Source organism: Acomys russatus, chromosome 27, assembly GCF_903995435.1.
Source record: "Acomys russatus chromosome 27, mAcoRus1.1, whole genome shotgun sequence".
Classification (NCBI taxonomy): Eukaryota; Metazoa; Chordata; class Mammalia; order Rodentia; family Muridae; genus Acomys; species Acomys russatus.
In genome coordinates, this window is record NC_067163.1 from 17,944,829 (window position 1) to 18,086,065 (window position 141,237).

A 141,237-nucleotide genomic window follows, 5' to 3' on the forward strand; every position below is an offset into this window, starting at 1 on the left:
GCTCGCACTGGTTAGCTAGGCAGAGTAGTCTGGTGAGCCCCCGTCTCTGCCCATCTCTGGCCCCTTTCCGGAGGAATGCAGCCTCCACCAGGCCTGCCTAAGGCTCCTGCTGGGAGTGTCCGTTCCACTTCTCATTTCCTCCGTTTGCAATCACTATTTATTTATCTTTGGGAAGTTCAAGGAAACAGAGCCTGCAGCAGGGACTCTAGTGAGGAAAAGCTAAGAAAGAAGCTAGTGTTTGTTGCCGGGGAGAGATACTGCTTTTTCCCTGCAAAGGAGAGTAGAGGTTTGGTTCACAGGCCACAGTGGCAGAAAAGGCACTGAACACGCCAGCAGGGCCAAGGTGGGGTCACTCTGCTGCCATAGAAGGGTCATGAGCCTGGACTGGGTCTGCCCCAGTCCTGAAGATGGCCTGCTACCTAGCGGCAAGGGTTCTATTAAATGACCAAATCGTCATGTTTTATAGGGAAACTGAGAAGGCGGTGCCCTGGGTCCTCCAACCCCAGCCTTCTCTTCAGTTGGTATCACAGTACATCTATTGCCCACAGGAATTGGTTGTTGGGATTGCTGTTTCTGTTGCGTTTTTGAGGTAGTGTCCACAGGCTGGGTTATTCTCCTGCCCAGTTGTCAAGGTCAGATCCTACCTAAGATTGGCCCTTCCTCCTCCTTCTCACATTCTTATACAACAGGACAAGCAGGACCCAATAGATTCCACACCCCTAGGTGTTATGTGCTGTGTCCAAAGTCAAACAGCTAATAAAAGGCATCACTGGGCCTGGAAGCCTAGCCTAGGTGCTCTGGCGCACGATACAGTGCTCTACCCTATTATAGATGCCAGAGCCTTCTATTTCTTCCATTTTCATTTCCTGCTTTCCCAATACACGTGTGTGTGAGCGCGGTGTATACACACACACACAAAGCGTGCTAACAGGAGACTAACTCTGGTAGTTTCTGCCTTAACCTTTGACCCCTCCTTGGCCTAATGACGTGTACCTCCTGCTGGGCAAGGTCACTGCTCACAGGGTAAGGTCTATGGCCTCCTTGTCTCAGTCTTGTGTCCTCCTGCTGTGTCTTCAATCGAAGTTTGAGGGTGGGAACAAGTCTGAGCGTCAACTTTAGATCGGCCCATCGTATCAGGGGCCAGGAGAAACCTTAGACCCTAAGCAAACCTCTGCCTCTAACATGGAGCACCAGACATCTCAGGCCAAGCCCGAACTTCAACAAAAGTCCTAGAACAAGGGCATGTAGGCTGGATGAGAAAGAGTTTTGTGGAAAGTGATGGTTGGCTTAGAGGTCTGAGCTGGATTGTGGAGAGAAAGGCTCCTGGCAAGTAGAAGGAGTCGAGACGAAAGATAGTCTTGGTTCCAGGTAGGTGACAGGGATATGTAGATGGGTGGCTATTCAAGCTGTCTTCCAGGCTTGCACTTGAAGGAGGGAAGCCGCCTAGCTGGGTATCGGGCGGCGCTAGGGCCTCGCAGAGTGACGAGGCGGTGAGGGAGGCGGGCGGGGGCTGGCGGCGGGAGTGGCGCGGCGCCGAGCTGCCCCCATCCATGGCACGGAGCTGCCTCAGGGCCAGCAGCAAGAACCCGGCGCTATCCGCTAGGTCTAAGCTGCGCGCCGAGCGAGCCGGCGACGCGCAGGGGACAGGCTCCGGTCGGCTCGGAGCGCAGTGTTGAGACTCGGGCCGCGCCGCCGGGGGCCACCCGCGCTGCGCTGTCAGTGGCGCCCGCGTCTCGCCCGGCCCGGGTGCTCCCAAGCCATGCCCCCGGGGCGCCGCAGCAGGGACCCCGAGGCTTGCCTCCGCCCATGGCCCCCCGCCCCGCCCTCGGGTGCCTCAGGCTCCCGCTGAGCACGCCTCTCGCACGCCCGGGTCCCTCCGGCCAGTGTGCCTTTCGGCCCCTGCGCTGTAGGTCCCCGCGGGGCGATGGGTTGATGGGCACCGGGGGACGCAGGATGCCGGTGCCCCCCGCACGCCTGCTGTTGCTGCCGCTGCTGCAGTGTCTTCTGCTCCTGGCTCCCGGAACTCGGGGTGCGCCTGGCTGCCCAGTCCCTATCCGCGGTTGCAAGTGCTCTGGGGAGCGGCCCAAGGGACTAAGTGGCGGCGCCCACAACCCGGCTCGAAGGAGGGTGGTGTGCGGCGGCGGGGAACTCCCCGAACCTCCAGACCCCGGTCTTCTGCCAAATGGCACCATCACCCTGTGAGTACCCTACTCTGTGCCGGGTCAGGTCATAGAATTGGGACCTAAACGGGAGGGGCATGGGGGCGATCTTGCACTTGAGAGACTGGGGAAAGTCTGAGTCCAGGCGTCAGTCGGGAAATTTGAACTAGGAGAAGGCTCGGTATTTTGGGAACCCCGAGATGTCCCCAGACAGAGAGAGGCACAGCGGAAGCCCGCTCACCTGCACAGGTGAAGTGCAGGTAGACGCTAGAGGGACCACTCCACGTTCCCTGTTCCAGGTGGGCTTATATCGCATCCTTAAGGGGCCCTGAGCTGGGAGGGAGTGGGAAGGCTGATCAGAGTCAGGAACGCTTCTCCACAGTTGAGCCTTGAGAGCCCACACGAGGGAAAGCCTTCTGGACTCAGCGGGCAAGACCGGTTCCTCTAACTGGGATAACTAAGTCGGCGGTTCCCCGCCCCGGGCCTGCGGAGCTCTGCTCGCAGTTGGGCTTCCGAGGGCAAGGAGAGCGTGAACTCCGCTAAACCTGTCCTTGGAATGCAAGGGCTTCTGTTCTGAATGGAACTCCCTGCATCTCAACTCCTCTTGGGCTCTCTACCACTGCATGTATTTGGGAAGTGAACTTGGCATGAACCCCGGGTCCCGGCCTATTATTCCTTTACTCCCCTGGAAATAATTCGGCTTTGGCTGTTTATCGATTAACTTAATTACGCAAAGATCTGGTAGAAAAACCTGGGTGAAAGGAGACACGTGCCTCCTGGTCTCCTTCCGTGGTTCTTTCAACCCGGGCCCTCATTCAGCCCTTGTTTCACTGGCACGAGTGCCTTCTTCTTAACCCGAGTCTGAAATTCCGACAACTGCACGAGGAGAGCCTCCCCCGCCTCCGCCCCCCCCCCCCGAGCCCCCCCCCCGCACCCCAGCGGTTTCCTGTGCTGGCCATGTGCTCCAAGCTCCACGCACGGCGTGGGATTGAGGGTCGTGCTCCTTGCTTTCCTGTTCAGGATCTAGCCCAAAATCCGCTTCCCCTTCCCTGCCATCCCGACCCTGGAGGCAACCTTTTCTCCAAGCACCCCTGGCCCAGACCGACCTGGGCCTGGTTTCATGTGTTCGATTGTGCCCAGAACAATACAGTAAGTCCTCTGGTGGGTTCATAGGCAGCTGGCTTCCTGACAGGACACAACTGGTCAGCCTGTGATGTTGGCCGGCTGGCTTGCATTCTCTCCAGCTTGGGTGTGCGCCTTGCAGTGGAGGCTGCTTTTCTCTCCTCTCCCACCTCGATGGAAGCTCTGAGAGATGCCAGTGGCTGCTAAGGCTGTTCACAGCAGGTCTGAGTATCCAGTAAATATTTAAGGGTCCTGGAAAGCTTGGGCATTTCCCCGGCCTACTTAGCTCTGCAGGAGAAAAGTGCTCTGCTGGGAGAAATAGCTGGGCCAATGTTTGTGACACACAGCTGCGTAATGATGGTTCAGCTGGGGGGGCGGGGGGTGGAGGTGATTTGTGTACACCCACATGCTCCTGAGGCTCTGCACACTTACATGTGTGGGAGCTGTCTCTTGTGTGTCTGTTGGTGGGGATTAGGGGATCCTAACATGGTCAAGGCAGAAGGAAGGGAAGAAAAAAAATAGAAAAATGGTTTTGCAGTACATCTTAGAATGATTTGGCAACTAATGCTTTCCAGCCATGCCTAATTCCCATTGACGCCACTCAAAGGAGTGAGACCAGTTCTTGGTGAGAATGTATCATGACAAAGTAACAACAGACTCGACTTTGACTTACCTTCCCGCCCCAGCCACAAGCCCTTCCCTAAGGAAAGCCTCCTTTCTCCTCTCAGGCCATTCACCTAGCTGCCTTACGGGTACCTTCCAAAGTGCCAGAGCGACTGGTCCACAGCCTGGCAGGACAGCAAAGCCTACTCACTCACCAGTCTGGACTGTAATGGAATCTAAGTCTCCCTCCAGATGTTTTTCTCAGTTTTCCACATTTATGATCCTCCCAACCACCCCCCACCCCCCCCCCCCCCCCCCCCCCCCCCCCCCCCCCCCCCCCCCCCCCGCGGCAAGCAGCCTCTGAAGTGAAAATAGACCCAGGATCTTCTCAGGGGAAGATAGGCAAGCCTTCCTTGAGACTCAGACCAAGCACCCCAGGATGCATCTTGAGATGAGAAATGAGGTCTGGGAAGGGGCTGCTGCTTCTGAGAAAGAACAATAAACCCCTATTTTTTTTTATATATAAAAAATTACTTATTTTTAATTTATATGTATTGGCACATGTATGTCTGTGTGAGGTTGTCAGATCTTGAACTATAGACAGTTGTGAGCTGCCATGTGGGTGCTGGGAATTGAACCTGCATCCTCTAGAAAAGCATTCTGATGCTATTAACCACTGAGCTATCTCTCCAGCCCCAGAAACCCCCTGGATAAGTGAGGACTTGTAGCGCAGGGGGGACGGCGTGGTGGTGCATGCTTTTAATCCCAGCACCCAGGAAGCAGAGGCAGGCAGATCGCTGTGAGTTCGAAGCAGGCCTGATTTACAGATCGAGTCCAGGACAGCCAAGGCTAACACAGAGAGACCCTGTCTGAAAAACAAAAACAAAAAACCCAAACAAACAACAACAACAACAAAAGTGGGGAGTTGTGCTAGGTGCAGAATTGGTGCTAGCAATCCTGGGAGGACCATGAGTTTCAAGACATTCTGGCCTAGTTATGGGACCCTGTCTCAAACAAAGTAAGACATTGGTCTCACCCTCTCTAATTCCTCTGTGTGTTATTTTTTCCACACAGATTTTTTTCTTTCTTTCTTTCTACTTCTTCTTCTTCTTTTTTTTTTTTTTTTTTTAAGCTTGTCACTGAGTTGAGGAGCAGGACTTGAGCCAGCTGTTTTGGTACTGTGGTCGTGTCCTCCCTCCCAGACCTTTGCTACATTTCCACTGAGGACCTTCTTTTTCCCCTCCAGAATGAGTCCCCAGATTCTAGCCACAGGGACCCTCAAGATAGAAGCCTGGCAGACACTTAGGGCCAGGACTCAAAGTCCCAGATAAGGTCCATGTCTGCTAGGGGGCGGGGTGGGGGCCTCCCTTGAACAGTCCTGTTTACCTCGTTGAAAAAGCCTTCCTCCACTCTGTTATCTCAACTTCTGCCTTCTGTTTTTGTAGACTGCAGGTCCCTTCTCCCCCACCCATTGCTTTGTTTCCCCCCATGGTGGACTTTTCATTTGCAATTTTCCAGGAAAGCAGAGCTCTTGGCTTCCTTCCTGATCATTTCTCACCCCCCACCCCCCACCCCCAGCCTCACAGCCCAGTCTGCCTGGCAGCTATGGGTACAAATGCCCAGAGTAGGTGCCTTTGTGAGCCTTCTCTCTGAGGGGAAAGGTCCCAGGGTAGGTGGCTTACCTTTGGGAGAAGTGTGCTGTGAGTGGGAACCCCCCCAACCTGGCCAGTGGCTAAAGGCTTGCTTTCTGGTCCTTAGCTCTGAGAGTTAGAGGAGGAGGAGGCTGGAGAATGAGGGATTCCAGAAAGAACTGATAATAGACAACTGTAGGAGATCTCCCCAGGAGGACCTCCGAGGACACAGCCAGTGCCATAAATTCCTACTTCATCTGCACTGAAAAGGGTCTTAGAGAGCAGCAAGCGCAGGCCCACAATTTAAGGCTTTGGCTTTGTAGCTAGGTTGGAAGATTAGAGGGATCGCTAGATGGGATCCCTGTGGGGTTAGCTAGGAGGGTCTCAAATGCTTCTACCAGATGGAGGTCTTGCTGTTTGGGATCTGCCGGACACAAAATCCTTCCCTCCCCCTTCCAGCAGGACCAAAGTCCTTCCAACCTGGAGACATTTCAGGCCAAGTGGGGAGGGGCAGACATGAGATAAATCACTGTTCAGTTCCTCAGGATAGGCAACCTGCTCAGCCTTAAACAGATGTTCCTATACAGGGCAGAAGGGGCTGTCTGCACAGGTGTATGCAATACTAGCTGGGTGCTCATGGTGGAAGTGTGATGGTCCTGGATAGGGAGAGGTAAGGGTCCTTGTGGGCCCTGTGCAATGCTCCTGTCTCGGGTAGATTGCTCTTGTGCAAAGATCTCCCTCGGGACTCTCAGCTCTAGCCTGGGATTCAGGCAATGCAACCACCAGGATCTAGTTAGGGGCGTGTGGGGCAAAGTGTGCCAACCACCAAGCACACAGCCTGAGGGCAGTGGAAAGATGCTGGCTAGAGGGGCGGGCCCAGCCTGCCTCCCCACCCCCTTCTCTTCCACTCTCTTTCCCCCATATGGTTCTCATAAGGTCTGGGCTCTGAGACAGCGGCCAGAGGAAGTGGCTGTGTACAGAGAGCTTTTGTGAGCAGGGGAGGGGGAGGGGGAGAGTGGGGAGAAATAAGGAAAGAAAGGAGGGAAGAGGCCAGAGACGAGGAGATGAGGGAGGTCTGAGTCTCTAACATACTTCCAAGCCCTCCATGCTAAAGGTCTTACTTCATGAGCTCCTGGACCCCTTGCTACCCCAAGTGAGGAACCAGGAAGAATCCCAGGGCCTTCCTGACTCCTCCCATCTCCCTTCTTGAGGAGGTATAGGTGGCAAGCCCAGGAGCCAGAGCTTTTGACTTCTCATAGTGGTCTTGAGAGCCCTACCCTCCAGAATGCTGGTGTCAGATATTAGGGTGCAATGCATAGTTCTGTTTTGGGATAACCCTGTGGAGAGTGCAGAGCCCCAGGAATTGGATTGTTGGCCCATTATTTACTACACTGAAGAGATTGGGACCCCTCGGGCTGGGTCCCAAAGACATACATGTACGTCATCCCCAAATGGTACCAGAATCTGGCTAGGCCAGGGATGTCACTAGAATGAGGTCATCTGGCTGGGTTAATCAAGATATGCACATGGACCCTCTGAGCCCATAAGGCCCTTTCTTCTGTCTCTTGCGGAATTAGTGAAGGGTATGACACCCTAGTCGTTGGTAGTGAGCCTGAGTCTCTCTCCCCAAAATGAAGGCAAACCAGTGTATTATAAACCTAATATAGGTTGAATTTTGCATTAGGGGCCTTCCTCCCCCCTCCCCACAGGGTTTCTCTGTGAAGCCCTAGCTGTCCTGGACTTACTTTGTAGACCAGGCTGGCCTTGAACTCACAGACATCCAACTGTATCTGCTTCCCGAGTGCTGGTATTAAAGGCATGTGCCACCACACCTGGCATTGGGGTCATTATTTTTAAGTTGAGAGACTGTTTCTAAGTTTATCCCACAAGTGTGTCATAGGGATAAGACCTTCTTCTGCTTCCTGGTCTTTTTCACTCAGTTTTGCCACTGTCTGTTTCCTCACCAAGCCCAGAGAGGGTTAAGGAGCTCCCCGTTGTCACACAGCCTGCCCAGAAGGGGTAACTGTCCCATCGCCCCTAAATAGGAGAGGCTGTACAGGGAGAAGAGAGAAGGGAAATGGCCCTGGGCTGAGGGACCAGTATGAAAATCCGGTGACCATCAGGAAGGGCTGTTGAGAGGGGCTGTTTGTTTTCATTCCCCCTGCCTGGCTGCTGTGTTCTATTTAGGGCTCAGACACTGACAGGACGGAGTTGCCTCCTCCCCTTCCTCCCTCCTCTGAGGGGCCCCCATCCTTCCCAAACTCCAGAACATTCCTTTGCTTTCAGGACTGGACCACAGAGAGGGAGGGCAAAGTGGGGAGAGAGTAGAGAAACTGGAGGGAGCTGACACTGAGGTACCCCCCCCTCCTCTCCCAGGCCTTGCCTCCCCCTCAGGGAAGACAGGATGGGGGCACACCCTCCCCCTCAGGGAAGACAGGATGGGGGCACACCAGGGTGTGCAAGATGGATGGGGCCAGGTGAGGGCAGGCTATGGGGTGACCTGAGAAGGGAGTTACAGCCTGAGTAAAGGAGCCAGACATCTCCCAGCTGGAAAGAAAAGGGGAGGGATGGGTGCCCCTCTTACCCCAGCCCCCACAGCTACCAGGCTCCTGCCTTGCTGGGAATTTTGTGGGGCGGTCCAAACCTGTGCTTTCCACTGTAGGAGAGAGACCAGGCCCAGGGTGGGAAAGACTGATAAGGGCTGGGGTGTCCTGTGCAGAACTCTGTCTCTCCCTAGCTCACAAAACCCTCCTCTGCCTACCACATCTAGACACCCCCCTCAGCCCCCCACCCTCCTGTTCCTGCTTCTGACTCCCTGTCGCCTCCTTCAGAGGAAGCAGGACAGAAAGACTAGGAACTGCAAAGCTTTCCAGGTCCCTGGGAGACTTCCTGATCCCTTGAAGTAACAGACCCCAGGTGGCATGACCTGGAAGCATGGAGCGCTAGAGTTTGAATGATGTCTTGTTTTGTTTTTAAGACAGGGTCTCGCTATGCAGCACTGGATAGTATAGCCCTGGCTAGCCTAAACTGGCTATGTAGACCAGGCTGGCCTTGAACTCACAGAGATCTGCCTACCTCTGCCTCTTCAGTATTGATATTAAAGGTATGTGCCACCACACCCAATGGAAAGGTCTTATTACTGCCAAAAGTTACCATAGTAACTGGATGTGGTGTGCCACACTTGTAATCCTAGCACTGAGGAGGCTGAGGTAGACCATTTGCTAATTCAAGGCCAGCCTGGGTTACAGAAATGAGACCCTATCTCAAAAAACTCAAAGCAGAGAGCTGGAGAGCTGGCTCGTGATAAAAAGCACTTGCTCTTGCAAAGGGGAACCTAATTTTGGTTTCCAGTACCCACACCCTGCATCTTACAAACACCCTAACTGCAGCTCCAGAGGTTTTCTCAGTCTCTTCTGGCTCTTCACAGTGTCCAAGGGTTTCAGGACTGATGGATGCATAGACCAGGTTGGCCTTGAGCTGCCTCTGCCTCCTGAGTGCTGGGATTAAAGGTGTGTGCCTTTAAAAACAAAGAGCCGGGGGTGAGAAGAACTGGCTTAAGAGTGGCCCACCCAGTGGGCATCCTCGCCCCACTCCCACTCTGGTCCGGACACCTGCATATCAGTCAACTCCAGTGACAGGCAGACAGATGTGCATGCACTGGAGTTAGATGTCCTAAGGGCCGGACGTATCCACCCACTTTTTCATTATTCAGGGAAAGGGGTTCCCTCTAGTAATGGCTTAACCAGTGCAAGTGAATTGGGGACCACTGTGTACAATGACCCCACAGGACATGTGAAGACACAGCTTGGTCCCAGTATAAAACCTTTGGTCTCGGCATAGACTCTAGTGATCTTCCATCACCTTTCTGTTGCACCTATGGTTGGGGCGGCTCGGCTGCATGTAGCTGGGGAAAACATGGATGTTCTTCTGTCTTAGAGATAGGCTCAGGGTAGCATTGTGGGATAGGAATTGGGGGACGAAGGGAACTGCCCCTGACTTGGGACAGCTGGCTCTGCACTGAACTCCTTGCTCACTGGGCAGCCGCAGCATCCTGCGAGCTCTGCTTGCCCCCTATTTGTTGAGCCAGCATCTACTCTCCGCCAACCCTGTGAAGGAGGCAAGAGAGATACTACTTGTTGCTGGGACCTTACAGCTTCGGAGACTGAGAACATCAGTCTGTACAGTGCTGGGCAAATCTGGGCTCCAAATTAACCAAGGAGGAAAGATGAAGGGCCTAACTTATATGTAAGTGTGAAGACGACATGGTCGGTAAGGGTGGTGCTGCTCCTCCGAGACAGAAGGATCAAGAACAGCCTGGGCTGCGCAGGGGGACCCTGTCTCCGAAATCAGCAAAAAGCTAATAGCACATTAATCCTTTGGGATTCATTTATTTATTTATTCATTGAGTATCAAACCCAAGACTTTCGAAACCCCAGCTCTGGTTACGTTTTGAAGGAGTTCTTTTCTGCCTCCGTGAGCTTGGATCTCACCAATAGGACTTTATACCATGGCAGTAGTTGGTAGCCTTTAAGGCCCATTGGAAGTCCCTCCCTCCCTCCCTGTCCCAGCTTCTCCCTGTACACAGTTTCTCCCTCCGCCATGTGTCTTTATTAAGCGCTGCGCATTCTGATAGGCTTAGGGAATGAAGGTCTTAAGTGTGGATGTTACAGCAGACACCATTACCTGGGCACCAGCAAGAATGCTGGAGCACAGAACCCCCAAGTCCACTTCAACGCCTTCCACAAACACCCATGGCACCTGGTCTTGGGTATCGGCCGGTAGATTCAGACCTAAAGCTCAAACTTTCTATCTTCCATCTAAGCACAAATACGTTGGCTTTGCCCGCTCCTTCCCCCTTGTGAGGATGCCCTTGTAGAGCTAGAGGAAGGAAGGAGACAAGAAGAGTTTGGTTAGAAGAAAGCACATAAGCAAGAGCTGGGATGAGACAGCTTCCCCTTTGGTCTCAGCCTTGACCCAGAGCTGTCCTTGGCTTGCTCAGTGTCCAGGTTGAGGTTTGGGGCAGTGTCTGGACAGGGCTCTCCAGTACTGGAGAAAGAAGATCCCCCTGGCTCTTCTGTCACCTGAAGCCATCCAGGACTGCCTGGGCAGGCTTCCAGCCAAGCAGAGCCATAGCCCAGGAGTGGGTGAGGCACCTTGCTTTTTCTAGACATCAAGGGCAAACTCAGAAAGGAAGCCAGGGAAGGGCAGTTATTGGCCTCTATCTTTCATTAAGCATAATACTTTTCTATTTTTTTCTTCTTCTTCTTCTTCTTCTTTTTTTTTTTTTTTTTTTTTGTTTTGTTTTTTGAGATAGGGTTTCTCTATGTTATCTTGGCTGTCCTGAACTTGCTTTGTAGACCAGGCTGTCCTGGAACTCACAGCAATCCACCTGCCTCTGCCTCCCGAGTGCTGGGATTAAAGGTGTGTGCCACCATGCCTGGCAAATACTTTTGCACATTGATAAAGTATTACATTTGGCAGTCATGATAATTATGCATTTGTTACCTTTCAATACACAGCATTCATCCATCCATCCATCCATCCATCCATCCATCCATTCATCCATCCTAGGGATCAGGCACAGGGCCTCTCACGTATCAGGCAATGGCCTCATCACCAAGTTGCACATCCAGCATAGCCTTTGTGCCCTAGAGGTGATGATTATATTTTAGGTTTGCGGCACTTGCTGGGCCCTGGGAGTACTAGGAGCTCAGGTTTCCCCTGGATGGTTCCCCTGGATGGTTCAGCATAGCTTATCAGCAGACAACCTTCCTCCCTGTCAACAGCTCAGCTCCGTGTTACCACACACACCAACAGCAGGCATTGGTGCCAGGCCTTTCCCAGACTCTACAAAGCCAGAGGAGGTCTAACCCCTGGTGCTCTGGGTCCTAGAGAGGGTGGACCCTGACTCTCCAGAGTCTGTTGGATCAGAGAAGGGAGGCTGACACATACCCTGACTTTCTTGGGCACGTGAGAACCTTTTGGTGCCGGCACATGTTGGCTCAATGCCCCATAGAGCAGGACCCACATGAGTCCTGTGGGGTCACTTTTGATGTGTGGGAGTAGCGTCTGGTGAGTTCCTGTGGCTACCCAGAGGCCACAAGGGCTCTCAGAGATGCCAGCCACTTGCTCCATTGGTGAGTTACTCTCGCGGTTACTCCGTTCATTGTCCTTTCAAAAATAAGACCCCCCCCAACCCGGAGAGGATTCTGGAATGGCCTTGGTGTAGCCTGGATTTGGCCTGATTTCAAACTCTGGAGTAAAGAAAAGGGAACCCCAGGGACTAGCCCTCCTTCCCATAGAAAGTCTGAGCTGAGGGCAGGAGGGGTAGGTGGAGCCAGATGCTAATGATGCTTTTGCAGGTCTCTGTGGGGCCTTTAGGGTTAGTGCGGTTGGAAGGGACTCGCCAGGCTGGCTCCCTGTGAGGCAGTGGTGTGAGAGAGACGTATAGCCTGAGGATGGATCTGACTGGGGAGTTTAAAGAAAGCCCAAGCTGCCACTGTATCTAGAATAGCTGGATGGAGCTGTGGGGGCCATAGCTCTCCCTCCTCTGCCAGGCAGCTTCCCACTTTTCTGTTCCCACGAGACAGTCAACAATGGTGGGAACATTTCTCTTCCCATTGGATGAAGCTGAGAGTGCATGTGTGTGTCTGTGTTCATCCACCCCACTATCAGCTCTGCAATTTCCAGTTTTCTGCCCGCCTGTAACATCTCCAGACTGGAGAGTATGGTATGAGCAAGACCCCGGGTCCCATCCCTTGCAGCAGTAAAAATAAATTTCTAGATCCACACACTTGAGAAAGAGACAACCCACAAACATTCTTGGGATGATGCATGTTTAAAGTGAAATTCCTTGGCCCTCTCAGGGTAATTAAAGCAAAAGATTCAATTCTGGCTATTTGGGGACTCGGGCCTTATAACCAGCCATCTGCTGGAATCTGTCAAAAGTGGCACTGCCGCCTACAGGGGTGGAGCCCATTGGAAAAGGATAAAGAGCTGTTTGCCTCATGCCTGCCTTTGTGTGTGCCTCAATTGGGATCATGGTTTCTGCATCTAGAAAATATATATGAGTTTTGAGATTTTAGGGGCTGGCATTTGTGCTGGTCAAGCTCGAATCCTGGGTTGCAGCTGTCCCCACTGCACAGAGGCCTATAGAGGAGGTTGGCCAGTCGCAGGAGGTCTCTGCAGTATAGAGTGGGGTGTGGTCCAGAGTTGAGATGTGTTGTTTTGGTCCTGCGTTTCATCCTGGACTGACTCACAAGCTGGTCCCCATCATTTGTGGTGCTCCTGAGCCTACGATCTCCGATCTCCAACGTGCACGTTGAGAGTGGGGCTCGTCTGACTTGAGATGAACCGGTGGAGTACAATGCATTGCAGATTCCAAAGATTTCCTACACACAAAGAAATAAAAACATCTACGTAATAACGTTGTAAATAGATTACACACTTAAAAGACTTGGGGTATGTTGGGTTAAGTTAGATTCTATTAAAATTAATTTTAAGCTTTTAACAAAGTGACTGATAAGAAACTTAAAATTACACATTGTGGTCCACATTGTATTTCTATGGGCCAGCTCTAAGATAAAAGTTTGGGATATATGAAAGGAGTTAGGACTGGTGGCTGAAGGGCCTGGAAATGTGGGGACCCCTTTGTCATCCTAATGAGCCCATCTGAGCAGAATTCTTTACCTGAGATCTCAGGTTCTCGTTTTGGAAATTTGGGGTTGTGAATTTTTTTTTTTTCTTTAAAGAACTCTGATTTCAATGCGTTAATCTTTCAAAAATTGCTGTATATAAGTCATTTAATTAATTATTTGTCAGAAAACATTTTCAGCCTGGGTGTCTCATGCCTATAATCCTAGCATCTCATAGGGAGAGTCACGAGGATCATGAGTTCCAGGACAGCTTAGACTTCAGAGAAAGACCCTATCTTAAAAGAGGAGAAAAAGCAGCCGGGCGTGGTGGCACACACCTTTAATCCCAGCACTCAGGAGGCAGAGGCAAGTGGATCTCTGTGAGTTCAAGGCCAGCCTGGTCTGTAAAATGAGTCCAGGACAGCCAAGGCTACACAGAGAGACCCTGTCTTGAGAAAGAGGTGGGGGGATGGGCGGGAGGGAAAGAGGAGAAAAAGCAGTGGCTGGAGGGATGGCTCTGTGGTTAAGGGCACACACTGTTTTTCCAGAGTTCAAGCCCAGGTGGCTCACAATGACCTGTAACTCCATCTTCACGAGATCCAACTCCTCTGCCCTGCACAGGCACCTGCACGCCCGTGCACAAACCCACACAGCGGATGACATACACATAATTCAAAATGATAACATTTTTAAAAAGAGAAGGGAACCAGGACTGGCAAGATGGCCCAAAGGTTAAGGGCACTTCCCACCATGCCTGAAACCTGACTTCCAGTCCCAGAGCCCCGCACAGGAGAAAGAGAGAACCAGCTTCTGCAAGGTGACCTCTGACATGAGCACTGTGATGGGTGCTGTGTTGTTTAAGGAGAAAGCAAGGGTAGGAGGGAGAGAGAGGAAAAAGGGGGGGGGGGGCAGGAAAAGAGGGAGTGAGAACACTTTGTTAGCACAGGACTTCCCCGTGTTTATTTATGGCTTTGGGTATTCATGAGGAGGTCAGAGGACAACTTGCTAGAGTCAGCCTCCTCCTCCACTGTGTTGATCCTGGGGCATCAAACTCGGGTCATCAGGTTTGGCAGCAAGTGCCTCTAGCCATTGAACAGTCTTGCCGGCCCCTAGTGTAGTATTAAGAAAAAGAAATGTTTTAAAGATTTATTTACTTACTTACTTATTTTGAGACAGTCTTACTAGGTAGCCCTGGATGGCTTGGAACTCACCTGCCTCGTCCTCCCAAATGCTGGGGTTAAAGATACACACTACCACACCTGGGAGAGTGTAAATCATTGTGCCAGTTTGTTTGTTTTTTTGTTTGTTTTGGTTTTCTGAGACAGGGTCTCTCTGTGTTAGCCTTGGCTGTCCTGAACTCACTTTGTAGACCAGGCTGGCCTCGAATTCACAGTGATCTGCCTGCCTCTGCCTCCCAAGTGCATGCCTGTTTTTTAAGATTAAAAAATATATTTTAGCTGGGCACGGTGGTACACACTTATAATCCCAGCACTCTGGGAGACAGAGGCAGGTGGATCTCTATGAGTTTGTAGCCAGCCTGGTCTACAAATCTGAGTCCAAGATAGCCAAGTCTACACAGAGCAATCCTGTCTTGAAAAACAATACATATGTATAATAGTTTTGTTTTGCCATGTGGGTGCTGGGAACTAAACCCAAGTCCTCTGAAAAGGCAGAAAGTGCTCTTAACTGCTGAACCATCTATCCAGCCCAAGATCTATCTCTCTTTCTTTTTTTCTGCTTCTTTCTTTCTTTCTCATTCATTCATTCATTTGTTCATTCATTTTGAGAGAGTATTGCAATATGCATCCCCTCAATAGTCTGAAACTCACTATGCAGACTGTGGTGGCTTCTGCCTCACGAGTCCTGGCATTAAAAGCGTGCAGTACTACCTAGCTAGTGTAGGATTTTTAATATCAGTGTTTTCCTAGCTGTAATTCTCAATCCTCAGACATTCCCCAGGTCTCAGACCTGTTTCGCACTCCAAGATAACATCCATTTTTCAAACTTGAGCACTAATGTTCCCTGGGATTCTCCATTTGTGAACAGGGAGTCCTGTGCCAGCATCCTTATCCATAAAACCAGAAAAAGGGAAGTTTCTAAAAAGCTCTTAATTTTTATTTATTTTTAAAGATTTATTCATTTATTATGTATACAGTGTTCTGTCTGCATGTAATGCCTGCAGGCCAGAAGAAGGCACCAGATCTCATTACAGATGGTTGGGAACCATGTGGTTGCTGGGAATTGAACTCAGGACCTCTGGAAGAGCAGGCAGTGCTCTTAACCTCTGAGCCATCTCTCCAGCCCGTCTTAATTTTTCCTATGTCTGAGGTACCTTTTGAGTCTCATTTTGTGTTTGCTGTGTGTGTTAGGACTGAACTCAGAGCCTCACACATGTTAAGTTGATGTACCATATTGTTCTTCCTCTGAGCTGTAGCTCAGGTCTGCTGTGATGTGCTTTTTTTTTTTTCCCCCTCCTTCTTCTTGATGGTTTACTCTGCAGTGGAGGTGGTCCTTCAGTTCTTGATCCTCCTCTCTCAGCTTCCTCCTCCGTGCTAGTTACAATAGTTACAAGTATGCAGCATACAGCTGGCATCTATAATGTGATTTTTGAAATATGAAGATGGAGTGTGTGTGTGTGTGTGTGTGTGTGTGTGTGTGTGTGTGTGTGTGTGTGTGTGTGTGTCTCATTTTGGAAGCCCAGTAATTTCCCAAGGACTACTAGACCATACCGGAAGTTGAGTGAGCTCTACCTGGAAGGAGAAGAAAGATATGAGGTGGCTTCCTCTTTCTGTTGATCCAGACAGCCCCTCCCACTCTTGCCTCCATCCTAGTCAGTGTGGGGCCTGGGATATAGCCCAATAGTGGAGCACTTACCTAGAATTCCAAAGGTCCTGGGCAGTTGGGGCCTGAGGGTCCTTCGCTGCTCCAGTGAGTTATTCCCTCACTCCTGTGGGCCTTGGGTCTGATCTCCATGATGGTTCCTCTGTATTTGGTTCCTAGTCTCTTTCCACTGTATAGAGAGCACAGTGCCTGTCTATTCCAGAGACGTCTTAAGGTTTGTACTGCAGGCCTTCCAGTGAGTTCTCCACTGGTAAGAACAGAGCAAAGAAAGGAAAACCCTTTGCTTCAGCCCAGGGCTGCCAGGAGTTTAGGTTGAGCAGTCTCATTAAAGCTTTCTAAAAAGCAATTAACTGGATGGGTGAGCCTTTCGCTGGTCTGGAGCTCCCTCCTCCCAACGACAAGTCTGGGAGAGAAAGGCCGAGTGGGTGGGCAAGGATGAGACTGGGGGCCTCTGTCCCTGGAACGTAAACAGTAAATAAACAAATGACTGAGCAGGCATTGCAAAGGGGGAGGTCTGGCCTTTCATCAGCTCCAGGCTTCCATCAGTCTTTCTATAGGTAGGAGAGGCAAGGCTGCAGTCACAGTACAGCCCCTATGTACCCGAGGATGGCTTTAAGTTCTTGCTCTTTTGCCTCTATTTCCCAAGCATGGCGATTAAAGGAGCGTGCCTCTATGTGCTTTAGGGCCCCTCTTCTTTCCCTGACCCAGATGAGGGCCATCTTCCCCCATCCCTCTGCTCTGGGTTTGGGGGTAAGGGAGGGCTTCTGCAAGGACAGAGCTGTGGTGGCCGTGGCAGGGGCTCAGTGGGGTTGACACTGAGGCTCCAAAGTGGAAACAGGCTGTCACAACTTAACATCTACTGAGCCCCATGTCAAGTCGGATCCAATCGAGGGGTCCTTCACTCCGGCTTGACTGGTTATCAGCTTCTCCCCATGCCATCCTGGAGTGACAGGTAGGGTGTCTGCTGCTTATCTCTAGGTGGTGGCATTCGCATAGTGCAGCACAGCCGTCTTGGGGACCTGGGTCCCACTCCATCTGCACTCTGCACTGTCTAGCTTCTAACAGCATGTACCCATGTTCTTCCTGTCCCTTCAGGCTCTTGAACAACAACAAGATTACTGGGCTCCGCAACGGATCCTTCTTGGGACTGTCCCTGCTGGAGAAGTTGTAAGTGATGGAAGTGCTTGGGCAAGGTGGGGGTGGGGTGGGGGGTGGGGGTGAGGCATGATAGCAGAGGTTGAGAGGGTCACTCTGGGGAGGATGAGAGAGAGAGGATCTGGAGTCCGCAGAGCCAGGTCTAGTATAGGACTTGGTAGAGGACAGAGCCTGCTGCTCTGGGAGAGGGAGCAACTGGCTTTCAGTAGGGACTGCCTGGTAGGCAAAGAAGAGTCTCTTCACTGTTTTAGGCAGAGGTGGGGCAAAGAGAAGAAGCTCATTAATGGTGTTTAATGAGCAATTAGCAGAGAGGGCTGAGGGAGCCCTTTAGCCAGCCCCTCCTCCCAGCTGGGGGCCCAGCATGAAATGGTTGAGGGAGACTTAATGTGCCTGAGCTGTCTTTGCTCCTTCCAGAAAAACAAACCAACAGTCAAAGCCTGGAGGGGCTGGTGCCCTGGACTGAGGTGTGGAGCTCAGCCCTTACTCTCTCTAGGAGGGCTGCTAGCTCACGAGACCCTCAGCCCTTGCTGATGGCCCCTGGGGCTGATTGGGGACAATCTGTGGGACAAAAGTTACTGAGCTGGGGGCCACAGGAGTTAGGGAAGAGAGGATGTAGAAGGCTGAGGGCTCAGCTGTGTCAGAGGGCTTGGGGAAGGAGAGATAAGGCCTGGAAAGAACACCTGACCTGGTTAAATACTACAAATCACATAACCTGCCAAGTGAGGTCAACCCACAGCCCTGATTCCAGACCCCAGCCTTTGCCATCACTTTGAGCTCTTTTTCCCACTCCCACCCCCACCCCCACCAGCGGTTCTCAACCTTCCTAACACTGTGACCCTTTAATACAGCTCCTCAGGTTGTGGTGATCCCCAACCATAAAATTATGTTCGTTGCTGCTTCATAGCTGTAATTTTGTTGCTGTTATAAATCGTGACACAAATACGATTTCCAGTGGTCTTAGGTGATCTCCATGAAAGGAGATCCCCCAACCCCCTCCACCCCCTACCCATCCCCCCGGGAGTCACAGCCCACAGTTTGAGAACCACTGCCTTCCACTAAAGAGTCCTGGTCTCCTCTCCTGGGCACTAATTTTTGCTTTCTTCTCCACCCACACTGTAACCTATAGTGTTCCTTTCTGAGGCGTTTCTAATTCATGCCTCTTGGCCCTCTCTGAGACCATTTTGTTCCAAAGCCTTGGGTCAGCATGATTTAAAAACTATATAAAAAGAAGATGTGACTTCAGTATGGTAGAGATCACTGACATCTCTGTACACGTGATCATAAAGGAGTTTGGGGACTTCTTTCAAACATGTTCAAAGGACATGTCTTCAAGATTAGGGCAGCAGAGGTGCAGTATCCACTTAAGTGTTCAGCTTCCTTGTAAGGCACCCTCCCTCCCTCCCTCTCTTTCTCCCTCCCTCCCTTCAGATCCACCAAGGTGAGAGAGGGAGACAAGGCAGCCTCTGGGAGACAAAGATGGTCAAATCCAAGTGGAGTTAGAAAACTCTGACCATGGGGCAGACTGGGGCTAGGAAAAGGTCCTGGAAGGGGTGTGAGGGTGGTGCGGTGTACAGTGATATCTCTGTGCTCAGGGTCCTCTGGTTCCGCAGCTCATACCTGTGATAATGACAGAAGGCTAGCTTGTCTGATGCTCAAAGAAATTCTCCTCCATGGGAGGGGGAGAAATGGTGCCATTTATACAGAATGCAGCGTAGTCCTGGTGGGAACCTGGCTCCTCATTCCATCTGCACCTTTTAGCTTCTAATAACATCTTCTGTTGGGATTCCCCCCCCCCCTTTTTTTTGAGAGTTCAGGCTCTTTTTTATGTAGCCCAGGCTGGCCTGGGCTCTTAAGACTCCTGCTTGAGCCCACTAAATGCTGGGTTTACAGGTGAGGGGACAAACTCATTTTTCCACATGTGATTGAGCATTTGGGAATGGATCTTACGTCGTCCCTTCTTCTTCTTCTTTTTTCTTTCTTTCTTTTCTTTTTTTCTTTTTTTCTTTTTTTTTTTTTTTTTTTTTTTGAGACAGGGTTTCTCTGTGTGGCCTTGGCTATCCTAGACTCACTCTGTAGACCAGGCCGGCCTCGAACTCCCAGAGATCTGCCTGCCTCTGCCTCCCAAGGGCTGGGATTAAAGGTGCACGCCACCATGTCCTCTCTTGTTTCCTTTGCCTCCCTTTCCTTCAGAGACCCAAGGCCTGCTGTCCTTCCCACCCATAGGAAGTACAGTTCCTTCAGAGCATGCATGGGGAAGGGGGTATTGATTGCCAAGCTATTGAGTATTGGAGGAGTGTGCCATGAGAAAGGACACAAGGGCAAGAATTCCAAGCTCTGAGGCCTCACATATGGCCCAAACCTGTAAACAGGGTGTGGTAGCAAATGCCTATATACCCTGAACTCCAGAAGATTAGGAGTTCAAGGTCATCCTCTGATACAATGAGTTTGAGGCCAGCCTGGACTATATAAAACTATATATATATACATATATGTGTGTGTACCATATATATGTGTGTGTGTGTGTATATATATACATACACTACACACACACACACACACACACACACACACGTGTATGTAGTCAAAGTGATCAATAACGGCTGCTGAGTGTGGGATACCCATTGTAAAACCAGGGAGGAGAGAGAGTGAGGCAAGTCATGGACTTAACATCTTGATCTGGGATCTGTGTGGAGCCTGCAGTGTCGCCTGGGAAGATTAGAACTTCAGTGAGGTGGAGGAAGGACCTCTGGGGCAAATCGCTGTGCTGAGCACAGCGGGGTAAGGAGGGCCCCTGGCAGGGCTGTGATCAGGGCCCCTGGCCTGCCGATCACTACTTGATCGCTAGATGAGCGTGTGTTCCAAAAAGTCAGGTTTATATGACTGTGGGGACTGTCGAGTCCAAACTCCTAGGCTGGGAAGTCAGACAGGAAAAGATGCTGCCATCTTGAGATAAAATTTCCTCTGGACAAGATTATTTTTTTCCCCTCTCCTGAACCTTCAGCTGATTACAGGATATCCAACTGCATTGTTGAAAATATCTCCTTCAGCTCAGCTGACTCCACATCTGGCGAACACCTCCACAGCACACTCGCGTTAGCAGAATACAGCATTAGTGCTTTGCTTGCTGTTTCAATATGGGAGTCTCAGTGTGTGGCTCAGGATCGCCTTGAGATGCTGCACTCAAGTGATTCTCCCCATAGGCCTATAAGTGCACACCATGACACCCAGCCGCATGAATGTATGACTGACCATTGTGCTAGGGTAGGGAGAAGGCCCATAAGTAATGCAAGCCCTGTGTCCCATTCCTGGAGATGGTAAGTCATTGGGTCAGATAGGGCCTGGGAATTTTACCCAGCAGGAAGGCAGTTCTCAAGCTCATCTGGGGTTGGGAGCCAACACACCAGATGACCCCTAGACTGTGTGGGCCTATTCATCACAACTGTGACATTTGTAGCCTGGTGTGTGGTTGGTGTCCAGGGAACACTGATCTCTCTGTCCAGTGAGACTCGGCTGTCTAGGCATGGGCAGCTGAGGCCGTGTCGGTCCCATATCCCACGATCTGTAGACAGCAAGTCCTATGGGAGGGTTGGGATCTGGTCTGGTAACTGCAATGGTAAGTAAGCTACAGAATGTGCCCTCATACCTCCTCATGCCCACCCACCCCCCCCCCAACCTTCCTCCCCCACCCCGGTGCTGAGAGCTCATCAGGCCTTTGCAAATGGATGAAAGGGCAGTGTATGCGTGTCTGTGTGTGTCTCAGTGTGTCAGTGACCTTGCTGACCGAGAGTGGGGCAGTAGACCTGCTTGCCCTCTGCTTTGGAAGCAGGATGGATGCAGTAGTAGCCAGACAGTAGCTCAAGCCTTTTTATCTCAGCACTTAGGAGGCAGAGGCAAGTGGATCTCTTAAGTTCAAGGCCAGCCTGGTCTACAGATTTAGTTCCAGGATAGCTAAGGATCTAGGGGGACCTGTTTCTATCAATCAGGTATGATGAATCAAAACTCATGTGTGCCACAGGCAGTTCATGGCCAGCCCAGGGAGTATACAGAAGGACCCACATCCGCCTATGGCCCCTCAGCCAGACCTAGCCTGTTTGGGGCCCATAGGAAAGATATTTGGGCCAGGGTAGGTAGATGGGCGAAACTGGCAAAGGTATGAGCCAGGGCCAGGGTGTAGTAGCTAGACATGGTGAAACACTTTTAATCCCAGCCCTGGGGAGGCAGAAGCAGGAATACTGTCGCAAGTTCAAGACAGGCCTAGAATTAACCATGTGCACCAGGCTGGCTGGTGATATATAGCTATACACCAGACCTCCCCAAAACAAACAGAAATAAAGCATGGCCTTACTCTGGTATAAAGAGGCCTGGGATCAAATCCTGATCCTTTCCTTTGTTTCTGGGTGATTCCACAAGCCTTGCATGACCCATGTGGAGAATGGGGCTAGTTCTTCTCTGAGCTGTTGTTATGGGGTTAGAGGACTCTGTCTACAGAGTGCCTCTGAGCATCGGCTTTCTCAGTGAACGTGGTGCCCTTCCCTTCTGGAGAGTTCTACATTGTAAGGTGTTTGCCTGGCCTCCTGTTATTTGTAGCTGTCCAGACTTCCCAGCCTCTTACTCAGGCAGTTTGAAAAGTAATGAGGTGTCCTTTTGTTTTCATTTTTTACATTTATGCCGTGGTACATGTACGAAGATCAGAGGACATCTTACACACCTTTCCACCACGTAGGTTTTGAGAATAAAATGCAAGTTGGCAAGCTTAGTGGCGAGTACCCGCCCCTGCAGAGCCGCTTTTCAGGCCTTGTTGTTTCTGTTTTGTTTTGTTTTGTTTTGGAGAACCTAAAACCCCATGCGTAGTACAGGGTTGCCTCCCTTTGCCCTCTGGAGTACTGAGATTACAAATACAATCAGCTGTGTGTCACAAGGCCCAGCTTTTGTTGTTTGTGGTGCCAGGTGTCAAGTATTGGCCCCCGTGCATGGTAAACAAGCAGTATCCATAGACCCTCCCCCCACCCTCCTGCGGAGGACTCATTCCTCAGGTGCCTTCTAAGTTCCTATGTCCACACGTTCCCCAAGGGCGCACTAGCAATGAGGAACAGGTTGGGAGAAAATTCTTCAGGCATCTCTATGCGATGCCCCCATGCCCACCCATGAGACCACCGGACAGGCATCCCCGCCCCGCCAGACAAGGTCAAGGGAGAGATATTTAATATGCATGGGTGTGTGTGTGTGTGTGAGACTCTATGTGGATATGGGCCCACCAAGGCTTGTGTGAAGCTGGAGAAAACGGCCCAAGGAGGGGAGCTTGCTCAGCCCTGGATGATTTGTCATTGCCTAATGAGATTAATGAGCCCTGGGGGCTGGTATGCAGTGGGTGCCGGGGCACTCATTAGAATGGGCTGCTCACTGGCCAGGTGGTTTCCATTAATCTGTGGGCGGGGCCAAGGGTGAGGCCCCGGCTCTTGTCTCTCCTCTCCATTCTAGTTCCCACTAACACTTGGGGAGGGATGACACGTAGAAGCTGTCCTGGGCTCCAGTACAGCTGTAAATCAGCTAACAGAGTCAGGGTCAGTCCTCTTGTTTGCCTTGGGTCAGTTTGTGCCTGGCACAGTCTATGTGCTCAATAAATACCTATAGCATGGTGTCAGGGGCAAAAGCCCTGGGAGGTGGTGGGAAGGTGACAGTCTGGGAGTACAGTGGATCTCCTTTCCCCAGCAGCCTCTATACCTGCAAGGGGTATTCTGGCCTGTTATGCAGCCAGCCTGCCGTTTCTAGTTAAACTCGAACTTTGGAAACCGTGCAGGGCTCAGGGCAAGTTGCTGTGTGGCCAGCAAACCTATAATTTGGTTTTCAGACCTACAAGCAGGGAGGTCTGTGGAGGCCTAGGAGGAGCCAATTCTGTGCAATTCTACTCTGCCCGAGTGTGTGTGTGTGTGTGTGTGAGAGAGAGTGTGTGAGAGAGTCACAGAGTCACGGCACAAAGTCAATGACAACTCGCGCTTTTAACAACTCTAACATGATGTAATTTATATCACCCATTTAAAGTGCACAATCCAGAGGGCCTTGAAATATTTCAGAAAGTTGTGTAACCATCACTTTAATCTAATTTTGGAACATTTTCGTCATCCACAAAAGAAACCTTGAATCATTAGCTGTCACTCCCCATTCCTCTACCAGTCCTAAGCAACCACTAATATCCTTCCTGCCTTTATGGATTTGCCTACTATGGACGGTTCATATAAATAGAATTATATAATATGTAATCTTTTATAACTAGATCCTTTCAGCCAGTGTAACATTTTCCAGGGCCATCCATGCGTTAACACGTATCAGCACTTCATTCCTCATTGTGGAATAAAAAGCTGTACTTTACTGTACATTGTGTACAGTAAAGAGCTCCTTGACCAAACATACTTTTTTTTTTTTTTTTTTTTTTTTTGGTTTTTTTGAGACAAGGTTTCTCTGTTTAGCCTTGGCTATCATGGACTCGCTTTGTAGACCAGGCTGGTCTCGAACTCACAGCGAGCCGTCTGCCTCTGCCTCCCGAGTGCTGGGATTAAAGGCGTGCGCCACCACGCCCGGCTCAAACATACTATATTTTAAGTCTTTTATTTAGTTATACATTGATGGATACTTAGATACTTTCATCGTTTAGTCTATTATGATTGGATTCTTTTGGGAACTTCCACCTAGTGGGCCTTTTTGTTTTGCTTTGCTTTGGCTTTCACTTGTGTTTGTTTGTTGTTGGAGTCAGGTTCTAGCTATACATAGCAGAGGCTGGCCTCAAACTCAACATCCTCCTGCTTCAGCCTCCTAAGTGCTGATGAAGGTTTGCATCATCGCTGCTGCGACCAGCCCAGCGGTGACCATCTCTCCCTGCTGTACTCATGAGCTCCGGTTCTAGAGTTCTGTTTTCCCAACAAGGCCACAGAGTGTGACTGCCCTAGGAAGTCTCCCTCCACTCCTCCTCTCAGGGGTCCCTTCCTCCAGCTGACACCCATAGCGGGAGAAGGGTGAGCCTGGAGTCAAGGTGTATGATCAAGGTTGGGCAAAAGGCAACGGAGATGTGGGCACTCCATCAATGCAATCCCTCTTGCCCAGGTTCCCTATATAGCGGAGCTCCATGGGAGCAGAGGGAGCCATAGAACCTATATTCTGGACAGCTTTGGCCCTTAGGTTACTTTGGAGCAAGGGTCTCTTTTTTTGTTGTTGTTTGTTTTTGTTTTTGTTTTTTCAAGACAGGGTTTCTCTGTGTAGCCTTGGCTGTCCTGGACTCGCTTTATAGACCAGGCTGGCCTCAAACTCACAGCAAACGCCAGCCTCTGCCTCCTGCCTCTGGAGTGCTGGGATTAAAGGCGTGTACCACCACACCCGGCTTCCTTTCTTTTGCTTTAAAAACAAAACAGGGTTTTACAATATAGACCAGGCTAGCCTCGAACTCATAGAGATCCAGTTGTCTGTACCTCCTGAATGCACTACTCTACTTGGTGTGTTTCTCTTTCATTGTGGGATGGAACTTGGGGCCTTGCACACACAAGGCAAGTGCTCTCCCACTAAGCCCTGGTCCTAGCTCTTTGGAGCAAGGGCTCTTAGCCTGGGTTCCATAGCCCTTCAAGAGTGTGTGCCCAGTGTTAGGTGTAGTCCAATCTTCTGGGGTGAGAGTCCAGGCCTTCATCAGCTTTTCCCAGGAACATGCTAAACAGGAAGGGTTCAGACAGCCAATTGACAAGAGCCTCGGATTTCTAAAATACACAGGTCCTGGGGTGCCATTTCCTCCAGTCCCTGGGAAGGTTCAGCCCTGAGCCACTTCCCTTATTCAGGGACCAGGAGACAAGGTCTGCCCACAGGGCCACTGGGCTGTCATGGTCCAGCCCAGGGAGCGGCCCCTGGCCTTTGCCTCCAAGACCTGGTGTCCCAGCTCTGAGCGACACCGCCCCCCCCAAGCCCCTCAGGAAACCGAGTAAAGGGAGATGGATGTCTGTCCCTGTGGCAGCTGCCCTGTAGTGAGGGCCTTGAGTGGCTTAGCTACAGGAAACAGGGCAGGGAGAGGGGCTGGGGCCCCAGGGCTGCCTTGCTCCCATCTGCAGAGCATCAGTGGGGCAGGCGGGTGGGGGTGTGTGTGTGGGGGGGGGGGGGGACGGGGAGGAAATGAGAATAAACACAAGTGAGCAGAGAGGGAAGGGGGGGGGGGCTGCCGCCTCAGCCCCTTGGCAGCCCATGAAGGGAAGTGACACAATGAGGAATGTGTTTCCCTCTGCCCGCCCCTGCATGGGGGTGGGAGGCAGATCCCTGAGAATGGCCAGACCCCAGCAGAGGCCAGGGGGCACATGCTGGATCAACAGAGGAGGGTGGGATGGAAGGGTGGAGCCCGACAGTCAAAAGGGGTGTGTGTGGGGGGATACACAGGAAGGGCAATCCTGGCCAGGGGGACTTACTCTGCCCTTTTGACTTGGCATGCAGGGAATCTAGGGCCAGGCCAGGCCCTTCCACATTCTCCAGCATTGGGGCACCTTCCCACAACTCTAGCTTTCTCTAGGAAGCTGAGCCCTGATGCCAGCTTTCCCTTCTTCCTTAAGGGGACTCACCATCATCTGAGTCTAGAGCTGAGATACAAACAGCCTGGCTAAATAGAAATTTCACCTCTGCCTCTTGTCTCTCAGTGTTCCCCAACTGGGACAGCACAAACAGGCCCCCTGGTGGGACAGGACAGCACCTCCCCATCCTGGACACCCATTTCCTCTTACCCAGCAGGGACAAAAAGCTCAGTTAACTCTTTCCTGTTCATAATTCAGCATTGTCTCCAAGGCCCTTAGTATGTAGAGCCAAGTTGACTCGCCTCTGTTTGAAACTGGCTGGGATGGCAGAGCTTTGGAAACCAGGTTGACCCCAGGTCCCGTTGTCCAACGAGTTCTGTCTTTTTCCCCCAGGAGTGGCCCACCTTCACTCACTGCTTCCCAGTTTCCTGGGCTCTTTTAGGTAGGAGCAGAAATGACGACCCTTAGTGAGTGCTCTAGGTAGCCTCAGTTGTAGTCTGTGTTGGTTTAGAAAAGACAGGGTTTGGTGGAGCCCTGGGTGGGTCATAATTGGTAGCCCTTATTGGCCACGCACACCGTAGAGGATAGTGTCACAGTATATAAAGAGATGCTGCACAACAGAGCAGGTATGAAAGGAGATTTATTGCAGAGGGGTGGAGGGAGAGGGAAGAGGGGGGCAAAGGGGGGAAAAGGGGAGGAGGCCCATGACAGAGGGAAACAGAGGGAGAGAAACCAAGAGAGAGCAGGAGAGGGAGGGTCGTGCGGTGGGCCGGTTCATATATCCGGAGTACTTGGAACACACCTGGCAGAGGTGGCAGGTGATGACGTCAGATGTTAAAGGCCCCTAGGGGCGGGCTAGCAGGCAGCCTGAATGCTAACAGATAGTACAGAGGATGAGCTGACCAGTATCCAGCTTGGCCCTCCATGCAGAGGCCTGTATGTTAGATATTGATTTGGCTGGAGCCATTAGATAGACATTAGCATATCCCTTAGTTGGGAACTAGCTGCAGCCTCTGGGGAAGGGATGGAGGGCCAAGAGTTGAATTCCTGCCTCAGTGGTGTTTGGGCTACTGAACTAGGGGTCAGAGACTGCCGTGTGCATGAGTGAGAGTCGCCTGTGGTATGCTTCTCCCTGTGGAATGGGATGGCCCCCAGGAGCCAGCATTCATCCTGCTGTGACCTGCTCTACCTAGACAGCTTCCTTGCCGCCTCCTGACAGCAGGGTACAGATAAGATATTCTCTTAGGGAGGCAGGGCTGAAGACTCCCACAGGTTTATTAGCCCTGGGCCTCATGCAGACCCATGGTTGACAGCTTGGAGCTGTACAAAGGCACAGTACATTGCTCACCCACCAACCTGCCTGCCTGCCTCTTCACAGCCTTCAGAGAGAAGGGGGGGGGGAGGGAGGGGGAGAGAGAGGGAGATGGGAGAGATAGAAGAGAAGAGAGAAAGAGAGAGAGAAGGAGAGAGAGAGAAGAGAATAGACGCTCTGCGCGCTCTCTCTCTTATTGAAAATTCCCCTAAATTCCCTCTGATGGTTAGGTATGGCTGTTTTCAAAGGCTTCCTAGAACAGCCCTGTAAGGTCCTAGAGTGGCTCCCGGGACAGTGGGAAACCAGATCTCCTAATTTCTCTGCCCCTTGACCCTGTTTCTTCATCCAAAGCCCTCTTCTATCATCTAGAATATGGTGACATAAAACACAGCCCTTGTCCCAGAGGGTATAAGGGGTAGTTCATTCTGAGCCACAGATGAGTGACCATGGCCTAGGAATGGATTCCGCTTGCTCTGAATGACCTGCTGTTCCACTGTGGTAGAGGCCACATACACTTTATTATCCCAGAACAAAGAAATCGGTAAGTCAATGCATTTATCCAGTAGGTAAGCATTACTGCAGCATGGAAGAATCAGCTGTCCTGGGCCTTAGGTGCTATCTGATGACATTCTCAGCTTTGGATTATCTACTCAGGCACAAAGGTCTTAGCTGATAGTCAAAAGGAAGGTTAGGCTGGATGGAAAGGCAGGGGGCAGATGGCTAATAGGGAACTAAAGATAGCCCAAGATAATTGTGGCTTTCCATTTGCATCAGCGCCATATCATCGTTAAGCAAGCGAATCATGAGTTGGTCCGGAGTCTTCAGTGAAGATTTCTTTTTTTTCCTGGGATTTTAGCTTCCAAACATTTCTCTGACCTGTACTCCTTACTGGTGGCCAGAGAAGGCTGAAAGGACTTCTTGGCTGCGTGTGTAGGAAAGCTGACTTAGAAGGACGCCAGTACCTGTGGTGACAGGCTGTCCCACCCAAGGAGCAGGGTAGCCGGTAGACAGAAGCATGAAGGCATCCCCACTGCTTCCCACAGGGACCTGAGGAACAATGTCATCAGCGCTGTGCAGCCTGGAGCCTTCCTAGGTCTGGGAGAGCTGAAACGCCTGTGAGTGGCATGTCCTGCCCACCCTGTCCCCAGCCCTCTCTTTTTCCCCAAATACCATGAGCCAACCGACCCTAGTACCTACCCTGCCCTGTCCCTTCTCAGACATCAAATCTCTACTCAGTACATTGGCTAGGGCCAAATGTGGGAGTGTTTGCAGCTTACTGTGGCACTGGGCCCAATCCTACTGCCCACATAATGTCCAGCAGAAGGTCTTACTCGGAAGAGATTCTTCATCTTGTATTGTTGAGCTTGCTGAGTGTGTGTGTCTCTCTCTCTAGAGATCTCTCCAACAACCGGATTGGCTGTCTCAGTTCTGAGACATTTCAAGGCCTCCCCAGGCTTCTCAGACTGTGAGTGAGGGGCTTCTGAGAGAGTGGGGGGGTGTGTGTGGGGACCTGGGGAAGGAGAGGGGGAGGGCTGGGGAGGAAGAAGGCAGGGTCAGACCATTTTTCTTTCCATCCGATCTATTCTCCTGGCCCAGGAAGACCCTAAGATCTTAATCTGTCCCCCCTGCCTTCTGCAGAAACATATCTGGGAACATTTTCTCCAGTCTGCAACCTGGGGTCTTTGATGAGCTGCCGGCCCTTATGGTTGTGTGAGTATATTTCCAGCACAGGAGCAGCCCTCCTCCCATCCCCCTGCCCCCACCCCACCCCCCCCCCCCCCCAACCCCATCTGTCCTTTCCTCTGACCAGAAGGGAGACACCTGGAACCAGGGGACTCTGAAGGACAGACGTCAGCCCTCACCTTATCCCTAAAGAAACTGCCAGATCCACTTTACCAATCCCCCACCCGACACAATCCGTTCTCTACTCAACACATTGACTGGGGCCAAATGTGTGGCCATTTCTATAACCAGCCCCAAGGAGCATACATCATGCCTGCTGACTGGGCACACTGCCAGAAATGCCTTCAACTTAACCATGTCCCGGGCAGCAGGGCACACATGTCCCCAAGGTTGTCCTCTCTAGCACCTCCCTGCTTAGTTTCATGCCCGTGGGCCCACACTGTTCCTTGTACCTGCCCTGCAGGGACTTTGGTACTGAGTTTCTGACCTGTGACTGCCACCTGCGCTGGCTGCTGCCCTGGGCCCGGAATCACTCCCTGCAACTGTCGGAGCGCACACTCTGTGCCTACCCCAGTGCCCTGCACGCCCAGGCCCTGAGCAGCCTCCAGGAGGCTCAGCTCCGCTGCGGTGAGAAACCTGTCCCAGGCCCCAAAGAGCAGGTCCCTCACCCACAGCTTGCTAGGTCAAGGCTCTCTGGGCCCCATGTGTGGATACATGATGGCCATGTTTTCCAGGCCTTTCTCTTTCCCCCAGTTCCATGGGGTGGCCTTCTGCCAGCATGCCTAAACCTCTTCTAGGGCTGTTTGCTTGTTAATATTCTCATCTGTTCTCCCCTCTGGGTAACACCACTGTGTACTCCCCTGATTTCTTCTTACCTGGGAGGATTCTGACTCCTTTCATTCCCACCCAGAGAGCACTAGAGGCAGAGGGTCTTGGCTTATCCTATGGGATCCCAGGCTCACCACGTGTTGCCCTTTAAGAACTACCAGATTGCGCTTACCTGAGCCAGTCTCTGACACGGGCTCACACGGGCACACACCCAGGCCTCCCTACTGGTGTCTCATCCACAGAAGGGGCTCTGGAACTGCACACGCACTACCTCATCCCATCCCTACGCCAAGTGGTGTTCCAGGGTGACCGGCTGCCCTTCCAGTGCTCGGCCAGCTACCTGGGCAATGATACCAGCATCCACTGGTACCACAACGGGGCTCCCATGGAGAGTGATGAGCAGGCTGGCATCGTCCTTGCAGAAAACCTCATCCACGACTGCACCTTCATCACCAGGTACAGGCTCCACAGTCCCCGTTTATAGTCGAGGACAATGGAGAAGGGGAGCCACAGCTCCCATTCCTTTTCAGACATGCTCCTGGGAATGGGAAAGGAGAGGGAGAGGGAGGGAGGAGGGGAGAGGGAGATTACAGAGAGCCAAGATGCAATCATACATGGTCTGAGTGGAGAGGCTAGAACTGAAGCCTCCCTTAAAAAAAAAAGTGTTAAATGCTTGGTAAAATGAGGCGAGGTGGGGTTTGACATTTGTTAGTACTTCCTAGGTGCCTTCAGTGCCCTTCTAGGCAGAAGGAAAGGGGAGAGAGAGAGAGAGGGAGGGGGAAAGAGGGAGGGAGGGAGAGAATCTCTTGTTCCATTAAAGGAAGACTCTGAGCTGGTGGCTAGTGTCCGAGGACAAGGCATAGGTGGGTGGGCTGTCCAGGGGCCATGGCCGCACGGGGGTGGGGGGGCAGGGGGAGACTGGACTGGGCCTGAGGGTGCTCACCAGGTGTCTTAATCTTTCTATTGCTCTGATAAAGACCATGTCCAAAAGCAACTTGGGGAGGAAAGGGAGGGACATCAGGGCAGGAACTCAAGCAGGGAAGGAACCTGGAGGCAAGAACCAAAGCAGAGGCCATGGGGGAAATGTGTCCCTCCCCATGCTTAGCCTGGTTCTTAAACAACTCTGGACCGCTTGCTTGGGAGTGGCACCACCCACAGTGGGCTAGGCGCTCTCACATCAAACACTACTCAAGAGAATGCTCCCATAGACTTGCCTATAGACCACTGTGACGGAGGCATTTTCTCAGTTGACGTCCCCTCTTCTCAGCTGACCCTAGCTTGTGTTCACACACACACACATACACACAAAACAAAACCACCTAACCAGTGCACCAAGCCAGTTCCCCCACCCCTCCCCTGCAGTGAGCTGACCCTGTCTCACATCGGCGTGTGGGCCTCAGGTGAGTGGGAGTGCTCCGTGTCCACTGTCCAAGGCAACACCAGCAAGAAGGTGGAGATAGTAGTGTTGGAGACCTCTGCCTCCTACTGCCCTGCTGAACGTGTGACCAACAACCGTGGGGACTTCAGGTTGGCTGCTTCGCTTTTATAAATGGCTGCCCCCACCCCGACCCCGACGCCCTCTGAAAGCACACATGACTAGGGGCACCCATTTGCTTTCTTCCTCCAGTCCCAAGGACTCCCATTTCTCATTTAGCCTACAATCTTGCTGTTGCCTCTCAAGATGACGACCATCTTTTTAAATTGCTTTTTCTCACTTTGGTATGCAAAAGCTTTCTACAGACAGCGTCACATTTTCATGTTCAAGAGGCCCTCTTTGTACAAGGGGCAGATATTGTTTTCCAAACGGTAGAGCTGAGGATACCAAAGCCCAGAAAGAAAAAAAAAAATCAGCAATTCGTTCAGGAAATGACAGAACTCGTCTGTAAACCCAGATCCCTGCATTGCACCCCATATGTGCTTGAAGTAGCATTGTCAGAACAAACTGAGGAAGCAGAACTTGGGGAACCCCTTGAAGGCTTCCAGTACACCCTTTACTGAACCCTTCACCAAGCCCCAGGGTTCTGCTGTCACAGTCCTGGCTTGAGGTTGGGAGGGAAAGGCATTTGGCTCAAGGAGCCTTGGTCACAGCAGCTTCCTACCTCTACCTCTAGGTGGCCCCGGACCTTGGCGGGCATCACGGCTTACCAGTCCTGCTTACAGTATCCCTTCACCTCTGTGCCCTTGAGCGGGGGAGCCCCAGGTACCCGAGCTTCGCGCCGGTGTGACCGAGCTGGCCGCTGGGAGCCAGGGGACTACTCCCACTGTCTGTACACCAACGACATCACTCGCGTGCTCTACACCTTTGTGCTGGTGAGGCAGGGGCATCCCCTACTCCCCCCCCCCCCCCCCCCGCAACTTTGATTCCTGTAATTGGCTGGGATGGAGCCTGATGCCTCATGGGGGAGGCTGTAGCTCTGTTCTCTGGTGTGCATTAAGAGTGGGGACAGCTCCCAAGCGTGGGAGTGCTTTAATCCCAGCGTTCAGGAAGCAGAGGCAGGCGGGTCTCTGTGAGTTCAAGGCCAGTCCGGTCTATGTAATGAGTTCCAGAACAGCCAGAGCTGCACAGTGAGGTCCTGTGAAGTGGGTATAGCAGGGGCTGTCGGCTGACAGCTTTTCTCTCGGTGCTGTCCGCCAGCTTCTTTTTCCCGGGGCCAGGCCTCTACCTGACTCTTATCTTCTCTACCCACCATCACATTGATTTACACTCTCATTGTCCTTAGGCTAATGGTGCTTGGCTTGACTAGCCTAGGGCTGTGATGATCATGATCTCACTAGATGGTCTTGGCTCCTCTCCTGCATTGTGAACCAGGGATTTAGGGGCCAGTTCTGGGACCGAAAAAGGAAACCAGGCTGGTCTTTTTTTTTCCCCCCAACACCCTCAGATGCCCATCAATGCCTCCAATGCATTGACCCTGGCCCACCAGCTGCGAGTGTACACTGCTGAGGCTGCCAGCTTTTCAGACATGATGGACGTAGTCTATGTAGCTCAGATGATCCAGAAATTTTTGGGTTATGTTGACCAGATCAAAGAGGTAAGGTCCAACAACTCCAACTTAATCTTCTAAGAAGCCCTTTCCCAGCATCTCTGGCCTCACACACATCAGCTCTGGGGCCCCAATACCACTCCCTCCTGCCCTCAGTAACTGCCCTGCCTCCCTCCCTCAGCTGGTGGAGGTGATGGTGGACATGGCCAGCAACCTGATGCTGGTGGATGAGCATCTTTTGTGGCTGGCACAGCGTGAAGACAAAGCCTGCAGCGGCATCGTGGGTGCCCTAGAGCGCATTGGAGGAGCAGCCCTTAGCCCCAACGCCCAACACATCTCTGTGGTACCGTAGGTTGGCGTGGGAGGGACTCTTCAGGGGTCAGCAACGGGGGTGGGGGGAGCCTGAGAATGGTTGTCCACAGAACGGAAGTGCTTCCCTCTCCACAGGGCAGGCTCTGGTACCAGGTGTGCCCTGTCAGGGCAGCGTGAAGGAGGGGGTGGCTGTGATGGTGACACTGTGTGGACCTTTCTGGTTGGGAACTGAGTCAGGGGTTACATGCGTGGAAGTAAACAGGAGAACCCTGAGAGTAAGTGCAGGGGGAAGGGAGGCCTTGTCTCACGGTGGACAGCACTTTGAATGGGATAAGGTGTGCTCCAAGCTCACTGAGGGGACAGGGACAGCCTTAAACTGGTAGAATGAATAAACATGGTCGAGCATCTATGTATAAGATGTTGTGCTAGGTACTGGGCGTGGTGGTACACACTTTTAATCCTGCCACTCAGGAGGCAGAGGCAGCGGGATCACTGTGAGTTCGAGTCCAGCCTGGTTTACAAAGTGAGTCCAGGCCAGCCAAGAGAAACCCTGCCTCAAAAAAAAACCAGGGGAAAAAAATGATGTTGTACCAGATACTTGGGGACATATGGGTGTGAGGGGGGTGCTGAGGTGGGGGTGCAACAGAAACAGCAGGTAGAAGATGGGGAGCATATGAGAGCAACAGTCCCTCCAAGGGAAGAAGGGGTGTGTGTGTGTGTGTGTGTGTGTGCACGCACACATGCATGACTCCATGCCACACATAAGACTGTCCCTGCTTTGAAAAGACAGTGGGGGTAAAGGATAAGGGGAGCCACTGCAACAGATCTGAAGTGAGGAAATGTGTGGTGTTGGGCAGAAGGCCACCGTACCTCAAACCCTGGATGACAAGTTCCCTGTCCCTAGAACTCAAGGAATGTGGCGTTGGAGGCCTACCTCATCAAGCCTCACAGCTATGTGGGCCTGACCTGCACAGCCTTCCAGAGGAGGGAGGTAGGAATGTCAGGTGGACAGCCAGATGGCCCTGGCCAGAACATCCCGCTTGAGCCTGAGCCCCTGGCTGACCAGCAGCTCCGGTTCCGCTGCACCACTGGGAGGCCTAACATTTCTCTGTCATCCTTCCACATCAAGGTGGGTACCCGGGAAGGGAAGAGCATGGGGGTGGGGACCAGAAGCTGAGGCGGGTGGCGCTGACGTACAGGTATCAGGTGTGGAGGTGGGTGTGAGTGGAGGTAAAAGGTGGGGGGTGGGCCAATGCAGGAGACACAAGAAGGGGCTGGGAGACGTCAAAGCCCAGGGGTGCTGAGTATCTCTGAGGACCTCCTATGTCCCCTCAGAATAGCGTGGCCCTGGCCTCCATCCAGCTGCCCCCCAGCCTGTTCTCAACCCTTCCGGCTGCCCTGGCTCCCCCAGTCCCTCCAGATTGCACCCTGCAACTGCTGGTCTTCAGAAATGGCCGTCTTTTCCGCAGCCATGGCAACACTTCCCGTCCTGGAACAGCTGGGCCTGGCAAGAGGCGTGGTGTGGCCACCCCAGTCATATTTGCAGGAACCAGTAAGGGACTAACCTCCCGCATGTCTGTCTTGCCTCTTCCACATCTGTGGCTCCCCCACTGTCCTGGTACAGTTGGCAGAGGATAGCAGAAACCTTCCCATAACTCAAGGATGGGAGTAGAGATGGCCTGGTAAGAAAGACATTAATGGAGAATAAGCTGAGAAGGACATGGCTTCATATCCTAAGCACATGATGTATCACAAAGCCTATACCACAAAGCCTCAATTCCTTCTCTCTACACCAGACCCCAAGGATAGTTGTGGTGTGGTGTGGTTTGGTCCCCAAGAACTGAGTGGGTCACTGTAGACCTGTCCTTTACTGGTCTGTCCCATCAGGAGAAGCTACCCCGCCCCCGACACACACCTTTCTGAGTCCCTCTTTCCTTCCACCTTCCAAACTCTGGGCTTGCTCACCAGGCAACCTCCATCTCCAATGGGGCCCACACCATTATGGGGTCCGCCATCTGAAAACATCACTGTACATATGAGAGCTCCTTCAAGCTTCATTGGCTTATTCCAATGGCTACCTTCTTCTACATGCCATGAAGGTGTCGCCATCAGCACCCTAGGATCCTTTCATATTCCTAAAATGGTCATTTTCAAGTCTGGGTGGGTGGGAACACTTGTTAAGTATCTAGTATGTGCCAGTTTCTGCTAGGCTGAGATAATGCTTGCGAACAGACCATTGTGTTCATGCCTTTAAGAGTGCACCCTTCAGCCGCCAGGCACTGGGCAAGTCATTAGAATCGAGCACCTGTGCAAGGTGCCTGGGCCATGTAGTTAATGATGTTCATCTGAACCTAGGGGCCAGGGAGGTCTTCCTTGAAAACTCAAGTTTCTCTGAGACCTGAATGATAATTCATCAGAGGACGGGTCAATGTTATCACCGACATGAGCTAATAGATGTATTCATGGAGGTGGTGGGGGCTGTAGGGCCCATGTCACAGATGCATGCATCGCTCTCCTGGTGCCAACTGTTCCTTCCAGAGATTCTTCCTGACTTGCCCCCCCCACCCCCACCCCCCAGTTAGCACTGCAGCCAGTATCACTTCTTACTGGGCACCTATGGTGGGTGATGTGATGTCCCATGGGTTCACCTGTCTCCTCCTCACTCCTTAAGTACACTGAACCTGGACCGTATCTAGCTCCATCCCCAGGTCAGCTGTACCACTCCACGCTCTGAGCTCTGACCCCTGCAACAGTTGCTCTGCTTCGCCACTCCCAGCAGCCTTCCTCACAATGTGGACTTTGCTGTCCCTGCAGGTGGCTGTGGCGTGGGAAACTTGACTGAGCCGGTGGCTGTTTCACTGAGGCACTGGGCTGAAGGAGCTGACCCCTTGGCAGCTTGGTGGAACCAAGAGGGGCCTGGAGGCTGGAGTTCTGAAGGCTGTAAGCTCCGCTTCAGCCAGCCCAACGTCAGCTCCCTGTACTGCCAGCACTTGGGCAATGTAGCTGTGCTCATGGTGTGTATGGGCGGGGCAGGGAGGGGTGGGCGGAGATGCAGGGAGGCAAGGGACCATGTGTGGGAGGCAAAGGACCATGTGTGGAAAACAGGGACTATGGTACTTTGATCAGTTGGAACCACATGAAAATGCAGAAAGGACAGCAGCCTTGTGCTCTGTTAATGTCAAAGTTCATGGGAAATGGCCTTCTAGACTCTTCCACGCCTCTCCATCTTTCAAGAGGGATTTAGAACCATCTAGCTTGGCTTTCAGGGTCCACATTTTTTTGGTGTGGTTTGTTTGCTTGTTTGTTTGGTTTGGTTTTTGAGATAGGATTTCTTGCAGCCCAGCCTATTATATAGCTAAGAGTGACTTTGAATTGCTGATTCCAGCACCCAAGTGCTGGGATAATAAATAGGCATGTATCACATCGTACAGGTAGGCATTTGTACCATCAAATGCCATGTGGTTGCTGGGAACTGAACCCAGGGCCTTCTGGAAGAGCAGCCCTTAACCGCTGAGCCCCCTATCTATCTTGAAGCCCACGGAAAAGCAGAACTCTAGAGAGGGCGAGGCAGGCAGGAGGCTGCCAGTGTTGCCTAAGGCCAGCTTCTTAAGTGGCAGTCCTCACACTAGCATTCTACCTACCAGGTGGGCTAAAGCATCCAGGTGCAGGTCCAAGGCAGGGGGGTTAAGACAAGGGAAAATGGCTTAGGAACAGAGAGGAACTACTCAGTCCTTTCCCCCACCCCCCCCCCCCCCCCCCACCTCCTCTTTCCCAGGAGCTGAGTGCATTCCCACGGGAGGCAGGAGGCTCTGGGGCTGGATTGCATCCTGTTGTGTACCCCTGCACGGCTTTGCTGCTGCTCTGTCTTTTCTCCACTATCATCACGTACATCCTCAACCACAAGTGAGAGCTGCTCCGGGGAGGAGGGATTGGGGGAGGTCTTACCACAGACAGGCAAATGTTTCTTCTTCAGGCAGGTCCACATGACCTGGCCAGTCTCTGGGGTTGGAGAACACATTTTGGGGGGTGGGGGGGTTGAGATAAAGGACCCCCTTCCCCCCATTACATGGAGCACGTTTATATGCATGCCCGTAGGTAACTTGTTTTTATCATCACCATCTGCCTGCCCCTGCCCTTCACACCAGCCCCAGTGGTCTTGAGACCCTAGAGGGGGGTTGGAGGGCTCATTACTAAAAGACTCTTTCGGGGACAGTTCCATCCATGTGTCCCGGAAGGGCTGGCACATGCTGCTGAACCTGTGTTTCCACATGGCCATGACGTCTGCTGTCTTTGTGGGGGGCATTACTCTCACCAACTACCAAATGGTTTGCCAAGCGGTAAGAAGGGGGTGGGGCATCTAAAATGAGTGACTTCAGAGGAGGAGGGGAACATAGCAAGAAAAATAAAGTTCATGGGAATAGTCCCTTTCCCCCCAACCCATCCCGCCCCATTCCTTGGTTCTAGCCCTGTAGGGTTGGGGAAGAGGTGATGAGAGAATCCCCAGGGTGGGAGAGGGCCTTGGATGGAAGCAGAGAGGACACCAGCAAGGACCAGTATGATGAGCACCTAGGTGGGATGCTGGAGCCACGGCAACTGTGAGAATCCTTAGCCATCGATGGTCCAGGGTGTAGCCCTGTCGGCAGCCCAGGTCCCAAGCCTCAGTGCCTTGACCTTGTAGGTGGGTATCACCCTCCACTACTCCTCGTTGTCCACACTGCTCTGGATGGGGGTAAAGGCTCGAGTCCTCCACAAGGAGCTCACTTGGAGGGCGCCCCCTCCAGAAGAAGGGGATGCAGCCCCGCCCGGTCCTCGGCCCATGCTCCGGTAAGTGCTTTCAACAGCTGTCAGCTGTGGGAAGGGCCTCACGACCCAAGACAGGTGCAGCAAAGCTGGGATAGATGGGCATGAATACAAGATCCCTGGGGATCGCGCCAAGCTTCTTTAAGCATGACGAAGATAAGAGGTGACGAGCAAAGTGCATTGGGCAGGGATCCCAAAAACCTTTGTGACATCCCTCACACCGATTGCTTAGAGTTGGAGCGAACACTTTTGGTTCTTGTACCTTAGAGCAATTCTTGGCCAAATTCTGAAGAAGCTGTCCTACCTACCCTTAGGGGCCTTATATCCCTGCCCCACCACACCTTCCCAGATCATACAGATTTAAACGGGACAGAGAGGAAAAGACAGTTTGAGTTGCCTTACCTCCCGTGCGCTGTCCCTCTGACCTTCAAACCTCGCCCTCCAGGTTCTATTTGATTGCTGGAGGGACCCCCCTCATAATCTGCGGCATCACCGCTGCGGTCAACATCCACAACTACCGGGACCACAGTCCCTAGTGAGCACCACTCCCTCCTGCCTCAACATCACCATCTGCCTGTCCCAACCTTCACACCAGCCCCGTGCCTGCTGTTCCACCCACGCAGAGAGCCCTTGCATGCTGAGGTCCCGCCTCACCTCGCTTCCCACACCCTACCTTACCAACCACCCAGCCTGTGTGTGCCCCACCTCCAGGGCTCTTTAAACTCTTCATCCACTACCTCTGTCTCCCCCCTCACCCCCTAGTTGCTGGCTGGTGTGGCGTCCAAGCCTTGGCGCCTTCTACATACCGGTGGCGTTGATCCTGCCCATCACCTGGATCTACTTCTTGTGTGCGGGTCTGCACTTACGGGGTCATGTGGCCCAGAATCCAAAGCAGGGTAATAGTAGGCTCTCTCTGGAGCCAGGGGAAGAGCTGAGGGGATCCACCAGGCTCAGGAGCAGTGGCGTCCTCCTGAGTGACTCTGGTTCCCTTTTGGCTACAGTTAGCGCAGGAGTAGGGACACCTGCGCCTCCAGAGGATGGTGATGGCGTATATTCTCCTGGAGTCCAGCTGGGGGCGCTGATGACTACGCATTTCCTGTACCTGGCTATGTGGGCGTGTGGCGCTTTGGCAGTGTCTCAGCGATGGCTGCCCCGAGTGGTGTGTAGCTGTTTGTACGGTGTGGCAGCTTCAGCTCTGGGCCTCTTTGTCTTCACGCACCACTGTGCCAGACGTAGGGATGTTCGGGCTTCCTGGCGCGCCTGCTGTCCACCTGCTTCGCCTTCGGCCTCCCACGCCCCAACCTGCGCCCTGCCGACTGCTGCGGAGGATGGATCCCCGGTGTTGGGGGAGGGACCAGCCTCCCTCAAGTCTTCACCAAGTGGTAGCAGCGGCCGTGCACCGCCGCCTCCCTGCAAACTCACCAACCTGCAGGTGGCCCAGAGTCAACTGTGCGAGGCAGGTGTGGCTGCCCGAGGGGAAGGAGAACCAGAGCCGGTCGGCTCCCGAGGCAGCTTAGCTCCCCGGCACCATAATAACCTGCACCATGGGCGCCGAGTACACAAAAGTCGAGCCAAGGGGCACCGAGCCGGAGAGACTGGTAGCAAGAGCCGGCTCAAGGCGCTGCGGGCGGTCACATCCCCAGGATGCCCAGAGCTGCTGTCTAGTGAGAGCGGCAGCTTGCACAACAGCCCGTCCGACAGCTACCCGGGCAGTAGCCGCAACAGCCCGGGCGACGGCCTTCCAATCGAGGGAGAGCCCATGCTCACACCGTCGGAGGGCAGCGACACAAGTGCCGCGCCAATCCCAGAGACGGGGCGCCCTGGGCAGCGCCGCAGCGCAAGCCGCGACAACCTCAAGGGCAGTGGCAGCGCTCTGGAGCGGGAGAGCAAGCGCCGCTCCTACCCACTCAACACTACCAGTCTTAACGGCGCCCCCAAGGGGGGCAAGTATGAGGATGCCAGTGTGACCGGTGCGGAGGCCATAGCGGGAGGCTGCATGAAGACAGGCCTCTGGAAAAGCGAGACCACCGTCTAGAGTCAGGTTTAGGATGGGCCGGCTACACCGGCTTGTTACTTGCAAATCCTCCTGGGCGTTGCAAGCCGTCGACTGCTGATGGCTGCCCTTAGTCTTACCATCTTTAATTACCCAAGCTGGGGAAGTGAGAGGCAGATGCTTGCCGTTTGTCTGGTGGACCATTCCCTCAGCAGTAGCGACAGACAATCCTAGACCAAGATCTTGGTGCCCTCCCAGGTAGGGATAACTGGGATAAAAAATCCGTCAGGCTAGTGGAAGAGCCAGCCCTGGTAGGCTCAGGAAACCTGGGAACTGCATTCTCCTCACTGGCCTTGCAGCGTGCCACGTGACTGTCGAGATCCCAGGTTTTTTGGCTTGGGAAACCATCCTAGCAGGTGAGCCAGGTGCTCTGCCAGGGGGAGTAACAGGTGCTGCCTTTTCAGATTAACTATGCAAGGAGGAGTTTAAGCAGTGTGGTAGGCAGGCAGCTCTAGAGAGCAGCTGGTCCCGCGGGAGGTGGGAAAGGTGCACAATCAGGGAGACATAATCCCTAGGGAATGGCACACAGTTCTTCGAGCAGAGTTCAGAACAAGCCCTCAACTCTACACACCTGAGGAAGTAAGTGCCGCTGCCAGGTGCCTGAAGACTCGAGGGAAGGCGCTGATGTTTGGACCTGGGCACAACCTATGCAATGTCTGAGAGGCTCCACTCAGCTGCTCAGTTAAAGAATCCGCTGCCTGCTCTCAGCCGTCCAACTCCGAGGGACTAAAGGAAAATGCCTCCGTGAGGCTTCTGTGGCAAAGCCATGCTAATAATCCAATTTCTAACTCCAGTTAGAACCCTTAAGTGCCAAACTATATCCCAACTCCCTGACACCCAAGCACACTCTGAGGCAGCACTGGGTGCAGGTTGCTCAAGAGCCTGTGTTTTTCACTATTTGCAGAAAACCTCCAGCTCACTCCCATCCCCGTTTTCCCCAACTTAAAATGCCCTTTCCTACAGAACCACATGGAGGTGGAGGAGTCCCGGGTCCTGTAGAGCAGCAGGAAACCCAGGTCTGGTTAGGTGAGAGAACACAGGAGTGAGGGGAGAGCCCATTATTTATGCTTGCTGCACAGACGACGTTAGAGGGGAAAGCTTTGTACTATTCTTCCACGTATGCTGGCTGCTGTTTACATACCCTGCCGATGCCTTAGCACTGGAGAGCTTTTTGCAATATGCCGGGGAGAGGGGAGGGAGGGAATGAAGTGCCAAAGAAAACATGTTTTAAAGTTCTGATTTTATACAATAGAATGTTTTCCAGCAGATGCCTCTTTGTTTTAATATATTAAAATCTTGCAAAGCCCTTTGAGCGATTGCTACAGTTTACCCATGGTCCTTGCGTTAATGTAGAAGATCTTATGACTACTCAAAACCACTAGAGCCCAGACACCAGCCAGGAACTGCTGCTCCTGCTCATGGACCGCCTGATGCCTGCTCCTTCACAATAGCAGTGCAGTTTATTTCAGACTAGGGCAGGGGAGAGCTGGGCAGACTCATCAGCAAAGAATCCATCCCGGACTAGATGGCCAACTTGCTCACCTGCACCAAGGGACAGGACTGTAGCGCCCACAGACATTCCACCACATGCCTCCCACCTTCTCTAGGGCCTTGGGTCCGACTAACTGCAAGGCTTTGTTCCTTTAAACAAGAAAGGAACATCCAAGGGTCATATGCACTTCCTGCAACACAACAGGCCTATTAATGAGCTGTAGTCAGAACTGAATACACTTGAAGGAATGTGCATCAGGGAGGGTTAGGGGCACTCATGGCTGCCTGGCTAGCGGCTTGGGCTCTCTGAAAGTCTCTAATTTCCTGAGGGGTGCGCAAATATTGCTCTATTTCACTATCAGAAATGCTCTCATCTCCAGTTACTACAGAAACGGGGGGTGCGGGGTGGGCCCGTTTGGGGGGCTTCAGCATGCAGGGTGGGAGGAGAAGGGCAGGACTGGCAGGGCGTTTCCTCTTGGGCAAATCGGAGGCACCGCCCCCCACCTCCTCTTGCTGTCCTGGCCCCTGCTGCTGTAGATTCTTGGTCTCCACTTCTGCTGTTCCATCTCGAAAAGCCATTCGGAGCAGCATGTGACGGTGCTGGAGAAGGTCACCAATGTGTTTCACTACCGACCGCTTATCAGGTTTTAGAACTTGTAACCAGGCCAGCTGGCCGGCCATCTGAAGCAACACAGCCAGGAGCTCCTGCAGACGAGAGGCGGCCGGGTAGGGCAGGTCCACGTTAGCCAGTTTACAAAAGCGGGCAAGAGAACACGTCAGCCGGTCGGAAGGCCGCAGGGACTGCCATGCCAGGAAGACGGCTGCAGTGATGACAGGCAGCGGGTGCCGCCCAGTCACTAGCCACGTCTTGTTTGCTAGTTCCACCAGCAGCAAGGTTCGAGCCAGCACCTTGTCTTTGTCTTCCACGTACTTGGGTGGCATGGATGGGGAGGCCTGGAACAGTTTGAAGCTGAAACAACCGAAGCGAGGGCCAATGAGCAATATGAATGATAGGGGTGCCCCTCCAGGGTGAGAAGGATGGATGGTGAAGCTGTTTCATCCTAGAGACACCCAAGCTCGCTGGGGAGAGGTCCTGAGAAAGGGCGGCACACACCTGCCGGTGAAGGGCACTAGCACAGTGGGGCACCTTCCTGTCCACACAATTCCAATGTCCTCATTCACTCTACAGAAAGTACCGTTATATGCATCTACTTAGGATATGACCAAGTTTCAACCATCACTGGTTTTTGTTTTTAAAAAAATGGGGTCTTATGCTGTCCAGGAGGGCCTAGAACTCCTGAGCCTCCCAAGTGCTGGATTTGTGGTTTTGTTTGTTTTAAAGAATACTAGTGAGAAAAAGCAAGCTCAGGATAGCGGTGCACACCTGAGTCCCAGCACTGAGAGGATGATCAGAAGTGCAGGCTCAGCCTGGGCCATATGAGACTGAAACAAAACAACTAGGGATCCCACTAGAACGTCTAGCCTTGTCCCTCTATTACCTAGTATCTCTGGGGTACAGAGTTGACCTGCTGGAGCAGGGCTACTGCACACAGTGACCCATGGCCCCTGCCCTGCAATTCCAATGACTGCCCCTCATAAAGCAGAAGCGAGGTAACTTGGTAGCACTATACCAAGGCTGGCTAAGGGATTTTTTTTTTTTTTTAATTATCACAGTTCTGTGATGAAAAGGGGATTTGAAAATTACAGCATTTTGGAATGGTGCAAATAGTATTAACCTTAGTGGTAGTAAACATAAAACAGGAGAGACCCTCACATCCTTTCAGACAGGCTCTGGTAAAAGCCAGCCACTGGTGAAGGAAGGCACAGGACACATCCCAATCCAGTGGTCCCTCCTAGACAGGTACCTGCTGCAGTAAGACTTCACCAAGTCTTCCAGGCACAGAGACGGTACATCCAGCCCCAGAAGCTTTACAATCTGCATGTAGGTGCCGGAAAACACATCCAGATCTGCATACAACAGGGTGCAGATGGTTCCCATGGTGAGGGGCCAGTTATGTTGCCGGCAGGTGATTAAGACACAGCATCCAACCAACACTTCCTTCTTCTGTAGTCTAGCAGCATGGATGCCCGGCAGCTGATAGGCCTTTTGATAATAGGAGATTGCTGTGTCCTCAAATGTTGGGGGCAACTTGAGAATTCGACACAGGTCTCTGACTCGTCGGAGATCTAGGAAGACACAGCGAGCAGAGAGGTCAGAGGAAGTAGTGTATACCTACTAGCAAGTTCTGCTAGGCCTTAATCTACTTCTTTTAAACTTGCCCTATGTACCAGATGCACAAATTATGTGCACTTGTATAATGACAGGACACTTGGTGTGACCATGTGTTTTGTGATGCTGGAGCTAGGCCTGAGATCCTCAAGCATGCTAGGTAAGCTCTTTATTGCTGAGCCATTAGAACTATGGTTCTTCCAATGGTACAGAACATTTGTGGAAAGGTCGCATTCAATCCTCCAACTTTATATGAGCTGCTTTGACTTATGGACAAGGCAACTTTTTTTTTTTTTTTTTTGGGGTACTGAGAATAGAACCCCAAGCCTTACACATGATAAGTGCATACTCTATCACTGACCTAACACCTAGCTCCAAAGCCAAGCTTCCTTGAGGTTACTTAAAGCACTGTCCAGAGTGAACCCTTCATCTACCTCCACTCCTTTTGGTTTTTAAAGTCACACTCAGTACATAGGCTGGGCTAACCTCAAACCCTCTATTCTCCTGCCTTGCCTCCTGAGTGCTGGGTTTGTAGACATACACTATGCCAATAACTGTTCTCTTGTAGCCTACCTTATGCCAGTAATGCTGAAAACAAGAACATACACAGATGGACCAGGTCATCAAGACAAACTGTCTCTATAGCCACTGTGTCGTAGAAGCCATCTCTGGGCAAGAGATGGCTCAGCAGAGCTGAGCTGCTGCTCTAGCAGAGAACCTGGGGTTCCCAGCATCCACATGGCAGCTCCCAACTACCTATAACTCCAGTTCCAGGGGATCCAGCACCCTCTTCTGACTCTGTGGGCACGAGGCACGCACATACTGCACATCCATACATGCAGTTAGAACACCCATACACATAATATTAAAATAAAATATTAAAGAATGCCATAAATAAAAGCAAAGCTTAAATTTAAGGCGGGGGGGGGGGAAGGGTTGATTCTCACCTCGTTGCTGGCTGCGACTAACGTGTTCGTTTTCCCCTGTGCTTCGAGAATACGTCACTTCTGTAAAATAGTAAAACAGCAAATCGCACAGCTGGCCTCTGTTCATCATCCGACCGCATATGGTCCAGGGAGATTTCAAATTATGGCATATCTACTTCCATCTCCGAGAAGATAACCAGCAATGTAAAACTAAAACTTCATCTGGTTTTTTATGTCTTCAAGTAGCACCAAATCCACAGAATTTGGAATGCAACTACATAAAGCAGCACCGGCCGTTCCAATTTCCCAGTTATTTGTCTGGTACATTCAATTTTGAGTGCTGCACTAGTCAAGGGTTAGGGCAGTGGTTCACAACCTTCCTAATGTTGCACCCTTTAAATACAGATTCTTATGTTGTGGTGACACCCAACCATAAAATTATTTTTCGTTGCTACTTCGCAACTGTAATGGGGGTGGGTCACAACCCACAGATTGAGAGCAGTTGGACTAGAGCAATGAAGTGAAAGGAAAGGAATTTAACACTCATTTTGTCAATTAATGTTAAAAAACGACTATGGGATGATAGTTCGTGTTGTATTTCCAAAGAACTTACTGGCAATTCTTCAACAGGTCTGACAAGATGAATGAAACCTTTCCCATTTCATTCGTGCACTATCCAGTATATCCACTAAATGACACCGGAGTAGGTACTGGGGAAACAGATGAACGGAACCCTCAGCCAGCTTCTCCTACGTTTAACTGTGCGCATGACCAAAAAAGGGAGTGAGCTAGGCGGCGGAGGAGTGTGGGTTTAAGCACTCCAACGCCCCAGGCTGTCCCCAGGGCCGGAGGACAGATACCAGTACCTCTGAGGTTGCCCTCGTCGCTGTAGGTGGTAGTAAGGACCCCTTCGGTGACCACGCAGCCGCAGTCGGAGCACACCAGCTGGCTCTGAGAATAATGCGAGTCTTCCACAAGCTCAGAGGAGCCGCAGTCCGGGCAGCGGCTTCCGTTCGGCATCTTACCATTCGTCAACAACCACGGTAACTGCCTGGACACTAACTACTCCTAACAACTTGAAAGTGTGTGGCAGCAGTAAAGCGGAGGGGCCCTTATTCTTGACTACACCTTCCTCTTCCGGTCAGCTGGACAACCCGCTAGTGGTTTGCTCCGCCCCTCGGCTTCATGCCACTTCCGATCTTTCTGTGAGCTCGGGTAGAAACAAGAGTTAGAAAGAGAGGTTCCTAGGCTTAACTGTGTCACAGGTTCTCTGGTGTCTTGAGGCAACGTTGGGAGTTGACACATATCACAGATGAGGATTTGTTTCTGTGAAATACTATTTTTTGTGTTATTTATTTTGAGACTATCTTACTTATGTCGTCCAGGCTGACCTAGAATACTGATCCTTCTGCCTCCACTTCCTGCTTGCTGGGTTTATAGGCTTGTGCCACCATGCGTGATTTAACCCCCCTTTTAAAAGTCAAGTGGAATCAGTTTCTCCCTTCCTATGTAGTGAGGAATGTTATGTTTGACAATAGGAGAAAATACATCACTCTTCAGTGGAAGAGCAGTAAAATGTGTTTTACTTTACAGAACTGCTTCCTGACACAACTTGCCTTCCTGTGTTGTTGTTTCTCAACTATAAAATGTGTGTGTGTGGGGGGGGGATTGAGACAGACATGGTGGTACACCCTTTAATCCTAGGACTTGGGAAATGGAGGATTGAGATGCTGTCTCAAAAAAATCAAAATAGCTGAGTAGGGTGGCATACCCCTTTAATCCTAGCATTCAGGAGACGGAGTCGAGGCCAGCCTGCTCTATAGATTGAGTTCAGCCCAGGCAGAGCAACATAGTGAGAAAAATAAAGAAATTTGGACAGTTGAATTAATATCTTGAGTGGTAGACTTAGATGTCTTCAGAGCACATCGTGTAAAACCACAGTTCTCACCTCAAAGAGGATACATAAAAGTTTGTGCTGGAAGCAAAAAGGAGGGCTATAGCCCAGGAACAGAACTCACGTTTCTCCAAATAACAGGCTGCCCTGATTAGGTGATTACATAAGACTGCATTAGTTAAGAACAAAGAGAGCTATATATCAAAATGTTCACCAGTATAATAATGGTAGGGACCACAGGTGAAAATGTCACAGAACAGTGGGAAAACCTTTTCCATGGGTTTCAGATGTTATCTGATGACATTCTAGCTTCTGGATTGGTAGTAGCTAGCAGTTGGCTAAGAATACATTTTAAATTGTTGGATTTTGTTGTTTTTATTGTTGTTTTCTTTCTTTTGAGACAAGATTCACTATGTAGCTCTGGATATCCTTGACCTCACTATATATTCCAGGTTGGCCTCAAATTCACAGAAATCTGCTTGCCTCTCTCTACTTCCTGAGTGCTGGGATTAAAGGTATGTGTCACCACATCTGACCAACAATCTCTCTCTCCCTCTGTCCCTCCCCGCCCACCTGTCCTTGGGTGTCCCCTCTTTCCCTCTCTGCCACCATTTTGTCTGCCCTCATGCTCCCAGCTGTCTTCCTGTCTACACACCCACTTTGTCTGTCTCTACCTCTTTTCCTGGTTCTTACTCCTCTCCCTTTGCTCAATAAACCTCCTTATACCAGATGTGTTGCATGGTGTAATTTCTCAGAGGCACACCTTGGCATGGGCCCACCATGGAACCCCTTCACAGTGAAAAAAAAATATGTGTGTGTATGTGTATGTATTTGTATGTATAGATATTTAAAGATTTATTTATTATTATTATACAGTGCTCTGCCTGCATGTACACCTGCAGGCCAGAAGAGGGCATCAGATCACATTATAGATGGTTGTGAGCCACCATGTGGTTGCTGGGAATTGAATTCTAGGATCTCAGGAGGAGCAGTCAGTGCCCTTAACCTCTGAGCCATCTCTCCAGCCCCACAGTATTATATTTATAATACTCTCCTCTTTGGCTTTTGGCTAACTGGAAGATACAGGCAGATTTAGATATGTTTAAAACCTTGAACCTTAAGCTACCCTCGTGGCACACACCTTTAATTCTAGAACTCAGGAAGCAAAGGAAGCAAGGACAACTTTATGTACATAGAGCATTACAGGCCAATTAAGGACCAGATAGACCCGCTCTAATTTTTTTTTTTTTTTTTTTTTTTTTACAGAAAGAAAAGGAAAAAACAATCTTCAACTTTAAGTTAAGAGTGACATGCTTGTAATCCCAGTGCTTGGGAAGTAGAGGAAAGAGGATCAAGAGTTAAAAACAAGCCTGGCCTACATGAAACCTTGTCTTACAAACAAACAAACAAACAAACAAACAAAAAGAGAGTGAAAAAAAAGCGCTTGAAACCAGGCATGGTGGTGCATGCCTGTAATCTGAGCACTGGGGAGGCAGAGGCAGGTAGATCTCTGTGAGTTCAGGGCTAGCCTGGTCTACAAAGTGACCAGCCAAGGCTATATACAGAAAAATCCTATCTCAAAAACAAACAAACAAACAAAAACAAAAACAAACAAAAAACCCTGAGTTTTAAGTGATGCCATTATAAAAAAAACAATTTACAAATGTGTTGGTGCTATGTTCCAAACACCTATGTTGGAAACTTAGTCCCCACTGAAACAGTATTGTGAGCCTGGGGTCTTTCAGGAGTTTAGGGAAGGATGGCTTTGCACTTAAGACCGATGCAGTATAAAAAGGATGTGCCCCCTTTGTGCCAAGTGAGGACATAGGATTCAACACCTCTGGAGAACAAAGCCTTCAAAGGCTTTCTTGCAGGATATTTGATCCCACTGTGAAACCCAAGATTGTGAACTGTAAAAATCAAGAGCTTTCTGTACACAGGATTTAATAAAGTTATCCCTGGGTCAAGAAGCAGAGCAAGAAACCAGCTGACAGGGATTAAATAGATAGGAGGGATTTGGAGAGAAATGTATTCAAGGCAGTTTTCTGTGGCGGCGCACGCCTTTACTCCTAGCACTTGGGAGGCAGAGGCGGGTGGATTTCTGTGAGTTCGAGGCCAGCCTGGTCTACAGAGTGAGTCCAGGACAGCCAGGAATACACAGAGAAACTGAGTCTTGAAAAAGGCAAGAAGAAGGAAGAGGAGGAAGAGGAGGCAGAAGAGGAAGAGGAAGAAAGGCTTCTGAGCCTTTGGCCTTGGGTGTTTTGGCTTTTCCTCCTGGACTGTCAGCTGAACTAGCAAGCTTTGGGCTTTTGGGTTTTCCTTCGGGGCTTGAGCTGAGTAAGGTCAGCAGAATGCTTTCTCTGCCTCCCTGAGCGAGCAGGTTTTCACCCTAGCAGCTGGCTCCTGAGTCTTTATGGGTAATATCGGATGTTAGGGATTTTCATTCTTTTAAAACAGCAAGGCTCCCTCTTGGAAAGAGACAGCAGCCCTCACCAAACACCAAGCTGGTGCCTTGACCTTGGACTTGCCAGGATGTGAGAAAATACATTCCTGTTTCGTATAAGTTACTTGGACTTGAACATATTCTGTTAGGGCAGCACAAATGAAGGCATGCTGCGATATAAGAGCATACATCACAAAAAGTGTGTTTTGATTTTTAAAAGGATTTGTTTTTAATTGTATCTATGTATCTGTGTGTAGGTATTAGCATACCTTTGCCCTATCCTTGGATGCCAGAAGAGGGTTTCAGGCTCCTTGGAGCTGGTAATTGTGAGCTGCCAGACATGGGCCCTAGGAATTAAACTTAGGGCTTTGGCAAAAGCAGCAAGCATTCTTAACCACGTAGACATCTCTCCAAACTTGTGAGGGGTTTTGTGGTTTTTGTTTGTTTGCTTGTTGCTTTGGTTTTTTGAGACAGGGTTTCTCTGTGTAGCCTTGGCTGTCCTGGACTCACTTTGTAGACAGGCTGGCCTCGAACTCACAGTGATCCGCCTGCCTCTGCCTCCTGAGTGCTGGGATTAAAGGCATGTGCCAACACCCCTGGCATCTCTCCAAATTTTTAATCTCTCTCTCTCTCTCTCTGTGTATGTGTGTGTGTGTGTGTGTGTGTGTGTGTGTGTGTCTGAGGATCAATGGGGCGGGAGAGATGGCTCAGTGGTTAAGAGTACTTGACACTATTCCAGAGGACTTGAGTTTGGTTCCTAGATCCCATACTGGGCAGCTCACAACTGCTTGTAACTCCAGCTAGCCCACAAAGGTATACACACACACACACACACAAAGCATATATTTACATGGACATATACATATAAATTCAAGTAAAACTTGAAAAATATAGGATCCCACATATTCTTGCATGCCCTCAAACAAGCTGTGGCCAATGATAACCTTAAATTTTTAATCCTGCTGCTATCACCTCCAAAGTGCAGGAATTACAAGCGTGTGTCACCACTACACCTGGTTGAGAGTGTTTTCTTTAAGATTTTTGAAAAAAAAAAAAGATTTTTGATTATGTGTGTGTATTCAAGTAGATAGGTGCACATGTGTGTCCATGTCCATGCAGTTGCCCAGAGTGTAGAAGAGGGTGTCTGATCCTCTGTAACTGGAATTACAGGTTGTTGGGAGCTACTTAATATGGGTGCTGGGAACAGTTCTTTTGCAAGAACAGTAGGTGCCCTTAACTGCTGAGCCATCTCTCCAGCCTCTGAGATTCCATATTAACTTATAAATTAATCCTATTTGCACTGAGAGTAGCCTTTCAGGGCTAGCTTAGTGATAGTGATCATCTAACAGTATACTGGGTTTCATCCTTAGCAACACACACACACACACACACACACACACACACACACACACACACACACACAGAGAGAGAGAGAGAGAGAGAGAGAGAGAGAGAGAGAGAGAGAGAGAGAGAGAGAGAGAGAGAGAGAGAGATTTAGAAGACAGTATCTAGCTATATTGCCGAAGATAATATCAAACTCCTGGGCCAAATGCCAGGTGGTGGTGGCCACACCTTTAATCCCAGTACTTAAGAGACAGGTGGATCTATAGAGCTAGCTTCAAGACAGCCAGGGCTACATGGAGAAACCCTATACCAAACCAAATCAAACAACAACAACAACAACAAAAACTCCTGGGCTCAAATAATTCTCCCATGTCTTCCTAAGAAGGTAGAACTATAAATGTGCACCATGCACCACTGTGCTTGGAAATAATGTCAGTGAAAAGTTTGAAAATTTTAGAATCATGCATCTGGAAAATTTTTTTTTAAAAAGAGTTAAGTGCTGAGAACAAGCAGGGACTTTAGGAACCTGAGCAGAGGGGAATCTTGGCACTGGGGCTTCAAGTTTGTGGAGGATGCCTGCCCCTCAGGCTGACAACGGAGAATTTGCAGGTTTTAGTAGCAGCTGTTAACTCACTTTCAGCCTTGCATTGGAGAGGCAATGTGGGATCAAACAGAAAACTATGGTACATCTATACAGAATTAGTTCAAGATGGTGTCTTCTTATTAACTTCTTCATAAAGAAGGGTCCTCTCTTAAGGAGCATATCTGCCCTCTTTAGAAGATCAAAATAGCTGGGCGTGGTGGTGCACGCCTTTAATCCCAGCACTTGGGAGGCAGAAGCAGGGGAATCAATGTGAGTTGGAGGCTAGCCTGGTCTACAAAGTGAGTCCAAGATAGCCAGGAAATCCTGTCTAAAAAAAAAAATCAATATGTTTTCATGCAAATGATAAAAACAGCAAACCCAAAAGGGAAATGGTGCTTATTAGTCCTCAGAAGAGCAAAGGTGACACAATGACCACGTATGTGGCAAATCTTCAGAAGACTCCTTGGGAAGACAGATTTCATTAGACAAAGCTAACTGCTCTTGTGAGCTATAATCAGAAGTCAGATGCAGTGGGCTTCGTTCGTACCTGATGAGACTATGTTTCCAGGACTACAGTTGAGTAAAAGGACATCCTGCTGACAAAGGGTTGTACTTTGTCACCCCAGCCGTTTGGCCTTCCCTGATTTGATGACACTTTCTTCTAATAGAAAATTGGAAAGAGGTCCTGTGCTTTTCAAGAATTATCTGCAGAGCAGACGCTTCTTTTAAAACCTTTATTTAGAGGAGCAGTGGTGGTGCACGCCTTTATTCCCAGCACCCAAGACGGAGGCAGGAAGATCTCTGTGAATTAGAGGCAGCCTGGTCTACAAAGTGAGTTCTAGGACAGCCAGAGATACACAGAGAAATCCTGTCTTGAGAAACAAAAATAAACAACACCCCCCCCATTTTTATGTATTTGTGTCCGTGTGATTATGTCACATGCATGCAGGTGCCTGCGACTGCCAGAAGACAACATCTGATCTCTTAGAGATAGAAGTACAGGTTAAGTTGCAAGCTGCCCAAAGTGAGGGCTGGAGACGGAACTCAGGCCACTCTTTTAGAGTGACAAACATGCTTAACTGAAGAGCCATCTCCAGCTACAGCCTCAACAAAATACTTCTTTTTAAAGAGTGGCCCGGGTGTGGTGGTGCACACCTTTTCTAATCTCAACAGGCAGATCTTTAGGAATATTCTAGTTCAGCCTGGTTGGTCTACACAGGGAGTTCCAGGCCAACCAAGTTGGTGGGCACCCTGAGGAAGGACACTAAAGGTTGGCCCTTGACTGCAAATTTCCAAGGCTAGATCATCTTGGAGAGGGTTAACACTGTGTAAAAAGGTCCAATTCCTGTGAATTGCTGCCCTGGGTGGGCCTGAGAGAAGCACTAAATAGGTGGAATTCCCCAGATCATAGCATTTTTAGACCCTTTTAATCTAGTATGAGTCAGCAGGGAGTCCTGTAGCTCAGCCCCAGCTGGGCTCCTCTCAGCTCACACGACAGCAACTTTGTGACTAGGCCAGTTTCATTCTGAGGATCCTCACAGCCAGCCCCCCACCCCCACCCCCAGCCTGGCTGTTCCATCAACTGGACTTCTTTTCCATCCCCTGAAATCTTTAGTGGACATTCATTCTCCAACGCTTACTGACAAGAGGCCACAGCACAAAATATGGTCTAGGTCACCTTTCCCTTTTGTTCACAGATACAGACACCTAGACACCCAGACACCCAGACAGACAGACAGACAGACAGACAGACACACACACACACACACACACACACACACACACACACACACACACACACACACACAGAGTCTGTACTGGCCTTAAGAGTAATATGCTCAACTTCCTGAACATCCAAGACCAAAGACATCTGTTAAATTTTTCTTCTTTACCCCTTCTTTTGAAAGAAAATATTTTTGAGACAACCCTTTATAATGTAGGCTGATCTCAAATTCATCACTATCCTTCTGCCTCAGTTGGGACTATGGGTGTGCCATGGGTCCCCGCTGACACGTGATAGATAAGTGGGTCTGGGACCACTTTGCTGTACTCAGCAGGAATTGCAGTCACACCTCCGGATCTTCTCTTCTGAGAAAATATGGATTATTGGGTCTTACAACAAGTCTTCGAGGGGACTGAATTATGTGGACTCTATTTCCCATGTTTGATCTATTTTCAAATACAAGAACATTATCTCCTTACCCCACACTGGTTCTAGAATAGAGGATGGCAAACTTTTTCTGTAAAAGGCAAGCTTGCAAATATTTTAGTTTTCAAAGACAAATTGGACTGTGCTGAAGTCATTTAATCCTGCTCTTAGAAAGTAAAAACAGCCAAAGACATAAGTAGCCATGGACACAAATGAGCACAGCTCTGCCTAGTGAGACTCCATCTGTGAACATTAAAGTTTGAATTTCAGGTAATTTCTGTAATACGGAATACTATCATTTTGATTTTCTTTTATGTATCATATAAATGTACAAGTCCCTCTTTGCTTGAAAGCTGTATAAGCACAGGTGACAAACCATAGCTTGCTGACCCCCTTTCTAAACTTCAGAGTCAGAGAGGCTAGGAGGTCTCAAAACTCCTGGGCTGAAGCCATCGCCTGCAGGAGTCCTGGACTCTTCCTGAGTGTACCTGACACCACACCTAGCTGAATCCTTTGACGCTCAGATGTGACCTAGGCAGCTAAAGGTCTCACACATCTAAGTCTGTCTCGTTTGTCTAATAGGGTTAATATCTGCCTTGGCCAGAATTAGAAGTTGTTGGGTGCCTCCCGTTTGCCATGACTGTGGAGCATGAATCAAGCCTCGACATGCCAGGACAAAAGGGGCTCTCTCCCCTCAACTCTGTGCAGTCCGCATCTGTGTCACCGACGCGACCCTTCCCAGAGCTCAGGACACAGGTTTGGGGGAAAGAACAGAGAATCAATGCACTGAGAACATTTGTCCTTGAGCTCGGTGATGGGAGATGCTGGGCCAATGATGCCAGTTTTGGGTCAGCGCTGACTGGCAGTGTGTTCTAGGAGGTGAGACTGCAGGGATCCTGAAGATGGCGCCAAAAGGGAAGCTGCAAACACCTTCCCTTTGGATTTGGTGAAGGATGGGCAACATCCTGCAAACATTTTCCATGGGCGGGCTGAGGTCAGGGGACCCTCTACCAGCAGGTACGCCTTTTGGCCCATAGGTGGCAGTCATAAACTGTTTCAGAAAGGACCTGGTTCTTGCTGAGTGGTGATTAGCTGGGGTCAGGGTGTATCTCCCTCCAAATCTTATCAGCCCATGTTGCAAAGTATAGATAATGTAAATTACTGTCATCTCCATAGGTACGTTCAAAACAGAGGTACTGGGAGGTTCTGTTAGATTCCCACTATAATAGCAAAGAAGCTGGTGTGGTCGACTGAATAGGCAGATTTGTTGCAGGTTGGTTCTCACAGGGCTGCTTGGCTCTTCTGCCCTGGGTTTGTGTTTCGATTTCATACCACGGCCGGGATGCATGGTGTAGCTAAGCTGTTCCTTCATGGTGCCAAGAGAGAGACAGGGAAAGGGTAGTGCCCAGTATCCCCTTTTAAGGGCATACCCTTAATGACCTACATTATTTTCACTGTATCTCCCTCTTGGCACACTGACCACCTCCCAATAGTACCAGAGGCTGACAAACAAGCTTTTTTTTTTTTTTCCCCCAAAATACTTATCAGTGTCTGTGCATGCAGATGTACATGAGCCACGCTGCACGTGTGAACAGAGAACAAGTTACAGGGCCGGTCTCTCCTTCCACAGAGGGTTCTTAGGGTCCAACCCAGGTCCCCAGGCTTGTGTGGCAAGCACCTCCAACTACAAAGCCACCTTGCTTTTAATACAGCTTTAATACAAGGCTTTGGAAAGCACTGAGTCTCTTTCTGTTAAAGGGCATCTGTTTGCATAGAGAAAAACCCTGGCATAAGGCAAAGTAACCATATCAGGCTACCTGATGGGTGGGCAGGGTGCTAGCAGGACCTTGGGAGTCAACTTTGTTCAGCTCAGAAGTCTGGATCTGGAAGAGTTTATAATCATTCCCCCTTGTTTTCTTTTCCTTTTCTTTTCTCTCTCTCTCTCTCTCTCTCTCTCTCTCTCTCTCTCTCTCTCTCTCTCTCTCTCTTGAGACAGGGTTTCTCTATGTAACAGCTCTGGCTGTTCTGGAACTCACTCTGTAGACAAGGCTGGCCTCGAACTCACTGAGATCCACCTGCCTCAGCCTCCTAAGCGCTGGGACTAAAGGCGTGCGCCACGAATGCCCCTTGTTTTCTTTGTCTTGTCTATCCACCTTACTATGTCCTTCCTCCCTTCCTTCCTTCCTTCCTTCCTTCCTACCGAAGCAAAAGCTTTCTGTTAATAACAGTCAAGGTAAAGGGACTCAAAGGACAAGATACTGTGTCCTTCCTTGAACTAGAATTTGAAAACACATTAGGCCGACTATAAGCGCTGAGCTTGGTAGCAGTAGCAGGAACCAAAGTGAAAGGCTTGCAAAAAGGCGAGAGTAAGAAAACTCGTGCTTTTTTTTGGCTTGATGTGCTGTGAGTGCTGCTGCTGAGTGCTGTTTAGGGGAGCTCAGGCGAGCTCCTAAGTCTCAACATGGTGATCACGTGACCACTGCCCACAGCGGTGACGAACAGCTGGGATTCATTGACCTATGATGATGTGCATGTGAACTTCACTCGGGAAGAGTGGGCTTTGCTGGATCCTTCCCAGAAGAATCTCTACAAAGATGTGATGCTGGAGACCTACATGAACCTCACTGCTGTAGGCTATAATTGGAAAGACCACAATATTGGAGAACAATGCCAAAGTTCTAGAAGACAAGAAAGGTATGAAAAAAGCCATACTGGAGAGAAACGCTCTGAATATACTCAATGGCTTAAAGCATTTGCACATCCCAGTCGTCTTCAAAGGCATGAAAGAATTCATATTGTACAGAAACCTTACAAATGTAGTCAGTGTGATAAAGCCTTTTCACAACAGTATAGTCTCCAAATACATAAAAAAAAAAAAAAAAAAAAAAACTAGAGAGAAACTCTATGAATGTAATCAGCGTGGGAAATCCTTTGCACATCAGTCATCTTCGAAAACATGAAGAAATTCATACCAGAGAGAAACCCTATGAATGTAACGAATGTGGAAAAGCCTTTACACACCGCACTTGTCTCCAAAGACATAAAAGAACTCATACTGGAGAGAAACCCTATGAATGCACACAATGTGGTAAAGCCTTCTCATGTCCCAGTTACCTCCAAAAACATAAAAGGACACATACTGGAGAGAAACGTTATGAATGTACTGAATGTGGAAAAGCCTTTGCACGTCTTTATAATCTCCACATTCATAAAAGAACACACACTGGAGAAAAACCCTGTGAATGCAAGCAATGTGGTAAAGCCTTTGCATATCACAGTTATCTCCAAATACATAAAAGGACACATACTGCAGAGAAACCCTATGAATATCCTGAATGTGGAAAAGCCTTTGCACGTCTTTATAATCTCCACATTCATAAAAGAGCACACACTGGAGAAAAACCCTATGAATGCAAGCAATGTGGTAAAGTCTTTGCATATCACAGTAATCTCCAAATACATAAAAGAACACATACTGCAGAGAAACCCTATGGATGTGATCCATATGGTAAAGCCTTTTCATGTCATAGTAAACTCCTATAACATAAAAGAAAACAATGAATAAATGTAAGCTATAGAATTAAGCCTGTGCATGTAGCAGTAGTCTTCAAAAATCATGAGAAAAAGCCATACTGCAGAGAAAACCTATAAGTGTAGTCAATGTGGTAAAATTTTACACTTCGTGCTATCTTTATACAAGAGTAAAACCTTTAGTGTGTGATGAGTCTGTTAAAATCTTTGCATATCAGAGTAGTCTTTGAGGCCCTGAAAGGGCTGATACTGACTGTAAAGAATTCGGGAAGACTTTCACCCAACACATATTAAGTTATACAAGATTATTTCTTGTGGAGAAAAACACACACACACACACACAACAACAACAAATGTCCACAGTCTATTCATGTACGAAGACATCCCTCTTCATTTTGTTCCTGAAAACTCATGTCGACAAAAATTCTACAAATGTAAATGATAGGGCAATCCTTTCAGATTTCACCATTCTCTTCAATTACATGACATAGCTCACCCAGATGTAAAACTTCACGCATGTGCATTAGTGCCTTTTCTGTCTAAGGAAACTTATAAAGGTGGTTAATTTGGCTGATGGTTCCGGAGGGTTATGGGATCACCATGAAAGTGTCACGACAACACCTGTCAAACACGGCCGCAAAAAGAGGAAGCTCGAAGTTCACTCAACCTGCAGCCATTAGAAACTAGAAATTCTCAAGCTCGCCCCCAGTGATGTGTTGCCTCTAGCAGGGCAGATTTTCCCAAATCTTCCCAAGTGAAACCAGCAGCTGACTTTTTCTGACTTCACCCCTACTTGGTTGCTTTCTGCTACAAGCTTAAACCACTCGCATTACAGGAATGGATGATAATATGAGAAAAACATTCATGAGTAAAAATTTATTTCTTTAACAATTTCTTGACCACAACCCCTGAATGGGGAGACCTGGTGGCACTCAGAGGAAGGATAGCAGGCTACCAAGAAGAGACTTGATACCCTATGAGCATATAAAAGAGGAGGAAGTCCCCCTCAGTCACAGTCATAGGGGAGGGGAGTAAGGGAAAAATGGGAGGGAGGAAGGGGAGGATACAAGGAATGGGATAACCATTGAGATGTAATATGAATAAATTAATAAAATAAAATAAAAAAGAAAACTCACAAGGCTAGTCACTTACGGAGACTTTGGCTAGAAATCTAGGACCCTGACCTGTTTCTTCCCAAGAGTGCTGTTTTATTGAGAAGCTATTTGGGGGCTGGGGTTTTGTTTACAGGCCCTGCAATGTCATCTCTGAGAGAAACAGTATCTGCCCCCTTTCTGGAGTCTATGAAGCAAGGCCGGTGAGCCATGCCCCATACCTGTGAGGCCCGCGCATGCTCTCCTTGCTAAGACTGAGCATTGATGGAAAGGCGAGCTGAATCAGATGAGAGTGGGGGAAGACTCCTTGAACCGACCCTCACAGCTTCTATCAGATCAGCTGAGCTGACTGACCCAGCATCTACTTTTCAGGTGGGGTACACTTCTGAACCCAAGGTCAACACTTCCCTCTGGAAATTTCCAGATGGGACATTCACAAGGTGTCAGAGGTCACTCAGGATAAGATGAGGACTACAAAGAGTCAGGACAGATACTCTGTCCTCTCCATGGGGGCACAGGCACCCTTTGGCACTAATCATGGTGGCGGCTGTAGGGCTTCTACATGTGAGAGAGCACCATGGGTTACCACCACACTAGGAAGGTTTCCAACAAGGCATAAGAACTCTTACCACACTCCAACTGAAGCACAGACACCACGTGAAAGGCAGTATAACTTTATTTAGTGTTAGGAAGTCTTAGGGCTTTGTGTTTGTTTTGAGACAAAGTTTCCTGTATCCCTGTGCTGCTAAGGATGGAGTCAAACTTTTGGTCACCTTGCCTCCACCTCCCAAGTGCTGGCTGGGATTGCAAGTGCGCCTCACATTGCTCAGTTTTACATGTGTGTGTGTGTGTGTGTGTGTGTGTGTGTGTGTGTGTTCAAACCTAGTGCTTTGTGCATGTAAGGTAAGCATTGTACTGAGCTACATGCCTAATCCCTTAGGTTATTTCTTAAAAGGAACCTAAAAACCTCCAAAGTAACACAGCCACAGCAGGGAACAGTAATTCTGTAATTAAGAAACACCAGGTGCAGCCAAGGGGTGGCGGCGCACACCTTTAATCCCAGCACTCGGAAGGCAAAGGCAGGTGGATCTCTGAGTTTGAGGCCAGCCTGGTCTACAGAGCAAGCTCCAAGACAGCCAGGGGTACACAGAGAAACTATCTCTGAAAATAAAACAAATCAGCCAACCAAACAACCCCTTCCACCCTACCCCCCAAAACCCAAACCAATCAACCAACCAACAAATCCCACCAGGTGAGCCTTCAGTCGGAGGAAGGGGAAAGTCAGTTTAGCAGCTCACACAGTAGGAAGAAGAATCCAGAGCTGGGGTTGGTGTGGGTTCACGTGCCCTATGTAAGGCAATTGACTGATTTTCAGTCTTAAAGGATCCTTGGTTAGTACTCTCCCCGCATGTCAGGAGCCATAGGACCTTGCCTGACCTGCCCCAGTGGCTGAGAGGCCCTGCTGGCTGAAAGCCACAGCTGTCTGCATACTTGAGATAATTATTCTGCCTGGCTACCACAAAGATCCAGCCTGACCTTGAGAAAGAGAACATTCGGTGTATCGCGACTTCTGTATAATCGCCCCACTCCACACCTGCTGTCCTTGGGCCTGGCCCAGAAGATTTTGTAACTTTCCACTGTGTTCCTTCCCACCCCCCGCCCTTTCAAAAGCTTACTATAAATTTGGATACCCCCTTATAATAAACGGCCCTCGATAAGCAAAGTTTTCCTGGGCTCGTGCCTTTCTTTCGTCCATTCTTTATTCACAGGTCGCGACCCTCCTCGCCACTCCATGAATAACTGAACCCGCGGGTCGGGAACACCCGCAGAGGCGTGGTGGTGGGGGTGGGGTGGGGGTGGGGGTGGGGTGGAGTGGGAAGCTGGGAATGGTAGCATACTTTGATATTCCCAGTGCTTGGAAGATGGAGGCAGGTGCATCAGGAGTTCAAGGTCAGCAGCCATAAAACCAGTCCAAGGGTAACCTGGGCTACATGACAACCTGTCTAAAAAGACAAAGATAAAAGCACCACAAAGTGGGGTGGGGGGTGGCTGAGGGTGTAACTCAGTGGCAGAGCATGGGGTTCGCAAGCACAGGACACTGAGTCTAATCCCCAACACCAAAAAAGTAAAGGGGAAGAAAGAAGGTCGACTTGGAGACGCAGCCAGGGACAAACTCTGGCTCCACAGTACACAGCGAAGTCCCCGTGGGACACCAGTCTCTCTTGATGTCCTGTGAACCGAGAGGCTGAAAGGACACACAACTCATCTGACATGCATGTGCAGAGCTATGAAGTGCCACACGGGGCTGCATCGCTTCTTCCTTTCTTCTGTGTCAAAGTAAGGGTAACATACTGGAATAAAAAAGGGAGGGAGGCCAGGCCATGTGCCAAAGCCAAGGACAAGATATGAAACAATTAGGCCAAGGGCTGGCTGCTTTCTTTAGGAAGCTGTCCTCCAAATAGAGTCTGTTGGTATTTAATCCAATGTCCCCTCATACCCCACCAAAACCCCTGTCTGGGCTTTCTGGAGTCAGCCAGGCAAGGGCCAGGAAAGGAACCGTCTTCTTTCTCCAGAGTGCAGGCCCCTCGAGGGCGCCTCATGTTGGCATTGGTGGCAGCTACAGGCACAGGCACTAGTGGTCACCTCAGTAGCTCCAGGGTTCTCTGCAACACCAACCTCTGCCAGTGGCTCAATGCAGGCTCAGCTTTCCTTGTATTTGCCCTCAGCCCCCAACCGAATGTTAGAGAACAGTTATTAAGTAGGCATGGTACAGCAAAGTGAAATGCAAAGTGTTCCAGCACTGGCAGGAACCATAGAAGCCCTTGAAGTAAACTGTCCTTCCTTCTCCAGAGTTCCCAAGTGGCATTTCAGAGCACAGGAATTCATTCCACCTAGTTGGTCCTCTCAGTGCCGACTCTGTAACATAGCAAAGGTCCTAGCAGCAGCGAGACCTCCAGAGCCTTCACAACAAGGCACTTCCCCAGGCCGGCTCTTCCAAGTGCGCCCACCCAATCGCACTTAGGTCATCACAGGAAAAATGCGTTTATATCAAGTAAAACAAAACACAATGCAGAACAGATGTATACATGTGCATTTTCAGTGTCCAAGTGGATATGGTTTCCTTTATAGACATGTTAAGAAACTTCACAACACTAAAAAAAGTACAAATCATCTCGGAAATCTGCACTGGTCCAAGTATTGTAGGAGATTAAATACAAGTAGGTGTGGATCATTAACAGCTAATTAAATAAATCAAGATACAGTCTTGCCCTTCAGATTAAAGTGCTCCAGTATAGCCAATGCGCCTCACCTTCAGGATAAGGACACACACAGAGATTCTTCATTGATAACCACCACTGCCCCAACCCTGCCCATTCCACTGGCCTGTGATTTGCCTAGCAGAGATGTTAAGATTTGATGAGATTTTATTACAACCAGGAAGACAAAAACAAAACAAAACAAAAAAAAAGAACAGCACAAAACACTTTAATTCCAGTATGCTGTGGCCAGCAATAGAATTCCCTCTATTAGCAAAAAAGGGGCTGAGTTAGAAAATATATATATTATTAATCTAGTTTTAAGAATACAGCAATCTACCCGGCATGGTGACACATGCCTGTAATCCCCATATCTGGAAAGCTGAGGCAGGGGGATGAACATTTGAAGCCAGTGGTCCTGTCTCAAAATAGCAGCAACAACAAAACTCTCCCAAAACAGGAAATAGCAGTCAAAAAGCAAATTCTTATAGCTCTTCACACTTTACTTACTATTGTAGTACGGGGTGTTGGGTGTGTGGGGGTGCTCTACCACTGAGCACTTATCCAGCCCAAGCACAAGGCTCCTTCATCTTGAGGAATTGTGGGTCGGGTCGGGTCGGGTCGGGACTCTGTCTACTCCCTTCCAGGAATGTTGTCAGGAAAGCCAGCAAGACAAGCAAATGGAAGGCCGGAAACAGCCAAAGGACCCTCCCCTAAAGTCATTCTCTACTTCACAGAACTGTTGTAGAAAGAGTCTGGAACATTCTGTCCCCTCTCCAGGCACTGGGAAAGCCAAGCCAGCAACAGAAACCCTGTGATCACGGAGGAGGGACTCTGACCACTTCCCCCTACTTAAGCGGAATGTGACTCCCTTATTTTATTTTGTATTTTATGTGCGCTGGTGTTTTGCCTGCATTCATGTTTGCGTGAGGGTGTCAGATCCCTTGGAACTGGAGTTACAGAGAACTGTGAGCAGCCATTTGGGTGCCAGGAATTAAACCCTCCCGTCCTCCAGAAGAGCAGCCAGTGCTACCCACTGGACCGTCTCTCCAGCCTGAAAAGTGATTCCGTCATGTCTCCAGGAGAGGGCCCCATGCATCTAAAGGACACGTGTGTGTGTGTGTGTGTGTGTGTGTGTGTGTGTGTGTGTGTGTGTGTGTGTGTGTGTGTGCGCGCTGTGTGTGCTCGCTTACCTATGTAGGAACATATGGTAGTTTTCATCTTACTGTATAAGACAGGGTCCATCACTGAGGCTGGAGCTCCCTGTCTCAGCTAGAATGGCTGGTCAGTGAGCCTTTGAGATCTAGGGTCTCTGCCCCGCAATACCCTCTAGCTAACCCCCTGCCCAGCACATGCTACTGCTCTTGGCTTTTTGCATAGGTGCCGAGACTCCAAATGCAGATCCTCATGCAAACGCTTTGCCCGCTGAGCTGTGTCTTCCCACCGACCAAGAGCATACTTAATTTTAAGTCTAGAGGGTAGTGGGAACTGGACACAGCAGTTTGTTCAAAATCTAAGAAGCATGCTCAGAGGCCTTCTGTAAACAACTGCGCTCCAGCCAAAAGGCATCAAACACGGCTGTCATTCCAGCACTTGGGAAGTGGAGGCAGGGGCGTCAGAAATTCAAGGCTAGTTTCAGCTATATAGTGAGTTCAAGAGCTATACAACGTCTGACCCTGAAAACTGAACAATGCCAACCAAACAAAAACCTCTACCAAAACAACCCTTGAGCCCTACAGTTTACATGATATAACAATTTAGCATCTGCCACACCTGAGCTGCTGAAGGCCAAGAAAGGAGGTGAAACAGCACCATCGCACAACTCCTTTCTCACCTCACCCTAAGCCTGGCTTCGTGGAGGATGCACACTAGAAAGTCTCAGTCTCAAGAGGGGACAAGCCCAGTGTTAAAATACATTATTTCCACTGGTGCCCCCTGAATTGATGGCTCAGGATCAAATCTCATATTTACAGTTTAGTTAAAGGCACAGCGGCATTTAAAAATAAAACTCTGGGAATGTACAGTAAAGGATTCATTGTAATCATTAACCTGGCTTCAACTAGGAGAATTAACTCTTGACAGACAACCCACATAACAGGCGATCGCCTGTTCCTTTCCTGCGGTTCACATCTTCCCAGCCTTTCTGCCCATCTGAGCCGGCACTCGGAGGATGTTGGGCGTCTCCTCCATGACCCTGACTAGCAGGTTGTCGATGTAGTCCTCCAGCTCCCGCACCTGAAACTCCTTCCTGCTGATGGTTTCCTTCTGTTTGAGCACCAGCTGGATCAGCTCGTCGTGGGTCAGCTGTGCATAGGCAAAGGCGGGGTCCGAGGGCTGGTATTTCTTCGGAGAGGGGAGGAAGAGGAGAAAAGGTTACATACAAGTCAGGGGACAAACCGGACATCCGAAAGGAATGTGAAAGAGAATGTCAGCAGCCCCATCCCACCCCCCCCACCCCACAGCCCCACCCCGAGTCTCTCAGAAACCTGTTTTGTTGTTACTTTTTTTTTTTGGAGGCAGCGGCTCACTATGTAGAGCAGGCTGGTCACGAACTCAGGGGTCAGCCTGCCTCTGCCTCCCAGGTATTGGAATTAAAGGTGGGATCCACCTCACCTGGCCTGGAAACCCACTTTCAACACAGGCTGAAATTAGGAGGCTTACTGAGGGAAGCACCTTGGGCTCTGGAGAGTTGTGTATAGGCTGATGACATGCTTTTTTGGTTTCTTTTGTTTTGTTTTATGATCCTTCGGAAAATGTAAAAACCAGGGGCCTGAAGCCGGGCGGTGGTGGCGCACACCTTTAATCCCAGCACTTGGGAGGCAGAGGCAGGCGGATCACTGTGAGTTCCAGGCCAGCCTGGTCTACAAAGTGAGTCCAAGACAGCCAAGGCTACACAGAGAAACCCTGTCTCGAAAAACAAACAAACAAACAAAAACACACACACAAAAAAACCAGGGGCCTGGGTGTTGCTCACTTGGCATAGACCACTTGTCTAGCATGTATAAAGGCCCCAGGTTTGACCCCCAGCACAGTTAAAAAACAGAAACCTTACTCGGCTTGCAGTTCTCACACTTGTGTTCTTGACTCTGGGTACATGTTTCCAAGAAATGTAATGAGGGGGCTGGAGAGTCAGACAGCTGGCAGTTAAGAGCACTGGCTGCTCTTCCAGAGGACCTGAGTTCAATTCCCAGCACCTACATGGCAGCTCACAGCTGTTTGTAATGCCTGTTCCAGGGGATCTGACTCCCTCACACCTATGCAGATAGAATAAAATTAAAGGACCGGGTGTGGTGGTGCACGCCTTTAATCCCAGCACTCGTGGGTTATTCACGAGCCACCTGACTTGGGTTCACACTTGCTGTGTGTGTGAGAACAGCATTGTGTGTTTCTAAGCCAGCCAGTGAGAGAGTGGGATTCCTCTGAACTCGCCTCCCAGGGTAGACTGCTCCCTGAATGGGGCAGGGGCTTCTGCGCCATTGTGGAACTATTTGTGTGGGCTCCTAACTGTTGGTCTTCCAGGTAGAAGGTGAAAGTGACCCCCAGGGCAAAAACTGTTTTGCTGCCTTGCAGTTCTTTGGGCAGAAATCACCTTGAGTTGCTCTGGAGTCCTATTTCCTACAATTTGTAAATCTGCTAAACTGCGGATTTCAGGGCTTTCCTCCTCCTCCCTCCGGAGACCTTGGTGCAATTTGTTACATTTTATTGAGTCTTTTCATCTCTCATTTCCTTCTGGCTCAGAACTCTTGGGCTTGTAGTTAGAGCCTCCTTGTCCCGGATGATAAATGCTCGTTAAAAGCAACTGTTCCCTGTTCCGGGTACATTGTTACTATCAAGAGAACACCCAGTCTCTGGGAAAGGCCACAGTGTACCCAGAGAGTGTGTGTCCGGGTGAGGTCCGTAGCCTGGTGGCACTTGGCTTTAGTGATACGTGTTTTGAGAGTGTAGAGTAAGTTTCGGTAGGGTCTCAGGGAGATCAGGGGCAGCAGACTGCCTGGGCTGACTGGCAGGCACCCTGCAGGCTTGGCCAAGAGGGTGGCTCCTCACATCTTTCTGCTGCCTTGGGGCTTGCCCCAGCTCTTCACTCATAGCTGGCTGTATCTCTTGAGTTCTCAAGGCTGGTTTCAAACTTAGGAGGTCAAGTGGTCCAGCTACCTCAACCTCCCAAGTAGCTGAGCTCAGGTGTGTGCACAACCTGGCTGGTTATGTAACTGCTACTGCCAGATGATGCTCTCCCTCTCCTCCTCCTCCTCCTTTGCCCCCCCCCCCCCATCAAGGCCTTATTATGTTCCTTCTTTTAAAAAAAAAAAAAAGTATGTGATTGTTTTGCCTGCATATCTCCATGCACCATGTGTGCAGTACCTGGAAAGGCTAAGAAAAGGGGGCTGGGTTCCTGGAACTGGAGTTATAAATAGTTATGAACTACCATATAGGTGCTGGAAATAGAACCTGGGCACTCTGAAAGAGCGAACAGTATGTTTAAAAAAATATTTTATTTTTATTTATTTATTTTTTTCTAGACATCCAGACAGGGTCTCTCTGTGTAGCCTTGGCTGTCCTGAATTCGATTTGTAGACCAGGCTGGCCTCGGATTCACAGAGATCCACCTGCCTCTGCCTCCCTGAGTGCTGGTATAACAGGCGTGTGCCACTGCCCTGGCTGATTTGCTTTATTTTTAATTATGTCTCTGTGTATTATTTGGGTCCACAAGTATATGTGTCCATGGAAGCCAGGAGAGGGCATTAGATCACCTGCCACTGCATGCTGGTTGGAGGGACATATTCTTGTATCCTCAGGATGCAGAGGAAAGAGGACCAGGAGTTCAAAGCCAGCCTAGGCTATATAAAACCTTGTCAAAAAAACAAAAACAAAAACAAACAAAATCCACAAAAACAAAACAAACAAACAAAATCCCCAAACAAGATAAGAACAATGGAACTGAAGAGATGGTTCAGTGTTTGAGAGCACTTGCTGTTCCTGTAGAGAATACAGGTTTGATTCCTAGCACCCACATGGAGGCTCACAAGCATCTTTAGTTCCAGTTCCAGGGGGGTCTAATGCCTGCCCTTTCCTGGTTTTGTGTGCACGAGGGATGCATGTAATGCAGAGACATATATGCAGGTAAAACACATATGCATATTTTTTTAAAACCTCAAGTTGAATTCTGTAATCAAAGGCTAAAGAACATTATCTACAACTTTGAAATCATTAGAAAATTCTATCTGGGCAGTGGTGGCACATGCCTTTAATCCCAGCACTCACTCGGGAGGTAGAGGCAGCTAGATCTCTGAGTTCAAGGCCAGCCTGGTCTATAGAGGGAATAGGACAGCCAGGACTACACAGAGAAACCCTGTCTTGAAAAACAAAAACAAAAATCAAGAAAGAAAAGAGAACAAGTAACCTAAAAACAAAGGGTGGGGGTGGGGTGGGTACAGAACTAGAGTTTACAAAGGACTAAGAAACAAATGTTCAAAATCCTTAATCATTAATCCCAGCCCTTGGGAGGCAGAGGCAGGAGGATCTCAGTGAGTTCGAAGCCAGCCTGGTCCAGCCAAGGCTACACAGAGAAACCCTGTCTCAGAAAAAAAATAAAAAATAAATCCTTAATCAGGGAAATTCAAAGAAAACTACTATGAGATTTCATCTCATACTAGTCAGAATGGCTAAGAACAGTAAGGCAAATGACAGTTTATGGTATCGAGCATGTGGAGTAAGGGGGACCCTCATCTACTGAGCGCAAACGTGTAAGGCCACTGTGGAGATCAGTGGCATCAGTCCTCGGGAAGCCGGAAATAGCTCTCAAGATGCAGCCATACCACTCTTGGGTCTATACTCGAAGGACTCCACATCCTCCTACAGCCACGCTTGCTGTGCTATATTCACAATAGCCGAAAACTGCAAATGACTTAAACGTCCATCAGCGAATGAAAAGATGAAGAAAACGCGATACATTTACACAGTGGGATGTTTTCCAGCTGTTTAACCCAGACCCAAAGACAAATATAGCATGACTCTTCTGTGTGGGTGTTAGCATATGCTTTTGGTAGCATGCTACAGTCCCTACAACCACAGAGGTTAGGTAAAGAATAGCGGGTTAGCGAGAAGGGGAGGCTCTCCCAAGCGGTGGGGGTAAAGAATAGCTAGGAGAAATGGAGAGTGGGGAGGGTGGAACAGGAACAATCGGGGAAGGAAGAGGAGGCTAAGGCACAGGACCCAGGGAGACACAACTAACACTAGAGGCCACCTGAGGAGACCTCAGTGTAAAATTTCAGGAAAGAGATCTAGATGGAGCCACCAAAGAACAGGGGTGACAAGACTTAACCTGACATCTCTCGCCACCAAGTGACACCTCTAGCGCTAGGCAGGAATGGGTTACATCTTATTAACCAATTAATTAACTAATTAACCCAAAGGGGACCCATGAAAGCCCCAAACAACCTAGACTGTGGTCAAGGCTATTGGTTGCTCTCCACACACTGATAAGGCAGAGGCAGGTAGATCTTTTGAGTTCGAGGCCAGCCTCATCTACATAGTGAGTTCCAGGACAATCAGGGCTAGAGAGAGAGACTCATCTTTTTAAAAAAAGTGACACAAAAGTTATGTGAGTGACCAACCACTATCTGATTGGATTGAAATCTCATACTGTGAGATGGGATCCATTCTTGAAACTGCTCTAGTGGCTAAGAACCTGAGACTAGACTAGGGGAAAACCAAATATTATTTTTCTGCTAAAGGACCCTAGCAGTAAAATGACTCCTAATGACCTATAGATCTCTGTCTCACTCAGCGGTCATCAGAGAAGGTTCCTTCTTCCTTTTTTTTTCTTTTTGCTTCCTTCTTTCTACAACAGATGGGAACAGATACAGAGACTCACAACTGGACAATGTGCAGAGACTGAGAGATCTTGGAAAACTCAGTCCTAAGTGGGATAGCTATCAACTCTCTCCCATCTGGGCTCTGGGCTGTGGAAGAGGAGGCAGAAAGAGTGTAAGAGTCAGAGGGAATGAAGGACACAGAAGAAAGAAGGCCTTCCAGACACAAGAGGACTGACCACAGAGACTGTGGCAGCATGCTCATGGCCAGCACAGGTTCAAGCCAGATGGTCCCACTCCTGAGAGAGCAAAGCAGACACAAGTCCACACCCCTAACCCAAAAGCTGTCTCTAATTAATAACCACTTTCAAGGAAAAATTTAGTTTTTCCAATGGATTCTCCGTGGGTATATAAACCACACTTAAGGGCCGGCCCCATGTCCAGCAGAGGATGGGCAACTCAAATGCACCCAACAGTACTTTTGTGTGTGTGTATTCTTTTGTAACCTTACTGGTCTTTTGCTTGTGTATTATTGTTTCCAATTTTGTGTTTTTATGGGTTTTGATTTTGTGTGTGTGCTTTTTCTTTTTATTCTGGTTTTAGTTTTGTTTTTACTTGCCTGTATGTTTTGTAAAGAGAGAAAAAGAGAGAGGGGGGCACGGAGTTGGATGGGTGGAGACGACCTGGGAGAAGATGAGGGAGGGGAAACCATGATCAGAATATATTATATGAAATAAGCATTTTAAAGAAAAAACAGCAAAAGGTGAAGAGCTATTGAAGAAGACGCTGGCTACAAGTTCCGGCCTCCATATGCATGTGCACACACCTGTACAAACACCTGGGTACATGCATATAATTCACACAAAGAAAATTAGAAGTAAAATAGGACATGATGCATACAACTTACTCTTTTCCATGGTTCAGATACAGAAAACAAAACAAAACAATAGAACCCTGACACGCGCAATGGTAGACAGAGAAAGAGCAGGAGGGAGAGGAAGCCACAGGAGGAGCTGGAGCTACTGAGTCAAATGTACACAACCGGCAACTCCGGACGAAGGTCTCCAGCAGTTCTTTGAACTGGTTTTTGAAATGTCTTAAATGATGGAAACTATTTTGAAAAGCAGCAACAAAACCTAGACGAAACGTCTGTATCAAGAATTTTATATTTTTGCTTAAAGATAAGAAGGAAAGATAGGGAAAGGAAATCTTTAAAAAGAAGTGCCAGGTGGATGTGGTGGCACCTGCCTGTAGCTCCAGGGCTACACAGTATGTTCCAGGTCTTTAGAAAACAAAAGAAAATAAGTAAACAAAAAAAAAGGTACCACCATTCTCAACAAACAGATAGTGCCAGTGACTCACGTGGCTAGAGCCCAAAAAAAGGAATCCGGTAAAAAATAGTTACAAGGAAATGTAATTATCTATTCAACAGGGAGTCTGGGGGCTCTTGGAGTTTATCCAGACTCCTGACCCATCCGAGTAAGTAAGACCCAGAATTTCCTGCCGCTCAAGTACCTTAACTTCTGCTGTTTGTTCAGGGACAGCATCTTGCTATGTAGCCCAGGCTGGGCCTCCAGACTATGGAGCTCAAGCTGTCTTTCCATCAGCCCTGTGTGTGGCGGCAGCAATGGAGGCGGCAGCTCTAATGGTGATTCCACACACGCAAGCTCTGCAGACCTTGATGAATATGCCAACCCCTCAGAATGCTCACCTTAATAATGGCTTCGTTGATCAGGTTCCCACTGATGACAGCGGCAGTTCCCAAGCTGGAGTTGGCCATCTTGGGGGCTGTTGCGTTCATCGGCTTCACGGGATGGAGCCTAGGAAGACGAGAAAAGGACCCTTAAGCCTTCAGTAACCACAAAGCTTAGAGCTACCCATCTCAAAGATGGCTGCCGGCAAGACAGGTAATGGGGAAGGAGAAGCACCTCTGGCCCCACAGCCAACTAATGCCTTAGCTCCTGTGGAACTCAAAGTAAGCAGGACCAGACGACCACAAGCAACCAGCAACACACATCCCTGCCCAGGGCGTCCTGACAGCCTAAGTCCCCCAGTCTGGTTATGCTCTGTGGCACAGTACTTGCCCAGCATGCACAAGGCCTCAGGTTCCATTCCCAGCACCGCGAAAAATAAAAAATAAAAAAATAAAAATTAGTTAAAGTAAATAAGTAAAACAATGTTAACAGTAAAGAAGAAAGAAAGAAAGAAAGTTTCTCATCCTTGGAGGTAGCTACAGACTAGACTAGGACTCCACTGAGGGGCTCTGCGGAAACTTGGGACTTCTGAGGGAAGGTAGAGTGCAGATCAAACAGCTGCTCAATCTCAGAGGACCTTTTCAGCATCGCTTGGTTCTACCGCTGGGTTTCACCTGGCTTCTGAGACCCTGGAAACACAAGCACCTAACGCTTCCACTGCTACAAAGCTCCACAACAGTGTGGAACCATTCCTAAGCTGTCTCTGAAGACTGCTATGTCCTCGCTATACACGCTGCTGGGTCTTGAGTTATTCCAAGCCCTTGTGTGACAAAGCTTTGCCAGCGACAGGCAAACTCTGACATCGGGACATCTGATTGGCTTGAAGGCATGGGTCTCTCTCTGCAGGTACAAGCAAAGAGAGGGCATGGTTCCCACGTACAAACACAATCTCCCCCGTTACCTCTCACCTGTGCTTGGCTGCCCCAGCTCCAGCACTTGGCTGAGCTGGGACTGGATGTATCTCTGAGGGTGTGACCCAGGCTTGTAGAAGTGGCTTCTTCTTGCCAAAATTTTCAACTTTACCCATGGAGCCTTCTGTTGTTGTTGTTTGAGACTCCACTACACCGGTGTGGTGATTTTCAGAGTATGGAGAGTTGGAGAAAGAGTGTGTGGCAGGAAAGGTCTCAGAGAGTGAGGGGCTGGACACAGGAGAGTCCTGGGATAAGCAGAGAGGCGAAGCTGGCCTCCCACCCCCCTTCACTTTCTCCTCCTCAACAGTACCAGGGCCCGGTAGCTCTTTATTCACACTTGGGCACTGGCCAAGACGTGGCTTAGAAATTCCTAATGCTCCTGTCTGCTCGGAAGGAACCGCTGCGGGAGTTCGGGGCCTGAAGTCATGCAGATTCTCCGTGGGCACTGACTCACGCGTCCTGCCACTCGGCTCCTCTGCCTTCTCCAGACAGGAAAGTGACCCGTTCGCGGGTGAGGCTCCCACTTCTAGATCCACCAGCTTGACTGCCTCTCCTCCATCTCCAGCCTCATCTACTTGTTCATCATCTGATGCCACCTCAGGGATGGACGGAAGAGACAAGCTCAGATCTGCCATGACAGGAGGTGTCACATCAGAGGCAGACGGAAGGTCCTGTAGGGGGTTAGATAGCAGGCCTTCATGATCGCTGGCTCTGCTCTGACACGGAGTCATGAGGTCATCCTTCTCCTCATCCCTCAAGTCTTGGGTACCTCTTGCTGGCCGGGCCTGGCTTGTGGGGCCTTCCGAGAACCTCTCGCTCTCAGAAGGGACGATGGGCTGAGCTTCTGTGCCTGCAGGTTCCTCTCCTGTGCTTTCCAGGTGGGTCGACTCTGCACCAGGCACGCTTCCAGCAACAGGCCCTGCATTTGTCAGCGGCTGGAGATGACTTCCATCCTCCTCAAGCCCAGTGGGTCTTTCTGTTTCTTCTTCTTCTTCCACAAAGAGTTGTTCAGAAAAGGACACACGTTTTTTTGCTTTCTTTTGACCTCCACTGGCATTCATGTGCATCTCTTCGTGTTTCTGTGCTATGCTGTCAAAGAAGGAGGTTGCCCCTGCCTCTTGAGGAGGTAGGGTTGCTTCCTTGACAGTAGACGTCATTCTACCATCCCGAATGTTCTCCACAGAAGACCCAGACCGACGCTCTGAGTCTGAGGCTTCCCCCGCGGGAGACATCTCACCAGGGTTTACAGTTCTGTCACTGTGGAGTGAAAGCACTGAGAGTTCTTCCTGGACCTCTTCAGGCAAGGGGCCCCAGGGCTGCTCTGGGAATGGATACTTCACAGGCTCCTCACGCTGCCCCATGAGGATCTTTCCTGACTCGACACTACCAGCTTCCGTCCCTGTCTCCCTGATCTTGCCCCCTGCAGATTCTTCCATCCCCTTCCGCACTAGGATAGGAAGCTCTTTGCAAGGTGACCCCGAGGCAAAAGAACCACTGTTCGCAGCCAGTGTTAAACTCTCCTTGGAAGAGATTGTTTTGAGGAGCAAAGAAGGTTCTTCAGAATTGGCCTCATCACTGCCTGTGGGGGGCCAGTGTTCGACTGGAGTGGATGTAGAGATAGGGGCTGCTAGGGGAGAGGAGGAGGAGGTGGAGGAGGAGGGGGAGGAAGAAGAGAAGGAGGAAGAGGAAGAGGCAGGAGAAGTTTTGGAGGGCTGGGTCTCTGAGTCACATCTCAAGTCAGAGAAGAGAGGAGCCTGAGCAGAGCTAGAAGGCAGAGTCGGAAAGAGAGCAGAGACAGGGGAAGGAAGCCTGGCTTTGGGTTGAGCCTCTGGAGAAACTTCCAGTCTGCAAAAAGGACAAAATAAAATCTGCAGGTCAGTTGCAGATGCATTTGAAAAAACATAAAAATAGTCAGTTAAGAGGGGGAGTTTTAAAATGTTTTATTTATTTTATGTATATTAAAGCTCTATCTGCATGTACACCGGCACGCCAGAAGAAGTGGTTTCCCTGAGGGACAGGCTTTTAATGTTTGGGGCAGTATCTACAAGGTCAAGGGAACAGCAATTCTTGACACACAGATGAATCACTGTCTTTTCTTAGTGCTGGGGAATCGAAGCCAGGGCCTCATACATGCTATGTAAATACCCTACAACTGAGACACGCTCTCCCCACGGAAAGAGACACTGCTAAGCACCAAGCGCACAATCACACAAGGGTCTGTTGCAACCCACGCGTTAGAGTCAGCTAGAGCAATGGAGAGTTTATGGTTCCTTTTAGTGATATACTCGGGAGCCTCGAGTACTTGACTATGACAAGGGCAACTAAAAAGCTCAGAGTAATGAAAGGCTTAACACAAAGCAGCATGGATGGATTTGGAAGAGAAAAGTACATCTGTTGCAGAATCTCCAAACAGCTTGTCTCTCCACCCCCATACCAGAGAAACGTCCATGAGAGAGTCACTCACAGAAGCAGGCGCCCCCTCCCTCAGGCTTAGGCAGGCTCTTAGGGTCAAGCATGGAGGAGACAGAGCTTGGTCACTGGCGTACTACACAGTGGGTCAAGGGTCTCTCACTGGTGCCAAGTACCAGGAGGAAAGGCAGCCATCTCCACAGGGCAGCATGCACTAAAAACCCTTAAAACACACATTCGGCTCATATGCCCACTGCAACCACACACAGCCAGCTCACATGCACAGAATCAGCCACGCACGAGTCTGGTCAGCTCACTGAGAAGGAAAACCTCCACCTACAGATGCTGTGGCTTTAGGCTGGGACTCACCCTGCCCTTTGTGCTGAGCAGGCCAGGCCAGCAGACACGATTGGTTCAAATGACTTAAGACTAGCAAACCCTTGCATACACATCCTGAGACTGACCAGGTTTGCTCTAGTGGAAACTTGGCCGAATACCAGGCGGTGGCAGAGAAAGGTCCCATATGTTTAAAAAACAAACAAACAAAAAACAAACAAACAAACAAACAAAAAAACCCCTCAGACTTACCTAGGCTTCACAGCTTTGGTCTGGGGAGCCCTTGCAGCAGGAACTGGTGGTTTCAGTTCAGACTTCGATTCCAGGCTGGCTTCGGGGTCTGAGATCTGCACCTCTTCAAAGGGGTTCGGGGAGCCGCCCCCCTGGAAGGCAACAGGTACAACATCTTTCTCAGATCCTCTCACGGGGTCTTCCTCCCGCAGCTGGGCGCCCACGAGCCTTGCTTTCCTTTCCTTCTCTGAGACAGCGGGAAGAGGGTCACCTTCACTGCCTTTAGGCACATCTTTCTTTCCTGTCACCAGAGAAAGCAAAGAGGACTTCTTGCTCTCCTGCTTCTTGCTGTCTTTTGTTTCTTTTGTAGCCTCTGTGTTGGCTGGAGAAGACGTGCTCTCTCTACTGTCCCCACTGGTCAGAGGTCGGTAGGATGGCAGAGACATGGACTTCATGGAGTCCTTGGTGGAAGAGTCGGACAGTCGCCTGTCGGAGGCCGTGCCTCCTCCTTCCCCTGGCTCCTTAGGAGACCGGGCAGCCAGATTTTCAGTGGATACGAACAAAAGCTTCTTCCTGAAGCCCTGGGGCGATGGGGAGCTAGAAGGGCTGCTGTCTCTGACCTCACCCTTGGCCTCCGGCTGCTCCACGTAAACATGGTTCCCGTTGATACAGACGTTAGATCGGGAAAGGGAATCGTTCTTGGACCGGAGGCCCCCAAGGAAGGAGAGCCCTTCTTTCCTGGGAAGGCTGAAGTTGGTCTGGTTCGATTGTGTGTGGTCAGCACTGGATGTTCGCTTGTGGAACATGACTGGGGAGAAAACAAACAGCAAAAGGGGTGTTAAGTGCTCCAGGGAAAGTTCAGTGGTGAATAAAGGAATTTACTGCAAAGCCTAGTGACCTAATTCACCCCCCAGGACCTACATGGTCAAAAGAGAACTGACGCCCCGAGCTATGCCCTCCCTCGCCCTTCTTACACACACACACACACACACACACAAATAAAAACTGAGGCTGAGGATACAGCTCAGAGGTAAAGCATCTGTCTATCATGCACAAGGTTCTGGGGTTCAATCTCTAGTAATGAAAAAAAAAGAATTTAAATGAGGGAAGGATTTGGGGTATAGCTTGGTGATGGAGCTCTTGATCAGCATCTATGATGGTGTCATTTTGATCCTCAGCATTACAAAGACTGGAAGAGAGGAGGTGTGGGGATCGGGAGTGGGAGTAAGCAGTTGCAATGGGCAGGGGCGACTGTCAGTCACCAACAGCTGCACACACACCTTTCCAGTTGTGGGAACTGATAGGCAGGTGCTAAGCACCCTATAACGCACAAGTCGGTCCCCCACAACAGCCTGAACAGTCAGCAGTGCCAAAGTTAAGAAATCCTGTGTTAGACCAATGGAAAAGGCCATGATCTCGATAGAATTACAGAATCTGGCCACTAAAAGGGATTCAATAATTGTAGCTAAAGTTCAAATTATGCAGTTCAGAGATAAGGAGGCTGGGCTACTGAGCTTCCATCAGGGATGTGCCACATAGGAGTTAAGCACATGACAGGCGCTCAGCAGAGATCCGATGAATTAACCAAGTATCATACACACACACACCAAGGTCTGATAGTTTCCCTCTTTCATACATAACAGGTCCTGGGATGAGGGTCTGTGTTGGAACACTTGCCCAGCATACCCAAGGTCCTGGGCCAGATCCTCAGGCCTGTGAGAACACACAGCAAAAACCCTCAAGTGCACTTATTCTGTGAGCTCCAAACTCTTGGGGGAAGGCATTTTCACACAGTTAAGAAGCATCGCCTTGAGTGAAGATGTGCTCGTAACAAAGATGCCTGTTCCTCACCGCCATCACTGTAGTGACTGAAACCTGAAGATCTGTCTCTCCCTTCTCAGAGCAAAGTCAGCTAAACCGGGGGAGCAAGCAAGGACAGGAACTCACCGTCCGAGGTGGAAGAGGAGGACTCATCTTCGATGTCGTCATCACCCCACCGGGACTGGAAGTCTCCAGGACGGAGCAGCACTTTGTCTGGCTTTGAAGTCGGCAGGACAGACATGGACTGGGAGAGCGGTGTCTTCTGCAAATTGGACTTGGAAAACAAAGTCTTGATTTTCGATTTCTTTTTCTTGTCTTTTGAAAAAGAGTCATCATCACTGTCGACTGAGGGTGCCGCACTGGGGACGATGGCCGAGGTGGTGTCCGACGCGCTCTCCTTACTCTTCCCTTTGATCTTGTCCTTCAGCTTTCCAAATGGATTCCGAGACTTATCTTTCATGGAGAGGTCAAACATGCTGGCAGTCATATTGTTTCTCATAAACTGGATATCCACCTCAATTTCTCCTCGCTCTTTCTCCTTCTTTCCTGGTTTGGACTTCAAGGCGTACCATCTGAAGGAGGGAAGGAGGAGAGATCACCTTTGGATGGAACCAACTCCAACAGTGCCCTCTCCTCTCTGCTGCTCCGACCTCGCATACAAACGCACTTCTACATGGTCTCAATGAAGAGGACCAACTGGGGCAGGGCAAAGTGCAGACCTTGCTTTTATTTATCCACTCATTTTTGTAGTGCGAGGGCTCAAACAAGGGTGCCACACACAACAGAACAGGCAAGCGTTCTGCTCTCAAGCTATATCCCTAGCTCTGTATTTTTATTTTTGAGAGGTGTTTGGTTGGTTTTTTTCTGTTTGTTTGCCTGTATGCTAGACAAAGGTAGTCTGATGTATTTAATGTGGTCATTTTACTAGAGGGTTAGACCTAGGGCTTTGAGAATACTACACAAGTGCTCTACCACTGAGCTCTCTCCTCAACCCTTAAAATCTCTTACAGTAATGATCCAGTAATGAGTTATCTCTAAAAGTAAAGAACTTGGCCCAGGGCTGCAGGCCTAGTGTCCTGGCTATGTGGAGGAGTGGTAGGAGTTTGAGGCCAGCTTAGAAAATACAGTCAGGTGTGATTGCACGCGCCCTTAACCCCAGCCCTGGGAAGCAGAGGAAGGCAGATTCCTGTGGGTTTGAGGCTAGCTTGGTTTACATATCCCAGTTCCAGGACAGCCAAGGCAATATAACGAGATCCTATCTCAAAATAAATAAATAAAATAAAATAAAATGAAGCAACCTCCCCCAAAAGACAGGAACTAGGGGCTGGAGAGATGGCTCAGAGGTTAAGAGCACTGTCTGCTCTTCAAGAGGTCCTGAGTTCAATTCCCGGCAACCACATGGTGGCTCACAACCATCTATAATGAGATCTGGTGCCCTCTTCTGGTATGCAGGGAGAACACTGTATATGTAATAAATAAATAAATCTTTAAAAAAAAAAAAAAAAGACAGGAACTAATAGACCCACCACTGGACAATATGTAGAGAGTCAGAGACCTTGGAACACTCAGTCCTAAGTGGGAGGACTCCACCAAATCTCTCCCCTCAGGGCTCAGGGAACTCAGTAAAAGAGGAAGCAGAAAGAGTGTAGGAGCCAGAGGGGATGGAGGACACTGCGGAAACAAGGCCTTCTAGAAACAGCAGGGCTGATACATACAGGAGGACACACAGAGACTGTGGCAGTGTGGCTCACAGAGGGGAAGTGAACACTAAACCCCACCCCTAACCCTAAAGCTGTCTCCAATTAACAACCACTTGCAGAAGACACTTAGTTTTCTCCAATGGAGTCTCCGTGGGCATCCAAGCCACACTTAAGGGCAGGCGCCATGGCCGGCAGTGTGTGGCCAACACAAATGAACTCAATAGTGTTTCTGTAGACCTTACTGATCTTCTGCTTGCATGTTATCATTTCTGATTTTGTGTTTTTATAGGTTTTGCTGTGTGTGTGTGTGTGTGTGTGTGTGTGTGTGTGTTTCCCTTTTTAAAAATGCTGTTATGTTAAGCCAGGTGGTAGTGGCACTCACCTTTAATCCTAGTACTTGGGAGACAGACAAAAGTAGATCTCTGAGTTCAAGACTAGCCTGGACTACAAAATGAGTTCCAGGACTACAAAGAAAGATCCTGTCTCAAAAGACAACAAAACAAAACAAAATTCTAGTATGTTTGTTTCTGTTTGCCTTTTTGTTTTCTAAAGAGAAGAAAAAGGCATGGAACTGGGTGGGCGGGAGGATCTGGGAGAAGTTAGAGGAAGGGGAACTTTGATCAGAATATAGTGTATGAAAATTTTATTTTCAATAAGAAAAAGACAGAATAACACTCAAATCCTTCTTGACAAAAAGCAAGACCCCCAGTGGCCGGGCGTGGTGGCGCACGCCTTTAGTCCCAGCACTCGGGAGGCAGAGGCAGGCGGATCACTGTGAGTTCGAGGCCAGCCTGGTCTACAAAGTGAGTCCAGGACGGCCAAGGCTACACAGAGAAACCCTGTCTCGAAAAACCAAAAAAAAAAAAAAAAAAAAAAAAAAGCAAGACCCCCGCCTCAAAATAAGGACAAGAATTTTACCAAATTAGTTACAGCCAGGCATGGTGGCACACACTTTTAATCCCAGCACTCTGGAGGTAGGCCACAGAGTTCAAGGCCAGCCTGATCTACAGAAAGAGTTCCAGGACAACTAGAGCGAGACAGAGAAACCCTCTCTCAGAAAACCGAAACAACACCAAAAACCAAACCAAACCAAACCAAAAACCCAAATCAGTTCCAATGGCATATTTTCCTTTAATAAGGACTGTTAAGTTATTATATAAACTTATACATAAACATCAAATGACTCAGCAGTTAAGAGCACAGGCTGCTTGTCCAGAGGACCTGGTTCAAGTCCCAGCAAGCACATGGTATCTCACAGCCTACATCTGTAACTCTAGTTCCAGGGGATCAAACACACCCTCTTCTGGTTCCGAAAGGCATTGCATGTGTATAGCCCACATACAGTCAGGCAAAACACCAATACACATTTTTTTTTTTTTTTAAATTAAAGCTTATACAAAGGAAGGAATAACTCCTGGCAGGGAGAATAGAACACACACAATTCAGTTTAAAAAAAGAAAAAAAGGAGGAAAATTTAAAAAGCCATAAACGATTCTACTTGTATGTATGATTCCACTTACATGAGGCACCCAAAGCAGTCAGTCAGATCAAGTGGATTGCTGCGTGAAGGGACTGGGGGATGGGCAGAACAGGAAGTAATGCCTGAAGGGTTCTAGCTCAAACTGGAAAAAATTCTAAAGACAGATGGTGGCGGCAATAACGCCAGAATGAATGGATACGCAACTGTACCTTGAGGTGGTTACAATGGTAAGCTTCAGGCTGGGAATGCAGGTCAGTGGCAGAACACTTGCCTAGCACATGATATGCCCAGCATAAGGGAAATTAAAAAATAAAATAAAATAAAATAAAATAAAATGCTCAATTTTGCATTTGTCACAGCTTGAAATAATGAAAACCTGACGAGAAAGCATTCCACGTCTGACTTAGCTATCAGGAAATAATATTTGAGACACCGTTCAAGCATTTGACATGGTTAAAGGTACTTCAAGACACAGCAAATGACAGGGTACCAAACCTACTCCGCCTACATCTACAGCAGGGGGATTCTCCTTGGCGTTCATTTGCTGTCTGGTGAACTGGGAGGCCAATTCACTGCAGGCCACTAAGTGACAACAACCCCCAGAGAGCCACCCACAGGCCATCTCACAAGTGGAGAACTTACATTTTTTTTCTCCTTCAGTGACCTACTTAAAAGCTCAGCGTGTGGACTTTAAGGAAATGATGGTTTTGTCCAAATGAGCACAACTTCCTCTCTCGCCTTCGCCGGCAGCTCAGCAAAGGCCCATATCCCCCCAGCTGCTTGGCTCCCTCTGTACACAGGAGAGCAGAGGCCTAACCCGCAGACAGCACTGGCAGCCTGCCCTGCACAGTGTGCACTCGCCTCAGAGGACAGCGAGGACGGACACTGCACTCACTTTGCAGGAGCTTGGAGACTGCTACAGTCCCAACGCTGTCGCGAAGCATGGCAAGCATTTGGCATTTCCTCAGCGCCTCTTCATTCTCCTCGCCCAAGAGGCTTGCCTTAACCTCACTCTCCTGATTTCATCTTCGTTGACAACGCCCCCGCCCCTTGTGTGCATATACACATGAGTGTGTATGTGTGTATGTGTGTACGTGGTGGCTCAGCGCTAGGGATGAACCGCAGGGCCTCACACACTGGAGGCAAGTGCTCCACTGCAGAGCTGAAGCCCAGTTTGTATGTTTTCAATTTAAATATTCTAGAACAAAAGGGGGAGAGGAGAGACTCAGCATAGCTTGTCACCAGCCACAGCCTGTAAGGTGACCACCGAGGATCCAGCACACAGAACCGCCAGGAGGAACCTGAAGGGTATCAAGAGATGCAGCCAAGACCAGGCAAAATGTGAGGTGCCACCAGCCTATGCTGGCAAAGAGAGAAAGTATTTCATGGTTTTTTAAGCCTCAGACGTAAGAAGTGCTGGGGGTGTGGGGAGGGGTGGGGGGGGGGGGGGGGGGGGGGGGAGGGACAGCCACAGCTGGAAGATGCGGGGCTTTTAACATAATTCCAAGCCTCATATCTTTCCAGTGTGTTATTCAAGGGCCTGGCCTGGAATACTTTGCATACTTTTCAAGAGGTTGATAGGATTATTTGTGTTTTTTCTTCTCTAATAGTCAGGGTTGCCTTGGTGATGAAAGGTGCTTTGGCTTTTGTAATATTACTTGTAGAAACCTGAAAAGGAGAAGTGGCTGGAAGCTGAATGTGAGCCTCAGATGACCACAGCAGGGGCTGCAGGCATGGGGGGGTCACTCATGAAGCAGGGACTGGGAGCATGGGGTGGGGGTGGGGGTGCTTCTCCACCAGGCTTTCAGTCAGCCAGGCCAGCAAGCACATGCAAGACCTTCAGAGAATGCCATCTGACCATTCCCGGGGCCTGCCTTTCTAAAGGTTATCTGGGCAAAAATGCTCGTTTCAAGCAAACTTAGAGCCAGCTCCAGAATGCTCCCCACCAATTACTACCCACCACGGGAGCAATGGTTTTGGGAACCACAGGAAGCAGAAGCCTCACTGTCCTTCCTGCCCCAAAGCCAGCCAGCAGGTAGCTGAGGAAGCTCCAGTGCCCCTTAGGGGCCAGGACAAGCAGACTTGCAATGGCAGGTAGGGAGCTAGCTCTCCAGCAAACGCCACTAGGGTGTTCCCACTACAGCAAGAAAAGGAACAGAATACTTCTGGCAATAAAAGCCAGGTTAGGGAGATGCTTGATCTAACCAGAAAGCCACAGTGAAACCGCCAGGCAGCAGACAATATATTCTTTTGGGGGTTGTTTGTTTGTTTGTTTTGTTCTTTTTTAAAAAATAACTTTTTATTCTTTATGTACATTATTACGCCCTGACTGCTGTTTCCCTACCTCTACTCCTCCAGTCCCTCCCCCACCCCAAGGCCAACTCCCAGATCCAATCCTCCTCCATTTCCCTTAAAAAAGAAAAGAAAAAGAACAGGCCTCCCAGGGATATCAACTGAACACAGCATATCAAGTTGCAATGAGACTAGGCACATCAAGGCTAGACAAAGCAGCCTAGTAGGAGGAAAAAGGTCCCAAGTGCAGGCAAAAGAGTAAGAGATAGCCCGACTCCTGCTGTTAGGGGTCCCACAAGAACACCAAGCTTTGCAACCACAGCTCACATGCAGAAGGCCTAGTTGAGACCCATACAGGATCTATGATTGTCACTTCGGTGTCTGTGAGCCCCTATGAGCCCTGTTTAGTTGATTCTTGTGGGTTATATTTGTTATACTGGTATGAAGGCAGTTCTACTGGTCTGCCCTTTAGGGTAGGGGCCTTTAGGGTCCTGACAATGTCTTATGTCATCACCTGAGCCAGGTGCACAGGACAGGAACCCAACTGCCACCAGGTTCTCTTTCTTCCGGTTCTCTCTCTCTCTCTCTCTCTCTCTCTCTCTCTCTCTCTCTCTCTCTCTCTATCTCTCTCTCTCTTCCCCTCCCTCCTTCGTCTGGCTGTCTGTCTCCCTCTGTCATGGGCACCTTCCTCTTTCTCTCCTCTTCCCCCTTCCCCACAATAAATCTCCTTTCATACCAGAACTGTTGCATGGCATATTTATCAATATTATAACAATGTTCTTGTGGTCAGACAAGATATTCTAAAGAGACATTTGTGTCCCAACTTCAGGAGCTTCACTCTGCAGAAAGGAAAAGGGTGGAACCTTGTGCCAACTGGAGGAAACTGTTCCAGGAAAAGATTTCACACAGTCTGGCAACTTATCATATGACTATCTTACTACGCTGGAGCTAGGTAACGATGCTGGATGCTGGGGTGGGGGTGGGGCTGTGGTCACACCACCACAGGATTGCTTAGTGATGCACACAGTTTGCCCTGTACTTAAACCCACCTCAAGTCAGATTCGGGGGCAGCTGGACCTCTTCCCACTGTGGCCATGTTAAACCCACCCCCTTTCTTGCTTTTCAGTATGACTTATCTCTTTAGTGACACACTGGGGCTGGTGGGCAAGCCTTTGGTCTGCCACAGCCCAGGCTTTGAGCTTGAAAACTCCGTTAACGAGCGACTCACCCTTGGGATCCCCATATCGGATTATGGTGGTGGGCGGCAACATTACAATCAACTCCATTTTTCAGTGTTTTTAATTCACTTAATAATTCTGTCTCCCAGAGAAGAAGTTAATAGATAATCCGGCCCTGTATGGCCACACAGCATAAAGTAGCAACGTGGATGTTCCAGCACTACCTTTCAGATAGGGCCAGAACGCTTCCATTATCCTGGGATCAGGGTTGGGCTCATTTTTCTGTCCAAAGGGCACAGTGCAGCAGAGAGCCATAACCTTATAAGCAGGTTTATTTTTAAGCCTATGAAATGAATAAATTACTTCATCTATCAAAAAAATTAAAAAGTCATCAGGGCAGTGGTGGTGCACGCCTTTACTCCCAGCACTTGGGAGGCAGAGGCAGGCAGATCTCTCTGAGTTTGAGGCCAACCTGGTCTACAGAGCGAGTTCCAAGACAGCCAAGGCTACACAGAGAAACCCGGTCTTGAAAAATAAAATAAAAATAGAAAAATGATCCCTTCTAAAAGTATGTAATTTATTATATGCTTTACACTTTGCAATTATATTTACAAAATTAATAGTTATATTTTACTGCTATAATTAAAATCCAGTCCTTTGAAATGAGAAGGACCTCTGAACATGCAGAAAGCTAAGTGGGGGTGGGGGAACTGCTGTGTAAACCTGTGTGTGGTGTCTGGATCAGACCTAAGGTCTTGTGTAGATGAGGCAAGGGCTCCACCACTGGGCTAAATACATAGCCCTTCTATAACACGTAAAAACACTACCAGGTATAGGATAAAAATACCGATCAGAGTCAGCAGAGGGTAAGGAGCTTTGGTCCCTTGCTTTTGCCATCCCTCCCCCATGTTCTCCTAGAAACAATGACCAGTTTTGTGTTCCCAAGTGACAACTTGGGTTCCTGTAAGTGAAAAAAGTACATGCTATCCTTGTGGAGGTTATGTAGGGGTTCTTTTTGGGGGGCTAGGGTGAGGTGGGTGAGGGTTCCAAGCTAATGTTACCAGCTAAAAATACACAAGCCACTGTTTATGTTTCCTATATAGTTGCAACGGTGTCTTAAGGAGATAAGTCATCACATCCATAATGGAACAGGAGGACGGGAGACAGGCTTTGTGTTTAGTGAGATGGACCCTGCGTTCAGTGAGATAGACCTTGTGTTCAGTGAGATGGACCCTGTCCTTGCTGGGGGTTGGGGAGAAGGAAGGAGGATCAACTAGGGGATGCTGAGAAAAGAGGATCTTCCTCCACAGATGAGGGAAAACAGGAGATCTCCTAGAGTATCCCTATGGACGTAAACTTGCGGGGTGGGTAAAGGACTGCTAGCAATGCCTCGGACAGGACTGTTTGGTGGCTGCTTTTCACATTCCAGAAGGCAGCCACTAGGAGAGAGGTCATGGTCTTCAAGATTGCGTGCAAACATATTCGTACTCTTTGCACTGCGGTTAGAGCGGTGAAGAGGCCCGAGGGCTCGCCTCTCGTTGGGGAGAATCACAGTCACCAAACATCCCAAAGCAGTAGTTGCACTGGGACAATGGTTGCTTGCTTTCTTTTTCTTAAAAAGAAAAAAAAAAAACCCTAAAATTTACATTTATTTATTTGTTTACGTATTTATTTGTGTGTGTGTGTGTGTGCGCACGCAGGCGCACACACTGTTATGTATGTGAGTAATCATGCCGTGGTGAACACACCTTATAGGGGTTGTTTTGGGGTGGCTCCTGGGTACGGAAGGGCTTGCCTCCTAAGCCTCGCTGAGCCTCCATGCTGCTCCTGTGGCCGATCTCTAACTTTAAACACCAACACCGGGACAACTGCTGGGAACTTCCTCACTGTGCAGCATGTAAAAATATTCTATGTAAGAAGACACTCCCACTAAAGTACAAATCTCATCACAAAGACTCTCAACTAACTTAAGATCCTATGGAATACAATGCCACCTGTCTTGGAAAACTAATAAATACAGCATCTACTTTGAGCCCTAGAAGGGTCCAGAAAAGGGAAGACCCCCGGCTCTACCATTCTAGATGTCTCAGAACTCATTTCAAGGTCTCTGGGCCAGCTTAGACTTCAGGTCAGCACAGGTCATGCACTTCCCTTTTAGGGGCCAAATCTCAATTACAGGCTGTAGCACAAGTGAGCGCCATCCCCATAGAAACCCAGCAGGAACAGGACAGCACCCTACTGGGTGTTTGGGAGCAGGACAGAGTCAGCCCTTTCCTCGATGGGGTCCTTTTATGAAGCAGGTCAAAAATCGTCTTCTCCAGGGACTATAAACAGGGCGGGATGTCATTCTGTGGCCCGCTGAGGTTCATGGGCAGCACGGCAGCATCGTGGAACAGCAGGGACAGAGAGATGTTTATGACCTGTGACATGCTGGCAGTGTCCTCTACAGTAGCTATGCAGTTTAGCAAGTTCGGTTGTGGAATGAGGTGGGTAGCTGGCACCAGGGCCTAACTTTGTTTTTCCCGAGACGGGATTTCTCTGTGTAACCTTTGCTGTCCTGGACACAGGGCCTAAGTCTGATTATAGAATTACCCACTAGCTAACCTTCCACCCTGAGCCCTTCCTTCGGCCCTCTGTCAGCGTTCTGGAGGAACTGGAGTCTGTCTTACCCTCACCTCCGAAACAGCCACCTCAAGCAGCAAAAAAAGGTTATTAGGAGCCACCAAACTCGGTCCTAAAAACCAGCAAGTGAGGCGAAGGAGAAAGCACAGGGAAAGGCAGGGGAAGAGTGGATTTGGAGGGCGGTGAGACGGCTCAGCAAGTAAGGAAACTGTGGCCAAGCCTGGTGACCAGAGTTAGGTCCCTGGAACTTATGTGGGCGAAGGAGAGAACCAGACTGACTCAAGTTGCCCTCTGAACTTTACATGTGCACTGTAACACACACATACACACACACTGAGAGAGAAAGAGAGAAAGAGAGAAAGAGAGAGAGACAGAGAGAGAGAGACAGAGACAGAGAGAATGCAAAGAAAAACAAAAGCAAAAACAACCCCCCCACACACATACAAAGGTAAAATGGTGTTACAAGAAAAAGAAAATCCACCTTTAATCCCAGCACTCAGGGAGGCAGAGGCAGGCAGATCTCTGTGAGTTCAAGGACAATCTGGTCTACAAAGCAAGTCCAGGATAACCAGGGCTGCAAGAGAAAGAAAAATCCTGTCTCAAAAAAACCAAAAAAAGAAAAAAGAAAGAAAGAAATAGGAAGAAAGAAAATCAAGTATGCTTCTAAAGCGGGCACCCAATCCCATGCTAAGCCAACGACTACTGTTTCATACATTTCCTTAAAGGTCCCTCCCACCCCCACTCAGCAATTTCGAGCTGAGAGACCTTGGGCAACTTGTCTACCTCTTCCCTGGTTCCAGCTTCTACTTTGAAACATGGCTGAGGGTACCCGCATGCGAAGGATGTCATAACGTCTAGAGCAAGGCCCGCTGTAAGTTGCAGCTGGAATCAGAATGCACAGGCAATTGTGTTTGTAGCGCATGGCACATGCCTTAGGATCCTCAGACAACCAATTCTGATGGCTTTGTGACATTCCACCACCTGAGAGTGCTACAGCTGACCCAAAGTTCCTGACATGGAGAGAAATAGTTCTAACTACACTACCAGACACTCAAACATGCCAACCTAACCTAAGTCCCAATGGACTCACATTTCAATGTATAGGAAAACAACCAGTAACACAATTTCAGTTTACTTTTCTGGTATTATAAAATTACCAGGAAGCTTTTTTTTTCTTTTAAATGGAAGAACTTAAAAATACCATGATTAAAGTGTATGTTCTGGATCTTGCTGGGCTATAGACTATCACCAAAGCCTTTCTGGCTCTTACACCAGTGGGGGAAATGGAAACCAGAGGCTCCCATGATTAGCAATGCAGCTGGGCAGTGCCGTCAGCCTCAGCAGACAACAAAAATTCAAGCGCCCATGTGAAAATACTTTCTACAAGTTAGAAAACAATTCACTTGTCACTATGTAGGTCTGTCATCCCTCCAGTGACACACCTATAAAGTCGATTATATTTCAGCGAGCCACAAATGGTACTATTCTCGGATGAGATGTGCGACCTCAGCTCTCGCCTCCATATAACTGTCACCAGTGTATACCATGCCTGGCCAGACAAAGGAATTTATCACGGCAGTGACAGACCCCACCCCACCCCCCACCCCCAAAAAGGAGAGTTTAAGGATGAGAAAAGAAAGCACACAGTCGATGCTTTGGCCAAGACAAAAGAAAACAAACATCAAAGACATCAGTCCCCTCCTCGACATGTAAACAGATGAATGTACCCCCCTCTCTGCGAGCTCCTGGCAAGGGAGCAGAGAATCTGTGATTTATCTTGAATCACCGCAAATTCAAAGCAGGAAGAAAACATGCCCCAAGAATTTTATTTTAAATCACATCTTAATAACAAATGATTAGGAAAAATGAAAAGTTCCATTTTGGCGAGCTGCGGGCCGTGTTCACGGACCATGAAAGGAAGGTGCTCTAAAAGAGGTCACAGACCTGAATAAACACCCCGGGACTCGGCGTGCTGGGCTGCCCTTCAGATACAGCATTCTTGGTGATAACAAGAGGCCTTTTTAAGCCAGGCTTTCTGGAGGTTAGCTACAACGTCCTTGATCACAGACAGGCGGTGAAAAAAAAAAAAAAATGAAGTGTGTGGCAGCCACATCTTCAGTACTGCTCTGGTGCCACTTGTTAATGCCTTCCCTTCGGGCGGCTTCCCTTAAGATTCAGGGAAGATAATTACAGCTGCCTCCTTTCCACAGCACATTCCTAGTGCCACCTGGGGGACAGCACCTTGGTTCTTTCCTCTACCAGGCTATCAACACACTCACTTCTCCCTTAGGGAAAAGAGGCTCTCCCGGCCAGATGTGGAGGTGCACTCCTGTAATTCTGTAACTCAGGAGGCAGAAGCTGGGGGATGGAGAGTCCGCGGCCAGACTGGGCTACATGTTTCAAAACTAACCAACTAGCCAAACCAAAACCTTGCACGCAATCTACCATCACCATGCAGGAATCTCAGCTATCCACTCAGTAAGCCGCCTACTGACTCTTAACAATGACCAGATCACACAATAAACAAGACAGAAGTGGTCAAGTGAAAGCAGGCATCTCAGGCATGGTCTGGGGTTGGGGGGGGGAGAGGCGGGAGGGGAGGGGGAGAGGGAGTATGAACCCATACATGGCTTGGGTGTTATTCAAAGGCCCTGAGGTTTAGAGGCCTGCGCTAGATCCAGAACTAAAGGCAAGGCTGGGAATTGCTTTAAGATGCAGAGATCAAATGGCCTCCTATTATCCATTCTTTCCTCCACCTCCTTCCCAGGGCTTCTGGGGCTAAGCCAGCACTCGCTGTCCCTCCTCGAGGAGAGAGGGAGAAGCAGCATATCCCATTTTAATGGATAGCTAAGCAGCTACATGTTGGAGTTGATGGCATTTTAACAAGTCCACGCGCTGCTTATAATGTAATTATTGCATTTCGAAGTTTACAGCTACCGTTCAAATGACCCATCAGATACTACTTACAAACTTTTTCCTCAGACGGTAGTTATAGAAAAGCTGTAAAGGTCTTTGGATGGAGGAGAACTTAGCAAGGTGGGAAAGGCCCCGGCTTTTCATCACTCGGTGTCCGTGATGTGAAGGGAGTGAGTGCCTGGTTCATTTCCTTGAGCCTAATTTTCTGTACAGGGATGTTCTCCCAGCTGCCATGTTATGTTAGGTTTTCCTTCCCTTGGTCCTGTGTTCCCTGAAACTGTGACATCATCAACTTTGCAGAGCACAGCAGTGAGGTTTTACCAGCCACACAATTACCAACACTGTCCTTGGCCTGTACTGAAACAGTCCGCATCTGTAGACACACTTCCACACCCTGCTGCCAATGGCATGCCCGAGTTACTCATTTCAACAGGAGACTCAACTCACAGGTGGCACGGCCCAAAGTTGTCTCTGTCATGGTGACCTCACCCTGGTATCAGGGTGATTCTGGAGCAAGAAAGCAGAGCCATTTCCTGGTTCACTTTCAACACATAAGCTCTCTTATTTTACTTGGTGACTCTTAATCGCTTCCTCCCCTTCCCCTCCTACCAGAGCCAATCTGTCCTGAGGCGGAGCAATTCAACCTATAAAATATTTCTGAAAGGACCCACAACTTTCCATCTCCATAACCCTCACCCGAGTCGAAGGTACCACCACACTGTTTTAGTTATTGCAACAGCCTCCCATCTGGTCTGTGGCATTCCAGATGAGGCCACACTCAAATCCCTTTTCACTCAAGATTTAACTGGATCACACCACCTCTTCTGCTTTTAACACTCCGTGGTCTCCTATTTCTGTCAAGTTGAGCCATTCCTTCCTCTTCAGTCTTACCCTATACAATCCCCCAGCTTCCTAGGTACCCCTATCTCAGGTCCTTTGCACAGCCCCTTAGATTCTTCTTTATTCTTTAGAAATGTCTCAGAGGCCATCTTATTCGTTAATATTCACAGCTGGGGTGCAGCTCAGTAGGTCATCACGTTGCCAGCATGCATAAAGCCCTGGGTCTAATCCCCGGCACCATAACCATCAAACAACGGCTTATCTATTATTACTTTATGAGATAGGCTCTTGCTGTACAGCCCAGGCTGGCCTTGCATTCTCAGGTTCAAGCCATCTTCCTGGCTCCACCTCCTGAGCAGTCGGGACTACAGACGCTGTCATGCCATGTCCTGCTTTGCAATCTCCTTCTTCACAACACACTCTTTTTTTTTTTTGGTTTTTCGAGGCAGGGTTTCTCTGTGTAGCCTTGGCCATCCTGGACTCACTTTGTAGACCAGGCTGGCCTCGAACTCACAGCGATCCACCTGCCTCTGCCTCCCGAGTGCTGGGATTAAAGGCGTGCGCCACCACGCCTGGCAACAACAACACACTCTTCTTGATCATTTTTTAAAACATAATTTTCTTTTAGATTTATTTATTATTTATTTTATGCACATGGGTGCTTTGTGTGCACGTATGTAAGTGCACTAAGACATGCAATATCCTCAGAGAACATAAGAAGGCACCAGATCCCCTGGAATTGGAGTTGCAGTCAGCTGTGGGCTGCCATGTGGGTGCTGGGAATCGAACCAAGGTCCTCTGGAAGGGCAGCCAGTGCTCTTAACTGCCAGTGACAATCTTTTGTTTTTGATAGCTTGTTCTTTCCCTCTCCATGATTTAGCGCAATACATTATTATTAACTTTTTCTTGTGTTCCTTTGTTTGAGATCTACTTCCTAACAAGGCTATGAACTTACAGGAAGCAGTGACTGTGCCTCTCCGGCACTTTATACCTAGCATCTAGCACAGGGCAGATACAAAAGACAGGCACAGCAGCAGGTGTCCATAACCCCTAAAGAGACATAGGACCTTGAAGCTCATTGGCCAGGCAAATCAGTAAGATCCGTGTTCATCCAAATGCTCAGGGGGAAGGAGGTAGGGAGATGGTTTATCGGGCTAAGCACTTGCCTCACAACCCCGAGGATCCAAGTTCTGATCCATAACAGCCATGTAAATATCAGGTAGGTGTGGTGGCTCTGCAACCTGAGACAGACACGGGGGATTCCCAGAGGAAGTTGGCTGGCTAGACACTCTGGGTTCAAGTGAGAGAGAGGCTGCCTAATACATAAGGTAGACAGCCAATTTGAGGAAAGCACCTGATGCCAATCTCTGGCCTCTACACATACCCTTGACATATGCATGTACTTACACACACACATGTGCCATGGATGCAAGCATCTCTCTCTCTCTGTCTCTGTCTCTGTCTCTGTCTCTCTCTCTCTCTCTCTCTCTCTCTCTCTCTCTCTCACACACACACACACACACACACACACACACACACACACACACAGTATTTTGGAGGGTTGGGAGTAGAGTTCAGGGATTCAGAACCCTTGCCTGGCATACATCCATCAGGTCCTGGGCTCAATTACTAGAGCCAGAAAACAAACAAACAAACAAACAAACAACAACAAAAAACAAAACACAACCCTACATATTTATTAAAAGGACGGATATGCTTTAGAGATGAGAAGGGGGGGGGGCGGGGTGGAGCAGGTGGAACTTCCTCTATGCTAACTGAATGTCTATCTAACAAGTGAAATCACAAGCATACTGTCACCTAGTGACAACTGTGATGTGCTCTCCTCCTGTGGTCACTTCACTCTCTAGCCAACATGAGGAAGGGTTGTTTATCACAGAATCTACAGTGAGCCTGGAGCTCAGCTTTCTATACGGGAGTAGGAGGGGCCAGGGCCGTGCTGCCTGAGAGATGGTTGTTTCCAGGAAGGCCCAACTTTGTTATCTTTAAGGGAAATTACAAGAAAGAAAGAAAGAAAGAAAGAAAGAAAGAAAGAAAGAAAGAAAGAAAGAAAGAAAGTCACTAGTAACAATATTGCTTGAATCTTCCAATCTTGCTATAAAACAATTTAAATGTGCACAAGAAGCGCAGAGCTAAAAGCACACCTCCAGCGGCTTACTGTGCCTTCCTGTCCTCCATGGCCAGGCCAGCCATCTCTCTACAGTTAAGTCTCCCAGGAACACAACCATTCAACTCTTCCTTCTAACATTCCAATTCACAGCCCCCCACACACTGGTAACTTATTTCAGCATCTTACTATTTAAAAAAAATTTTTTTTCAAAATATCCAAACGATCTTCTGTGGCAGGTATTTGAGTCTCAACAAGATAGAAGAAATGGCCTCCCCCCTCCCCAACCACACCCTGCCTACCATTCCCTGTCTCAAAATCTTGAAGATTAGTACAATACTGTTTTCTGGTGTTTACTTGGATAATGACCCTCCAGCTCTCAGAAATGTTTAAACCAATTTATGTGAGACTAGAAATCTGAGCTAAGGGTCCTATATGCTGCTTTCCTGAAATACTTCCTACTCATGGCTGCTGTTGTCACTGTACTCCTATTTAACCAACACCCACTGAAACCTCAGGTCTTTAACAGATATACAAGAGTAAAAACAATTCCTTTGTATTTCCCCTGACTGAAGGCCACACTTTCTGCTACTAAATGTATCATTCGTATATTAGGCTGCCCTACATATTAGGCGGCTTAGTACATTAAAAGTGTGTGTCTTCACAGTAAACTTGAGGTCAGCAAGTTCAGAATCATGATAAAGTATATTCTCTTTGTCTGCAAATAAATCTGCTATATAGGGGTTTATCAAGAGAACAATTAATTAATAAGTTGCTCTTAATAGGATAATGAGCCTCGAATGTAAACGTGTGAAACTAAGAAAAACCACCCTATCTGTTCAGTAACTGTTTTGTTACACAGACGCGCACACACACACACACAGATACAGACAGACAGACAGACAGACACACAGACACACACACACACACACACACACACACACACACACACAGCAGACCAAGATTTGAGCTTCTGTTTCTGATTTTTAACATGTAAGGTAGACTCAAGCCATTAATAACCAGTTCAAATCGATGTTCTGGCCAACCCTGTTTCTTTCTGTTACAAACTCCACTTCTCAGATTGTATCCATTCTTCAACTCCCAGGAACCTGGGGCACTCTGATGTCATACCAGGGCCTGGGACAGACTTAGTCTGAGGGTTCCCCCAGCAGCTAGGAAAGCCCCAGAAAGTGGGAGATGGAAACTCTGCAATTTCACCTACTTGTTGAAAAGCAAGACATCCCATGGCGGTTATAAAAACTCACTAAGTAAGCACGATTCCCCTGCCAGTCAATATTGTGACTAAGTGGCAACTGGCTCATGTGACAGAAACATGAGCGACTGCGTAGGTTTAGTATTACCTAGAGAAAATGAGGAAAAAGGATACAGAGATGAGAGCTTAGGGAGGTTTTCAACCCTCACACAGCAGCACGAGGACCTTCTGAGCCTTTACACCGGCTTTATTAATCCAGGAAGCAGAAATCCTTCACAAACACCAATTAAGGGTTGCAGCATGCTCCATTTATAAATAGGGAAACTGGGGTGTTGAGAGCAACCTAACTATGAGTCAGGGCCAAGTAGACATCAGACCGAGGACTCGGGAACCCACTCTCTGGCAGGGAGATGCACTCTGTCTTGCAAGGGGATGAAACAGCCACATAAGAAAGGGATAGTAAAATAGAGATGTGAACATCCATCTTGGAATGGGGCAACAACCCAAGCCCCTCAAATGACATTTAATCAAGATAGAAAATAAAGATAACTCCGGCTTCCCCTCCACAGATACGGTATGGCTTGTAAGTGGATGTTTTGGGATACCCCATGTGGCTTTGTGTCAAGGCTCTCCTTTTTTATCTGTGCTCAGATACGCCTATTTATCTGTGGCCACAAAGACGAAATCAGGTTTTTCAATTGTAAATATGAATGCTGAAAATGAACCCACCCTAGCCTGGAAAATTCAGCTCCTCTGGCTCTTCGTGTCCCATCCCAAGGGAAAGTTAAAACACCCTGTATATCTAAAGTACAAGGAGGAAACGAACGGTTGTGCTTCGTAAACTGTAGGGTTTAGGTGGTAACAGGGCTGCCATCTACAAGGTCAAGCAAAGTAACGAGCTAGGGGAATCCAAGCTCTCTTTGGTACATGAGATAAAACATAATCAAATGTTCCATTGGTTAAGCCGCCCTTTCGAAACACCGGTGAACCGAGAACAAATAAATCTGTAAGAAGTGAGCTGGGGTTTGCCCAGTGTTTCCTGCAGAATTAGGATGCCTTATCAGAATCTTCAACAGAGGAGCAACAGGTGGCCTGGTCAGTAGCCACCTACCAGGCATTGAGACTACAGAGAATTTACCAAACTCCAAAGAAGCAACAATGCTCACGGCTGCCGAGCTAAGGACAGAACTTGCAGCCACCATCTACCACTAACTCGGACCCCGGACAAACACTGTTTCTATAGGATTCATTCTGAGGAGATAGATTCAGGTGGGAATGAGAGTCAGCAATCACTTGGCTGGTGTTTTTGTTTTGTTTTTTCCATCCTTGTCCCAACCCCTCTGAAGTGTTGGGGCTTTCCTCTAATTAACTCCCTGTGTCCCCCCCCCCACGCCCCTCCCCCGGCCCAGGGGATCTCAGCTCAAAGCGTCAAGCTCCCTGTGTCCCCCCCCCACCCTCCACCTGGCCCAGGGGATCTTAACTCAATAAAACACCCAGGGGAGCTTCCACGTAAGTTAAAGCACGTACCCAGCCTATTACGAATTCTCCTACCTGCATACTTGTTTCAATTCATCAAAAATTCATCTAGTGCTTAATGTGCTTTGCGGTCTAAGGCGCACGGAGAATTAAAAAGCTCTCCTGCCTTCCAAAAGGCCACACACTGGGAGAGCTGGGGCGTGACAGCCCGAGGAGAAGCTGGGTTAGGTGAGACTGCTTTGGCCAGGGGAGCCAAAGGCCTCTTTCCCATCGTGCCGTGGCTGCCTACCCCCAAGGAGCGCTGCCTGAGCGATTTTCCTCCCCTCGACGCCCAGCGCCCCGCGGCCACTCACTGCGTCTTCCTGCGGCTCTGGTCCCGGTGCAGCTCCCGCAGGTCCACCTCGGCGCGACCCAGGAACTTATCCAGGCCGAGGAGCGCGCGGTGCAGGACGGTGAGCTGCAGGGTGGCGGCGGCGGCGGGCGCAGCCCCTGAGGACAGCAGCGGCGGCAGCTCGAAGGTGGCCTCCTCGCGCCACACCGGCGCGCCCAGACTGCGCTCCGACACCGACGTGGCGTACTTCTCCTTGCCCACCTGGATCACCGCGTACGCGTCGCTCGTGCCCCCGGGACCCTTAGCCCGCAGGCCCCGCGCCTGTAGCACCGTCACCTGCACGTGTGTAGGAGACCACATGGTCCCCGGGCCCCGGCCCGCTGAGGCAGCCAGGGACATGGTGGCGGACGCGGCACCCGACTAGGAAGGCAGAAGGTAGCCGCTGCTCTCGGTGTGGACCGCCCACCCGGCTCCCGGGCCGCTTTAAGGCTTCCGGCCACGCCCCCCGGCACGCCCCCGCTCCCGCGCGCCACCTGCCCGTGGGGGCGGGGCTCTCAGTAGCCCAGAGCTAGGAGAAGGCGGGGTCACGTGGGCTCGCGCTGCCTGAAGATTTTTTTTTTTGTGGATCAGTTAGGTGCTGATGCAGGATGTGGTCGTCGGCTGCGTGAGTCCGTACTTCGGAACGGGAGCTAAACGGAAGCTCTGGCTTGGAAATCATGCTTACTTTCCCACAGCAGATGAGTGACCTGTGTGGATTGCTTAAAACTTTGCCGCAGTTTCTTCATGTGTAAAACAAAGCAACAACCACTCCTCAGATTGCTGTAAAGAAAGTAATACGTTAACGTTTTCAGAACACGTGCACGTGGGTAGGGCTCCTAAAGTTAACTGAGTTCATAAGCCAGACGACCCCAAGGGGCTGGCTGATCCTCCTGCTTTGGTCCCCGGGGGTACTGCTCTGGAGGTAGGAAGGCGCCAGAGAAGGTAAGGATGTTGAGAGAGCCTGCAAAGGAGAAGAGGGAACGAGAGGCTAACTGAGGCCCCTGGCCTTTGTTACCCTGCCCTCAGCCATTAAGGTGAGTCTAGGTTAAGAAGAGCAAGAAAGGGGAACTGAAATGGTATTGCCAAACCAAACTCCGCAGTTCCCCATTTTTTTTTTCCCCTACTCTTGCGTCTGTCCCTGGGCTCCATCTCTGGCCTTCCACCCGGCTACTTTCTAGTTCCCAGTCAGTGTCTAGTGGATTGGTGACTTCCTTATATGTTTCAGGTCACCCTTCAAAGGCTAAAGTCCCCCGTGGCGTGGACTAGAACTGTAGTTCTGAAGGCTGTTAGACTCAGGAAAAAGATGTGACATTATCTGAGTTTCTACATTAAAGCTGGGAATAGAACCTTGGTATCCTGGCTCCCATGCTGGGATTTACTGTACCTCCCCGCTCTCCAACATTCTCAGCATCCCAGGCCTGGGTTGCTCGCTACCTGCCCAGGTCCGCCAAGGTCTCCAGGCTTCCCCTCCCCCTCCATTGGCTTCCCGCCCAGATCAGTCCATTGCTTTCTTAACTTCTGGAACCCCTGCTGCGTTGATTCTCACTTAAGAAACTTGAAGGCATTCTTCTTTAGGCCCCACTCCTATGTTTTCCTTGACTTCTGGGTAAACAAGCCTATAGACAGTTTCTTCCCCTCCAGGCCCCAGCTGCCTCCGAAGCTGTCCTTTCATCTGTCCTTGCTGTCCCCTAACTACCTAAGTACACCCACTGCTTCTCTCATATTTCTCCAAGGTTTGACTTGACAAAGATGCCTTGAAAGCAGGTGACTTGCTCAATTCCCCTGCTTCTCATTGTTTAGGGGGGTGGGAAGTGGAGTAAATAAGACGACCAAGGTGTCTGGGCCATGCAGATTATCAACACCAAGCATTGGAGTTTATACCTCAGTGTTAGACCTGGCAAGCCAGCCACTGGAGGGCTGTGAGCAATAGCATCCTTAAACTGCGTCCAGTTGCCAGAGAGCTGTGACAGTGAACAGCATGCAGGTGACAGTCATTTGTCTGCCCCCTGTCCCATCTGCCTACACCTCCACCCATCAGTCTATACTCAGGTGTCTGACTTGCTTCTCCAGTGGCCCACAGCTGGACAAAATCTAGATTTGGGGTCCAAATTGGCTAGGGAGGAAGTTTTCAGATCTGATTTCCCCCATACTTGCTTTAAAACTAAAAAAAAAAGGGGGGGGCGGGTGCTGGAGAGATGGCTCAATGGCTCAGTGGTTAAGAGCGCCACCTGTTCTTCCAAAGGTCCTGAGTTCAATTCCCAGCAACCACATGGTGGTTCACAACCATCCATAATGTGATCTAATGCCCTCTTCTGGTGTGCAGGTATACATGCAGACAGAACAGTGTATACATAATAAATAAATAAATAAATAAATATTTTAAAAAATGGGGCTGGAGAGATAGCGCAGCAGTTAAGAGCATTTGTTGCTCTTCCAAGTGACCAAGGTTCGATTCCCAGCACCCACATGGAAGCTCACAACTGTCTATAGTTCCAGAGGATCTGACAACCTGTCCTGGCTTCTGCAGGCACCAGGCATGTATGTGGTATACAGACATACATGTAGGCAAAACACCCATACACACAAAATAGAAATAATTTAAAATATTTATTTTTGCTATATGTGTACACACATACACACACATATTTTTCAAGAAAAACAAGGTATCTGCATGTAGAGCAAGCTGACCTCAAGCTTCTCTTTGTCCCGTCTCTGCCCTCTGAGGGCTGAGATTGCAGACATGTTGCTCAGCTCCCACACTCACATTTTTTTTTCCTGTTTCTATAAGAAAGCAAAAAATGAACCAGAGAGCTGGGCAGTTGCGCAGGGTGAGCAGGAGACAGCATCGCTTTACTCATGTCAGGGATAAAGAGAGGGAGGTAGAGTGGGAAAAGTGAAATGAGAATTCGTGTGACCTCATGTGTTTGGGTTTCTGTCATACGGACACTCTAGCTAAGCAGAGATGGCAGGATGGGGGAGGGCAGTGCCACTTGACCACCAGCACGCAGCAGTTGACAGTGGGGCTAGGCTTAGTCAGGGGGGGCGAGGAAACCGACCTGCCAGTAAAGAGGGGACACAATGTTTTCCAGCTAGTTATGAACCTACCAGGTGGTTGCTTCTTCTTATTCTTGGGGCCTCGGCATACTGTCCTCAAGACTCAGTGACTGAGTGAGAATCTCTCTGCGCCCATTTTCATCACACTGTACCCTGACTAAGGATAGACAGGCACAGGGACAAGGGCTGTGACAGGGCTGACAGTCTGGGGGCTCTGGCTGCCCACCACTCCTAGGCTGCTGGCTATGCTGGAGGCAGGCCTGCAATCTTACAGGGCACTGGGAATGTTTGTAAATACCTCCGGTGGTCAGGGTGGAGACAGAACTGCTTTTCCACCCACCCTACCCCGCCTACTCCTGGGTCCAACTGAAAAAGGAAGACAGTTTCAGTCAACCCTGAGTACACAGACAAGGTGCCCGGCAGGTTAGACTGGACAGGCAGGGCAGCTGTCCTCCGGAAAAAGGAGCAGTGTACAGCCAGCAGCAGGAAGGTTCCAAGCCTCTCCACAGGCAACAGCCAGGATGGGCAGGTAGCTCCCTCTGATCAGGAATGCAGATTTGTTGTGGCCGGGCTAGCAGCTTCCTCATCCATTCTGAGGAGGGAGGGTGCGGGGGGAGGGGGGAGGAGGAAAGAGCTATTGAAGTAAAGGAACACTATAGTTAGCCTCCTATTTGCCAGCCACTGTCACTGGAAGGTTTCCCTCAAAAGACACGATCTCTGGGAATTTGGGGTGGGTGATGTGGCAGTCCAGAGGAGGGGCTGGAAGAGCCTGCTAGTGATGGCTGCCTATTTCCGTCCTTCACCGCAGATTCCAGGGTGTGGTGGTGACAAACGTCCACACACGGTGATTCATTCACCCAGCTCTTGGTAAATAGCTGTCTAGCCTCTTGTGTCCAGCTGCTTTGGCACTTGCGCACTAGCTTGGCCGTGATTGCCTTCTGTGTGATGGCTTGGGGGCGTGGGGGGGGGGAGGAGGGGGGCGCTCTCTGCTGGCTGGTTTCTCAACTTTCGGTTGAGAAAAATGCCTCCATCAGATCGGCCTGCAGGAGGGCAGACGCCATTTTCTTGATTAACAATCAATAGGTGGGTGGGGGGGGGGGGGGGAGCTCAGGGGGTGGGCAGCCCAGTGTGGGTAGTGTCGTCCCTGGACTGGTGGTCCTGGATTGTATTAAAAAGCAGGCTGAGTAAGCAATTGGGGAGGCCCTTGCTTCATTTCCTGCCTCTGAGATCCTGCCTTGAGTTCCTGTCCTGACTGACTAGAAGCTGTAAGATGAAATCAACCCTGTCCTCTGCAAGTGGCTTCTAGGCTCAGTGTTTATCACAGCAACCGAAAGCAAACTATGACAAGGAATGAAAAAGAGTGTCTTGGCTGACTCATGGAGGTTGAGGAAGTGCAGGTCTCCAACGTCATTGCCCTGGGTGGTATTTGTGAAGCCATCATCGTAGGCTCCATGCACAGTGCTGCCAAGATTAAGAAAGAAACAAGCCCCCACCCCACCCCCACCCCAACATTTTTTTGAAATGAAAAACTTGCAGTGAATGGAGCTAACATCCATGGGTTGTCTCTGCACCCTTGGTGCTGTTGCCTAACAAGCCTGTGTCGTAGATAGCATGAAGGTGTTGTCAAGACCCTCAGGGAAAGCTCTAGATCCCTCTGGGGCTCCACGCCCTAGAACAGATGTGTTCCCACTTCTTCTCTCTCCGCACAAAGACTTTCCGCGTCTCCTATTTTCTAGTCCGTCTCTTGGCACTTTGAACCCTGTTTTACTCTTGTGTTCACGAGAAGTAGGCACCTCACCATTTCCAGCCAGCGAGGCCTTCCAGTTCCTCGTGAGCAGAGGAGACAAATGACTCCGCAACCACCAGCCATTTGGCTGTTAAATCTCTGCAGCTGCCACAACACTGCCCTGTACAAATACTTTTAAAATCCAAGGTTGGTTTCGTTTGTTCTTATTACGAAAGTAAGCGGAGGCATTATAGCAGGGGTAGAACGTGGAGCTGCAGGTGAGAAACTGTTGTTGTGTGTTTCTAGCTGCAAGCCCCACTTGACTATTCTAGAGCCATTTTTTGGCATACGGGGAAAGCAGAAATTTTGCTGCCCCAAAACCTTGAGTTGTCCCATTAGATACCATGCCTTAGAGGTTTGCTCCCTTCCCAGGCTTCCCTCTATCAGCCACTAGAGTTTATCTCTTGAGGTTTTGTGACCCCTGTGGGTTGACCTACCTTCTGTTAGCTCTTCTTCCATTTTGATGCCACTATACAAAGTACAAATATGGTAGCTTTTTTTTTTTTTTTTTTTTTTTTTTTGGTTTTTCGAGACAGGGTTTCTCTGTGTAGCCTTGGCTGTCCTAGATTTGCTTTGTAGACCAGGCTGGCCTCGAACTCACAGCGATCCACCTGCCTCTGCCTCTCAAGTGCTGGGATTAAAGGTGTGCGTCACCACGTCCGGTTTATGTTAGCTTTTTTAAAAAATATTTTATTTAGTTTTAATCTATGTGCATTGGTGTGAAAGTGTCAAATCTTGGAATTACAGACAGTTGTGAAATGCCATGTGGGTGCTGGGAATTGAACCCCGGTGCTTTGGAAGAAGAGGCAGTGCTCTTAACCACTGAGCCATTATGTTAGCTTTTAACCTGAGGATAATAACACTTACCTTAATAGTCCTTGCTGTGAGTCCACTTTGGGGAAGTCCTACCCCTTTACCCATACTAGGATGTATACCACTCCTTCTGGGTATGCACATTATTCCAGAACAGCATTCTCCCAAAGACCCCACCCACCCACCATCCACCCCGCTTCAAGTGGAAGCAAGCCTTCACCAGTGAAAGGCAGTGACACGAAAGCCCACTAGAACAACCAAGATATGTGAGAAGAATTTCTCCTTGCACTGGGGAGAGAAGTGTCGAGCAGCAGAGCAGTGTAATGCAACAGGGGAGGCTTGCCTAGATGGTACAGTCTTCCTCCTCAACACAAAGGATGGAGGGGAGAACGTGGGATGAAGCAGAGAGAGACTCCACAGACAGAAAAAGGAAAGGGGAAAGCTAGGAGAAAGAGGCAGAGGATCAAGCTATATATATCGCTAAGGATTGGATCTGCAAGGTCTCCTGTGGTATAGTTTGTCTTCTCCCAATTGAAGCATTCTGCCCTGGAGGGAGGAGAGAGGAGGGAGGAGGGAGGAGGGAGAAGGGAGGAGGGAGGGAGGTTTATGAGAGTGAGCAAGATACGACAACTTATAAGGCTCAAGAAACTCGGAGAGCTCCAAGATCCCAAAGGCCGGTTGCCAAGGCTATCGAAGCAGTAACTAGTTGCTGAGGCGAGGAGAGAGAGCCTCCTGTGGAGCTCCCGGGAGTTGGTTGTCCTGAGTGGAGTGGGTCTCTTTGTGATCCACTTGCCTTTGAGTCACTCCACACTCCTCTAAGTAACCCCTGGCCCGGCTTGCTGAGTAACAGCAATGAACTCATTGGCCCAAAGCTGGGTTGGGCGGGGTCCTTTCTCTGGAGCTTCTGTGGTAAATCTTAGTCCCCAGAAGTCGCTAGTGTGAGGCGGCATAACATCTAAGAGGTAAGGTTTAGTGGGAGACCGTAGGTCATAGGAGGGCTGTGAGGACCCCAGTCTCTTCTGCTTTCTCTCTTTTGCATCTCATTATGAGATGACGTATTTCCTTTGCCACATGCTCCTACCTTGGCCATGCCATGCTATTTCACCATAGGCCCAAAAGCAATGAACTAACCAATTAAGAAGCATCTTAAACAGTGAGCCAAAATAAGCCTGTGCTCTTTTCAAGTTAATTGCCCTCAGGTCTTTTGTTATAGTATAGAAAACTGACATATAGAAACTGGAGGCTGAAAGAGACAAGGAATAAAAATCTCACTCAGAGTCCCTGGAGTGAGCTCATTACCACTGATACCCTGGCTTTAGAATTCCAACCTCCAGACCACCCGGGGAGAGAGTAAATTTCTATGCTTTTAAGTTAGCAAGCTTATGGTACAGTTATATAGCAGCCAAAAGAAGCGAATACAGGAGATACAGGAATAAGATTACTACACATCACCCCATGACTTTGGGTGCGCACATGTAGACGGACACTCACACCCAGGAATGGAATTGCTAGGTCATAGGGTAAGTATATGCCTGTCACTAAGAGCTATTACCAAAGAGTTTCCCTAAGAGGCTACACCAACTCATACTCCTACTGACGTTTGATAGATCCGGTTTTTCCATGGTTGTGTCCACCTCTACTGTTGCTGTGCTTTTAAGAAGTATTTCCCTTCTGGGGGCCAAGCAGGGGTTTGAATGTATAATTCCCCAATATCTAATGATCTTTCCTTCCCCCCAATGGGTAGGGTCTTTGTGATATACTTGTGTATATCTTTTATTATTTTTTTCCTTTCCTGTCTTTTTCTTTTTTTAAAAAAATATTTATTTATTTATTTATATGTTTTGTGGATTGGTGTTTTGCCTTCATGTATGTCTGTGTGAGGGTGTCAGATCTTGGAGTTACAGACAGTTGTGAGCTGCCATGTGGGTGCTGGGAATTGAACCCCCTTTGGAAGAGCAGTTAGTGCTGTTAACTGCTGAGCCATCTCTCCAGCTCCCCTTTCCTGTCTTCTTAATAGTATTTTTCTATCTCAGTGACAGGAGGCTGAGGCAGGAGGATCACCAGTTTGAGATAACCTGTATTGAGGCAACCTGTACTACATACTAAGTTCAAGGCCAGCCTGGGAAATAGGAGAGCCTGTTTAAAAGAAAAGCAATGCAAGGCATGTATTACACATATCTTCTCCAACCCTTGACCCACCTCCTGTATGCTCAGTGGCATTGCTGGATAAAAAGAAGCTCCTAAGTTTAATGCAGTTTGAGTTTTCAGTTTTTTCTTTCATGGTTAGTGCTTTGTGCCATGTCTAAAATAGTCATTGTAATCTCAAAGTCATGAATATGTTCTCTCTCTCTCTTTTTAAAAAAATAATTGTATTTATTTTATGTGCGTTGGTGTTTTGCTTGCATGTATGTCTGTGTGAGGGTGTCAGATCTTGGAGTTATAGACAGCTGTGAACTGTTATGTGGGTGTTAGGAATTGAACGTGGGTCCTCTGGAAGAGCAGTCAGTACTCTTAACCACTGAGCCATCTCTCCAGCCCTGTTCTCTCTCTCTTTTCGGGATGGGGGCAGGAGTTGTTTGTTTTTTGTTTTTGTTTTTGTTTTTGAGACAGGGTTTTTCTGTGTAGCCTTGGCTGTCCCGGATTTACCACAGGGGAGCCCTCAAAAACGGGCACATTTATAGGTCAGGGATATTTTAATGATGGCAACTTCCAGCACCCACCTTGACTTCCCACTTTCACCCTCCCTTTCCGGTTAGAAGGTGGTCATAGCCTACCAAGCATTTGGAAGTATTTCCTCCATTTCTCTAAAGTATTAGTCATCCTTACCAACACATTAGGTTTCAAAGGGCTTTGGAGAAGAAAGAGACCATAGAGAGTATCCAGTGCCATGGAAGCCATGCTGCCTATTGGCCAATCTTACAGAGGCGTTTTCTCAGTTGAGGCTCTCTCTTCCCAGATGATCCTAGCCTGTGTCAAGGTGACAAAAAAAAAACCAACCAGCATAGTGACTAAAGGTGCTTGCCATGCAGATCTGACAATTAGAGTTTGATCCCCTAAACCATTGCTGAGAAGAAAAAGGAGAGAGCACGTGCCATAATGTTGTCATATGAGCTCTACACACTAGCTGTGGCACACATATGTGCGTACACATACCTACATCATACATATACACACCATACACACATGTACATACCTCATGCAGCGTACTGGGCGGAATAGTGTTCTGAAACACGATGTTGGCTGAAAAGCTTATGCGCACACCTTTAATCCCAGAACTCTGGAGGCAGAGGCAGGTAGACCTCTGAGTTTGAGGCCAGCCTGGTCTACAGAGCGAATTCTAGAATAGCCAGACCTATACAGAGAAACACTGTCTTGAAATAAGACAAAACAAGAACAACAAGAAGGGATTCCTAGATCCATAACATTATATAGCAGGGACATTTTTGTGCTTTAATGGATGGAGAAAACTACATTCTCTGAAACACACTCTGGGGTGTCTGGTTTTGACTCAGTAGCAGCCATTTCATAGCACTGTAAGATACAGACAACTACTAACAATGCGTCATTCATAAAAACCAACTGTCTAGCTGAGACCCTGCTGTGCTTCACCATGGAAAACCAGTTTTGTGCCAGGAATGGTGGCGCAGGCAGATCTTTGTGAGTTCAAGGCCAGCCTGGTCTACTAAGCAAATCCAGGATATCCAGGGCTACACAGAGAAACCCTGTCTTGAAAAACCAGAAAACAAAACAAACAAAGCAACAAACCTGGAAGTTAAAAATGCATCTCAGGGGCCAGCCTGATGGCTCAATGGGTAAAGATGCTTGCGGCCAAGCCTGATGACCAGAGTTCAATCCTCAGGACTCACACGACAGAAGGAAAGATCCAAGTCCCAGAAATTGTCCTGAGCTTCCAACACATGCTCTGACACACTCCACACAGTAAATAAACAGAGGGGCTGAAGATACAGATCATCAGCTAAGAGCATTTGTTGCTCTTCCAGAAGACCTGTTTGATTTCCAGCACCCACGTGGTACAGGTCACAAACACCTGTAATGCCAACTCCAGGGAATCTAATATTACATCCTGGTTACCAGGCTGTGCAGATGACTGTAAAAGTCAACTTTGTCCTTTATGTGGCTCACACCTGTAATCCTAGTACTCAGGAAGCAGATCTCTGTGAGTTCGAGACCAGCCTGGTCTACAGACTGAGTTTCAGGACAGCCAGGGCTACACAGAGAAACCCTATCTCGAAAAACCACAAAGGAAAAAAAAATGTCAGTTTACACCATAAATCTCTCCTTCCGTTGTGTCGGTCCTGGAGGCTTGGCAGTGAACATAGTACCTGCTGAACTATCTCACAAATCTCTGATTTTTAAAAATTTTTTATGTGTATTAGTCTTTTGTGTAAAGAAAAAAGTGCTTCTTTTCTTTTGTTTTTTTTGAGACAGGGTTTGCTCTGTGTAACCCTGGCAGAGCTGGATCTCCCTCTAGTCCAGGCTAGCCTTGAACGCAGAGATCCACCTGCCTCGCCTCTGCCTTTTGAGTGCTGGGGTTAAAGATGTGTGTTGCCACCACCCAGCTTGAATTCTGCTTTCTGAGGAAAGGTGTCAAACCCAGGACCACGAAGAGCTGGCAAAGCTACTGAAGGTGCTGGGCAGAGCAAGTGTGGAGATGGCTCTGAGTTTCACCACCTCTCCAGAAAGACTTCAGGTGGCCTCCGCCCAGGAGTTTAGCAGAACTGCATTCCGGAAGCATTTGAAATCTGAACACACATGAATGCATGCACACACACACGTGCACACACCCACATACTCACTCGTGATCACAGATCCTAGCTGCCTTCCTTCCTAGGACCCAATGAAGAGCTCTGAAAAGCTTAAAGAGGATAAAAGAATGTGTCCAGTGCCATATTCTTCTATGGTCATAAAAGGAAGTGGCTACCAGGCTATTGATGACCAATTCTCAAGTTCAAAGTTCAGGTTTTCTTGCCAGTGCCCAAGTTTGCTAAACATCGCCACCTGCTGTCCCAAAACTTGACGACCTCAAGACTCAGGAAGAAGGAAGGCAGGACCAAACCCCTGTGCCATTGTAACCCCTCTCTAACAAACCCCACTGATTTCCCATAGTTTCTTTTGCTGAGTTAGCCCTACGTTCCTTCTCCTGGCTGGACCACAGTGGTCCTCCCATCGTTAACTTACTACTGATTAAACAGCTCACAGACCAAAATTCTGCCTCTGACTCCTATAGTGACTGACTTTGAAAGAGATCTGGAGCCGGGCGGTGGTGGCACACACCTTTAATCCCAGCACTTGGAAGGCAGAGGCAGGTGGGTGGCTGTGAGTTCCAGGCCAGCCTGGTCTACAAAGTGAGTCCAAGACAGCCAAGCTACACAATCAAACGTTGTCTCAGAAAACAAAACATAACAAAACAAGAGATCTGGAGTGGTTATTGCTTAGGACCACTCCACCCCCTCCCCCCTTCCCATGCTTTCTCTGAGACATGGCCTTCTGTAGCTTAGGCTAGCCTCACCTTTTCTGTGTAGCTGGGGAACTTTTTGATCCCTTGGACTTTGAGTGCTGGGCCTATAGGTATGTGTCCCTCTACCTGTGATTGTTGTTGTTGTTGCTTGTTTGTTTGTTTGTTTTGGTATTAGGGATGGAACCCAGGACTTTGTGCCTGCTAGATAAGCACTGTGCCAACCACATCCCAGTCACAGGCCTGGGAACCTTTTTCAAAGTCATGGTAAACTCTGGGCTGGTGAGGTGGCACAGCAGGTAAAGGTGCCTGGTGCTTAACCGGAGGATCTAAGTTTAATCTCTAGGCCCCATGTAATAGAAGGAGACAACGGACTCTGGAAAGTTGTCACCTGACCGCCATACTGCACCATGGCATGGATGTATACAACACACACACACACACACACACACACACACACACACACACACACACACGAAGGAAAGAAGGAAGGAAGGAAAAAGAATATTTTTGAGACGGGGTCTCACTATGTTGCCACAGTGCTAAAACACAAGGCCATGCATGGTAGCCCATGCATTCCAGTTCCTCTGAGGTGTGGGCAGTAGGATATTGAGTTTGAGGTCAGCCTGGACACACAGTGGATTCCAACACAGCTGGAGTTGCACAGTGGAACACAGTCTGAAAGCCAGGTGTTTTTGTGTTAAGTCTCAAACCCTGGGACAAATGGCTGAGATGCCTACTTAACATATCGGAGTGGACCTGACTGCTAGGCTCTCTTAGCACCCCTCAGTCCCTACCTGTTCCAGGGTATGGCCCTCCCTCTATGCCCCCCGCCCCCCGCCCCCAACTCTCCAGCCCAGGAAGTAGGCTGTCCTCCCCTGAGAGGCTCTTCCTCATATAATCCAGCCATTTTGGTTACCTGACCACCTTTTTAAAAAAAAACCTTCTGCCCTCTTGGCTGTTGTACCAAGTCCTCTTCTCTGCTCTCCCTTCTGCCCCCACCCCCTCCTCACATGACTCAGGGGCATGTCCACTCTGGACTCTCCCAGCTGTCTCTGCCTCTAGCTATGCTCTCCCTTTTGTCTATAGTAACTAAGGACATTGAACATGTGTTTAGGTGTTTCTCAGCTGTTCCATGCTATTCTGTTGAGAATTCTGTTTAGCTTTGTACCCCATTTTAAAAAAAGATTTCTTTATTATTTGTACAGTATTCTGCCTGCATGTATGCCTGCACACCAGAAGAGGGCACCAAATCTCATTATAGGTGGTTGTGAGCTACCATATGGTTTCTGGGAATTGAACTCAGGACCTTTGAAAGAACAGACAGTGTGCTCTTAACCTCTGAGCCATCTCTAAGGCCTGTATCCCATTTTTAAATAGGATTATTTGGTTTGTTGATGTTTACTTTCCTGAGTTCTTTATATATTTTAGACATTAGCCCTTTGTTGGATGTAGGGTTGGTGAAGATCTTCTCCCAGTCAGTGGCCTGTTATTTTCTTCTGTTGACAGTGTCCTTTGCCTTACAGAAGTTTTTCAGTTTCATGAGGTCCCATTTATTAATTATTGATCTTAGAGCCTCAGCTATTGGTGTTCTGTTCAGGAAGTTGTCTTCTGTACCAGTGAGTTCAAGGATCCTTCCCACTTTTTCTTCTAACAGATTTAGTGTGTCTGGTTTTATGTTGAGGTCTTTAATCCACTTGGACCTTAGTTTTGTGCAGTGATAAATATGGATCTAGTTGCTTTTTTTTTTTTTTTTTTTTTTTTTTTTACAAGCAGACCTCCAGTTAGACCAGCACCACTTGCTGAAAATGCTATCTTTTTCTCCATTGCATGGATTTGGTTTCTTTGTCATATACAAAAAAAAAAAAAAAAAATCTTTTTTTTTTAAAGTTGTAAAAAAAAATGTAGAAAAAGCTGGGCTCAGCGGCTCATGCTTGTAATGCCAGGGTTCTGGGAGACAGAGGCAGGCAGATCTCTGTGAATTTGGGGCCAGCCTGGTCTACAAAGTGAGTCCAGTACAGCCAAGGCTATTGAAACCTATCTCATAAACAAGCAAACAAACAAACGAAAGAAAGAAAATGTAAAAAAACTAATTGTATCTAACTATAGGACCCTCTAACTAGGAAACTCATTTTCATTGGAGGAACACAAGAAAGCTCCTGGGTAGTGAAGCCTTATATCTATTTTTCTCCAAACTACGCACGCACACACGCACAGCCAGAATCTCTTATCCCTGCCTAGCTTCGGACTTTGAACTTTTGATCCTCTCACTTGCACCTCCCAGTTGCTGAGATTTCGAGCATGCGGCTGCTTATGGCTATGCTGTGCTACGCAATCACTCCACCAGCCGAGCGACAGCTCCCACCCTCCATACTGCCTCCCAGAAGCAGGATTGTATTGCGGGAAGCTCACAGACTTAAGAGCCTGACCACACTGCCTGTATTAGTCATTGTCTTCAAGAGGAAAAAAAAACTGATAGAACGAATATATTGCGTTTATTTGAGTGATTGACATGCTATGGACAAGGGAACCCAACAACGGCTGCCTGCACACTGGAGAAGCTAAGAGCTCTGGTAGCTGCAGGTGGGATGCTGTGAGAGCCAAAGTTATGTTTTAAGTTTTAATTACTGTGCCTAAGAGATCTATGAGCAAACATGCGTCTAGCCTGTAAGCCGCTTGCCCAGGGACGGACACTTCCTGAAACGCTAACAGGTATTGTTAATGAGAGAGAACATGCTACATGTTTTTACTTCCCTAAACGAGTTTCTTTGACTCAACTGCACTTGATGTGCTTGACCACATGTAGGTGAGAGGTATGTAGGCAGCAAACACATCAGGATGTATATGTGCCTCTGATGACAGCGGCATTTTGGTTTTGCCTTTTTAAGGCTGCAAAGCTTTGAGGCGATGCCATTTCCTGGGAACCCTGGGATGTTCCTGGCCAGTATTTAATCAAAGCTTGCTTCAAATTGGAATAAAAAAATATGGACCTGGCCTTTCTCTTGTGAATCTCAGGTTTGACAATGCCACAACACTGTGTTCCCCCCAAGACTCTGTTGTGTCTGGGCTCCCAACAGAAAGTGTCGCCCATGTTGGGGGAGAGTCTTCTCTGCTCAGTTAATCCCTCCAGAAAATGCCTTCTCGGATCAGATCCAGTCAAACTGATAGCCAAGATCAACCATAGGACTTGCCAGAGGCTTGAGAGCTTATAAGCAATCCAGGTGGGGAGGAACTTGCTGCATTCTTAGCCACCCAAGAGATTCTAGGGACAGGATAATGAGGCCTCATAGGGGGTTACTAAGTATTCTGTGTGGAGCAAATTCACTTCTCTGTGGCCTGGGTCACATTTGGAGGGACTCAGGGATGTGCTGGCCTTGTCAGGAAGAGAAGACCAGACAGAACCCAGGCTGCTGGTGTTAGTGTACAGGAGATTCAGCTGGCCGGCCTTCAGGGTCCTAGCAATTGCTTATGTTATCTCCTGCCACCTCCAGGTGTGTACCAGTTAAAAGGTCCGCCCTCCACCCGACCCCACCCCCAGCTTCCCTCTGTCCCCCGTATCCATTTTTTTCTCTCTCTGTCCTGGGGGTCCTCTTTCTCTCCCTGAGCTCCCCCACCATGGGCCCACTCACTGTCTATCCTTTCTCCAGGCCCATTCCCGCTTCTCCACAATAAATCTCCTTTATACCAGATCTGTTGCATGGCACAAGTCCTCAGGGAATTACACCTTGCCATGGGCCTGCCATGGGGTCACCTCGCTGCTGCCGTATCATCCTTACATATCATAAAACCTTGCAGAAGGCCCACCACCCCTCAACACTTATGTGGAGGGGAGAAAGGTGCTGCTGGACAGAAGTGACATAATGGCTAAAGTTTACATTACTGTACTTAAGAGAGCTATAAAACCAAAAATGCCTCCAACCTGTAAGCCCCACTTGCCCAAGGACAGATAACTTCCTGGAGTGCTGGGGGCTGTTGTTCATGTAAGATCACAACCTACTGGTTTTTGTTTCTGTAAACAAGCTTGATTGCCTCAGCTGCACAGGATGTGCTTTTATCACAGGAAGTACGTCAGGTTTTGCCTTTATAAGCTTCTGACTAAAGTAGTGCCATTCTCTCAGAATTCTGGATATGGACCTGGCCAGTGTCCGTTGCCCTGGCTAGTATTTAAAAACAATCTTGCTTCAAATTTGGATTTAGAATTCTGGTAGGGAGCCAGGTGTGGTGGCACATGCCTTTTAATCCCAGCACTCAGCAGGCAGAAATAGATGGATCTCTGTGAGTTTGAGGCCAGCCTGGTCTACAAAGTGAGGCCAGGACAGTAACTCAGAATTTGAAGGGACCAGTGGGAGACTATAGACCCGGCCACAGGCAGCCTCAGGGATCTGAGTAAATTTCACCTGCATGATGACAAGCTCTGCTGGACGTTTAGATGCACATCCCCACCCACCTCAGCATGGCCCTGGGTTGGCAGCCTCAGGACAGCTAAGTTCATCTGAAGACCAGCATCCAGCTGGCCATGGTAGGAACACACATCTGCAATCCTAGGCCTTTGGAGGTGGAGGCTGGAGGTTGAGGAGTTGGGTGCCAGCCTGGATTACAAAGAGCTTTATTCAAAGTGGAGTGGAGAGGGGAGGAGGGAGGGCAGGCAGCTGGCATCAGGCATCGTTGCACCTTGGACTACTTTATTCTCAGTGCGCCACTCTCAACACCCTTACCCTGAGGCCACTCTGGAGAGCATCAGAAGTCGTCCCTCCCCCCCCCCCCCGCACCTCCTCCCACCCCTGTGCCCTTTGGAAATATGGTTGTCATCAGTAAAGCAGATCCAGGTTGAAACAGCCTCCAGCTCAGGCCACAGAATCTGACATTTCTAGCCAGTCACGATGGTGCACGCCTTTAACCCCAGCATTTGGGGAGGCAGAGGCAGACGGATCTCTGTGAGTTCGAGGCCAACCTGGTCTACAGAGTGAGTTCCAGGACAGCCAGGGCTACACAGAGAAACCCTGTCTTGGAAAAAACAACCAGGAAACAAGAGTTTGACATTTCTGTAGCCACTAGGTGTGACTGCCCCTTAAGTTCAGGTGGTAGGCAGGTCGTCTCGCACAGCTTTCCTTGTTCTGTGAAATGTTTCAGGGTCCACTCCCATTCGGCTATGTTAAAATTCTGTTAAGCCTGATAGGATGCAGCTCTTCACCAATTAGGTGTCCTCAAGGTAGTAGGGATAATTGGCTCAGGGCACGGGAACCATTGAGAACCCTGTAGTCCCTGCTTGGAATACTAACATTGCCCACTGGCAGCCATTCCGAACAGGTCACTTGTTTTTAGTCTTTTCATGTTATCTGTGGCTTACGTGCATGCACTTTTGTATTATTGTTATCCTTTTATTATTTTTGAGACAAGGTATGATGGTTAATCTCAAATGTCAACTTAGTGAGATCTAGAATTTCTTGGGAAATGGGTCTCTGGGCACGCCTATGAGGGATTATCTTGATTAGGTTAATTGAATCTGGAAGATTCATCTACTATGGGTGGTTCCATTCCCTGGGCTAGGATTTTGAAAAAAAAAAAAAAACGGAGAAAATGATCTAAAAATAACCATTGCTATTGTCTACTCTTTGACTGGAGAAAGGACATGTCCAGCAGGAAAATCGACCTCTTTTGAAACATGCAGTTACAGTAGGACCTGTGTTTAAGGGATGAACCAATAGCTCCGCCTTACCACAATTTCTTCCTCCACTCCACCTAGCCACCAACTCACATACCTATAGCCTAGTGATTAGCCTTATGGATAAACGCACCACCTAAAGTGTTTATCTCACCATCAGCAGCCTTCACCTCTTTCCTGTCTTTCATCAGGACCTGTGCCACACCAGCCTCTCAACTTCCCACTCTATCACTCTTCTTATACATAAATTCTTATAAATTGAGGTTTATTATGTATACATGTACATCTTTATATGTATAGATGCATATTTTAAAGAGAAAGGGTCATGTCTACATATAGCTTAGGATGGCCTTGAGCTCACCTCCCAAGTGCTAGAATTACAGATGTAATTCATCATACTTGGCAAAAAGTGAGGTATTGCTTGACACGCAGTAAGTTGCACGTGTTTAAAGCCTGCGATCTGATGAGTTTTGAGATGTGCGTGCATCTGTGACTCATCAGCACCATGAAGTTAGCGAAGGTATCTGTTGAAGGAACCAGCCCCCTTAAGGACCCCCATTAAAGCCAAAGTCTAGGAAAATGTAAAAGTCAGCCTACTCATCCTCCCTTAAAGACCCCCATTAAGGCCAAAGCATGTACATTTCTAGGGGGTCCAGCTTGAACCAAGGACAGACAGATCTCAGATCAGTGTGTGTGTGTGTGTGTGTGTGTGTGTGTGTGTGTGTGTGTGTGTCAGGGACAGGAAAAACCTTGAAGAGTCCAACTTGACTCAAGGTCTCAGTCTGTGCTCAGAGTCCAGCTGGACTCAAGGACAACCAGCTGTGTTTAAAATTTCCATTACCCCTCCCCAACTAAAAAAGTTCCTAAACGCCCCCTGTGACTGTTTCAACCAATCTTTTCCATAGGTTAACCTGCCCCTCCATCCGTTATCCAACCACCAAACGCCAAGACTTGTAACTCCCTGCTTGCAGCTTGTCTGTCCAAATGCCGACCAATCACAGACTGTAAAACTCATTTCTTTGTCTAAAACCTATAAAAGGCCTGTGCCTCTGTTTCTCGGGGTCTGCAGCTTGAAAGATCTGAACAGACCCCATCACGATGGCTCAATAAATTCCTATTTCTATGCATTTGCATCGACAATGGACTCTGTCTCTTAGTGGGGACTCTGGGAATAGACTAGAGATCTCTCTAGAGGTCTCAGTCTTACACTGTCTCTTCTCTCTAAAGGTTCCTTGTAGCCACTGATGATCCCTCGCTGTTCCTGCCCTGAAACTGCCCTTAACATCCAAGACAACCAATATTTTGCCCATTTAAAAGTACTGTATTAGCCGGGCGTGGTAGTGCACGCCTTTAATCCCAGCACTCGGGAGGCAGAGGCAGGCGGATCGCTGTGAGTTCGAGGCCAGCCTGGTCTACAAATGAGTCCAGGATGGCCAAGGCTACACAGAGAAACCCTGTCTCAAAAAACCAAAAAAATAAAATAAAATAAAATAAAAAATAAAAGTACTGTATTATGCTGGGTATGGTGATGCATGCTTTTAATCCTAGCACTTGGGAGAAAAAAATAGGAAGATCTCTGGGAGCTTGAGGCCAGTGTGGTACACATAGCACTTCTGTGCCAGGCAAGGCTACGAAACAAAAACAAGCCAACAAACATAAACATTTTTTTTTTGAGTGCTCATTTTGTTGTTGCTTAGTTCATAGTTATTAACATATTTTGGATATAAGTCCTTTATCAAGCAAATAATTTGCAAATACTCTTCCTGTTCTTTGGTTTTCCCTTTCCTTCCTTTAATGATGACGTCACAAAGCAGTTGACAAGCACATGTAACTCTAGCTCCAGGGAGATGTGTGTCTGGCCCACCACACTTGAGCTCATTTGCAAGGACCCACACACTTCCTCTTTAGCTCTTTTTCTCCATCCCTCCCTCCCTCCTTTCACATCTCACCTTTGTAGCATGATTTGATGTGTTTCTTCTGTATCTTCGTAACAAGTCAGTTATTCATAAACAGAAACAATTATTTTTGGACACTATTCTATTTCATTTATCTACTTTTTTTTCTTTTTTAGATCACAAGACATTATCATAACTCATAACACTTGAAATTAGGTAGCATTAGTCGCTGTGATTTGAGCTGTGCCTTGAACGGGAATGGCCCACATAAGCTAACATATTCGAATGTTTGCTTCCCAGTTGCTGGAGTTTTCTAGGAAAGACTAGGAAGTATGGCCTTGTTGGAGGTGTCACTGGGAGTGGACCTGGAGATTTCAAAAGCCCATGCCAGGAAGACTGGAGAGATGTCTCAGAGGTTAAGAGCACTGTCTGCTTTTCCAGAGGTCCTGAGTTCAATTCCCAGCAACCTCAAGGTGGCTCATAACCATCTATAATGAGATCTGATGCCCTCTTCTGGCCTTCTGGCAAACATACAGGCAGAACACTGTATTAAAAAAAAAAAAAAAAAAAGTTCATGCCAGGCCCCCTGTTTTCCTCCTGTCTGTGGCTCAGTTTGCCAGCTCTTAGCTACTGCTCCAGCTACATGCATGCTTGCCTGTCTGCAGCCATGCTCCCTGCCACAACAGTTATGGATTCACCTTCAAAAACTGTAAAAAAAAAAAAAAAAAAAAAAAGCCCCCCCAACCAAAATGCTTTCTTTTATAAGTTGCCTAGGTCATGCTGTCTCTTTGCAGTAACTAAGACAGCCATTCAATGCTGACATATTTCAAAATTATTCTGCCAAGTAATTTTAAGCATTTACACATGAATTCTAAGTCAGCCTTTTGATTTCTCAAACATGATTGAAATTTTAGGGAGCTACTTGAGCACAACTTAGCTGCGTTTCTGGAAGAAACACCAGATGAATGTATACAACACAACCGAAACAATGTATACACACACACACACACACACACACACACACACACAGACACACACACACACACGTTCCAGTATCGACTGACTTCAGTTTGCTAGTAGCCACATGGCTACAAACTGAGCCATGCCCTATGAGGGTAATTATTCTTGCATTCCCCTCCCTGTATCTCCTGGGGTTGGAATCTAGGGCTCCAAGTATGCGTGGCATGTGTTGCACTGAAATCCCCCACCCATGGCCAGCACATTGCTTCATAAATAAATGAAAGAGTAAACATAGGAACGAATAATTAATTCAGGATTTTTATTTCCAAAGAATCCATGAAGCTTTCATTGCAATCAGGGTCAGTTTTGAGGAGAGGACGCCCTTCTCAGCCCTCTGTTGACATCACAGCCTCATGGATGCTCTGTGTGATGTAGTCTATGTTCTTGGCATTGATGCAGGAGAAGTTGATTCTGCTGTTCTTGGGGATGTAGATGTGCTTCTTCTTGACTAGGAACTCTACCTGTTGGTCTATGAAGTCACAGGACTCAGAGTTCCTCTCAAGCTCAGGCAGAATCACACAGGATAAGAAGTCTCAGCATCTGCTGGGTCCTACAAAGGTCTCTAAAGCAGCCCCATTTCTCCAAGGATGTGAGGAAAGCCCCGAGCAAAGCTGTGGACTGGTCATCTAGTCAGTGCAACTCAGCATTAAAACCAAGATAGGAGGGCTGGAGAGATGGCTCAGAGGTTAAGAGCACTGACTGCTCTTCCAAAGGTCATGAGTTCAATTCCCAGCAACCACATGGTGGCTCACAGCCATCTATAATGAGATCTGATACCCTCTTCTGGCTTGCAGGCAGAATACTGTATATATACATAATAAATAAATAAATCTTAAAAAAAAAAAACCCAAGATAGGAAAGATGTTTTCTTCCAGGTTGCCAAATTCAAATAGCCAAAAAATTATGAATGAAACATGCTTATAATTCCTGATTGTTTTATGGTTCTTCTTGCTGTATGTAGTTTATTGTATTTATGTGTAATAAGATAAACATATGTAAAAAAAGAAAATAATATTAATTATAATTATAATAATGGAAAAAACAAACTCTCAGCTCTGAGGTCAGGAAGGAGAGAGTCACCTCATTCTGGAACTTACAGTTAAGTCCCAGATAACCATGGGCCCCACTCTGTTGGGTGATGTGATTCCAGGACCCAGGGGTCCCCAGGAGCCGGAGCTTCTCCTTCACCTTCTCCTTGATGAGCATGATGTTCTCCACCACACTTTTTAGATTGTGCTTCCTGCCAGGAAAGAGCAAGAGATCAGACTGCATGGCCTCCTTGCTTTCCAATGCATTGCCATCTCTTCCTACCTTTCCATACCTGACCCGTGTCAGGAAGCACATGAATAGAACCTGGGCTCCATAGTGCCTATGGTGGGAAAGGAGGTTGGATTTCTGCTGTTGTTTGGGTCTCTGAAAGGCCTGTGTGTTAAAGGCTGTGTCACTATTGGTTGTGGGAGGAAGTTAGGCCACTAGGGACTAGTAGGATTTCTCCTTTGTTTTCTCTGTTTGCTTTATGGACATAATAAGGTGAGCATGTTACCCCAGACTCTCTCTACCATGGTGCGTTGCCTCCCCTTAGGATCAAGTGACTCTATCAGTTGAATTTCCAAAACTGAGTCGACACAAGTCTGCCCTTTCTTTTTGTGGGGAGGAGTGTTAGCCATCTGAGGTATTTTGTTATAGTAACAGGGAGCTGAGTAACATGGGCCCCTATTAATTTAAGCATGCAGACTCCCAGATTTTGTCAGATATTAGTGTGTGTAGGTCAGAGGACAACTTGCAGGAGTAGGTTCTTTCTTTCTTTACACCATGTGGGTCAAGGGAACCATCAGGTCTTAGGGTCATCAGCTTTGGCAGCAAGTACCTTTACCTGCTGAGCAATCTTGCAGGCTCAAGACCTCTCTCCTCTCTCTCTCTCTCTCTCTCTGTTTCTCTGTCTCTGTCTGTCTGCCTCTGTCTCTGTCTCTCTCTCTCCAACTCTCTCTTTCATGTGAATGTGTTTGTATACAAAATAATGAGTTTCATCTCAGTGCAGTCTGGAAGTGTTCCTATATCTCACTGGCTTATGTCCAAAGTAAAGGTGTATAGTGAGACTGCTGGAACTTTGGTTTCTTAAAAAAAAAAAAAAAAACCCCACAGAAGTATTACAAGAATATGTTTTTGTTTCAATCCCAGGCGTGGGGAAATTGGGCTTTGCAGCAGCTGACTATAATTTGTCTCATGCTCTAGCAAAGGCATGGTTTTGCCAGCTGCAGATAGTTTCTGAGATTGTGTGGAATTCTGGGAAAATTTCAGAGGGTATATAAATGCTAGAGCCCTGCTAGGTGGGGGTTAGTGCTTGTTGGTCATTCAGGGTTGGTTAGTTGATATTTGTTAGTAGTCATGCTCAAAGACGAAACAAGATGATAGAAATTAGACTCAGGGATCGATCTCTCTCTCTCTCTCTCTCTCTCTCTCTCTCTCTCTCTCTCTCTCTCTCTCTCTCTCTTTCTCTCTCATCCTCATCCTCCTCATCATCTTTTCTTTCCTATCTAATGATAGGGGTGGGAGTCAGGGGTGGGGAGGATAAAGGGTAGGAAAAAGAAGAACTCACAAAATAGTAAAAGACAACTACAAAGGTGCTACTATTGTCCTCTCCTAAAAGGTAGGGAAACCCTTGGCATAGCTAAAGCCATGGCACACACAGAAGGCCCTCAGGTAAACTGAATGAATGTGTGGATAAAGGAGACGGGTAAAGAGGCCACAGAGGAAAAAAGAAACCCTCAAAAAACACTGTGAGCCAGTCAGTCAGTTGGGACTCTCCCCCTCCCCCCACCTCTTACCACTCTCCAAACAGAGCCCGGTTGCAGAGGATGGTGGTGATTACCCGAGCCCCCGTGGAAGGAGGGTTTTGCCACAGGGCCTGGACATAATTCATCATCTGGGAGAGGACACACAGCAGGTGCTGGTTGCTGAGGGCTGCCACGGCGAGGATCCCCACTCCTTCATCTGCAGCACAGAGAGTACAGCCTTGCCCTCAGTCTTCTATACCCTTCCCACCAAGAAAGAGTTAAACTAGGAGCGGCAGCTCAGAGCAGCCCAGGTGGTGTTTGGCCCCAAAAGTTAGCCAAGCTTCTCTTGCAGAAGGAAGAGCACAGGTGCCTATGCCAGAGTGCTCAAGGAAGAAAGAGCTGGAAAGATTGTTAAGTACTCCTAATCTTCCATCTGAGGAGGCAGAAGCTCCTCAGTTTAACTAGTAGGTTTAGTCAAAGGTCAACTCCTAGCTCTCTGCTGTTTACTGCCTCCACTGTGATTTCTCTGAAGTCCTAGGCTCCTTCCAGGGGATATGTGATATAAAAACAAACAAGCAAAAACAACAACAACATTTATCCACCCTGGCGTGGTGGCACACGCCTTTAATCCCAGCACTTGGGAGGCAGAGGCAGGCAGATCAATGTGAGTTGGAGGCCAGCCTGGTGTGCAAAACGAGCCTAGCACTGCCAAGATAACACAGAAACACTGTCTCAAAAAACTAAAAAACACACAGCCCAAGCCAAACCAAAACATCTATCCTTTGGAGGAGGGATATGAGAAGGCAGGGGGGAAAATGTGAGGAAGTACATTGTTTGGTGTGTGGTGTCTGTGTGTGTGAAGGGTGGGGGAGACACATTATAAGAAACCCATTATTTTATAAGCTCACTAAAAAAAAAAATGAAACCAACATCACGGGCTGGAGAGATGGTGTAGCAGTTAAGAGCTCTTTCAGAGGTCCTGAGTTCAATTCCCAGCAACCACATGGTGGCTCACAACCATCTGTCATGGAATCTGATGCCCTCTTCTGATGTACACAAAAGCAACATCACTTGCATGATGGGTATTCCCCATTTTGCTTGTCTTTCCTTTCATACCATACCGTAGATGCCAAAGTTCTTGGATAGAGACTGACTGCAGAAGAACTCAAAGCCGAGAGACACAAAGTGCTGTAAGAGTCTGGTATCTTCTTCCAGGTCCCCAGTGGATAACCCTTGACAGGGAATGTCAAAGAAGGGAAATATCTCCTTGTTCTGCAAGAGAAAAAAGGCACAACAAGTGTGAGGCTGATGGCGGAAAGCAGACAGGAAAGACGGAGAACCTGCGGCAGGAAGCTGCGCTGACCTTAATGGTGGACATTAGCTTCACCGACTGCTCTTGTGTGAACCTGCAGTCAATGATGTTCCCAATCACAAGGATACTGCCATCTGGGATGTGCTGCAGGAAGACAGTGTCTTATCAAGGTACCAGCAGAGGTGACACAGGATAGGGGATGGGGGGGGGGGGGAGGGGTTGGGGGATGGGGGGAAGGGTGGTTTAGAGGAGAAACAATACCATTGGTTTGCTCTCACTGAAAAGCCTGGCAAATCCAAACCCAGCAGAGTGACTGGGAAGAGTAGGCTGTAGGCCAGGCCTGGGGGGAAATTCTGAATTGGGGGACCCCTGTCCATCTACCTCTATCACTTCAAAGAACAAGCAGGGGTCTGAGCACAGATCCTTGGGGTTCCAGATGGAGTATTCGTAAACTGTAAAACCCATGTCCTGGAAGATGAGTCCATAGTGCTCTGTGGGAACATAGACCCCCCCCCCATCAAGAGCTGGGGTTCATGTGGAAAGGAGAAACAGAGGGAGGCAGAGATACCAGAGAATGGGGGTGGGAGGGTAGGGGGGGCTGGCGGGAAGGGGTGGAGGTTTACTGACTGATGGCAGGGTAACAACAGGAAAAGGATGGACTTAGCTTGGCATAGGCACCATTAAGTGGCAGTAAGAGTGGAGGTTACACATAGGGCAGGAACTGGGGACAGGATGCAGGGTCTGCCCATTTCCCAGGTGACACTCACCCTTTTGACATGAGATGATACAAACGACTTTCAGATTCTTACGCCACATCTTGAGGAACTGGGCTCCGAGTTGGAAGGCTCCACTCTCACCAACAGTCTGTACACCCCCGACCTGCCAGCAAGCAGTATGGGAAAGAAGCATTTGAAAGGGGCAGCGGTAACACTAGCACACCCTAAAGTAGATTTTTGTCTTATTTTTGATGCTGGGTGTAGGACCTTACACATTCTGAGCAATCCAGCCTTTTTCCTTTCTTTTCCTCTTTTTTTTTTTTTCAAGACAGGGTTTCTCTTTGTGGCCTTGGCTGTCCTGGACTTGCTTTGTAGACCAGGCTGGCCACGAACTCACAGTGATTCTCCTGCCTCTACCTCCTGAGTGCTGGGATTACAGGTGTGTGCCACTATGTCTGGCTCTTTTCCTCTTTCTATTGAAATGATCTATTTACAGTTTTCAAATCAGCGGTGTGAGTGGGTGTGACTGAGTGACTGAGTGCTGCGCACTTTGCTTTGGATCCCATCCTTTGTCCCTGAATGCTGTGGAATTTCAGAGTCTTGGGCATGGCTTCTGTCAAAAAGGAGGCTCCTGCATAGTCCTGTGTGGATTAAGGTCAAGCAGCCCCGCATCTCCTCTTTGTGGCTTACCCTTTTCTCCGCAATGGCTGGGCTATGCTTTCCAAAGAGAAGCTCCAAAGAGGCTTGGATGAACGATTTCATACCCAACAAGGGCAAATACTCATAGTTCAGAGAGGGGTCCTGTGCAATCTGCTGGCGGGTCTTGTGCACCACAAGAGAAACCCAGGGCTGGCCGTCATCGCTCATGCAGACTGTGGAGAAACTTCAAAGGGAGCTCTGGACACCTGACCTCAGGGTCTCCGAGGCTGCGCTCAGCAGCAGCTAGCAAACCACAAATCTTGCCTGTGTTCATTGGAGCTTTGGAAAGTAGCCCGTGAAAGCTTACTATTTTTCCTCCATCCCCTCTTGTTTTCCATCTTTTCATAAAACAGTATGCTGTTAGCGATCGTGTTTCAAAACAAAACACCACCACCACCACCGAAACCCACAGCGAAGTCAGGTATGGTAGCCCATGCTTGTCACCCCAGTACTGAGGAGGTGGAGGCAGGAGGATCATTTTTTTAGGCAAGCATTGCCCCAGGTGAGTTTCAGGCCATCCTGAGCTATAAGCAAGATATGGTCTCAAAAACAAAACCACAAACAAAACAAATGGTTGTCTTGTTTTCATCTTAAAGGCTGCAATTTACATACAAAGTGAATTAGGCCTTAATGGAGTTAAAGCCCACTGTGGCTTTCATGGTGGCAAGGCCTGGTTCCATATTAGGAGGGCTCTCTTGGTCTGTCTCTGTGTGTCTGTCTCCATCTATCTCTGTCTCTTCTCTTGCCCCTCCCCCCTCTAGTATCAAGCCTCTCAGGCTGGCTTTGAACTTGCCAAGGAGCTGAGGATGACCTTGAACATCTGATCATCTACCTCTCAGGTGCTCAGATTACAGCATGTGCCATACCTCATTGACTTGCTGGGGATTGAGGGCAGGGCTTCAGGAATGCTGCGCAAGCACTCTACCACTCGGGCTACATCCCCTCAGAAGGCTTACTTTCTTGATTCAAGAGCAAGGGCAGTGGCAGCTCAGTGGTTAGGAGGAGCACATACTGCTCTGAAAGAGGACTCAAGTTCAGTTCTTAGCACTCATGTCAGAAGCAGCCCATAACCACCTGTCAATCCAGCTCTCAGTGGGTGGGTGGATGGGGGTTCCAACGCCTCTGAGTATCTCCTTGCACACACGCACACACACACACACACACACATTTTCTCTCATACACACACACATACAATTTTTAAAAAACTTAAGAAAACAAAACAAACAACAAAAGAATGAGAGAGAAGAAGAAGGTAGGATGGCACTTCCAGTACTTGGGAGGTGGAGGCAAGACCAGAACCTGCTCCAGACCGTTTTCAGCTACATTATGAGTTCAAGGCCAGCCAGGTTCACAGGGGACGGTAAAAACAACAACAACAACAACAACAGCAACAAAACCAAACCCACAAAACCCCAGAGAGAATTGGGAGGAGCATGAGAGGATACAGTAGTAGATAAAAGGGGAGGGGAGGAAGAACACTTTGGCTCCTTCCTTATTCCAAAAAGTCCCCAGCAAAGGGCACCCAGCATGGGATGACTTGGGACCTTCACTGTTCTTTTCTACTCGGGGAAGTTCTGCGAATAAACCGAAACCTTTCCCAGTGCACTGGGATGGGCTATTTATTCTTCAGTCCTCCACTGGGGACACTGCCCACTTACAGGCAACCAAAATCGGTAGAAAACCTTAAACCCTAAAATGACTTGGCTCCTACCTCGGTAGGCCAAGAACAACTTGGCAGAATATTCATCTTGCCTGTAGATCTTTAGTAAGCTGCCTTCCAGCTTCTGGGCTTGGGGGACATCCCTGAACACAGAAAGACTGGACATAGTTGAGCAGGTTATGGAGCTGACAACTTAGACTCTGCTTTAGGCCTCTTTCTCCCAGAACCTTGGCAGAGACTAATGGGCACTGGGTTGTCAGAGCAACAGAACCTCAGGACTCCCAGTCTCCATGGTGCCCATGTTTAGGGATGGGGGTGGGGGTCACAGGAACATTCCATGGTACTGGAGGAGAGTCCCCTGGGAAAATAGACATGAGGGAAGAGTGAAAAAGGACGTGGGATTCCCAGGCACTTTCCTCCCTAACTCTCTGCCTTCTATAGCCCCAAGCCATCCAACTGAAATAACAAGTTAGTTTCTAGAAAAGCAGGAGGAGGCTGGCAGCCAGTGAGCTGGGTAGGGCTCCCCCAACAGAAGCAAACATCCCACAGCACAGGTGCACAGCAGTGCCAACCCAGGGATACACGTTCTACTTCCATTTGCAAAGGAGTTCGGGTAAGAGGTCAAACCATACTGCGATGCAAGTGAGGAAAATTGAGTTTGCTTTTCACTGCTGGGATTAAAGGCGTGTACCACCACACTCAGCCTTGGTCCCGTTCTTTATCACAGCAACAGAAAGCAAACTCCCAGCCGGTGGAGGTAGGGTATGCCTTTAGTACCAGCACACATGTATGTTGCATAATACTGTTCACTTAACACTTTAGCTATAAGACCCTTAAAAGGTTCACCAACAAGATCTGCAAGTAATGGGGCTAGAGAAATGGCTCAGCTGTTAAGAGCATGTGCCGCTCTTACAGAGGACCCAGGTTTGATTCCAAGGACTCACGCGGTGGTCTACAATCACCCATAACTCCAGTTTTAGGCCATTTGACATCTTATTTTGGCTTTGGTGGGCACTATGCATGCACGTGAGTGCACATACAGAGAAGCAGACGAAACACTTATATACATAAAATTAAATATTAAAAAAAAAAAAATCTCAAATGAGCTTGAGGGAGTGACCGAGAGGGAAAGAAAGCTGTTCCCCAACAGGCAGGCCAGGGCGAGTCCAACTCCAGATGCAGTTTTTACTGGCTGTGTTTTCTGTGGCTCCTTTGGCCGCCGCAGTCATGGCAGCTTTAGCTTTTCTCCCCAGCTAGCTCTGGGGAGAACCCAAACACAGAGCATGAATATAAAGATACACGTTTTGGGGATCTTTATTGGCAACACCAACATAAAAGTAAACGCCAGTGACAGAGACATGGCATATGAATAGGAAATAGCAATGTAATGGAATCCTGTGCCAGCTGTTATAGGTAGACCTAAATGGACCAAGGTAGAGAGGGAAAAAAAAAAAAAAAAAAAAAACCCACAAAGACACATTAAGCAAAAAGCAGGAAAATACTGAATTCAGAGAAAAGTAGGGGGAGATTTCGGGATGGGAGAGAAAAGACATGTTTGCATACATGCATAAGTATGGATTCTCGTGAAGGGTTCATGAGGTAGAAAAGATATATTCGCATGAGTGTGTATGTATAGATTCTCTTGAAGGACACTTAAGGGGCCTCTGGAAAGTAGAAATGAATGTTTGATGGAAAAAGCGAGAAGGAAATACGTTTTTCACACTGTTTATTACTTCCTGTTTGCTTTTCTTCTCACAGCACCAGACCCAGGAAAGCCGGTAATTTATGAGCTGTATCTCTAGCACTGCACTTTTTATTCTATTTTAAGACAGGGGCCTCAAGTTAGCCGGGAGACAAGTTAGCTAGGCTGGCCTTAAACTTTCATTCTCCTGCTTCAGTTTTTGGATAGGGATTACAGCAAGCCTTAAGGAAATGAGCCTTAGGGTTTACCACCATGGCCAGCTCCACTTTCACTTTCACTTTAATTTTTTTTTTTTTTTTAGTTGTATGTATATTGGTGTCTCGATTGCATGCATGTCAGTGCTCTACATGTGTGCAGTACCCATCGGACCAGAAGAAGGCATTAGGTTGCCTGGAACTGGAGTTACAGAAGGTGATGGTTTGCCATGTGAGTATTGGGATTTGAACCAAGGTCCTCTGGAAGAGCAGCCAGTGTTCTTAACTACTGAGCCATTTCTCCAGGTCCCCAGCTCTACCTTTTAAATGTTAAGTTATGCATGTAGATTTCCCACTCCCTGCCTTTAATCCTAGCACTGAGGGAGGCACAGGCAGGTGATTGCTGTAGACCTAGTCTACAAAGAGAGTCCAGGACAGCCATGGCTACACAGAGAAACCCTGTATGGAATAAAGACAACAACAAAACAAACAAACAACAATAACAATACCACCTCACCTAAATGTTGAAGAATGTTTAGTCAGGAGAGTTGTAAAGAAAAACGAGAGGAGCCCACTCATTTGGAAAGAACCCCCATTTACAATGAAGAGCTCTCTTATCTGTCAGAGAGTTCAAGATACATGCACAGGTCCTGCACAGAACATAGGATTTTCCAAAGCCATGTGAGGAATTATGTTCTCCAATATTTGGGCTTCATCTGGGGAGGAATCACAAGTGAAGCGGTGTGGCCCCACTGTTGGAATAAACCTTGAACAAACTCTTTCGGACCCTGCCCAATGAACTCTTCATTCCCCTAAGTCTTGATGAAATCCCCTGTCTCAAGCCTGGCGTGGTGGCACACGCCTGTAATCCCAGCACTCCAGATGGAAAGGCAGGCGGATCTCTATGAATTCGAGGCCATCCAGGTCTACAAAGCGAGTCTCAGGATGTGGCCGGGCTGGCTTGGAACTCGCTAGGCTAAGTACACCAGGTTGGCTTCAAACTCTTGAGAGTTTACTGCCTCTGGCTCCCCAGTGCTGGGGACAAAGGGCGTGCATCACTGCACCTGATTTTGTGCGGTTTCGTTTTTATTTTGCTGTTGTTACTGTTGTTCATGGACGTTTTTACCCGTATATATCTGTGTGACCCTCGTGCCTGGTGCTGGGGGCAGCCAGAAGAGGAGGTAAATACTTGAGAGCTGCCATTGAATTCTGGGAATCGAACCCAGGACCTCTGGAAGAAGAGCCAGGCCTTTAACTGTTGAGCTATCTCTCCAGCCGGCCCCCAACCTCCGTCCCCTCCCTGTCCCTGCTTACTGTTACTCAAAGACCACAGAGAGAGAGAGAGGCAGGCATTCCACTCCCTCCGCAAACCTCTGCTGAGCCACAGCCAGCTCAGGCTGAGTCCCCTTGTTAGAGAACAGAGGAACCTGTGGTTCCCCAAACCTCGGCTGTGGAGCCACAAGCATTTGCACCGCTTGCTTGCTGCGGGTCCGCCCCACTGCCGCCCGGGCACCACGCAGTGACCTGGCTAGGCTCGCCCACAAGCTTTGCAGTCCTCAGCGGTCTATTCAAACCTGCCGCAGCTGGGGGCACAGGTGACTTGGGTAGACCTGGGCAGAGGCGGCACCGGGCTGCCACGCCTGGCAGAGGTCTTAAGGACGCTAGAAAAGTCCACCTTCCTCAATCCATCACACCGCCCTCACTGCGCGACCCCTTCCGCCCTCCTGAGGCTTGAACTCCGAGAAAGAAGCCCCTGGAGATAGGGAGGATGGGAGAAAGGAAAATTTGTGGCTGTGCAGCATCTCTACTACAAATAGTGCCATGCTGTAGGCGGGAACCGATTCCAGGCTTAGAGTGGTGTCTTCAGAGCTGTGGTGGCCGTGCTCAGCGTCTCCAAGAACCTTTTTTGGACTTTGAAACCGCGTTCAAAAGACAAGACTGTCCCTTGGTAGCTGTTTAGGAACAAGACACAAGGGAGTGCCAGAGAGCAGACAAGAAGATGCATCAGCTCTAGGGTGGGTATAAGACAGTTTGCTTCTTCCTTCCTTCCTTCCTTCCTTCCTTCCTTCCTTCCTTCCTTCCTTCCTTCCTTCCTGTCTTTCTTTCTTCACTTAAAAATTATTATTTTTTACATATACATTTATATTATTACACATATATAAATAAACTAGTATAGCAAGAAGAACCACGAAACAATCAGGAATTATATAAATGTTACATTCGTAGTGTTTTGGCTATTTATATTTGGCAACCTTGAAGAAAACATTTTTCCTATCTTGGTGAGTCTAAAATTCTGAATGTAAATTAATATCTATCATATCTCATCCATATCAACTTAAAACATCTATCTAGACCTAAAAACATCTTAACCTCTAAATAACTAAATTTAATTGTAAAACTAAACTGTCTGGTCCTCAACCCCATCATAGACTTGAGAAGGAATAAAATTAATTACCTGGGTAAACAGGAAGTGCAGGTTAGCAGCTTCCAAAATGAAAAAAACGATAGTTTTCGTGAACAGTCACCCAAAACTCTCTGATGTTTCTAATAGGATGCTTTTGGAGCTGGAATTGTGGGGGGCTGGAGCTAGCAGTTCCATTTACCTCATCTTCAGGGCCCCAGAAGTTACTCCGAGGACTTTGCACTTTTCCCAAAACCTTTCCGCTAAGCCCTGTCTCCCCCACCCCAAGAACATAAGATCCTCAAGCATAAATGGAGAAAGAAGAAAATGGCAGAAGAAAAGTTACTTCCTCAGATTGCTTCAGAGTTTGGCCCCAGTGCCTGGGGAGCAGTGGACCTCAGAGCTCTGGGTGAAGCTCAGGTGGCCATGACTGTGATGGGAGAAGAACGGGAACACCTGAGAAGCCAGGGCTGCACTGTGAGAACTCCCACCTTACCAGACAACTACTAACACCTCTCTTCTCTCTGGGCCCCAAGTTTAAAATTAAAGGGTGGGAAACTTGGCTTTTACAGTAGGATCAGGCAGAGTGACAGTGATTCCAACACTTGGGAAGCTGAGGCTGGTGGGTCTTGTGAGCAGGGAGACCCTCAACAGTAGAATACACATAGCAAATGACTACCGTAGCATTTTATTACCGTATGTTAGTTGTACAAAGTAGTGGGTTACATTATGACTTTTCATACATGTACATTGATCATATTGGTCTGTGCCTCACATGCATGTTTGGTGCCTGAGAAGGCTAGAAGAGAGACTCGGATCCCCAAAACTGGAGTTATAGATAGCTATGAGCTGCTGTGTGAGTGCTGGAAATCAAGCCAGGATCCTTTGGGAGAGTAACTGGTGCTCCTAACCACCAAGCCATCTCTCCAGCCTGCCTTTGAGACATTTAACCTACAACCTAGACTACATATGTGGAAGAGAGCATGGCAACATTTGTCTTTCGGAGTTTAGAATGGAGTCTCCACTTCTCTACCACTTCCCTGAAGAGGACAGAATTTGGTTTTTCTTTGTAGCCAAATACAACTCCATAGTGTGTACTAAAAACTCTTTCATACATGTATCTATGGGGGTGGACATGGTGCTGTTCTGTATCCCAGAACAGCCTGAAACTCACTAAGTAGCACGGGCTTGAGTTTGTGGGAGTCCTTCCTCTACTTCCCAACTGTAGGATTAAGGTGTGAGCTGCCACACTTGAGCCAGCAAATCTGGTGTGCACACACACACACACACCATGGCTGCTGCTTTCCAGGCATTACATCCTTATTATTCTGAAGAAGAAAGAGTATCTCTGCTGTTTTTTCTTCGGGATGAAGGAAGTTCCCTTCTCTGAAACCGACGAACTCCCTTGGTGCTTCTGGGACACTCTGTCAGTTTAAATCAGCAACCTAGGGCAGTGTCTATCGGTCCCTTCCAAACCGCACAGCTAAGGATTTCCCAAAAGACAGTCTCAGAGGGATAGTGGGAAAGAACTCAGCAAGTATTGACTACATTACCCACCCTCAATTCCTGAAAACAATCTCCTGTGTGTGCTGAAGTCCAAACTCAGGGTTCTACGCAGCCTAAGTGAGTGTTCTACCACTGATGTAGAAGGAATCTCTCTGTCTGTATGGAAGCATCGCCTATCAATGAAAAACTAATGGCCTATAGCTGAGGCAGGAAATAGAAGGTGGGACACCTGGCAGGCAGAGAGGATTCTGGGATACGAGCCAGAGGCGGGAGAGGCACTGGCAAGGTGTGAAAAGGACAGATGCATGGGATGTGAACAGAGGTAACCAGCCATCTGGCAGAATGTGGATCAGCATAAATGGGATATTACCTGAGAGGGAATAGAAGATAGAACATTTATTCTGTAGCCAAATATGAGTGACCAAGGCCTGGGAAACATGAAACTAGATCAGCTCAGGTTTCACAGTCCCACGTAGAAATGGTTCATGAAGTTTTATAGTAACAGAAAAAAGGAAGTTGTAAGTCAAGGCAATTTAAAAATACCTTCTTGAGGGCCGGGCGTGGTGGTCCTAGACTCGATTTGTCGACCAGGCTGGCCTCGAACTCACAGCGACCCGCCTGTCTCTGCCTCCCGAGTGCTGGGATTAAAAGTGAGTGCCACCACAGCCGGTTAGATCCCAGTTGTTCTTATTCACAGGGAGGAAGCTGGCTTGTGTCAGAGACTCCATGTAGAACTTGGTTAGCCTGTCATTGCAGATGGTGCACTCGGAGGCCATCTTCTTTTCCATTGCTGTGACAAAACACCATGACCAAGGCAGCTTATAAAAGCAAGCACTTAACTGGGCTTATGGCTTCAGAGGGTTAGGGTCCATGATAGCGGCAGGAGCAGCTGAGAACTCATGTCTTGATCCACCAGCCCATGGCAGATGGAGAGAGCTAACTGAGTGACAAGAGCTCCCGAAACCTCAAAGCCCGCCTCCAGTAAAACACTTCCTCCAACGATGCCACACCTCTTCATCCTTCCCAAACAGTTTCACCAACTGGAGGTGGCACTCAAACTTAAGAGCCCATGGGGATCCATTCTCATTCAAACCACCATAGACCCCTAAGTTCCACCTCTGGCCAGACAGAATACAAATATGGGTATATGGGTATGTTATGTAGAACAAGCTGTTCTAATAGGGCTGTGCTCAGGGCCGTTGGTCCCTGTTCGTCTTCTCTAGTTGTGTGTGGGGCGTCCTTAACGCATTGCTCTTGCATGAGCTTGGGAAAGACACTGTCATGGTCATTCACTCCTGTCCCTCTCGTTGATATGTTCCTCAGGATGTCATCTGAGTTCAGTATTTTCTCATTGCTGCAGGCACTGGCAGTTATGTTGGCAACTGGATGATGAGCATGGCTGACAAGGGTCCATCCTCCTGAAGGCCCTATAGCCACCACCCTTTGCCTACTAGCAGCCATCACATATTGGGTTCCCCCACGGTTTCTCTGCTGCTTCTCCTGGGGCTTGTGGTAGCACTGGAGAGGAACCAAAATTCAGCAAGAAGGGCAAGTGGAGATTGGGTTGAGTTAAGAGGTGAGCAAAGCCTGAGCTAAGGCAGCGGCTGATGGATGAAATTGCCAGATGTCCTCCATAAAAATACTGGGCATCAGGCCAAGCTTGGGGGGAAGGGTGTCGGTAGACAGCCGTGGTATTGAAAATATTTACTTAATTTAAACAATACCTTATATGCCAACGTAACCCACTTATTTTTTCAACTTGTATACCTCTTTTAATTTTTTTCTTTTATTTAAAGTAGACTCTTTTCTCATACAATAAATCCTGACTGTAGTTTGTCTTCCCTATACTCCTTTCAGTTCCTCCTCACCCCCTCTTCCCTCTGGATCCACTTTCTTTCTGTCTCTCATTAGAAAAGAAAAGGCTTCTAAGGGAAAACAGCCAAACATGACAAAATACAATATAATAAGATAAAGTAAAAACCACATCGAGGCTGGAGAAGGGAACCCAACAGAAGGAAAAGAACTCCAAGAACAGACAAATGAATCAGAGACCCACTTGTACACACACTCAGGAGTATCATAAAAATACTAAGCTGAAAGCTATAATATGTACACAGAGGACCTGATACGGACCCTTGCAGGCCCTGTGCTTGCTGCTTCAGTCTCTTAGAGTTCATATGGGCCTTGCTCAGTTGATTGAGAGGCCTTTGTTCTCCTGGTGTCCCCATCCCCTCTAGCTCATAAACAATATCTTATATGCTAATATAATCCACTTGTTTTGTTCAACGTCTAAACCTCTTTTTAAAAAAGATTTATTTATTTATTATGTGTACAATATTCGGCCTGTACACCAGAAGAGGGCATAGATCTCATTATAAATGGTTGTGAGCCACCATGTGGTTGCTGGGAATTGAACTCAGGACCTTTGGAAGACATGAGGACAAATCGTAGAGGCTTTGCTTAACAAAGTTCCAGAGACCTCCAACTGTCCAGCATGATCTTCTGACATCCAGAACAGCTGTTGAGGCATGGTCCAGGTGTAATTTTGTCTAAAACTCTGCCTTTTCTCCTAAAACTGTCTTTTCTCTTTATTTCTCAGCCCTAATTAAATTCACACAGGGAAAACTTTTTCCTACAGAGAATGTTGAAAGAAGGCATCTGGCCAAAGGCTGAGACAATGATAGAGTGTTTTTTTTTTTCTCTCTGACTGTGAGCACCCAAGCAGAAACTGCATAAAAGAAAGTTAAGACCTTGACATAACAGTACCTGGCTAGAGATACTGTTACCTGTAGAAAAGTTTCTTCAGAATCTTCTTTGAGAGCAATAGAAGGTGGACTTGGAACGTCATGCTTTACAGACACTTCACAATATTCTTTTTAAAATTCAATTTAATTTAACTTTTATTTATTTTTTATTTTTTTTGGTTTTTTGAGACAGGGTCTCTCTGTGTTAGCTTTGGCTGTCCTGGACTTGCTTTGTAGACCAGGCTGGCCTCAAACTCACTGCGATCTATCTGCCTCTGCCTCCCGAGTGCTGGGATTAAAGGCGTGTGCCACCGCTGCCTGGCTTGACACTTCACAATAAATAAAGCCTAGGCTTGGATAGCACACCTGTTGGTTTGGGACTGGGAGTAAGCCAAGTTTTTACTTTATTAGAGAACATTTAGCTCAAGCTATGTTGCTGTGACACTCTTGTAAATACAATGGTGTTAGCCCAGCAAGTTTATGATTAAACTTTCCTGAGTATTGTTTAAGAAATGATAATCAGGTTATGCTGACCATTGCTTGGAAATTGATTGATTTTTTTGCTGTATGCTTTATTGTAGGTTATACAGAGCTGTTTGTATTTCCTTGTTAGACTGTTCTTTTGCCTTATTGATTTTTGAATGCTCTATTGATTGTAAAAGATAAGAAAAATCATGATGTAATCTGTAATGAAAAAAAAAACCTGAACTTCACTTTAAATAGAATACTGGGGTTGGCCCAAAGAGTGATAGCAAGTGAGACAGAGACAGGCAGACAGACAGACAGACAGACAGACAGACAGTAAGCATGTGAGAGAGACAGAAAAAATAAAGTTCTCCTTGGCTTTAAGACCTTCAGTTTGTACCACATATGTCTGGGTGTCTAGTGTTTCTTTTTCCTCTGTTCTTCTGGTCCTCTGCCTCCACAGCCCTGGAATTACAGATGTGCAGCACCATTTACATTTTTTTGTTGTGCTGGGAGTCAAACCTGGGATGTCATGCAAGCTAGGAAAGCACTCTAGTAAAAGAGTACAGCCCCAGTACTAGAACTCAGCTTCTTTATCCCTTTTATCAAAGGTTGAACTAGATTATTTCTTTTTGAGATGATATCTTGCTGTGCAACCAAGACTGGCCTAGAATTTAAGTCCCTTTGAAATACTGAGATTACAGGTGTGTGCCCCTTAGTTGAGATAAGTTATTTATATTATATTTATATGGAATTGTTCAACTGTGAAAACCGTTAACTAGTCAGCCCAACACTTCACTACTATTGTATCTCATCTTGCCACCAGGTGGCGCCTAACATTTCTAATGTTGCACCGAGGCTAAGGTTTAATAAAAGGCTTGGGATGCTATCCCAACAGGGCATGGTGGTGCACACCTCTAGTCCCTGGACTAAGGTGGTTGGGATGGGAAGACGATGGGTTTCAGAACAGTCTGGTGGGCTACAGAGCTAGACCCTCAGAACAAAACAAAACAAAACAAACAAACAAAAACCCCCACGCTTTTAATCCCAGCACACTGGAGGCAGAGGCAGGTGGATCGCTGTGAATTCGAGGCCAGCCTGGTCTACAAAGTGAGTCCAGGACAGCCAAGGCTACACAGAGAGATCCTGTCTTGAAAAACAAAACAAAACAAAACAAAACAAAAACCAAACCAAAACAAAAAAGACGATTCTATCCCTTTGGTTGGGGTTGAGAGAGGATGGGGGCACTGGGGTGGGTGGGTGAGGGTGAGGATCTGTCTCTACATTCATTGAGCAATGAAGTCAGCATGGGATTCGTCTAGTAACTGCCTATAAGGCCACAGCCCACACTCACCCATCTCCAGCTAGAAGAGTCTACCACACAAAGTTCAAGAAAAGCTTATTCCCGGCATCCTTCTTTGCAGTTTCACCATGAGGTCATTTGTCCAAATCAACCAGCTTTTCTCTGTCATTTCTGCCCCACACTCTCTCTTACTCCCAGCTCTTGAAGGGCAGGGCTTCTAGAACTCTCCAGTTCTCAGTGGTCTGGAAGTCTTCACATGTTTAGCTTCATAGCTTGGCGGTTTGTCTTCACCAGCTCAAGGGCTCAGGCTTGGTGCTGGCAAAAGCAGTTTGCCTCCCATTCGAGGATGTAAATCTCCTTCAGCTTGACACCTGGCTGGAGAAGACACTAGGAAGGCTGTCTCTCCTGCTGTCAAATTCACCAGTGACAATCTGCAGATGGAATCCATAGTCTAAATCAAGTCTAAACACTCCAAAAGAAGCTGACAGTTGGCAAATGGGTATGTGTCCAGCAAGGCCCAAGCAGTATGATCTCCTGGATACCCTTCAGGGACAATCCTATAAACCAAAGGTCTCTCCTCCAAAAATTATCCTCTCCCTTGCCTGGGCAACTTTCCTCAGAGATGTTGGGAAGATATCCAGAGGCGGGGAGAAGACACCCCCTGATCCCCAAGCTCAATCAAGATTTCCTTCCTTGCTAAGGGCTATCGTTCAAAAGCAGAATCTCTGCCAAGAAACCTTCTACCTTCAGACACCAGAGATCAAACAATGCATTGTGTTAAAAAAAAAAAGGAGAAAGTCATCTTTGGTATGCAAACATCCCGAGAAATAAAACCCGAGCTTCAGGAGAAAAGGGAGCTGCAAAGACTAGGTCCAGTTCACAGGGAACAGCCATATGTGGAAATGAATGTCACTTGTCCTGTGGGCAATGTGAGGTTTGGTATCTCTTGGACCCTCAAACACAGCTGACGCACTGCAAGCAATGCCACAGGCATGCTAGACATTTCCTGGAAACCATGGGCTGTGCTTGTGGAGTTAAAGAAGAGCTTGCACACTATTACAGTCACTTCCTTAGAACATTTTCCCCTCATGAGAAACATGTCACATAAGAATTGTAAAAGCTGAATTGAGGGGAAAAAATAGTGTCAACAGACAGCTGTGACTCTGGCTTAGCTTCTAGAAAACAGCAGGATTTCTGCAACCCAAAAAGGAAGTGGGAAGAGAGAAGGCACAGAAACATGTATGTGTGTGTATGTATGTGTGTCTTATATGTACACATCTATTAATATAACATAAGACATCCCAAACCAGTACCCCATACCTCTAAACACACAGGCGCACAAAGCGCAAAACCAAAGTGTTTGCTGATGTCAATGAGACCTTATCAATCCACACTAGTGTGTGGTATGAGAGATTCTTAACCCTGGACAGAGTCAGATGAAAAATGCATGGCTATGCTCCTCCTTGCAAGTGGATCCCAGAAGTTTCAGAAAGAGCAGAGAGGAAGGAGAACCAAAGACTTGTCAGTCTCATTTACCCAGACAGAGTTTGATTTTGTCTGATGAGGATTAACAAAGGAGCGAGGATTACTCATAATTTACTGCCCCTGTCAGAAGGCAGCTCTGAGCAGGGAAGCTAGCAAGTGGATTATGAAAAGAAAACAAACCGAGAGAGGGGGAGAAAAAGCAAGGGACAAACCATATTCCATAATATTTATTAGATTTTAAATGGATAAGGGGATCCATTTCAAGGGTTCACCTTCTTATGGACAACGGACCTCCCTCAAAACCTTGAAGTCTGGACTGTGAGGTAGATCAGAGCTGTTTTGTGCCTGACGTGAGAGATGGCCTAAGATGATGCTTAGAGAGCCATAGTGAGGAGCCAGGAACAAACCCTCAAACTTCGTTGCTTTTTCCTGGCTTCCTGCCTGAAAACTAACCAGAGTCACAGAGCCTGGAGAATCACAAGCTGTCCATGCGGTAGGCAGGGAGGTAGTAGGGGCGCTTTCTTTGTCCTAACCATACAGCATAATACACAGCAGGGTAATGGGGACCCCTCCAAGGCCATAGGGCTGCTCCCTGGGCAGTCCGGCACAGGTGGCCTGACATCCCAGCTGGTGAGGTAGTAGTGACTTTCAAGGAGGGTCTTAGACACCTTCCCTCAGAAAGGGAAAGGATGGGGAAACCCATTTTGTAATCTTGATCTAGTCAGTAGTCTCTGGAGAGTTGCGGTTTGGGGAACTCAACTCTGTGCAGAAATCAGGGGCTTTACAAAAATTCTGCATCGGAGGAGTCGGTTTTTACCTTTCTGGCTAAAAAAAAAAAAAAAGTCCTGCAAAAAGGAGACAATGTTTCTTGTGGGTAACCAGTCAAGGGGGAAGGGAATGGGGCCAAGCACTGGAGGAAAGGAGGAGTGACCCGGGAATCCCCGAAAAGCATATTTAGTTTCCAAAATATAGGTGCCATTCAGCACCCCGTCCCCCCTCCCCCAAATCCCAGTCTACAGCTCCAATCCTGTCCCTGAGAGAGGATGCCGCTCAAACTCCAACTCACGGGTTCCTTGCTGGCTCTTGACGGTCCTTCATGTGGGTCCTTCATGTTCACCTTCATAACCACCAACCTTCCAGAGAAAACGGAACTGAGGCAGAGGAGAGATGTTGGGAAGTCCGTTACTGCCTATGGATGTCCCGGCCAGGTCTAGAAATGACTAGAACCTGGGCATCTGAGGAATGGAACTAGAAAACCCAAACTGGAGGCAACCGGTGAAGTCAGAAACCTTCTGGCAGAGCAGTTGGGGCTCACCTGGTCCTAGGGATCGGACCCAAGAAAAGGAGGGACCCTAGATCCCATTTTAGTTCCTACTTTCTTTCTGTTCTCTCAAGGCTAAGGCCTTGTCTACACCCATCCTTCCCCAACGCCCCAACTCAAAAGTAGAGATAGAAAACTTCCCTACCCGGAACTCTCCCTCTCCCGGTCTCCGGTCTCTTGCCTGTGTCCTCTACCTGTTGAGCGGCGGGCTCTGCCTGGACTCGGCGGTGGCTGGGCTACCTGGGAAGGTGACAGCGCGTGGCTCCTCCCGCCCGCGGCCACCGCAGCTGCACAGAAGACGGCGGAAGGCGTCCCGAAAGTCTGGACTGCGGCAGTAGATGAGCGGGTTGAAAGCGGAGTTGGCATAGCCCAGCCAGTTCAGGGCTATGAAAACTCCGTTAGGAACTATAGACGGCCCCGTGAGAGCGCGCAGCACGTTAGCCAGAAAGAAGGGCAGCCAGCATAGACAGAAGATGCCCATAATGAGACCTAAGGTGCGCAGGGCGCGGTGTTCCCGGAGTGGCAGGAGGCGCGCCGGCCGCCGGCCGCAGGAGGGCTCTCCGTCCGCAGCCGCGAGTGTCCCGCCTGTGACAGGGGACAGAGAGCGCGGAGACTGTGGAGACTCCTCAGGCGGGAAGCGGCCCAGCTCCCGTCGCAGCAAACGCCGTTGGCGCCTAGCCACGACGAACACTCGCGCGTAGACGAAGAGCATCACAAGGAGCGGAAGGTAGAAGGAGACAGAAGAGGAGAGCAGCGCGTAGGGCATGTTGGAGGCAAAGGAGCAGCAGCGCGGATTGGAGTGGCATTCCTGTGCCTCGGCGTCCGCTCCTTCACGCCACCACTGGCTCATGATGGGCGCAAATGACACTGCAGCAGACACGATCCACACCAGGACCACCGCCGCCCGGGCGCGGCGCTTGGTAACCAGAGTGCTATAACGCAGAGGGTTGGTTACAGCCAAGTAGCGGTCCACAGCCAGGGCGCACAGGGTCTCGATGCTAGCGGTTACACAGAGCACGTCCACTGACGTCCACAGCTCGCAACCAGTTGCGCCCAAGGGCCAGTGGCCAGTCAGCGCCAATGTGGCTCCTGGTGGCATTACGAGAAGTCCCACTACCAAGTCAGCTGTGGCCAGCGAAGTCACGAACACGTTGGTTATGATCTGGAGTCTCGGCGTGCGGGCAATGGCTACGATTACCAGCAGGTTGCCTCCCACTGTGGCCAGCGCCAGCAACGCCCCAGCCAATGCCGCTGCCCATGGCACCCCTGGCAACCCACTCGTGTTGGCTGCACTGGGGTCCAAGGTGGGAACATCTGACCACAAAGCCAGAGAGCCGTTCTTGTGAGGCCACGGAGCCATCTCGTGTCGCGCTTGGGGTAGGAAGGTTCCCCTAGACCCCTTGGCTCAGGGAAGGGGACAGTAGGACGTGGGAGCAACTTCTCCAACCTAGGCCATCTTCCTTAGCTGCTGGGGTAAGTCTGTCAGCTTCCCTCCATCTCACCCCCACACCCTAGATGCTAGGAGGAGTGGCTGCTTTTAAAGGCACAGCGTCCAATAGTCATGGGAGAGGCCTCTGGTGGGAATTGGAGGGTGGAGAGGGACGTCCTGCCATGGCACTCCCTTAGCACCGGTTTCCTGGAGCTCTGCAGCTCCTTCCTGGCAAAGCCTGTAGCAAGCCTACAAAGAAAGGGAGGACCTCCCACCCTACCCTTTACCCAACAAGGAAGGTGATCCTCCTGAGACGACAACAACAACAACAACAACAACAACAGCAGCAGCAACAAAATATCCAACATGGCCCCTCTTCTACTTGGATGCCCTCCTTAAGATATCCTGTCTTTTTTGTTTGTTTGTTTGTTTTGTTCTTCTTCTTTTTTTTTAAAATATTTTATTTAATTTTAATTTATGTGCATTGGTGTAGCGGTGCCAGATCTTAGAGTTACAGACAGTTGTGAGCTGCCACGTGGGTGCTGGGAATTGAACCCGGATCCTTTGGAAGAACAGGCAATGCTCTTAACCACTGAGCCATCTCTCCAGCCCCGTTATTCTTCTTCTTTTCAGTTACTGGGGACATCAGTTTCAGGAGGAGTCACTCTCATTTGGCATGGCATCAGAAGCTAAGGGCTTCTGATCTCTATCTTCCTCCTGCACTGCTCCATCCATACACACTTCTAGAAAAGTTCTAGAAAACAACAACAACAAAACCTTCAAATTCTGAAGTAATAAAAAATACATTAAAAATGGAGAGTGGGGGGCTGGAGAGATGGCTCAGAGGTTAAAGGCACGCCTGCTCCTCCAAAGGTCCTGAGTTCAATTCCTAGCAACCACATGGTGGCTCACAACAGTCTATAATGAGATCTGGTGCCCTCTTCTGGTGTGCAGGTGCACATGCAAGGAAAACAATAAATAAATAAACATCTTTAAAAAAATGGAGAATGTGGTCTGGAGTGCGGGCTCAAGCCTTTAATCCCAGCACTCAGGAGGCAGAGGCAGGTTGATCCTTGTGAGTTCGAGGCCAGCCTGGTCTACAAAGTGAGTCCAGGACAGCCAAGGCTACAAAGAGAAATCCTGTCTTGAAAAACAAAACAAATAAAAAGTGGTGAATGGGGGCTGGGGGAATATCTCAGTGGTAGAGTGTGTCCTTAGCATATCTGAGGCCCAGCATTGAAAGAGAGAGAAGCTGGGGGTGTGGTGGCACATGCCTTTAATCCTACTACTCGGGAGGCAGAGGCAGGCAGATCGCTGTGAGTTCGAGGCCAGCCTGGTTTACAAAGTGAGCCTATGACAGCTAAGGGTACACGGAGAAACCCTGTCTCAAAAAAGAGAGAGAGAGAGACAGAGAAAAGTAAGTAAGGAAAGGGAAGAGGAAGGGGGGAAAAGAGGGGGCAGGAGAGGGAGGGATAGGAGGTGGTCTGGGTTTGAAGCTAGTTTGTTTAGCACAGTGGTTCTCAACCTGTGGCTTGCAATCCCCACAGTGATAGCATATCAGAGATTCACATTACGATTCAGAACAGTCGCAAAATTACAGGTATGAAGTAGCAACAAAAATAATTTTATGGTTGAGGGTCAACACAACACGAGGAGCCGTCTTAAAGGGTTGCAGCATTACTAGGTAGAGAAACTTAACGTTCTCCATAAAGGTGTTTTTTTTTTTTTTTTTGCCACCATCAACTTCTTTGAGATTTTATATGTAAGAAACCAGAATTGAGGAGTTTGCTGGTTGCTTGTGAATGTGTGGGCGCATCAGGTGTCTCCCTCTATTATTTTCTACCTTATTACCTTGAGACAAGGTTTCTCACTCAGCTGGAAAGCACTTGTCTTGGCTAGGATGGGGGAAATCCTGAGCATTTGAGATATACCTGCCTCTGCTTTGGTTATTATGGGCATGTGCAGCCACGAGTAACTCTTCACTTGGGTGCTAGGGATTTGAACTCAGTTCCTCACGCTTGCATAACAAATACTCTTACTTACTAAGCCATCTCTCTAGGCCCTCATGCTGCATTTCTGGAGTGTATAGAAGGATGAGCTTGGAATTTTAGTGCCTCTGAAGTTTCTTATACAGTACTTACCCAAAGATGGACACCTCCGACCTCTCTCCCCTCATCCAGGGCCATCCAGTCCCGGTAAACAGTTCCTTCCAAATTGGGTGTGGGGATGAAACATTTAGAAATGAGCATCTGGGGTTAGGGAGATGGCTAAATCAGTGATGTGCTTGCCTTGCAAGCAGAAGGTCCTGAGTTCGTTGATTCCCAGGACTTACGATGAGTAAAGAAGCCTGCACCACAGTCCCAGAGTGGAGGCAGCCTGTCAAGACTGGCCCTTGAGCTGCCTCATTTCCTTCCCCTGAAACAATGGGACAAAAGAGAACAAAAGTAGAGTGGAAAATGCCTCCAGGGTGGCCCCCTGGCATGTTCTTTTGAACAGCTCTCTATTTCAAAAGCACACTGTATAGTCACTGGTCTAGGCAATCCCTCTGGGAGGCTGAACCAGGGGCTGAGAGTCAGAAAGGTTGGAAGGGGAAGAGAGAACCTAAAATTATCCCTGAGGAAAAAGGAGCAGCTGGGCTCCCAGAGACCCAGCGGCTCACTCACCCATCAGCAGGGCTGTCAGGGGCTCTCAAGCAAACGGTTTCCTTGTTCCGTGAAGTAAGCCATGAGGCCTTCTTTGCTCCCCTCAGCTGCCCCTGCCCCTTTCCAGGCATGCCAGGGTGGTGCAGGCTGCATTTGGCTGTGGCTTCTCCGTGATCATCAGGGCGATTGCACCCAAGTCCTGTTTTGCAACACCCCAGAGCGCTGCCAGTTATCACAAAGGGTTGTCATAAGATTCCCCACAAGCAGTCTCTAAAGCAAATACATGCCATTTGACAATTTTTTTTTTTCTTTTCAGGACATAAGAGCAGGTTGGGGAAAGAGAGGAAAGAGAATTGTCCCAAGACATACCTATCACTGCTTTAGTGAATAGCTGAGCTTACTATTTGAAGAAAATGTGCAAAAAATGGGTATGTTCTTGAAAAAGACCAAGAGTCACCACTCATAAAAGCATGCCTGTATGTGGCAAACTATTAGTCTAGTAACCAAATATTGTGAGAGTAGATGTACCAGACCCCCATTCTCAAAGGCCTGTGAGCCAGCATAGCCATGTGTAAGTATGCTGCTGCCGCCACTGCTGCTGCCACTTTCTCCTCCTCTTCCTCTTTCTACTCCTTCTTCTTCAGCATTTTCTCCCCATCTCATGCCTTAGGCTGCTCCCATTATTTTGCCATTTTGGTTTTTGAGATTATTTTATAATTGTATTTTTAAGTTTCAAACAGATATTGTATGCACATTATTCAACCACCAAAATATAGAAAATGTGCCAGCATTCAGGGAGGCAGAGGCAGGTGGATCTCTGTGAGTTCGAGGCCAACCTTGTCTTGCCACCACACGCGGTTACGTTCTGTCTTTATTTTTGGTTTTTGGAGACAGGGTTTCTCTGTGTTAGCCTTGGCTGTCCTGGACTCACTTTGTAGACCAGGCTGGCCTTGAACTCACAGGGATCCACCTGCCTCTGCTTCCCGAGTGCTGGTATTAAAGGCGTGCGCCACCACTGCTTGGCTCTTCCTGTCTTTATTAATAGATGATGTTGCAGTGTGTAGTTAGCACCCCAGTCCTTTCATACCTGTGTAAGTGTATTTTTCCTCTATGAACAGAATTGTTATATATAAACGAGGCATACATATTTGTAATCTTGGAAGCCATTGCTACATTTTTCTCCCCAGACAATATGCCTGTTTCCACCCTCACTATCATTTTTGGTGGCCAGCTGGGGGTTGCAAACCCATGGCCTGATGCTCTGGGAAGCCATCCTAATGACTGGGCCCTGGGGAATTAGCGTTGCCTATTCTGTAGAGGTCATCCAACTCTGAGTAGACACATACATTGCCCAGAGACAGCCTTGCTCAGGCCCAGTCCCCCATGACCTTTGCTTTATGCCCTTGGAAACAGTGAGTGTGGAACCCTAGGATGCTGAGGGTGGACCCCCACGTGGCTGTCTGTCTGTTAGAAGCTCCAAAGATGTGGGTGGATTCTATGTCTGGAAGAATAGCAATCTGTGGTGAGTGGAAGCAGTAGCCACTTGGTGGGCAGAAGTTCAGATGGCAGGAAGTTTTGTCCCTGAGAGTGAACAGAAGCTGTGACCCCCATGGACATCAAGGCTGGGTGCTTGTACATGTATTTGTTTACGTAGCACAACAGGGAGACACCTGGGAGGCTTCTGTGACTATGGCCTTGTACCTTACCTAAGACCATACGTGTTAGAGGTAGGTGTGTATAGTACATATGTGTATTTTTTTTTTTTTTTTTTTTTTTGGATGCTGGGGATTGAACGCAAGGTCTCATTCCACTAAGCATATCCGTTAACCCTCAGATGTGCTTCCAGCTACAGACAAGTGGCTGCAGCCAACCAGTCATAATCTCCCCATTCTGCTTCCGGGTTCCTGGGAGTAGATGGGAGCGGTGGCTTGTGATTCTTGCGCTTGGCAAGGTAAAGCAAGAAGATCCTAAGTTGTAGGCTAGCCTGGACTACATAGTAAGCCTCTGCCTCAAAAGCAAAAGTAAACAAAGAAGTTCTTGGAAGCGGGCAAGACTGAATGGACATCTGCCCCTGCCCGTAGTTGTCTCACTCCTCTGTATCTTATGCGGTTTTGATGAACACGCATGTGGCTTCTGAACAGTGCTTTTGTGTTTACTCTCTCTCCTTCTGTACCAGGTAGTCCAAGGGCTTGGGACTGAAGAGGCAATGTGAACAACAGCTAGGGGGCTAGAGACATAACATTCACAGAGGCCTGGGTTTCAGCTAACATTACATAAACTGGACATGGCAGCATACACCTGTGGTCCTAGCAACCAGGAGCTGAAGGCAGGAGGTCAGAAGCTTAGAGTAGTCTTGGCAACACACCATGTCCCATGCCAGTCTGGGATACTTGAGACTAAGAATTAAAAAGAGAAAAATGACAGTTCTTTAAATAGTTTTTCTTTCTTCTCTTTCTTTTTTTTTAAAGAGTTCTGGGGACTTATATATGCTGGGCAAGCCTTCTAGCACTGAGCTATCCCCAGCTTTCAGTTTACTCTTTAATTTTACAGGTCTCACTAAGTGGCCAAGGTTTGTAGCATAGGCAGAGTTTGAGATTATAATCTTCCTGATGAGGTCTCATCAGTATCAGAGATTACAGGTTATCACATTTGCCTCTAAAACAGGTATTAAAGATTAAACCCAATACCAACACCTTATAGAGTTATATACTGAGGCTTGGCAGGAAAGCCAGGCATGTTCACAGTCGCATGCAAAGGCTGATTCCTAGCAGGTACACAGGACGAGGAGGCGCTGGCTCTTCTGCCAGCATGTCTTGTCCTCATTCCCAGCCAGACTGTGCCAGCAACACCTTCCACTCTGACCAATAGCGGACAAAAATGGACCACTGTTTCCCTGGAGTCAGGGCGATGAACCAAAGCTGCAAAGACGGCCTAACAGAAGACATTTTGTGTCCTGCAGCAGACGGCAAAACTGACTCTACACACATCCACGTGAAGGACTTTCCATCTTAGGAAACAAATGGACATAACCAAGGGCTGGGCTGGGACATGGGCTTTCTATGAGAGGGGAAATGGGTTGCCAGGATTTTCTACTAGTGTCATAGGTTTATTTTTAATTTGATTTAATTTTGCATGCTGGGAATGGAACCCAGGGACTTGTGAGCATGCTAAGTAGGAGGCCTAGTGCTGAGCTACACCTCAGCCCTGGTCCTTCTTTTTTAGATCCTGCTCATCAGTGGAAGAAGGGACCAAGAGTTGGCCTTCTAGGGCTGGTGAGATAGCTCAGTGATTAAAGGTACTTGCTCCTCTTCCAAATGGCCTGAGTTCAGTTCCCAGCACCCACACCAGTTAGTTCATGGCTTCAAGTAATTTCAACTCCAGGGGACCCAACACCCATGTCTGGCCTCCATGCATAGATATGCATATACATTATATATGTGCATGTATATATGTATATACATATATATATATACACACACATGTACATTTATATATATATATATATATATATATATATATATAATAAAATAAAAATGAGCAGGTCCTTCAGTTTCTGAGTGGGAAGACAAACCCAATGACTATCAGAGAAGCTCCTCCCAAGGCCTGGGAAAGTTACAACCATAACTAAAGCCCAGACAGGAATCTTCAGGTCTCTGCCCAATAAACAACCTCTCTTCAAAGGCAGGAGAGAAGCAAAGCAGTGTGGGAAGAGAGTGCAAAGAGAGGTGCCTGTCTCCTACAGAGAAATGTTTCAACACGGGTCCAGCTATGACTTGGCTTGTGGGGAAAGGAGATAGCAGAAGAGAGGCAGATCAACCATACTCTTTGAGTCTGGTGGCCAGTGTCTCCCTCTTCCACAGAGGAAAGGCTCAAAGGGTCAAACCTGTGGTGAGGACAAGGGCTGTTATCGCAGAAGGACGCTGCCTGGCTATACCACTCCTATTAGACTGCATCTCCCTCCCTCCCTCCCTCCTTTCCCATGGAGCCTATGTTAGATAGTGGGCTGAGGTTGGAGGGGCAGAGAGCAAAATAATGACGGTCCGTCCTCCAGTTAAGGCAGGGTGAGTCTTCCTGGGAACAAAAAGTCTTA

At 48.6% G+C, this 141,237-nt stretch overlaps 6 protein-coding genes across 6 annotated transcripts; 2 read left to right on the top strand and 4 right to left on the bottom strand.

Annotated features, from left to right (window-relative positions):
- The first annotated feature begins 1,719 nt into the window (after nt 1-1,719).
- On the top strand, nt 1,720-39,699 carry Adgra2 (adhesion G protein-coupled receptor A2). The gene is made up of 19 exons (XM_051169602.1): nt 1,720-2,198; nt 17,086-17,157; nt 28,029-28,100; nt 28,379-28,450; nt 28,624-28,695; nt 29,132-29,295; nt 29,739-29,952; nt 30,859-31,023; nt 31,608-31,806; nt 32,379-32,528; nt 32,662-32,823; nt 33,697-33,921; nt 34,128-34,344; nt 35,607-35,806; nt 36,568-36,695; nt 37,006-37,129; nt 37,471-37,616; nt 38,038-38,127; nt 38,355-39,699. The coding sequence occupies exons 1-19, from the start codon at nt 1,807-1,809 to the stop codon at nt 39,625-39,627; spliced, it is 4,137 nt and encodes a 1,378-aa protein (XP_051025559.1). The 5' UTR covers nt 1,720-1,806; the 3' UTR covers nt 39,628-39,699.
- Nucleotides 39,700-41,080: 1,381 nt separating this feature from the next.
- Nucleotides 41,081-45,368, bottom strand: Brf2 (BRF2 RNA polymerase III transcription initiation factor subunit). Its single transcript, XM_051169603.1, has 4 exons — nt 45,159-45,368; nt 44,314-44,373; nt 43,002-43,323; nt 41,081-42,106 (listed from the first exon to the last, which is right to left on the bottom strand). The coding sequence occupies exons 1-4, from the start codon at nt 45,310-45,312 to the stop codon at nt 41,392-41,394; spliced, it is 1,251 nt and encodes a 416-aa protein (XP_051025560.1). The 5' UTR covers nt 45,313-45,368; the 3' UTR covers nt 41,081-41,391.
- Nucleotides 45,369-55,181: 9,813 nt separating this feature from the next.
- On the top strand, nt 55,182-56,486 carry LOC127209827 (zinc finger protein 120-like; the record flags this gene model as incomplete). The annotated part of the gene is made up of 2 exons (XM_051169469.1): nt 55,182-55,569; nt 55,662-56,486. Coding segments are annotated over 2 exons (975 nt in total), but the record flags the coding sequence as incomplete, so codon positions are not given.
- Nucleotides 56,487-62,710: 6,224 nt separating this feature from the next.
- On the bottom strand, nt 62,711-93,533 carry Rab11fip1 (RAB11 family interacting protein 1). The gene is made up of 6 exons (XM_051169593.1): nt 93,072-93,533; nt 75,003-75,448; nt 73,077-73,863; nt 70,077-71,924; nt 69,126-69,234; nt 62,711-62,948 (listed from the first exon to the last, which is right to left on the bottom strand). The coding sequence occupies exons 1-6, from the start codon at nt 93,446-93,448 to the stop codon at nt 62,730-62,732; spliced, it is 3,786 nt and encodes a 1,261-aa protein (XP_051025550.1). The 5' UTR covers nt 93,449-93,533; the 3' UTR covers nt 62,711-62,729.
- A 19,523-nt stretch (nt 93,534-113,056) lies between these two features.
- On the bottom strand, nt 113,057-120,121 carry Got1l1 (glutamic-oxaloacetic transaminase 1 like 1). Its single transcript, XM_051169606.1, has 9 exons — nt 120,007-120,121; nt 118,287-118,468; nt 117,648-117,759; nt 117,262-117,371; nt 116,932-117,024; nt 116,690-116,840; nt 115,620-115,785; nt 113,892-114,034; nt 113,057-113,263 (listed from the first exon to the last, which is right to left on the bottom strand). The coding sequence occupies exons 1-9, from the start codon at nt 120,119-120,121 to the stop codon at nt 113,121-113,123; spliced, it is 1,215 nt and encodes a 404-aa protein (XP_051025563.1). The 3' UTR covers nt 113,057-113,120.
- A 13,129-nt stretch (nt 120,122-133,250) lies between these two features.
- Nucleotides 133,251-134,814, bottom strand: Adrb3 (adrenoceptor beta 3). The gene has a single exon (XM_051169596.1). It carries the CDS (start codon nt 134,434-134,436, stop codon nt 133,267-133,269), a length of 1,170 nt encoding a protein of 389 aa, XP_051025553.1. The 5' UTR covers nt 134,437-134,814; the 3' UTR covers nt 133,251-133,266.
- Nucleotides 134,815-141,237: the final 6,423 nt, after the last annotated feature.

Coding starts and splice junctions, on each gene's coding strand:
- Adgra2 (XM_051169602.1), top strand. CDS start 1,807: ATGGCCCCCCGCCCCGCCCTCGGGTGCCTCAGGCTCCCGCTGAGCACG. Junction 28,696..29,131: donor CTGCCGGCCCTTATGGTTGT/GTGAGTATATTT, acceptor CCTGCCCTGCAG/GGACTTTGGTACTGAGTTTC. Junction 34,345..35,606: donor AGTCATATTTGCAGGAACCA/GTAAGGGACTAA, acceptor CTGTCCCTGCAG/GTGGCTGTGGCGTGGGAAAC.
- Brf2 (XM_051169603.1), bottom strand. CDS start 45,312: ATGCCGAACGGAAGCCGCTGCCCGGACTGCGGCTCCTCTGAGCTTGTG. Junction 43,324..44,313: donor TAGTCGCAGCCAGCAACGAG/GTGAGAATCAAC, acceptor GTGTCTTCCTAG/ATCTCCGACGAGTCAGAGAC. Junction 42,107..43,001: donor GTGAAGTCTTACTGCAGCAG/GTACCTGTCTAG, acceptor CGGTTGTTTCAG/CTTCAAACTGTTCCAGGCCT.
- Rab11fip1 (XM_051169593.1), bottom strand. CDS start 93,448: ATGTCCCTGGCTGCCTCAGCGGGCCGGGGCCCGGGGACCATGTGGTCT. Junction 71,925..73,076: donor ACCAAAGCTGTGAAGCCTAG/GTAAGTCTGAGG, acceptor TCCTTTTTGCAG/ACTGGAAGTTTCTCCAGAGG. Junction 62,949..69,125: donor TCAACGAAGCCATTATTAAG/GTGAGCATTCTG, acceptor CCCTCTCCGAAG/AAATACCAGCCCTCGGACCC.
- Got1l1 (XM_051169606.1), bottom strand. CDS start 120,121: ATGTCCAGTCTTTCTGTGTTCAGGGATGTCCCCCAAGCCCAGAAGCTG. Junction 114,035..115,619: donor CGGGCTCTGTTTGGAGAGTG/GTAAGAGGTGGG, acceptor CTTTCCTGGCAG/GAAGCACAATCTAAAAAGTG. Junction 113,264..113,891: donor TGGTTATCTGGGACTTAACT/GTAAGTTCCAGA, acceptor GTGACTTCATAG/ACCAACAGGTAGAGTTCCTA.
- Adrb3 (XM_051169596.1), bottom strand. CDS start 134,436: ATGGCTCCGTGGCCTCACAAGAACGGCTCTCTGGCTTTGTGGTCAGAT.